This window comes from Poeciliopsis prolifica, unplaced genomic scaffold, assembly GCF_027474105.1.
Source record: "Poeciliopsis prolifica strain line A6 unplaced genomic scaffold, Auburn_PproV2 SCAFFOLD003, whole genome shotgun sequence".
NCBI lineage: Eukaryota > Metazoa > Chordata > Actinopteri > Cyprinodontiformes > Poeciliidae > Poeciliopsis > Poeciliopsis prolifica.
The window spans coordinates 2,634,950-2,776,662 of NW_026562378.1; the positions used below are offsets into that span (position 1 = coordinate 2,634,950).

General features: G+C 42.5%; 8 protein-coding genes across 12 annotated transcripts in view; 2 read left to right on the forward strand and 6 right to left on the reverse strand.

Annotated features, from left to right (window-relative positions):
* Window positions 1-23,682: 23,682 nt before the first annotated feature.
* phf2 (PHD finger protein 2) lies at window positions 23,683-53,992 on the reverse strand. 3 transcript variants are annotated; one of them, XM_055024346.1, is made up of 22 exons: window positions 53,556-53,992; window positions 46,013-46,098; window positions 45,699-45,813; window positions 44,585-44,745; window positions 43,173-43,314; window positions 42,890-43,076; window positions 42,637-42,799; window positions 41,793-41,880; window positions 40,978-41,084; window positions 39,494-39,585; window positions 39,328-39,417; window positions 38,361-38,687; window positions 37,577-37,693; window positions 35,183-35,298; window positions 34,812-34,990; window positions 32,656-32,723; window positions 31,770-31,939; window positions 28,787-29,078; window positions 26,961-27,056; window positions 26,774-26,883; window positions 26,381-26,696; window positions 23,683-25,502 (listed from the first exon to the last, which is right to left on the reverse strand). In XM_055024346.1, exons 1-22 carry the CDS (start codon window positions 53,651-53,653, stop codon window positions 25,491-25,493), a joined length of 3,132 nt encoding a protein of 1,043 aa, XP_054880321.1. In that variant the 5' UTR covers window positions 53,654-53,992; the 3' UTR covers window positions 23,683-25,490. The 3 variants fall into 3 exon arrangements, with proteins under 3 accessions (XP_054880321.1, XP_054880303.1, XP_054880313.1); XM_055024328.1 differs by having other exon boundaries at window positions 28,787-29,082; window positions 53,556-53,990; XM_055024338.1 differs by having other exon boundaries at window positions 28,787-29,082; window positions 31,770-31,936; window positions 53,556-53,989.
* A 2,640-nt stretch (window positions 53,993-56,632) lies between these two features.
* Window positions 56,633-70,965, reverse strand: cass4 (Cas scaffold protein family member 4). The gene is made up of 7 exons (XM_055024364.1): window positions 70,923-70,965; window positions 61,843-62,265; window positions 61,160-61,243; window positions 60,929-61,045; window positions 59,060-60,346; window positions 58,835-58,909; window positions 56,633-57,529 (listed from the first exon to the last, which is right to left on the reverse strand). The coding sequence occupies exons 1-7, from the start codon at window positions 70,923-70,925 to the stop codon at window positions 57,113-57,115; spliced, it is 2,406 nt and encodes an 801-aa protein (XP_054880339.1). The 5' UTR covers window positions 70,926-70,965; the 3' UTR covers window positions 56,633-57,112.
* A 1,025-nt stretch (window positions 70,966-71,990) lies between these two features.
* Window positions 71,991-80,374, reverse strand: cstf1 (cleavage stimulation factor, 3' pre-RNA, subunit 1). Its single transcript, XM_055024405.1, has 6 exons — window positions 80,255-80,374; window positions 79,779-79,959; window positions 78,987-79,264; window positions 78,720-78,917; window positions 77,344-77,734; window positions 71,991-72,603 (listed from the first exon to the last, which is right to left on the reverse strand). The coding sequence occupies exons 2-6, from the start codon at window positions 79,945-79,947 to the stop codon at window positions 72,344-72,346; spliced, it is 1,296 nt and encodes a 431-aa protein (XP_054880380.1). The 5' UTR covers window positions 79,948-79,959; window positions 80,255-80,374; the 3' UTR covers window positions 71,991-72,343.
* A 4,352-nt stretch (window positions 80,375-84,726) lies between these two features.
* On the forward strand, window positions 84,727-96,879 carry znf831 (zinc finger protein 831). The gene is made up of 5 exons (XM_055024306.1): window positions 84,727-84,950; window positions 85,286-85,367; window positions 86,590-90,817; window positions 92,220-92,434; window positions 94,648-96,879. The coding sequence occupies exons 3-5, from the start codon at window positions 86,638-86,640 to the stop codon at window positions 95,518-95,520; spliced, it is 5,268 nt and encodes a 1,755-aa protein (XP_054880281.1). The 5' UTR covers window positions 84,727-84,950; window positions 85,286-85,367; window positions 86,590-86,637; the 3' UTR covers window positions 95,521-96,879.
* A 4,056-nt stretch (window positions 96,880-100,935) lies between these two features.
* Window positions 100,936-107,420, forward strand: LOC129354886 (endothelin-3). Its single transcript, XM_055024435.1, has 4 exons — window positions 100,936-101,128; window positions 101,453-101,678; window positions 105,527-105,682; window positions 105,836-107,420. Exons 1-4 carry the CDS (start codon window positions 101,059-101,061, stop codon window positions 105,921-105,923), a joined length of 540 nt encoding a protein of 179 aa, XP_054880410.1. The 5' UTR covers window positions 100,936-101,058; the 3' UTR covers window positions 105,924-107,420.
* Window positions 107,421-115,220: 7,800 nt separating this feature from the next.
* pdrg1 (p53 and DNA-damage regulated 1) lies at window positions 115,221-116,823 on the reverse strand. The gene is made up of 5 exons (XM_055024447.1): window positions 116,670-116,823; window positions 116,095-116,170; window positions 115,910-115,984; window positions 115,718-115,798; window positions 115,221-115,585 (listed from the first exon to the last, which is right to left on the reverse strand). The coding sequence occupies exons 1-5, from the start codon at window positions 116,751-116,753 to the stop codon at window positions 115,503-115,505; spliced, it is 399 nt and encodes a 132-aa protein (XP_054880422.1). The 5' UTR covers window positions 116,754-116,823; the 3' UTR covers window positions 115,221-115,502.
* Window positions 116,824-116,938: 115 nt separating this feature from the next.
* On the reverse strand, window positions 116,939-138,016 carry LOC129354840 (uncharacterized). 3 transcript variants are annotated; one of them, XM_055024376.1, is made up of 5 exons: window positions 137,600-138,016; window positions 120,213-120,368; window positions 119,893-119,977; window positions 118,976-119,031; window positions 116,939-118,899 (listed from the first exon to the last, which is right to left on the reverse strand). In XM_055024376.1, the coding sequence occupies exons 2-5, from the start codon at window positions 120,338-120,340 to the stop codon at window positions 117,666-117,668; spliced, it is 1,503 nt and encodes a 500-aa protein (XP_054880351.1). In that variant the 5' UTR covers window positions 120,341-120,368; window positions 137,600-138,016; the 3' UTR covers window positions 116,939-117,665. The 3 variants fall into 3 exon arrangements, with proteins under 3 accessions (XP_054880351.1, XP_054880359.1, XP_054880363.1); XM_055024384.1 differs by lacking the exon at window positions 137,600-138,016 and having other exon boundaries at window positions 120,213-120,382; XM_055024388.1 differs by lacking the exons at window positions 120,213-120,368; window positions 137,600-138,016 and having other exon boundaries at window positions 116,939-118,892.
* A 219-nt stretch (window positions 138,017-138,235) lies between these two features.
* The window catches only part of aldh1l1 (aldehyde dehydrogenase 1 family, member L1), a 16,165-nt gene continuing 12,687 nt past the window's right edge, over window positions 138,236-141,713 (reverse strand). The window contains exons 14-23 of the mRNA XM_055024357.1: window positions 141,685-141,713; window positions 141,189-141,294; window positions 141,018-141,105; window positions 140,844-140,937; window positions 140,654-140,753; window positions 140,469-140,567; window positions 140,061-140,226; window positions 139,862-139,967; window positions 139,588-139,787; window positions 138,236-139,462 (exon numbers count right to left, since the gene is read on the reverse strand). The exon at window positions 141,685-141,713 is cut by the window's right edge and continues 42 nt beyond it. Coding sequence (XP_054880332.1) covers window positions 139,407-139,462; window positions 139,588-139,787; window positions 139,862-139,967; window positions 140,061-140,226; window positions 140,469-140,567; window positions 140,654-140,753; window positions 140,844-140,937; window positions 141,018-141,105; window positions 141,189-141,294; window positions 141,685-141,713 — 1,044 coding nt within the window. The 3' untranslated portion in view covers window positions 138,236-139,406. The remainder of the gene's footprint in view (window positions 139,463-139,587; window positions 139,788-139,861; window positions 139,968-140,060; window positions 140,227-140,468; window positions 140,568-140,653; window positions 140,754-140,843; window positions 140,938-141,017; window positions 141,106-141,188; window positions 141,295-141,684) is intronic.

Sequence of the window (141,713 nt, forward strand, 5' to 3'; positions counted from 1 at the left end):
GAACAAATCTGACTTCTTGTCTCTTACAGTCTCAACATCCCGCCTCCACTTCCACGATGCTCCACAGAGTACGGTGATACACTGCCACCATGTTCAAACACACACCACGCTCGTTCGACAAAGCCTTTGAAGACATCAGAATCGAGAAATTCTCATGCCTTGCATTTCATTTCGGAGAGCACACATCGTTCTTAATGACCACGCAAAGACCAGACACATTCTGGTCCATGTTTCTGACGTTCTCTGATGGGTGACGGGAATCTTAAACAGTTAAAGAGATCATTCTCAGTGCTAATAGCTGTCTGAATGCCCAAACCCTTTTCTTACTTGGAGAGTGTCAGGTCATTCATTGTGCTATAAAACGGTGTTTTGATTAGACCGTTCATCTCTATTGTGACAGGTCATTCAAGGTAAGAAGAATACACCTAATGAAAAGGTTCTATTGACTTAGCCGGGATCTGAAGCACAGTTAGCGTCAGACTAATGGTGCTTGTGTAAAGCTAATGGTCCGTGGCTCAGTTCAAACACAGAGACAGTATTTAAACTAGTTACAAGAAATATCATAAATCTCAGACAGTGATGCCAGTGATGGTGCTCTACCTGAGATTTAAACACCCCTCCTCCCTCCACATCCCCACAAAATATCTTGTTAGCATTCACCGTGGTAAGCAATTAGCTTGTTATAGGAGCTGTTTACAGAAGTGCTAATGTGAAGGAATTCCCCGGGAAATGGTGAGCGCCGCCCGCTCTGGAAATCAGTCAAACACCTCCTCCGGCTTAAGTAGTCGTACGTATGGGATGACTTTTCATGCCGGGCTTGTGGTCTTTGCAGACCTGAAGACAGCATGTGGCTTCAGACCGCCTGCTCTGTCCCACAGGGAGAACAGTAAACCAGTCACTGCACTTACAGCTGATCAAGAACATCAACATAAAAAAGAGCCTGTTGTCCTAACCAAGCAGTGCCAGAGGTTATAGAGTTCTGGGGCTTAATTATGCAAACCACCACACTGAAACGCATGATGACTAGTGAAGCTCTAAAAGAAGAAACATGCATTTGGTGGAAATATCTGCAGTGTTGTACCTGCAGATCTGGTGTTATTATATTAAATTATATTATATTAAATAACACATAAACCAATAAAAGTACCAAGAAATATTTACATGAATACAAATTATTGCAATTGAACAAATCTAAGGTCAATCAAAAGAATATATTAAATTTAGCATAACTCTTCAACACTCCTAATAAGTTCGTTATCAGAAGCTAAGCCTTCAGAAATTGAATTTAACAGAAATTAGCATTTTTACTACATTCTCTTTATAGAGGATGGAAGGTTCAGTCCTGCTTCTCAGGAATACCAGAACATGGTCCATAGTCATGGTCTGTAACTCAAATATACATGACAATATTTCAGTAAACATGTTTCAAGAACATGGAAGCCCTTGGTTTCCATTACACCTCCTGAGGCAGCAGTGAAGAGTGTTCTTTTTTCTTTTCTTTTCTGTAACTTGTAAATGTTTTTGGATTGTGACGACAGTCTGCCGAGAAGACGGTTTTGTCGAGAAGCCGCGGCATCTCGCGGTGCTTTCCTCTCCTGCTGGGTGGTCTCTGCTCGGCTCCATGCAGAAACTCCATTAGTGGCCGGGTAATTTTGCCCGCGAACTGGAAACATTCTTTACCTTCCAGAAATGTGCTTAATATAGAGCAGTAATAAAACACCTCCAGCCTCTGGCGTGTTGTTTTACCAAATAACATCTAACTGCCCATTACTCCCCATTAAGGCTAATGGCCTGGCTAATTAGGATAATTCCATAAAAGGTTCTGTGTTTAGACCAAGCTATGTCTGGAATTAAGTCAATGACAGAAACTGACCACTCTCATATGGACCCAGTGTGGCCTTTCTTTTTTTTTTTTGAACAAGGCAATTAGTCTGCAGCCTTTTGCATATTACAGTGTTGAGAAGTCCTCTCGCTGCGACTCGGCCTCCGGTTTAGCTGGTTAGGAGATCATGTTACGCTTCATTTCTCTTCACAATGTAATGCTCAATTTAAAGTGGCTTTAAACAGTAATAATGTTTGTGTAAACAGCAGGAAGTCATGGCAGGCTCTTATTGACGTAATAGCGATGGGAACTCCCGGTAACACGGCATCGGTTTATGTCTATTGAAGCTGCAATGATCAGTTCTGATCAGTTACAAAACGGACAAACGGACAAGTCTGTTTGATTTTCGTCGACTCAAATGTTATCGGATCAAAAGATGATTGCACAACAACACAAACACATGCAACATGACACAGTTGCCTCAAGGGGATGTTTTGCTGTGAATTGGTGCTCTATAAATAACTGAACATGTCGTCACTGGTCAGACCAAAGAAAATCGTGGTGTCCCACATAGCTTCAGCCTGAACCATTAATCGGCGGTCCGTATTGATGCTTCTCCGTAGCCAGAAGTTCCAGGTAGAGTTCAGATTGGCCCAAATATCCATCATGTCTCTGCAGACTGAGGGGAGAGAGTCTGCAGCCGACTGTAAAGCACCAACCTTTAAGAGCATCCCTTGAGAGGAAAGAAATACTTATGTCTTTTTTTAACAGTGCATAAAAATACAGATTTATGATCCATTATCACACATTTAAAAGGCTCGTTGTGGCATAATCTGCTCAACCTATCTGTTTTATCGACATAAAACAGGTAGGTTTTATGATTTACTGATTTGTCCTCTGCAGCTAACCTGCCTCAGAGGACAAATCAGTAAATGTTAACCAGAAACAACTTTTCTATGAAACCCTTGTTGTTGGGATGAAAATTATTTCATTGAACTTTTTTCAAGATCTTGATGTATCACAAATTATTGTTGTAAATTTCTTTCAAACTTTGGTTTTATTGGCCAAAACCATAAAAAAATAAAATAAATAAATATAGCTCTTTTAAGACCAGAGAAACTGCTATGTGGTGTTTTCTTTATGAATTCAACTTGCATATGTTGCAACAATAATAACAATAATTCTCTCAGAAATGGGTTGCTTTTAAGGGGGCTTTTTTCCTTTTTCTAGTTCCCATTATTTTCCCCTGGTGCATCGCACATGCGTATGATTTATTGTCTCTGTAGACATCTAAAACCAATAGAAGGTTTCTGTTTACATCCTGAATAAATTACAGTCTTATTACTATTAATCCTGGACAACTGGACTGAAAATGTTCTCCAGCTCTGTGACTAATTCCAAAGAAGTTGCTCTTTTTTTTTTCTGAACGAATCAGAGGAGTAAAAATGGCAGAAGTGAGGCAAAAAAAAAATCTTAAAAGCTGCTTAGAACCCCTCCCCCCCTCTCTCCTCTCCTTCCTTCTGTTTCATGTAGTTTCCATGAAAACTCTTTGAAATCCTTTAAGCAATCAGGACGATTTTCTCTAGTTTTACCACACAGCCTCTCCCCAAACGTTCAGAGCAGTTTAACACGGCCCTATCAAGAGTCGGCATAGTGTATTAATTGTATTCTTGTGGGTACAGCTGATTACCGGTCGGCCACAGCTGCTGATTAACAGCGGCCCTGGAACGGCCGCTGTTGTCCCAGGTGCTCCGTGTTTGGAGAGGGTTGGCTTCCAAAATTAAATACTTCACAGAGGAAGTCTCTGCCTGGGCCAAGGTTGCACAGCCAGACCACATTGAAGCGTTTTCGGTGTGCTTTCACTTCCTCCGCTTTGTGTTGCTAAATGTTAGGATTTGTGTAACGGTGATCAGAGCGAGCAGGGGATACGGGGATGAAGTAATCAAATAAATTAGCGGGCTGGGGCCGGGCCTCTGAGCTAGAACCGGGACACCAGTCAGAACAATTAGCATTGTTGTTTTCAGCAATGTGGTGGAGGTGAGGGTTAGGGTTAGGTTTCGGCGAACGACAATAACCTGAACTGTTATCATCTGAGCGAATGGATTAGTGGTGAGCTGTTTAGACTGGATTGGTCCCACACAACGGACAAAGCAGCTGCCGCGCGGCAACAGGCCACAGAACAACATGGCCGACCGGGAGTTGACGACGAACGGACGACTTGTGCGACTCTTCAATGGCCGTTGCAATCACTCTGCACGAGAAAATTGTTAAACGCTGCTGGCGCCACTCCAGTTAGCCTAATAAAATAAGTGTTATTATCTCTGACTGCAGTTTTGAACTGTGGAATGAGGTAAAAAAACAACAAAAAAAACCAGGCCATGTGTACGCGTATAAATATACGTGCATGTTCAGTAGACCCTAACTAGCCGTGGAGCAGCTAAACGGACTTGATTAGTGCAATTGGAGTATTCAGGAGTGCAGCAGCTGCTTCGATTTGGCCTGATTGCTGTTTGAAAGAAATAGCCAAGAGAGGCACTGTTCTGTCAGGAACTGTTTGGCAGACTCCAGATGCCCCTCCCTACACCTACAACACTCTCTCATGAGGACACACACACACGCGCGCGCGCACACACACACACACTCTCTCTCTCTCTCTCTCTCTGCTTGGACCTCCCACCCTCAAATTTGCACTTCATATTCCTCGGCCTCCTCTTTCAACTCCTGCCATCGGAATATTAGCAGCGTGTCAAACTAACCATGAAATAATGAGAGTAATGTCCCTGACATTAGTGTTGTGAGTCATGCTGGCTCTGAGCAACTACAGCAACCAAAATGGCGCCCAGAAGCGGAGGAACAAAGCGTAGGCTTTTGAAGCAGGGATGTTGTTTAAAAAAAAGAAGAAGAAGAATAAGAAAAACCCCAACAGAAATAAAATCTTTCCGTTTCAGACGGGATCAGGGATGTAAACATTTGGATGAGAAACATGGCAGGGATTGCTTACGTCTGTCTCAGTGAGTGAAGTCCAGTTTTTTGCCTTCTTCACAGATCGACAGAGCGTCGATGTTTTGACGTCTGAGGAACAGGGCGGAGTCCTGGGCCGCCTCAGCGTCCAATCAGAGAGGAGAAGACGACCACGCAATATTAAGCGATGACAATTTCTCGTTTTTTCTAAAATCACTGAAAACTCTCGAGTTTGGGTTTTACTTCACAGCTGTCAAGTCTCACGTTTTGGACAGGAAACTGCCACATTTTACCTCTCTTTTCCCATATTAGTATTTCCCCCATAAGTTTAGCATATTATAAAACGCTAATTTTTTTTTTTTAAAAAGCGCTGCTGTGTCTCTCCACACTGAGGTCAAGCATGGTGAGGCGAGGCCCGGCGAGGCCCGGCGAGGCCCGGCGAGGCCCGGCGAGGCCCGGCGAGGCCCGGCGAGGCCCGGCGAGGCCCGGCGAGGCCCGGCGAGGCCCGGCGAGGCCCGGCGAGGGCCGGCGAGGGCCGGCGAGGGCCGGCGAAGCCCGGCTGGGCGTTGTGTCAAAAAATGTTTCCTAACATCCTCCAATGGTGGCATCCATGTTGACCCTGCAACCAGTAGGTGGCCTGTTTGATTCCCGCTCTGCCTTGGTCACCCGCCTGGGCAGCTGGTGGTAGTCAGAGGGCCCAGCAGGTGGCGCTGGTGCATTACAGCCTGGCCTCTGTCAGTTTGTGCAGGGTAGCTGTGGCTACAATCCAGTAGCTAGTCACCATCAGTGTGTGAATGTTTGTGTGAATGACTGAAGTGCTTTGCAGGGTTATTATGGTTGATGGAAAAGAAACAAGATAACTGAAACTCAAATTAAGGAAACACTTTTGTAAACGGAGCTAAATAAAAACAGTAGTTAATGGGGAAAACTATTCCTAGACAAATTTTTCCTAACTAATAAATTTTCTCGAACTTAACGGGAACTATGTCATGCATTTACAAAAATGGATTTTTTTTTTTTTTATAAAAAAAATAACTAAAACACACCAAAAGTCATTCCATTTTTATTTATCTTCATTTATTTGCACGTTGGTGCAGTCGTATTTGACTTCTACTGTTCCAGTAATTCGTGCAAATACGTTTTTCAGGTCCAGAGTTCTCATTTGGCAAAACAAATTCACAATCAGTTTTGATTAATTGATTACGTCAAATTTTCGATTAGGTAAATAATAGGCATAATACTTTTATAAGTAATCTGTAATACATGCTGTTGTGATAAGGAACAACACAATTTGGAAAATTATAAAAGTAAATGAGGAAAAGTTGAAGCAAAATTATTATCAGGATTCCTAAGGTCTAGGCAGCTGTGTAGCTTTCCGCACTGATTTGTAGCCTAGTAATTATTTGAAAGTTACAGTACAGTTGCATTGCACTGTTAGAAGTTCGAGCAGTTTCAGGAGCAGCAGTAAAAATCCCATTTGTTCTGTAAAAATATTTCATCAAAAGGATTTGCTCGTCTCTCTTTAATCCGAAACTTGGAACTTTAAATGTAAACTTTGACCATTTGCCATTAATTACGTGTAATTCTAAAAAAAAACAGTATTACCATTACTCCATTACATGAAATGCTGATAAAATAAACCGTAATTTTGTTGCAGTGTCACAAAATATGAAATAGTTCCAGTTGAATCAGGGCTTTTATTTTCCCTGAGGCAGCTTTCCTTCAGGAACAATCAGATGCCATTTATGCAGAAAGGTAACATAATAACATAAGCAACAGTATGTTTGAGATATTTTATTGACATTTTGTATTCCCACAAGGGACAAAACTGATTTCACGCTTCAGAACTGACACTGATTCACGTTCAGTAAATGCGTTACATGTGCTGAGGCTCGTGAATCAAACACGCTCGTTCGTGCAGATTGTTCTTGAAAGGAGAAACTCGTGGAAGTGTGCAAAACGGAAAACCGTCCATGTAAATATGAGGTCACTTACAGCCTATTAACAGTGACAGGCGCTTTTAAGACGTTATGCATTTCTTCCTCCGCACTCATTACATACATGTCCAGCACAGGGGGACTTCCCTCTAAATGACATCACTGGAGCCAAATGTATTGAATCCTTTTAGTTGCTGCTCAGCAGGGAGAGCAAAGACTATATTAAATATTTGATTGCTCACTAACGACACTGCAAAAACACAAAAGCCTTCCCAAGTCATTTTGGTCTGGTTTCTACTACAGATATCTCATTACACTTGAAATGAAACCAAACTGATTTAAAAGTAAATTTTCAGCAAGATATCAAAGCTTGTTTTAAGTAAATGTTTCCTTAATATTAATGAAAAAGTGTTAGTTCCCTTGGGAGATTATTTCACTTATAACAAAATGTTATAAATTATCTTTTTTTAAAATCAATATAAAAATAATTGTTTGCCTGAAACAAACTCCCATATCTTCTGGAAAAAGTTCCACTTATCTGTTATTTTCGTCTTATTTCAGTAAGACATTTCAACCAGAAATTAGTGCAAATCTTACTTGGTAAGTAAACTTGGAATTACTTACCAAGATTTACTCAATTAAGTAAGTAAGACTTCCTTACTTAAATCTTAAGTATTTAAATATCACTTAAGTAAACCTTAAGTAAGTAAGGAAGTAAATCTTACTTGAATAGTAAATTCACTTAAGTAAACTCTTATTTACTTAAGTAACATTTACTTACTCGGGTAAGTAAGTAAATCTTTCTGAAGTAGGCAAGAATTAAGTAAGTCCGTTTTAATGAATATCTAGTGATTTAAAGATTACCGAGGCAGATTTTGTGTTTTTGCAGTGAAGAGCAGGAACTGCCTTTGACAGATGAAAATTTCCCGCATTTCACGACGCTGGATAAAGAGAGGAAAATGAAACAAATTAAGCACCGCAGAGCAAAGCAGAAGCTGGCGCGTTGAGTGTGAGCAGAAGGTAAACGGGGCTGGAGGCAGGACTAAGCGATGTGTGGTGAAGGTTAGTGAAGGCGGAGCGGCGTTGGGAACATCTGAGAGCAATCCCATCCTGTGACAAAACCCAGACATAACAGTCTGCTCCAGCACTTGTTACCAGCACATAAACACTTGCTTTCAGCGAGATAGCGGCAGAGGGTGGAGGTGGCGGAGGGCCTGGGACAATCTGTCATTTATCAACTGCTAATTAACTGTTAATTTGCCAACCTTTGGGTTCAAGCATGAAGCCAATTCATCACGGCCAACAAACGGCCGCTCCCAAGGGGTGGTCCCGCTTCCTGCTCACACAAACCGTCTGACAGCACCTGCATGAATCATCTGCCTCCTTCTCTCTCTTTTTTTTTTTTCTTGTCCCGACCCACTGTACTCTGGTAGTGAAGGCGACCTGTCAGCTGTTTTTTCCTGCTGAACACATGTAACAAATAGATTTATTTCTGTATTCATTCATTTGACAGTAAAACAGCCCACAGATGGAGATAGTTGGCGACGAGAGTTGTGTTTCTATGTTAACGGGTCGGCGCTTTGTGAAAGTATTGAAACTTTTTCACATTTGGGTCACGCTTCAACGTCAACGTGACACGTATGGATTTTATGTGACGCAAAGTAGCTCAGGGTGAGTCATCACAGTGCTTTGAGTTCATTTCCGCTGCCCAGCGACGATTATTGCTAAAAAACATAACCAACACACAAAAATAATTAGCGGACTCCGATCTTACGGGGTGATTCAGAGGTGAGCAGAGAACCTCAAAATTATAATAAAATAAAAGCTCTACTTATGTTTTACTCAAGTGAACGTAAAAAAAGTATCTGGTAAAAAAAAAAAAGTCTACTCAAGTACTGAGTAACTGATCAAATAATCTGTCAGTTCAAAACATAAAATGAGGCAAAAAAAAAAAGAACCAATAAAAAAAAAAATAAATAAATATTTGTTTATATTGTGTGTGTGAGTCTGGTGAATTTCTGGTGAAAATTTTTCATTCACTGAATAGAAAATCCAGAACTTCTACTCAAGTACAAGAAGAGGCAGTTCATAAAAAAAAAATACTCAAGTAAAAGTAAAAAGTACAAAAGTTTTAGGAGGAAAATATTCCTAAGTAAATATAATTGAGCTAATTGACTAAACTCTGCAGTTTGAGTTTAGCTGTCAGACAATGGAGGGAAAACAAACATGCACAGACCTTTGTGCGTGTGTGTAGGTGTGCGTGTGTAGGCGTGTGGTGTGTGTGTGGGTGTGTTGACAGGATTGGCGGTTAATGGGCAGGTGGAAGTGTCTGCCTCACTGAGGTGACAGCACATGTCAGGACAGCACAGGAAATACTCTCATAAAGCATCCGTGTTGACAACTGAGGCCCGATACCCAAACATGAAGCAGTGTGCCTGGCCAAGTCATGTCTGCTTGCATAAACACACACACACACACACACACACACCCACACACACGCACACACGCACGCACACACACACGCACACACACGCACACGCACACACACACACACACACCCACACACACACACCCCCACACACACACACACGCACACACACACACACGCACGCACACGCACACCACACACACCCACCCACACACACACACACACACACACACGCACACACACACACACACACACCCACACACACACACACCCCCACACACACACACACACAACGCACACACAGCACACACACACACCCACACACGCACACACACACACACACACACACACACACACACACACACACACACACACAAGCTCACTGAACAAACTATGCTAACAGAGGGAAGTCCAACAAGTTTCACAAAAGTCTTCATTCTGCAGGATGGCTGCTGTTTGCAGTCCAACAGCAAGACCCTCGCAACAAGATGAGATAGATTACACGCAGGTTTGTTGTCCAAATGGCAAATAATTTCCAAAGATGAAACCAATTTTCTCAAGTAATCTGTTTCTGTGCATGCCTCAATTAAACCTAATTATTGCCAAGCGGGGACCGTAATCCGTTTAAAATACCTCAGAGCTCCGACAGTAAACCTCCGTAAGCCAGACCAACCCAAGGACGGCTAACTGAGATCCTAACTTCCTGACCCAATCACCTTTTGGAGCACTCGCTGGCATCAAGGAACGCCAATGGCAGGAGATAGTAAAGCCCCCGGCCGGGCTCTGCTGCCCCCCTGCCCCCCCGTCCCTTTACGCCATCACCCACCTCCACAGGGCCAATTAAGGCCAGCCAAGCATGGAAGTTGCAGCCTGGAGCCAAATGAGGTCCTTCTGCAGCAATTTGACTTTCCTGGCCAAAGTCTCAACGAGCCCCCCCCCACACACTGAGAAAAGACAGACTGTTTACCAACAGTGTCTGATTGCACATGTGAGAGGAAGGAGCAGCACACCTGTCAGATAGCTCAGACACTGGAAGCCAGTGTGTTCACGTTTAGGTTTGACTGACGGGGGGGAAAACCTGGCTGGATTCAAAAAGAAAGTTGGCGTTTTCATAAAAAAAAAAAAAAGGTGAACTTCGTCCCCCTCTGTTCTGGACCTCGCCTGCCTGAGCAATTAATCTGTTGAATCACTGAAGATTTTCAAAATTGGTAAATAAGCTTGCTTTGTTTTTTTTCCCGCTTTAGCCAACGCGGTCATGAAAGCAGGAAGGTTTAGCAGCAGTGAAAACACACAGCACAGCCTCAGTGTGTTCATGGGGCCCGGGGCCCGGGGCCCGGGGTCCGGGGTCCGGGGTCCGGGGTCCGGCTAACAGCCTCTCCACACTTCCACAGGTTTTCCTTTCGCCAAACAGCACCGCTACAGCTTGATCAGACCCAGAACTCGGAGCGTTTCCCGAATGAGCAGCGGGTAGGAGGGGTAATAACCAGAGTGAGGTGGTAACTAGTTCCATTTACTCAGTCACATTTACTTGAGAAACATTTTTTGCAAAAAAAAAAAAAATTGTAGTATTTTTTACTACAATGTACTTTTTAGTTTTACTTGTGTCATTTGATTATGAAGTATTTCTACTCTTACTTGAGTAAAAATTTTGAACTTTCTTCCCACTGAATGAAGAACAAAAAGGTTTAAACAAAACAGTTGTCAAAGTTTCAGAATTTTTTTTATTGAACAAAACTGATTTGAGAAAAATTTTCTTTTCCACTAATTTTGTTAATTTTTGTTACACAAATTATCTTTTCGGTCCTGAAAATACCAAAATTTCCACATAACTTTATGTTTTGGTTCATCTGATGATGTAATTTTTAATAATTAAATGATCATTTGATCAATACTTGAGTAGACATTTTGCCAAATACTTTTGTACTTTCACTTGAGTCAAAAATATGTTGAAGTAGAGCTACGTTTTTGGGAACTCTGCCCCCGTCTGGTAATAATGGGCCACTGATCTGTGGTGAGCTGGATGCCACCTCATCTTTTCTAGATCCATGCGCTCAGATCCAAGACTTTGTTCCACCCATTATGTTGCCGCAAAAAAAGACCTGAATTCCTCGCACAACTCACAGGTAAAGAACCCGGGTGTGTGCGTGTGTGTGTGTGGCCTGAATGATGTGGATTCAAAGTGAAAACGTCCTTATCCTCCTCCTTGATGTCTTCTGGTCTGTTTACAGAACCCCCCACTTTGCTTGGCGCTCACATCGACCCTAATCATAACTGAGCGCTCTGCTCCGCATTACTTTTCTCCAAGCGTTCAGAGCTTCAAATGCTAACTGTTGTAAACATCAAACCCATTAAAAGTTCTTTACATAATCTGAGGCAGGGCGACACAGAGGCAAATCCCTCTGAAGTTTATTTCCTGTAACACATCATTTAGGGCCGAGCGTTCCCAACAGGTCATTAGGATCCCTATAAAAGGACAAAATGCCAAATGTTTGTGCCGCAGGCTGGAAAAAACAGCTTTCAATCCGAGCGCTTTAATTTTAATCATTCGCGTTGCAGTTTTGGAGCCCACGCTCTGAAACCGAAGAAACAGAAAATAAACATGGAACTCGGAAAAGAAAACGCAGACAAATACACTCCCTCTTGTCTCTCTGGCTGAGAATATCCCACGTCCAGAGACCTGTCCTCAACAACTAACGCAGGAAAATAACACACACACACACACAAACACTCAGGTATTAAAAATAAACCAAGCTCACACGACCCTGAAACGATACAAACTAATTGAAGAACCTGTTCATCTCCTACTGAAGGAAACAACACAGAAATCTCATAAAGTGGAAATGGAGGAGCGTCCGTCAGATTTTGGCGGCTGTAGGATTTCTCTTTCTTCTGTGGAGCCATTTCTTTATGCAGCGCGAGACTCGCTCATTTATTTTGGCTCTGTTGGCCCAGAATGCACTGCGCTGCATCACACTTCAACCGAACAGAGACCAAGGTTTGTAGATGGACTAAAGTTTGCTTCAGAGTCCGATAATGCATTCACACCTCCCCAAACGAACCGGACCTTCTCGACAAACAAACTACAGTTCAATGAAAGCGGACTGAGCAGGACTGGTGCGAATGCACCGTAAGGAAAATGTCAAACAGCAGAAGAGTTTGTTCTTATCGGCATCCAGAATAAAACAGAACATCTCAGTCTTATTCATTTGGTAGCAATAAAGACTAATATTTATTCATTTTCTATGAACAAACATTCTGTACAGGACTGTGATAAATCCATTCTCTTCCTTGAACACAGCTGGATGGACTGAGCGCAGACTGTTGCTCCTGGGAATGTTCTGGATGTTTATAGGTTGTGAAAAGCATTTTCCCCTCCATGGTCAGGGCTGCAGCGTGAGACGTTTGCTGTGAGGGCAATGCGCGGACACTGTTCAGCCTGCACACACACTGCTCACCAGCAGCCCTCTCTGTGTGCGTGTTGTGTGTTATTACAGCTGTAAGTGTGCCAGCCGGGGGAAATTTGTGTGCAGTTCACCTGAATTAGAAGCACTAACCCAGCCCTCCGTGCTGCACGGCGTAATGGTTTGTTTGTTTTTAGGGTTTTGCTTTTAGCAAATCATTCCTTATTTGTCATTTACTCATGGTCAGGCGGAGTCGCCCCGAAAAAAAAGGGGCTTGGTGAGGGGGAGAGAAGGGAGACGTCTGGTGTGTGTGTGTTTCTGGGGGAGCAGATTTGCTGAATTCATGGCATACTCATTCATCAACTTGGATGGTGGTAACACCTCCGTTCAGGTTCCCTCCGCTGCTCTCCACACCTTCTGTTTATCTGGCCTGTGTAAAAGCCCCAGCGACAATGGCCTTCAAACAAACGCTGCGGTCTCTCCCAAATGAAAGATTTCAAATCCCCAAATATGGCCACCGCATGTAAAGCGTTTCTCCCCAAGCTCAAGTTCATGACAGCACATTGTTTCAGCTGCACGCATCTCTCTGTAATCAGCGCTGGTCCTCTTCAGCTGGCCACATGAACGAGGCCATGGCGAGGTCTTCAAAGTTCACAACAGGAGGCCTTAGTGCAATGATGTGTCCAACAGCATCACTAACGCTGAACGACTCATTCGCCGTCGCAAACTAAAATGGGATCTAGTTATTGTTCTGCATGAGAACATGATCGGTGGAGGCAGAAAAGGCCAAATAAAAACACTTGGATGTCTATAATTCCCACAAAAGAGCAAGAAACAACCAGAGCCCCACAAAAATTTTACAACTTTACCAAATGTTTTTTGCTCATGTTAAAGTAAAAAGCAGCTGTTCAAGAAATTACTTAAATAAGAGTGAGAAACTATTTTATTAAAGGTCTATACAAGTACTTCATATTGACAAATAACATAATCAGGCAAACCAAAATTTCAAATTAATTGGAAATTCTGGCATTTATAGCACTAAATGTCAATAATTCATAGAAGTAATAAAAAAATAAAATCAGGCAAAATAAATTTTTTCCAAGTCAGTTTCCTTGAAAGAAAGAAAAAAAAGGGGGTGCAGTTTTCACAAAAAAATTGCAGGGGTGTGTGTCTGGTGAAGTTTTGGTTTGAAACATGTTTGTTCTTCATTCAGTGGATTAAGAATCCAGAAATTTTACTGAAGTAAAATAATATTTCAAAATAAAATTACTCAAGTAGAAGTAAATACTCTTAAGTGAATAAATGTGACCAGGCACTACCCGACTGTGGAAATAACGTACTAACAACTAAACAGGAGCAGCACTGAGGCCAGGAATTGCTTGATGTGCAGCAATGTGTGAGTGACAACATGTGTGCATGTGTGTGTGCGTGAACCAGGTTTTTATATCCTTGTGGATACCTATTTCTGTCTACTATATGGGGTTGTGGGGACATTTTCTTGTGAAGGAAAATGCTGTTTTTGGGATAGGTTTCAGGTTTAGGGCTAAGGTGTCAATTGACTTTTGGTTAGGAATAAGAATAGGGGAAGGGGAAGGGATAGGCTGTAGAAAATGAATGGAAGTAAAGTCCCACAAAATACAGAAACACAATTGTGTGTGTGTGTGTGTGGGGTGTGTGTGTGTGTGTGTGTGTGGGTGGGGGGGGGTGTGTGTGTGTGTGTGTGTGTGGGTGTGTGTGCGCGTGCGTGCACATGTGTGGGTTTGGGGGGGTACGTTCCTTGTTGATTTTAAAGGTTTACACAGAGCTGGGCAGCTTCACTGCTCTAAATCAGCCAGTCACACCTCACTGCCTCCCTGTCAGAGGCCTATCTGCTACCACTTACTCAGAAATGCAACAAATTTACTTCTAATTACTTTAAATTTTGTCGTGCTTGTAAACACTTGTGCTCTGACAGTTCATTTATTTTATTTGATTGCTGTCAACTATTTATAGTGGAGGGCAGGGCGGCCCGCATGCAGTTTCCATGTATCATCTGGACTGCACTGATAAAAATAAAAAAGTGCCTGCGATGATTATCCTCTGGTTTTAGGGTGTTTATTTACTCACTGAGGTCAAGGAGAATTATGCTGTAATTGACATGCACTCAAGCTTGGGACAGCGTTCCCCACGCTCTGCACAACAAGCGATGGGAGGAGACTCCGACTCTTGCTTTAAAACCGTTTGCATCACTGATGAGGCCTGTGTCACATTTTTTGATGTTGCCACACGCGAAAACACATTGCACGTATGAGACATGTGTCACAAACACACCGCTATGTCCTTCACTGACTAAAGGGCAGATAGCGAGTCTGTGGGAGGACAAACTCAGCAGGCTAACAGGTTTGCTGTTTTTCCCCGAGAGTCAACATGTTAGGAGAAATTCCCAAACACTCTATGTCAAATTAGGCCCCAGACAAAATGCTTGGAAGACATTTTATTTAGTGGCACCAGAGTAGATAGGGAGAGGAACACAAATCCATAACACATTTTTCAGACAGTGTGTTATGGATTCTCTTCAAATGGTTCGAACCACACGCAAATCTTAACAAGAACCTATGTGATCAGATCAACAAAAAAAAAAGGATAATAAAACAATAATGATTATTTTATTTATTCAAATTTCCAGCAGCAAAATGAGAGAAAATAAAAGTAGTCAAAATTACAACAATGTTCGAGTTGTGTCAAAGAAATATGGAACAAACTGAAAAATGTTTTCATATCAGTAGAATAATTTAGAAAAGACATACAAGCTAAAATTAGCTTAAAAGGTAAATCTAACAAAAATACTAATGACAGCACATAGGCTAGCACTAGCATGTTGACCTGAAGTGACATAGTCCATACACTGAGAAGAAACCCATTAAGAAGCTAAATTTAGCTAAAATGCTAAAGCTGGCTAAAGATGCTATTATTAGTATCTAGGCTAGCACTAAATACTAATAAAATTTGTACTTTGTTAGTAACTAGAAGTTAAATTGAGCTAAAACCAGTTTAAAAAAGAATGCTTAGATGTGGGCAATCACCAGCATGTGCAGTAGGACAAAGAGTGAAAATGAAAAAATTCAACAAAACTCTCCTGCATTCTGAGACGTGTTTGTGACATAAAATCTCTTAAACAATGTGACGTTGAGACACAGACATTTATTTCAGTGCAAACTTTCCTGACGCTCAAAATGTAATAATTATTTTTTTATGTACATTTGTTACAATTTTCCCATAAAGTCGGTCTGTTTGAGATGCAAGTCGGTTTATCACAACATCCTCTTTTTGTAAGAAAACAGGCAATATCAGGCTTTTTATTTTTTTACATCTCAAGCATATTTCTACATGGTCACAGCTCAAAAGCAGGAAAATGTACATGCATGAAACAAGACATGACGCATGATTAAAAATATAATTCCCAAAATTAGATATTAAATAGTTTTTTTTGCTTATATATATATATATATATATATATATATATATATATATATAATATATATATATATATATATATATATATATATATATATATATATATATATATATATATATATATATATATATATATATAAAGAGCAGAACCAAAAAGAAGCTAGAGTGATGGCAACAATGGCTCTTTGGGTTGTAAAGGTTGCAGACTGCTGGTCTGGAAGGTGATACAAGCAGCTGCTGCAATATCTGCAATGATCAGTGTAAAACGGGTTTGTTTTGCATTTAGCTGAGCTAGAAGAAAGCATTACAGCCAGCAGGCATTTTGACCGCATAATTTTAGCCAGAGAGGCCTACGCTTCCTCTGCTTGCTGTCATTATGCCCTCAGTAAGCCACAGAAAGACCCGGCCATCATGTGGAGATCACCGCTCTCCTCGGCGCTCGGCCTGATTGGCAATTATCGAAATAAACCAATGTTCTATATCAGGACTTTTGACTACATAACTACCCAGTTAATATCGGGAGGAAGTGCTGGAGGTCAGGGAGCTCTCAGCCGCTTGACCCCGGGGTCGCAGGAACCTGAGCTACAGAGTGGCACATGGCAGTGAATGAGCGCTAATGGTTTAGATGGTATCTGTTTCACAGGCGGAGAAAGCCAATCTCCCGGGGCAATCTGGAGCAGGGAGGAAAAGCAGAGGCCTGAAAATAAACCCCCACTTGTTTCAGAGGAGCGTGATGCCGCTGCCCAGTTAGTGGGACTGTTGTGCAGGATGATGAATAATCACACCCAGATGACCGCGCCGCAGCTTCAGACACACCGCTCATCCTCCGCATCGCCAGGCACGGAACCGTTTGAAGGAATGAGTTTGAGAATGATTAGGATTGTTTGTTTAGACAGCGCTCCAGCGGCGGCGGTCCGTCACAGGAGCCTCTCCGAACGATTAGATGAGCGTTTGCTGCAGGCGAGCTACAAACGGAGCCCCTGGTGAGGCCGCTGAGACGCCTGTCGATGCATGACGTGGCTTCTTGTTTCCTTTGAAATACTTTGGTAAACATCGGGCACATCCATGGCAATGACTCCGTGAGCCCACGGAGAGCTTTCAAATGTAATTTCCCTCCTTTTCCAACCAGAGTAAACAGAGTAATTGCACTTGGGAGACTCCCAGTGCTGGCAGACCAGGATTCATTTTTGCATCCAAAATGAAACCCAAGTCACTTTAAAATTGTCACAAATCTGCTGCTTATACTAATATGTTTATTGCTTTCCCGCAATTTGCTTGTTAAACGAAAAGGGACATTTTCACGTTGATGTTTTCATAGCACCATGTATAGCACCCTATGTGGGTGGCAACTGATTACATTCACTCATTTAAATTGAAGGAAACCAGCCTTTTCTTCAACTTTTTGACATTTCCCCTTTTCAGATAAAAACGGAGAAGATAATCCTCCATTAGTCCATCAAGTGTGAAATTTAAATTGTCATGACAGAAATTGGACAGTACAAAATAAGAGTAGCAGAAATAATAACATTAAAAGAAAAAGAAAACAGAATACGGCTGAAACACTGGGTCCCTTCAAATCTCGACTGAAAACCCACCTGTTTAGAATTGTACTTGAAACATAATCAATTATAAATTTAATGATGAAACTTGACATAATGTCATGTGATTGTTGATTCTGTGTTGCATGACTTTGTGTTGCTGTGTTTGTTATGATGTAAAGCACTTTGAAATGCTTTGCTGCTGAAATGTGCTATACAAATAAAATTTGATGTGATTTTGATTTGAAAACAGTAAGGTGTAAGAAAAAATGTGTTGGATTTGGAATCTGTGTAAATGTATTGGACCTGTATTGACTTTCCTCTGGGTAAGCGCCCTGAAATTACTGTTGTCATATTAATAATGTGACATTATTTTTATGAATGCCAGCAGAAAAACAAGCGGTGTGTTGATGTTTGCTTTTAATACTGTGAGTGAAATTGAGCTTTACTAAATAAAACAAGCTCTCTTTACGTGACATGTCTTCAGGAAGCTGAAACAATAAGACTTCCACCCACACTGCAAAAACACATCTTACCACAATGTTTGGTCTAGTTTTGTCTTGTCACACATGAAATAAGACAAAAATACCTTTTTCAGCAAGATATAGGAGCTTGTTCCAAGTAAATTATTTTGTAATATCGATCAAAAAGTACTAGTTCCACTGGCAGATTATTTCACTTATAACAAGATATTTTCCCCACTTTATAAGTGAAGTTATCTCTAAATGGAGTTAGTACTATTTCACCAACTTAAGGACTTGTTAACCTAAAACAAGCTTCTTTTTCTTTTTTAATCTTTCTTGCAAGTTAGTTTAGTTTTATTTCAAGTGTACTAAAACCAGACCAAAAATACTTGGCCAGATTTGTGTTTTTACAGTGCATTTGACATCAGTTTTTACATTTGGGCTTTTCTCTTCTGCAAGGAAAGATTTAGGAATGTTTACCACAGCGACTGCATGCTGCACATAGACAGAAACCGAGCTTCCTTCTGCAACTCTTAAGCCGAGTGAGTCCAACAGCAGCAATCTGACAGAGTCAATTCATAAAAATAAAAAAATGGGTGAGGAGTTTGCTGCAGGTGCTGCCATAAGTTTACCAGATGAGTCAACGTGCTTTATGAAGAGGACAGGTCTGAACTGGAAAGACTGGGAGGAATAAAGGTGCTCCAGAGACTGGGATGACGGTGACACGAAAAGGGGAAAATGCTTGTTTGCAGGGCCACACAAGACAAAGCTGGAGCTGACATTCCTGAGTAATTCGAACATCTGTCACATGGCCCGTTTCTCCTCGCCACCTGAGACTCGTTCAAAGCGGACCGGGGCGGCCCGCCCACATCTGTGAATGCTAAGGCGGCCCTGAACGCAGTTAGACTGTAACACTCCACAGGCATTGTTGTTCAAACTCTGACGTTTAAATTGTGACCCCACTTGGCCTTTGAAGGACCAGAAATGGGGAGAGAAGACGATGATGTGCTCAGGGAGCAAAAGAATATCTTTGTCTTACAGCAGAGCGCCAGGGAGGAGGTGTTCTCCCAGGCCGAGATTTTATATCGACCAGCGAGATGTTAGCTGGGTTCCCATGTTTTACTCAACCTCATTGAGCTTATTCAAGATAAATGCCAAAACACACATTAATGATAATAAAAATAACACCAAAACTACTGATAATAATTAGGGAGGGACCAATATGAAAATTTGGGTTGATATCGATATCCAATATTCTCATTATTGTTTTGGCTGATAACCGATATTTACAGATATTGTATTTAGCACGTATTCTGATCAAGTTCTCTGATTTTATGTTTTATAGGTATATGTTTGAGTAAAATGAACATTGTTCTTTTATTCTATGAATTACTGACAACATGTCTCATTCCGAGCAACAATTTGGTGTTTATTTGGAGAAAAGGAAAATTTAACAAAAACAGATGCAGCGCTGTCAAATAATGCAGAGAAAATAAGTTTGTATTCATTTAGAAACAACAAAACTAATGTTTTAACTCAGGAAGTGTTCAGAAATCAATATTTGGTGGAATTTCAGTGGGTTCAATGCAGTGGGCTCTTCATTATTTCCAGAGCTATATTTCTAACTGTTTTGACATCTATTGAATCTTTTTTAAATTTTTTTATACCAGAAAAAGACGGCAACAAGATGGAAATAATGATCCTTTCTTCTGTTGTTTATGTTGGCCCAGTTGTATTTATCTGGTAGATACCGATTTCCTAAAAATGACTAATATCAGCCAATGCCGATGAATCGTGCATCCCTCATAAAAAAGACTATAAAGAGCTAAATGAAAGATCAACCAAACTTTTGTATATCATTTTGGAAAATTATTCAAATTTAATTAAGTTTATTTATCGAGCACCAATTCACAAGACAAGTCATCTCAAGACAGTTTACGTAACAAAAATAATCCAATCACAGAGACAGATTCAAAGTCAAGTAGCAAAAGCATGGGCACGCAGACACACACACACACACACATACGCACACACGCAACCACACACAACCACACACACTGCAATAAAACAAAATAAAATGGTACAGGATGATGCTAAGTGTATTTTGTTGATAAGAACCTGAGACATTCAATTTCAGTTCAGTTTATTTAAAAATAAATTGAATTTCATCGCAATGCTTAATACCTAGTATCAAAATTGAATATATGTGCTTATAATGAAATGTTCAGTGTGACTCGTCCGCAGCACCGACGCACGCTCTGGCGTTGAGTAAGCTAATGACAATGACCCACTTTGATGCTAAGCACAGTGGAAGCGGGGTCACGACCTTTAGTGTCCTTGCTGCGTCACACACACTCGCGCACACACGCAAACAGACACACGATCATGGGGAAATAAATTCCCATGAAGATTACCGCCTGCTTTATTTCTGCGCCATCAACTGTGTCCAGATGTGTTATTAGCGTGGAATTAAAAGGCAGCACCATGATGAATGCAAGAAATAACTTCCCTATTAGTGTAATGCATCTTAAATTACACAAATGGGGAGTTAATTGACTTATTTAGGTTTCAGACTCAAATTTGAGTCATTGTGCTGTTCCTAATTTTCTTCCACTCTACAAAGTTATTTCAACATCTGCTGCTAAAACTTTTTCTTCCATCCCAGAAATTAAAACCTGCACGTGATCGTAAAGGAAATATAAGAAACGATCAGAAGGTTTTAAAACTTTTAGAGGGGTGAAATCACAACGGGGCTGTGAGCTGGGTTTATATTTAAGCTTTGTCTTTTTTTATGCACTTTAACACAGATGCAGACTGGATGGTGGGTTATGACTTCACGGTCATATTCAAGAAAGTGGAGCTTTTGTTCTGTTGAGGATCAGTTTTGAGATTTGTCAGACAGAAGTTGTTTCTCAATGTTTTTTAAATGGAGAAATATTGAAAATACCTCAAATTGACACATCAAAGTAACGTTTTTTTCCCCGCAACGAAACTTCAAACAACTTTTCAATAACGTGATTGAGCTGCAGTGCTCAAAGTGGTTTATTTATGCCTTTATCAGGATTTGCTCAAATATTTCTTGGGCTCCATCTAGTGGCCAAGAGTTCTGCCTGTCTGAATTCATGACTGAATGAGGCCAATAGACTGGGAAATTCTCAGGTGATGCGCCACAACAGACATTAACCTAATGGGGTTACACTTTTGTTTTGCAAAGGAAATTTCAGTTGATATAACTACTATGTATATAATGCTTTTTGCACTGTCTACTTTTTGCTCCTTCAAAATTATTTCTCTTTACTCAAGCACTGAGTAACTGATCAAATGATCAATCATTTAATGTTAATTACATCAACAAATTGTCAGAAATATAAAGTTAAGTGGAAATTCTGGTATTTTAAGGACCAAAATGACAATAATTCATATAAGCAACAACAACAAAAAAAATAATAATAAAAAATCAGGCAAAATAAAACTTGTCCATATCAATTTCTTTAAATAAAAATAAAATGATTTTTGGTTCAAACCAAATCATGTTTGTTCTTCATTCTGTGGGTAGAGAATCCAGAAATTTTGTTCAAGTTATAGTAGATATTCTCAAGTGAAAGTACAGCACAGTAAAAAATACCACTAAAAATACTTTTTTCCCCACAAAAAGCTAATCAGGTTCATTGAGTAAATGTAACTAGTTAGTACCCAACTCTGGTTTCTGCCACTAGCTTCTCACAGTTTACTGGAACTTCGTCCTTCCCAGTTGGGTCGGTGTTGCCAGGGTTACAAACCTTTTCCCACTCAGTGTAACTTATTGTTACACTGAGTGGGAAAGGCCTGATAAGGCATAAAGAAACCACTTTGAGCACGCTTCAACTGACATTGAATCAGAACACGGCCTCAACAGCACAAGGTATGAGTCTCTGAATCCACCCACAAACTACGTTATGCTTCAGGAGAACACCTTCTTCTTCTCTGAGTGACCTTTCACCCCACGTCGGTACAAGCCATGTTTCACTTTGGACAATGACGCCGTCTTTTCGTTTCCAGCTGGCATCTTCTCAAGGCCTTCATCTTTTCCTCTGTTATTGATTTAGACATTTCACGTCAAAACCCGTTCGTCTCCGGCACACAGAACCTGCCTCCTTCCTGCAGTCTGATGGACGGACATTCCCATGCCACTCATCCCTGCCTGCAGCCATGACCTTCAGACATCTGGGAATTGGACTCGGGGACGAATCAGACCTGAAGAGCTTCATAGTTCTGGTATCTTGGCTGATTTCTGTTGACCAAGATGAACCAGTTGTCTCTCCTTCCCATTTAAATATTGCCACCTTCCTGTTTTTTTTGTCAAGTAGTGATTTTGGGTATTACTTTAGGTAGGTGACGATATGTCATCAAACCTGGTATTAAAAACTTCTTGGACTCCTCTCAGCTAATTACAGTCCTGTTTCTAAGTTACAGCTATTTAGAAACATTTTACAAAGAACCTCCACCCCCCCCAATTTCTTCAAGATCAATGCAAAATGTTTGATAAATACCAATCTGGTTTTCATAAAATGCATTCAACAGATTCCTTTTGCTTTGCTTAAAGCACCCAGTGACACCATGATGGTTGCAATCACTGTGAAAGTTACTGTTTGAGTCTCGTTAGGCGATTTAGAAGCCTTTGACATTGTCAGTCCACCGTCTTAGTCAGCAAACTGCAGTTTAGTCAAGATTTTTGGAACTATTTTCAGAGCCTTCAGGTTCCATGTAGACCAGATTTAAAAGTAACTTTTTCTTAAATCCAAGTTGAATCTCAAGAATTTGGTCCTATGTCACAGTCAAGCCTCAACTCATTTATTTTGGTAATTTCATTGTGAGTTAAAGACATGTGGTGTTATAAACCACCACATGTCAAACTCCAACTGGTCTTAACATGTGAGGAAACTCATGGCTGTCTTCTGGGCCCACTTGGAATATCTTCAGAATATCTGCTTAACTTTTATGCAGATGACATCCAGCTGCTCCTTCAACAATTTTCTCAAGTATCCGGCAAAGAAAACAAATTACTCTTCAACCGAACTCTGGGACAACTGAGCATCCGACCACGACCTTGGAGAAAACAGTTTATCTGATCAGGCAAATCCGGATGAAATCCAGCTTCTGAACTAGGGGTGTGCCGATTTGTCGGGCGGCAGATTTTTTGAATTTTTGGAGATCGCTCGATACTGACATGTGAAGCCGATTTCATCTACCTCAACAAAGGTCCAAAAATGAACTCTATCCTCTTCTGTTCTCTCATTGGAGGTCTGATCATCTCACCAGGTCATATCTGCACTTTGGCAGTTAACAAGTCGCCCCATTGTTGTCAACTTTCTTGCTACTTTAAATGGCATTTCAGACAATAAAGAAAATTGGTATCGGCCAAAATCGGAATCGGCAGATCAGGCTTTTTAAAGATCGGTAATCATCGATTGGCCAGAAAACTGCAATCGGTGCACTGCTAGTCATATGGGAGAAAGACATGTCACCAAGTGGCAACAATATCACTCAACATGTCTGCAAGCTCCTGGAGTTTGAAAGTGAAGCTGAAAACAGAAAAAACATCAAACTACAAAAAACTTCAAGTATAGAAAACAAACAAGCAAAAAAAAACATCTGCAACATTACTGAGGTAAAACAGCAAGGAAGACAGTAAGAATAAGTATGATTCACTGCTGGGTCACAGTGGATGCATTTAATGAGTCAGACATACAAAAATAAATCACGACAAAGCAACACATGTACTGTACAAATTAAAAACCTCAAAGGAAAAAGAAAAAAAGAAAAAGTAATTGCTGAGAGAACGAGAGGAGAGAACGTCCCGGTGGAGACGCGATGGACGCCGCCGCAGGAACACAAGACACACGTCTGACGGGACGGGACGGGGCGGAGGGCGACCGGCTGCGACGCCTCCGACACGCACCCCAACATGGAAAAAAACAAAACAAATTAAAGGGTCGTTTCACAACTTTGTTGGTATATATCCAAAAGCAAAACCTTTTAGGAATTGTACAAGTATAAAAAAGCTACAAACATTAATAAATTACATCACTGACACAGAAACACTTCACAAGGTGCTAGTAAAATAATTCTGAAACCTTCAGGATACTAGAAGTCGGACAAGTGGCTGGTCATAGAAACTTTGTGGGTTTTTTTTTCTTTTTCTTCTTTTCTACAGTTTTTTTCTCCTCAAAGCTTCACTTCTCGCTCAAACAGAATCACAATACAGTTAGCTTCGTGTATGTAAGGCCATATGACGATAAACATGTTGGCTAATTCCTCCTGTTGTTTCCCAAGGCAGCACTGATGACCGGAGTGACGGAAATGGAGGACAGTATCAGAAATTCATATACATACATAGATACTTTTCAAATTAAATTATTAAAAAAACAAAAAAAAAAAAAAAGTAAAAATGTAGAATTAAATGGGAAGCAAAAAAAAAATAAAAATGATACAAAAACTTAAAAGGCTATGTACAAAGCTACATTCTATACAGTGAAGCCATAAAAACAAAACACAGAAACAGGTGGAAAGTGTGCTGTGCTGCCTGTGGAAGCAAAGGAAGAGAGAAAGTATCCCCGTGTGACTGCGTCTGTCAGGGATGAGGCTTATTGTCGTGTTCCCGCGTCGCGTCCCGGTCCCCACCCCGCTCCCTGGTTCCCCCTGTCCGGTCCGGTCCGGTCCGGTCCAGTCCGCCAATGTGCGTCGTCCTACGTTCGCGTTGGAGAAATGTCCGGACTCGGTGTGCTTTGTGCTTTACAGTCGTTTGTTTCCATTTTCCTATCTAACGACTCGAACTAGAATAAATAAGTGGCGGCGCTGATAGTGCTCTGCGAACGTTAAGTGTGGATGTGAAGGCATAAATGCTGCTTGGGGTTGGCGCTGATCCAATGCGACGCTCCAGGAAGATCCCGTCTCAGTCTGACAATGACAAGCTGCATCCACGGGTAGGAGACCCTCCCTCCCACCAATCCCCTCCCCCAAAGCCCCTCTACTCCGCCGACCCCGACCCGAAGCACGCATGCAACTCATACACATGCAGGGGATACTTTCGCAAATCTTGGAATGACTGCAATGTACTTCTATTGAGCAACCCCTGATAAAATGACAGCTGTAGTAAAATGAGACATGTTCTCTTAAAAAATATTTATAATAGCTTCTGTACACTTTAATATCTGAAAGTTATAAAGTATAAGTAGAGGCAAAAACCTATCTGAGTGATGTTCTTCTTAGAAATTGAAAAATGCATGATTTTCCTACGCTCCCGCGTCTTTTCAGTTTTTGTTTTTTTTTCCTAATTCTCCTCTTGTTGGCTGCTTGTTAGTGAGCAGCCTGCGAGTCTGGGACGGGGCCCAGTCGGTCAACCGGCCCAGTCCACTAACGGCCTGCTGCTGCTACAGGAGGAGCTTTCCGTTTCGATGGATCTTTAGGATCTTTCCCAGTCTCTGTTTGGCCGTCGCCATGCCTTTCTTTAGCCGCTTCGCTGTGGAGAGAAGAAGAAACGACGGAAAATGAGGTCGCATGTCCAGCTACACTGCAAAAACACAGAATCTTACCAAGTATATTTAGTCTAGTTTCTAGTGAAAATGTCTTAGTATACTGGAAATAAGTATACTAGGACCTTACAAGTAACTTCAGCAAGGTTCATGAGCTTGTTTTAAATAAATAGTTCCTTAATATTGATGAAAAAAGTACTAGTTCCATTGACAGATTGCTTTATAATAATATAGGTAAATTATCTTATAATAAGTCAAATAATCTTGGTTTTAGGAGCCAGAACCACCACGGATCGGGTCCGGTTTGAAATCCTCCGCAGTCCGAACTCGACTGAATTCCTCTTCATTTCAGTTCTGCCTGCAGCTGATAAGACTTTACAACGAATAACTGAGTAACTTTCATCTCATTTTCTCTGCACTCATTGTAGATTATTTAAAGATTAACATATTTGCATGGGCATGCTTGTTATTTTATTTATTTATCTATTTACTTTATTCAGTCATATCTGAACGACTTACGCAGTTATTTTAAATACATATACATATTTATACATATATATGCAATTTTAGCTGTTATGATCATATTTGTATTATTAATATTTAAGACTTTGGATGGAATAGTAGTCAATAAAAATTCTATTCTGCTCCATTCTATCTTCCTATTCCATTCTATTCTATTCTCTAGACAACCAGTTCACTTGGTTGTTCCAATCCGATGAGTTCAAAGCTAAAGAGGGAAGCCAGTAGAAACAGTGCTGCTCCATCAAACACATGCCGGCAAAGTCTCAAATACCAATATTTTTCTAAAGTTACAGAAATCATTTTGTGAATCTGACGCAGAACAGACAGAAGTTGTGGTGCGGACCTTTGGCGTCTGCGGGGCCCAGTCGGTCCGCCCTGGCGGCGCTGCTGCTGTTGGTGCTCGTGGAGTTGGTGCTGTTGTTGGGAGAGGACACGGACGGCCGCCTCTGGCTGAGGAAGATCCCCGGCGCCATGGGCTGCGGCCCGCCCGGGGACTTGGCGGTGCCGGTGGTGAACTCGTGGTCGGACAGGCTGCCGTCCTGCGAGTCGGCGTTGTGGTCCGGGGAGCTGCTGTCCTGAGAGTGTTTCGGTGGCTCCTCCGTCGCCACGCTCTTCTTCTTGCCGCTTTTCTTTTTCTTCTTGGTCCTCTGCTGCTCCTCCTGCAGGACACGCGACACCTGGTTATCCTTACCGGGTGACGAGCGTCCGCCTGCCCCGGCGCTCTGGGGGTGCCTACCTGGTGAGACAGCTTGGCTGCGGCGGCGGCCAGCCCCGTTTCAATCGAAGCCACGCGGGCTCCTTCTCTCGCCGGTCGCTCGTGCCGAGGAACCGAGGGTCCGACCCGCGCTGCAACAACAGCGCTTTTAGGACTCGGGGGCTTGAGTGACAAGAGCACTGCGGCGGCGCTGCGGCGCGGCGCTTACCTGTCGGGCTGTACGGAGTGTCGTCGCTGCTTTTCCGCTTTTTGGATCTCGATTTGAAAACGGGATTGTCCTCTTCGGACTCCAACGACGGGTACACTGAAACCCAAACAGGTCAACACGTGACTGGCATGACAAGCGTGATTCCTCGGCTAAAGTCCAATCAGCTGCTTTTTTGTTTTGTTGGTTTTTTTTGTTTTTTTTTTACTAAACAGTTGACTTCATTTAAAGTTTTCTCCACCTCTTTTCTTTCTTTTTCCCTACAAACTAATGCACATTGAACAAACATCACAGACCAGCAATGTAACGTTGGCTTGCAACATTATATTGTTACAGGCCGATGTAATGTCACGTTTGTCAAGACAACGAATATCAGCAAACAAAGAAAGAGAAGAACAACAACGAAAAACGAGACGGCTCCAGAAAGCACACCCAGCGGTGGCCTGCAGGACAGCTGTGGGCCAGCTGTTGGCCGCTTCCCCCTCTCAGCCCGCTCACGGCACGATCATCCCAATCTAGGCTTAAATATCTGATAACTGGGTGATCAACATAAAGAATGGCCTGTTTACAGAGGCAGAGCAGACTGCAGCTCCGGCCCGGCCCGGGATTACACAGCAGGAATGTTCGTGCTACGAACAACTAATTAGACTCTAATTAGGAGTTCAAACAGCAAGTAAAACAACAGTTCACAACGAGTGTTAATGGCTTCTTAACAAGCGGCGCTCGGTTCAAACAGCTTCGCTTGGAAGGGCTTCACAAAGAAAGCCGGGCGACGCGATGGAGAACATTTGGAAACAACACGCAGAAGAATAAACACGAGCTCCGATCATCCAAATGAAACGATCTCTGGCTACAAGAGGCAGGAAGTTCATGATGAATCGGTTTGTTTTTAGCGGCACCTGTTCGCATCAGCAAAAACAGAGAGAAAAAAATTCAGCCAGGGAATGTAATTATTTGACCGTTTTGTTGTAAAATTTCAATTTGACGTCAGAGCTGCTGTCATTCGCTCCACAAGCAGCACACTGTAAAAAACACTGAGTCTCACCAAGTAATTTTTGTCCAGTTGCTGGTGCAAATATCTTAGTACACTTGAAATGAGACAAATCTAACGAGTTATTTTCCAGCAAGATATCAGAGTTTGTTTCAAGTCTCTAAGGCTGCGTTCACACTGCTGCGTGAAGTGATCCAAGTCCAATTTTTTTTTTCTTTTTTCTTTGCCGTGGCCGTTCACACCTCCAAACATTTGCGACCTGCATGTGATCTCTAGTGTGAACGGGGCAAACGACCTGGAAGTGTCCCGCATGCGCAGTAGGCCACAGAATATTTACGTTTCAAGTCATGCATGACTGTGACACATTTGAATCGGACACCCAAGTGTCCTCGGTTGCATTTGAAAAATAAAATAAAATAAAAAATCAGATGTGTGTTTTTCAGACTGTCATGAAGAGATCAGATACAGGTTTCATTACATCCAAGAAATTGGAATTGGGTCATTTCAGGTTGCAGTGTGAACACAGCCAAATTTCCTTAAAATTGATGAAAAAAATTCAAGTTCCATTGACAGATTATTTGGCTAGAAAGGTATATTTTTTCATGTTACAAGTTAATTTTGTTCTATTTCAAATGCGCTAAATTGCTTGCACCAGACCAAAAATCTGATTTTGTGTTTTTTGCCGTGTTTCCTCTACCTCTACTTCATCGTCTCCAGTTTCTCTTCACTCCTGAGAGCAGCGCGCTGTACAGTAGCCAGAGCGGAGTTGATTTTTCAAAATATTTCAACATCTCACCATATTTAAGTCTACGTCGGCTGACATGTTCCTTCTGCTTACCGTAGTCGGAGTCTTTGAAACACGCGTCCATGTGATCCTGCTCGTCGTCGTCGTAGTCCAGGCTCTCGATGCTGCTGCTTTTTCGAGGTTTCTTCGGGAGCCTCTTGGTGGGCCGCTTGCTGTTGCTGCTCCCGCCGGCTCCCGCGCCGCTCTTCTTGTGCGCCTGCGAGCTGTGCGAGTTGCTCTTGGACTGGCTGTTGCTCCACGGCTGCTCCAGGGTCTCCGAGGAGGACAGGTTGGCCATGGACAGCATGCCCTGAATGGCCTCCTGTGTGCTGGGAGACGCAGGCGGCTGGCTGCAGGGGAATGAGCGCCGAACAGAACAACCCCGTTACATGTCAACTGGCATCAACGAAAACGCCATCTGGACACATATGTACACTGTGCAAAAGGACAGGCAGCCTTCTTTCTTACCGTATATAATAACATTTTATTAAACTGTTCCAATTTTAGATCTATTGCCACGTTTGTTAAATATGAGAATAATGAGAGAGAGAGAGACATGTTTGATAGATTGCTTGAAACTTGTCCTATTCCTCCCGATTAGTCAGAACTAGCTACTTTTACTCAGTTCCATTTATTTGAGGAACTTTTTATGAAAAAATAAAAAATGACTTTTACTTGAGTAATATTGTTATGAAGTCTCGCTGCTCTTACTTGAGTAAACTTTCTGGCTTCTCTACCCACTGAATGAAGAACAAACATGTTTTAACCCCCAAAAAATCACCAGGCAGAAACACACAGCTGCAGCTTTTGTTAAAGTTTCTTAAGTTTTATATTGATAGAAACTGACTTAGAAAAAAAATTATTCTGTCTGATTTTGTTTTGTTTTTTTTGTTATATGAATTATTGTCATTTTGGTCCATAAAATTTGATGTTTTGGTCTGTCTGATGAGGTGATTTTTAAGTATTAAATGACTGATAATTTGATCAGTTACTCAGTAACTTTATTTTTACTCTTAATTTAAACACTTCTTAGACGGCTACCTTTTACATCTACTCGAATAAAAATAGGTTGAAGTAGTGTCACTTGAGTACAATTTGTGTAGACGACCTCTAAATGGAGGAGACTGTGTTGCTAAGCAGCAGTTCAGGTGTGTGGCAGTGTGGGACTTTCCATTGACTCCCATTCATTTCTACAGCCTTATCCTTATCCTATCCCTAACCAAAACTCAATTCACACCTTACTCCTAAATCTGACCCCTGACCAGGCTCTGGTCCCCACAAGGTATTACAAGCACACACACACACACACATACGCACACACACACCCACACACACACATCTTGAGGCAACATGATACTGCTGCCACCCTCCCTCATGATTGCGAAGATGTTCTCAGGCTTGCATTTATGAGCATTCCATAATTGGTCAAAGGAAAATGACCAGTTATGGTCGTTGTCACCCATGTAGGTACAGGACTTGTTGTCATTTCATATGACCAACAATGGAGCAATTGTCATGAAGGAGGACGATCCTTATGAATCAATCAACGTTATTCCTGTAGCTTTATTTCAAAAGCTGGCTTGGTGGCCGAAGTGCTGGACATTAAGACAGAAACGCAAAAAACAACAACAAACATACAAAACGTACATAGAATGTGTGTTTTACGGTGCCATGCCAGAGAGACAGTCTGTCTCTCTTGTTTTGGCAAATTGATGTTTTTTTCTAATTCTAATGAAACTAGATTTAAAAAAAAAAAAGTTTAGTCATAACGGTTAAAAGTCTTTTTATGCGCAGCGTGTAAATATGCGGTGTGAACATGAAGTCGGAATCTGAACACAAACGAAACGCCTTAAGAGGAAGGCCAGTCAGCGACTGACATGACAAATCCACTATCCTACGACCCGATAATACCCGGTAATCGCTTCAGCCCCTGTTCAAAGCACAGAAACTTTCCGAAAAATGAACATATTTCAGCAATGTTTTGTTTCTCTCTTTCATTCCTCATTTGTAGCTTTCAGTGTGGTGGAAATAGACCATCAAGAGGTGAAGGGAAACAGCAAACAGAGTGAGGCAGAAGGAAGCGCCTGGAGCCACGGAGGCCTTGATAGATTAGTGTGGGACGGGATGCAAACACTGATTTAACACAAACTGCTGACGGAGTATTTGTAAACCGCCTGTTGCCTTTCAGCTTCGAGAAAAAATGGGAAAACTCAACTTTTTTATTCGATCACAGAGCGGCTCGTTTGTTTGTCAGAGACTCGGCCCATTAAAGAGGCCAGAAATTCATTTGCAGAGAAGAAAGAGAGTCTCAAGGGGTCCATTAAGAGATTAATGCTGTGCATGTGATACTGCCCAGGAGAAGGGCGGAACCCAGGGGGCTTCATGTGAACCTGAGAGAAGCCCATCCCCAACCCCCAACACCCCCACCTTCTTAAAACCAAATTGGTGTCAAATATTTGTGCTTCAAAAGGCACAAACATCATAAAGACGTTAATAAATGTTGCCAGAGAAACATTTTTCTTTTCTGCACAAACTTCACAAATATGTTTGACATAAATCTTGTTTGATTTTAGCAAGTGTGGGGGGGAGGGGAGTTGACCTTTTGACCTTTAAACTTACTTTAATATCTTCAAAGCCAAAGCGGCACAAAATGAAAACGCTTGCTGCGTAAACACAGTCGAGATGATTGACACCAATTTTGTCTGATTTGAAGGAGGTGGTTGACCTTTCATAACCTCTGGAAACATTTATTGATATCTTTAAAATGATAGTGGCGCAAACGAATATTTTTGCAGCACAAACATTTGACACCCAATTTATTGGTGTCAAATGTTTGTGCTACTTTTGTGCAGCAAAACGTTTTGTTTGTGCCTCTATAGTTTTAAAGATAATAAATGTTTTCACAGGTCATGAAAGGTCACCATATATTTAAAATAAGAGAGGTACAAACAAAACTTTTTGCTGCACAAACGTTTGACACCAATTTTGTTAGATCTGAAGAAGACGAGGGGGTTTTATGTGCTGGTATTTATCCTACCTGTTGGTGTTGTAGTCGATCCCGCCCACTTGTTTGCTGGCCTGCAGCAGGTCCAGGATCCCTGCGGCACTTCCACTCTTCTTCTTCATCTTAGAGTTGCGACTCTTGACCTCGGGCTTGGCCTCCGTGTCTATGTGCAAGGTCTCTTCGTCTGAGGAGTCCACGCTCTGCTGGTGCAGGAAGTGACACAAAGAAGAAACACGTTTGCAGAGAGTTTAACGGGAAGCGGCCCGAGGCAAAAACATGCATTCGGTCTGCCGTTCACAGCAACTGAAGGTATCAGGGTTTCTGTTTCAGTGAGGCAACGCCGACTTTTTAAGGACAATCAACACCTAAACGTCCAGGATCTGTGTCCCAACTAGGTTCTGAATCAGCCCTGTCCTTCAACAGCTTACTGCTGAGTCCCACTGAAGCTGTGAAGTGGTTTTGCACTCATCAAAGCTTCTGTACTTCTTCTGACATTTGATCGAAACCGTCATTCATTGTGCTGGATGTTCCAGACTATAAGTCACTCTGGAATATCAGTTGCACCACATGATTGGTGATTTGGGCTTTTTAAGGCCTAAAACTGAAATATTCAGACCCCATATAAACCCTGTAAAGTCCAGGCTGGACTTACATGTTGCCTGCCTGTTACTCTATCCAGATATGTGAGATATGGGAACATCAGAACATTTGGACTAATTCCTCCATTCAGACCAAGCCTACTTCCCCTCAGCGATCCTCACCAAACAGATACTTTACCTTTCAACTGCTCTGTAAGCATTTCTCACATTTTTAATAACATGTTCGCAATCAAGTCACAGCTTCTTGCATGTCAGATGACAGAGATGAGCAGCTTTAGTATTTTGCAGAGGCAGTTTCGGGTTCTGGTCAGCATACATACCTTGCTCACTAAGGGTTGGAACTTTGCTTTTTTGGCCGGCTGAAAGGGTTCTCTGATGTCCGATAAGACTGGGCAAGAAAGAAGAGTTCATTCATAAACATCAGAGTAGAGCAGGTTCTGATAAATGGCAACACATGTTAATGAACCATCATAATTATTACATAGTAGACAACAACGCACTGTAGTCAACGAAGAAAACTTCCACACATTTGGGGTTTTGGTATGAAGTAAGTGTTGGAGCACGTCGACTGCATTTTATCTCGGTTCCCAGATATTTAAAAGCTCAGTTAAAAGACCTTTTTGCAGTTTAGTGACTCGAGAAATATTATAGCAACCCCTCCGTCTCTTTTATGGTTTTTACTCTCTCGCTTAATAAATTCTAATTAAGAGGCGCTGAGTCAGTTAGTGCAGGTGATTCGTTACTGTCATCAGTCACATAATGCCGATATTCTGCTCGGTGATGAAGTCATTAAATATTCCTGTTGCTGATAGTGGTCTTCTATTTAGCAGAGGCAGTTTAAGTGGCTTGGTAGCAGACAGTTCATGAATTTGCGGTTGCATTAGACAGGAGTTGGATCCGAGGTTTGATTTTTGATCACTGCATTTCATGTTGTCCTGTTTCTTGTTAGTGATCCAGACAGGTACTGTCCAGTTTCGCACTGTTGGAGGAAGGCAGGTGTAGAGCTAACGTCCGGACCCTGGTCTCAGATCTCTGGTATGCAGAGCGGCGGCTGCTCTGGGGAAAGAGTCAGGCGGTTTTTATGATGTTTTGAGCACTAAGTAGAAAGGGAGCAAGCAGAACTCGGTCGTTCATTTGATCCGTGAAACACTTTTTTTGGGGGGTGCGCTCAGGAGAGAAGTACCTAGGAAAATTGACGATCCATTTCCTCACTAAAGATAAGACATGCCAATTCAAGTGACAGAATCTCTGACCAGCCACCCTGGCGTTGATGAGACGAAGCCTCCGATAAAGAGTCTTGTCTCCCATTGGGTGCAGAAGAAGTGGGACGATTTGAGGCCTCACCAGCTCATGTTTCCAGACGTATCAGCTTGTTTGGGATAGTGTGTGACTGCTCAATCTGTGCTTGTCCTTCTACAATCTGTGCTGGGACAATGATCTTGTTGTTTGTATTGTCCTGTGGTTGAGATCTGATAATCAAGTCCAGAGTGCGTCCTCTGGACTTGATTACGGTTGTTGAATCTTTCAAGCAACGTTGAAAAGTATTTTCCCTGCTTGGTTAAGAGCCTTCCTGCCAGAAGAGTTTTCTTTAAAAAGCCATTTTTAATGATGAGCAGTCTGCTGTCATTCTCTGCTCCACATCCAGAACTGCTCCACTGACAAAAACTTTTCTTTTCAGCATTTCAGTTGCACTTTGATGATGCTGGAAGTCATTTTTCAGAATTTGTAATTTCTGTTTGGCCAGATGATTAGCTCCAGTGTGTATGATTAGAGTAGAATAACATTTCTTCCTTTCCATTTCATAACATTCCCCGAAAATGTAAAACACTCTAAGAACTGGCCATATGAGCAGAAAGAATTTTAACTGAGGATAATGGGCTAAAACTGGTTCAAGAAATGCTTTTGAATGTTCAGAGTAGAACAGGAACACAGAGCTCAGTCTCTGCTTTAACTAGACTTGAGTCTAGTTATGTATGTGTGGTAGAACATAGTTACATTTATTCAATTATACTTACTTGAGTAACTTTTTTGAATAACATAAAGGTACCATGGAGTACTTTTCCTACGCTGTACTTTTGACTTTTCCTTGAGTAATTTTGTCATAAGGTATTTCTACTCTTACTTGAGTAAAATTTCTGGATCCTCTATATACTAAATGAAGAACAAACATGTTTTAACCAAAAAAAAACCCAAATTTTTTTTTACTCTTACTTGCGTAATTTCTTGGACGGCTACTTTTTACTTTTACTTGAATGGAAACATGTTTCAGTCGTTCTACTCTTGCTACAAGTTTTGGGCACTCTGCCCACCTCTGGCTTCAATTAAGGAATGTCAAGCTGCAGTCAAAGGAACTTTAACATGCATCAAATTAAGTTTAAGGCATTTAAAGCCGATGCTGTGAAGTGCTTTTGTGCCCACCGTGGTTATTGGCTTAAACAAAAGTGAAACAGTACACGCTTAATCTGAAAACACTCACAGGAAAGATCTCTCTTAACGGTGTTCTTTTTCCGCCTGATGGGGAACTCATCTATCTTCAGCTCGCCCTCATCCGAGACGTACTCGTACTCGTCTCTCACTGGCTTGGTTTTGTCCTCTTTTAGGTTTTGTAACGATCCGAAAATACTTGAGTTGGTCTGAGGTTTCAGCATCTTGGAGCTGGAACAGAAACCGCAGGAGAATAAGCTGAGCGAGGCACTGACAGTGAGAAACCCTCCAGTTAGCTTTAATGGATATTGTGCTGATTGCCACATAGCTCCATAATCACCGTAATAGACCACATCAGAAGGCCTGACTCTTCAAGCCTACCATAAAGTATTTATTTGGCAGTGGGGGCCATGCCATACGTACCTGGCTAGTTTCCTGTGAGACATAGTAAAGCTGAATCTGTCTTTATTGCCTGACAGCGGTATTCTGTCAAACTTGCACTCCTCCTCCATTTTCAGCAAGGAATCCGGCTTACTGTTCTGTAATGGTCCAATCAAAGTAAAACTTAGGGAAGCAGAAGTAATGCAAGTGTACAGTATCAAGTGACAAGACATTCACAGAACGTAATGGCACCAAGTCATTACAGGTACATCAGTCCAAGAAGCTGTGAGTTTTTTCTTTAGACATTTAAAACAACTTTCAAATCAGAAAATAGTGACTTTTTAAAACAGTGAGGCAGGAACGACGCTAATTTCCTCAATTTTGGAAGATTTTAGTTGATAGGCCGATGCTTAAAGATGAAGCAATTCTTATGTTCTCAGCAAAGGTCTAAAGATCAGTCACTGTCTTCTTCTACTCTCCTGGAAGAGAGGTTTGACCGTTAGCCCCGCCCACCATGTCATGTCTGCATGTTTGCAATGGACAATAGCCACTGTTGTCATCTCAGCAACGTTTTAGCTATATTTAGCAACAATTCAGACAAAAATAAAATTGGTATCAGCCAAAATTGGAATCAGCAGGTCAGGATTTTTAAAAATTGGTAATCAGCGATCAGCCAGAAAACTGCAATCGGTGCACAGCTACTGCCAAGGTATCAGAACCACTTTTCAATTCAATTCGGTTCAAAACTTCAGTTAATTTTCCAAGAAAATAAATGAAATGCTCTTGTAACACTTTTCTGAAAGTCAATCAAAGTAAGAAGACTCATGCAGAGACACAGTACATTAAACAGAATAAAAAAATGTAAAGTGGTTATAACAGGTTGCCTGAACATCAACACACAAGTTTGCTTTACAAACTTAATATTTCCATATTAATTACAGCAAAAATATTTTAGACTGAAAGAGACTGAGTTTTCCCGTGAACTCCAGGGAGTTCAAGAGCCGCAGCTGATTTCATCTGGGTTTGCCTTGTCAGGCGTTTACGGAGGTTTTGGCAAAACCAGTCAGGATTCTGTTAAACCACAAAGCAAAACGCATGGCCTGATTTTCATTGGTTCGTTTTCAGTATCATTTTTAATTAATATTATTATTTTTGCCAATTTTGAACTATTTCATTGATCGTTGCAGGTTTTTTCAGTCATTAACAGGGTAGCAAACAATTTTTCTACCCTATATATATATATATATATATATATATATATATATATATATATAATATATATATATATATGTACACATTTTGCCACATAGCTCCATTATGTAGTACATATTTTTTTTTAGGTTAATTCTTGAGGAGATGAGAAGAATGTCATGTAGGAGAAGAAAAAAAAAAAAGAAACGCGAACCAGAACATGGGAGATTATTCCCGTCATTATCATCACAACATGAAAAGTCCATGTTTTCTGATATTTTGCTCTCCCTATTCAGGCTGAGATAGTTATTAGAATCAACTGTCTAATTATCAGTGAAAACAAGCTAACCGCTAACGGTCAGAGTGCTAATGGTCCCAGATGACACATTCAGATCCTTCTGACCTGCTTCATGCCAATCCAGATGTTGCACAGCAAATCCAAAATGGCAGCCATAAAAGCAGAGCGGACTCTGTAATCAAGCATCCGCCGCAGAGTGTTTACAACATTAAACATTTCTGCTTCTTTAATTAAAGGCGTGTGACAGCATTGTGTATGTTGAGATTGTAATTCAGAATGCCTTTCTTTCTAATCAGCCCTAACATTCTGGAGACGATTAATAGCTAGCGCAAGACATACAGAGGGGCTGTGTCTTTGTTTCTTTGACTTTTTTTTTTTTTACGCGAGTTAAAAGGAAAAGGGTTCTGCAGTAACCTTGGTGAAGACCTAGCGATGATCTCCTCTCCATCTGTAAATGCTTGGCCCGATGTGAAGCAGCGGAGCGGCTAGCGGAGAGGCTGCGAACATTCCTCAGCAGTCTGGCATTACATTTTCCGTGAAACCGAAGCTCTCTAATGTCTTCTGTTTGACGAAATTACACTTTTGTTCCCCTCAAAAAGCTTCCTCCCACTATTCAGCGATGATCACACAACACTTCTTTTATTTTTTTGCCTTGTGGACATGTGTAAGCACTTAAATGGAAGGTGTTTGGATGTGGACATGGCTTAATTCCATTAAGTAAACTCTGAGAGGGCGGATGATGGACTGCAGAGCCGAAATCTAAGACTTGGCCATATCATCGTTGTTAATTCCCACTTTGAAGTTTGCAAATTGCTTTTAGATGATTCAGGTTTTTTATGTCAGTTCAGCCTATCGGCTTGTGACTTTTTGAAAAGAACATGGGCAGAAGTTCGGTTCGGTTGAGAGCGAACAGGCATGGGAAAAGCAGAGATGATAACAAAATGTACCTTGTACTTCCATTTGGCTTCCGTCTTGTTTTTGTTTTGCTCTCTGATTTCAAACTTGTCCATGTTGTTCTGCTTTGACGTTTCCTTCTCGGACACACTCAGGACATTTTTGACAACCTAGGAGTTTAAAGCAGAGACACAAAGTTTAATAGAAGAACCTGGAATCTGAAAGGCTGTTGGCTTTACAATCTGCAAACTGATCCTAATGTTCCAGAAACCTCCATCCAGCCTGGAGCCGGGGGGTCGAACTCATTTTTATTTTGGGCCATATAAAAATCTGAATGTCCTTAAAGGGATGATTGTGCCATTAAACTGTTAAAATATGACCAAATAGTTGCTTGTTTCAGCATTCTGGAATGCTTAAACAAAACATTCCAGTTTCTTAAAATTAGGTGGGTTTAGACCAGGGGTGTCCAAAGTGCAGCCAATAACCCAACATTTTTAGAAATTGCCCATTTTCTTTTATTAAGGCAGCGGTCCGACACCCTTTTTAGGTTTTGGATATTTAATGACATACAGATTTCATAAAAGTTTTATTGTTGAGCAGATAAAATTGAAAGATTCATTTATTTATTTATTTTGCCAGTTTTGGCCACAGGGGGGGCAAAAAGTTGGGACACCACTGGTTTAGGTTGGAGGTTGAATTTGAAAAAGCAGTTTCAGAAATATATCTTCCTATTACTTCCTGTCAATGCCCGGCATTCAGAAGCTTTCACGGTTTATCGGGAGTTATGGCAACAAAATATCTAAAGCAATCACATTGTTTCACTCTGGATGTGTTCACCTTTGGCTTCTTTTGCTGGTCCATTTGACTCAAGATCTCCTTGGCGTGAGACTCGAGGGCGGCAAAGCTGGAAGGCTTCGGAGGCGGTGACAACTCCTTCATCTTTTTCACTTTCTTCTTTTCCCCGTCTTTGACCTTCGGAGGTTTGGGGGCCTTGGGCGCCTTTGGAGGCTTCTGGGATTTGGGGGCTTTTTTCTTGGGTTTTTCTCTGCTGGGAGACGGGATGGTTGCTGGGGAAACGGGCTCGTCGGGCTCAGAGTGGGTAAATGCTGGTTCCTCCACGGGTGCCTTGATGCTCGGCTCGCTCTTAATGGCTTTTGTTGCATTCTGGGAGAGAGAGCAAAGAGAACAGCAACAACATCTGAGACGTGTTCGTTTCACAATCGTTTCAGTTGGTGAATATGTCCCACAAACTGGGATGAAGCATTTTTATAGTATTTGTTGACTCTTATAACAATTCTTCTTCAAGTCTTCAGCCTGGTGCTTTGCTCTCTTATTTTGAAGGACAATTTTGTTCCCAGCGACTTCACAATTCATTTTATTTGTTGTTTTGTTTATTTATTTTTGGTTTTTAAATTGTCTTGCACTTGCAGTTTTTAAATGTTCATTAGAATTTGAAGTTTATTGCTCTCTGAGAACATGTTCCTCCCTTATATCACTTGATAATGGTCTCAAAGCAACAATATTATTCTTTATCGTGATAACTTCTTGGTACAATTTATCGTCCGGCAAAATTTGATATTGGGATCGGCCGAGCGATGTTGCTGAGCAGCAATTTTTTTTTTTCACCACAGGACTTCACAGAAATAATGTTATGTTTGATTTTGATGTGTTACAGGAGTTAGAGATGAACGTTTCAGATTCCACACCAAAGCCTCGTATTATATGCGAAAAGAGGCAGAGCGTAGTAAAGCAAAGACTTCCCAGATGTTACTCTCTCTCTCTACATCTATAAAATCACAGTTACCTCTGACAGCCTGATCTCTTTGGCTAGGTCCTTGATGAGCTGGGAAGGTTTCATGTTCTCTGGTAGCTCATCCTCGTGTTCCAGGAGAGCCTGTGACGGGCAGAAACGAGCAGAGTTGCGGTGACGTGGGAAACACTGCAGGAGCCCGATGTTTCACTCCCTATACCTGTTTTTTAGTCCACGCTCTGAAGGCTCCGTTGATGATTTTGGCACCGTGTATCAGGTATGGAGCTGGCTGCTTATTTGCTTTGTGTAAACCTGTAGATTATAGAACATCATGGTGGGTATGAGGGACTGATACCGGCAAAACACAAAGTCTGACCAGGAGAACTGAATGCTGCAGATGGAAACATTTTATTTTACCAGTTTGAATATTAAACCCAAACGTAACGGATTGTACGTTACTGGGAATCTGTCTGTGTGATTAGACTGAACTGACTTTTTTTTACAGACTTTTTTTTTAAATGTTGTGTAGAGCTTTGAGAAAGAAGCTGGCTTTTTTTTGCCATCTAGTAACAGAACTTGAACCTCAAAAGATCTATACAGCATGTAAAGCTATGTTCAAACTGCACTTTAATGCTCAATTCCGATTTTTTTGTGAAATAGGATTTCTTTTCGTTGCTTCCAAGTATATGCAACTTGTATGTGACGTCCAGTGTGAACCGCAAAATGCACATCAGAGGGCGCAATAACGTCACACATAGAGAGCGTGCTCAATGTCATTGCCAACCACCACAAAGACGGAGTTACAGACTGGGGCGCATCAATTTACCGACACCCGTTTTCTTGATTTTGGAAGATCGGTGATCGGCCAATCTTATCCTCCGATTTTATCCTGTGGAGCATGTGGAGCCGATCTTATCCTCCGATTTTATCAACCTGAGCAAATATGTAAAAGTCATCTGTTGTCCTCTTCTACTCTCCCGTGAGACAGGTCTGACCCGCCATCCAAGTCATGTCTGCAAATTTGCAGCTAACGACAGTCGCCCCTCAGTTGCCAACTCAGTGATTTTTTTTTTGTTGCTATATTCAGCAACATTTAAGACCAAAAAAATTGGTTTTGGCCAAAATCGAAATCAGCAGGTCAGACTTTTTAAAGACTGGTAATTGACCAAAACACTGCAATTGGTGCATCCCTAATTCTCTGTGGTGAAAAAGCTAACCCCTGAGGATAAAATGAATGATGGTCTGCTAACAGCACAGCTTTGTGGGGTAGAAGTGTCGTGCAGGACCCAGAGAAGCAACAGAGCTTCGATAAACAGGAAGTCATTATCCCGACAAGGCTGCAAGCATAAACAGTTGGTCCAGGCCAGCTGAGGGGAGCTGGAACACTGGCTTGCAATGAAGCAAGCCATTCAAACAGGGGCCAGGCCTTTTGAAGCTAATCATCTGCTCCCTCTCCCATCCACCGATTTAATGACTGAAACAATATTAGAGCATCCAACTTGTCATCTGCACGGCAGACACAACGCCGCGCTCTGAAAGAAAAACAAAAAGAGCCTTTTCCTGACTGTTTGCGTTTTTCTCTGCTTCATGCATTCTTCTGGAAACTTCAAGAAGAAAGGAGCTTTTCTGCGAACGTGGCCACAAGCTGCTGCTGCAAAAAACCTAAAAAAAACCAACTACTTCCTGCAGTGATCAAGAGCTCACCTTTGAACCGCTCCAATAAGTGGCGCCCCACATACCAGCACGCCGTCTCAAAGTTGGGGAACGGGGTGAGAGTCTTGACCTTCAACCTCTTCTCGATTTCATACGCTCTGAGGAGAGTAAAGCATGTTTTAACTAAACACCACGCAGGCTACATGCATTAAGCAACAACGACTGTGGGAGGCCAAAGGGAAACTACCAAATGGGGGTAATGTAAAGATAAAGCCATGTCATGTTTTTTACTCGTGGAAATGAAGCGATGTGGGCTAGTTTCTGGTGCTGATAACTCGGACAAAGCTAACTTACAAATAGCTTTTCAGCAGGATAAAGGAGCTTGTTTTAAGTACATAATTCCTTAAAGTTGATGAAAAAGTGAAAAAAGTTCCACTGGCATATTATTTCCCTTACAACAGAAATTTTTTTCCAGGTTGGCTGGAGAAAGAAAATAATAATCAAACATTTTCTCAGAGGTTCAATGAGGGGGTTATAACTTCCTTAGGGGGAGCAACAGCACCCTCTACTGCCTCTGTAGCGTCACCACAGGACAGCTGTCAACAAATCTGAACAAATGAAGAGTTCTTGTGTTTTAATCTGACATCAGAATTCTGGTTCTATCTATGGACCGAGTCTTTAGTTCTTCATGAACTAAATGAGCTGTAATGTCACATTGTTCACACTTTTACTGTCTGGAAAGTCAAAGAGCAATTCCACCTCCTTGGCTCCAGAGTCGTCTCAGGCCGAACAAACAAATGTTGGCCTTGTTCATAAGCTTTATGTCTGTTTGTGATGAATGTGTGGCGTCAGACAGGATGCCAAACCTCATCTGCATCTCCACACTCAGGTTGTGGACGAAGTGTCCGGAGAAGGCCAGGCAGTCGACTGGAGTCAGCACCGCGTTGATCCATCCTGATTCCACAATGAACGACAAATCAATCAGACATTTCTGAAGACTGAACCCGGGAAAACCCGGGAAAAAAGAATATTTCCTGTCAAATAGTCAAAAAATGGATCTTCTAAGGATACACAATATTGGATTTTTGATCGATATCTTATACGCCGATATATTAAAACCCATTTAAATATATCGGCATTATAATATACCAATGCTGATATTTTTTCCTGTACCTTCTTACTGGAGCTATGGCTTTCTCTACTGTGGAATTAAAAAACTGAATTATCTTTGTCAATTCAGCCTGCTACCAATCGCAAAATGCTAAAAAGAAGCTGAAAATAATGCAACAATTTCAACTTACATATTTAACATCAAATTTATTCATGACATCTGCTCTCTAAGACAGTGAGAACACACAGTGCCAATTTGTAAATCTACACAAAGCTAAGTTCAACCTGTTCACAAGCAACAAGTGAAAAGCACCTCAGTCGTGGATTAATACGTAGCAGCTTCTTATGACGTTGTGCTGTGCTGAAGGCATCATGTCACGTTTATCACATAAGAACAAGGCCTTTTATATCGGTGAATTATTTTGACATTTTACAGCTAATATCAGGCGATACTGATGATATCGTGAATCCCTGGTATCTTTAGCATATTCTATAATTCTGAAGTGAGTTTTTAGACGAGGTTCCAGCGCAATGCGCTCCTAAAGTTACTCCACACCAGTTCTTCTCATTTTCTGAGGGCGGAGTGAGACAAACTCTGACCTGACGGGACGAACAGCGTCTGGCCTTGCTTCAGGGTGCATTTGTAACACTTGTCCACCTGGTCGGCGAAGAACATCTCTCCGTGATTGGACGACGACCTCCAGCGCTCGTACAGAGACAGGTTGGCCGATGTGGGCTTGATGAGGAAGAAGATCTTCTCTCCCTGCGGACATGAGCAGGTTTTCAGCATCATGGACTGTGGTTGCATTGAGGAAGGGTTGAGTGACCGCTTCACAGCCCGCCCGACACCGACCTTCAGGACGTGGTACCACACCGAGGCGCCACCACATTCGATGTGGAAGTCGGTGTAGCTGTCTTTCACGCAGATGAGGCAGTATTTGGTGACCTTCGGCTTCCCGAGCAGGGCGTCGTCGGGCCAGTAGTTTTCTACCCAGGACAGCCGCCGTACGATCTGTGGGCTCTCCACTACAGAGCTCATTCTGGGTGGGGAAAGAGAGGGGGGTAAAAATGGCTTTCAGCCTGGAGGAAAAAGTTTCTTGTTTTCAAACATCACAGTCGAGACGGCGAGCCACTACCTGGTGTCTGAGAACTCGAGGTTGATGACGTTCAAAACCTTCTTCCTGTTTGTGCTGTAGTAATAGTCAACAAACTCTTTGAGCTTCATCTGGCTGTCGGTCTGCTTGGTGACGTCCACCACGTCCACGGGGACGTCTGGACCTGAGACAGCAGGACAGGACCCGATAAGACACAGAACCTACAGATGAGGTCAACATGTCACAACGTCAGTGTAGCTGAACGCATCTCTGCTGGGATTCTGTCGCTACCAGCCAAATATCGGCGTATTCAGAGAGCTGGTGCTCCCCCTGTTGGAGATCACATGGCACTGCGTGCAGGTCAGATTCCCAGCTCCGTATCCGGAACTTTTTCTTCCCTTCACTGGTTTTACCCCTACTGCTATTCTGTAAACAATGGAACTTCATATAGTTTCCAACAGGAAGCAAAAAAAAAAACCCTAAAGGTCCATTTGACAGTTCAGCAGAATGAACAGATATGAATAATTCATTCAGACGACCACTTTTGTTACCGACAGAGAATAAAATCCTGCTTTAAATTGAAATCATTCATCTGCTATAATTACTAATGCACTTCCATGGCATAATCCTATCATGAACTATTGTTACATTTATTTAAAGCAGTTGAGTAATAGAAATGTAATTCCTACATGAACTCCTGAGGCATATTACACTTTGTCCTATTTCATTAATTTTATGTGTTTATGTGAAAAGTGTTGCTAATAAGGCAGCAGAATTTCACTGAGTTGTTTCAAATTTCACTGAGTTGTTTCAAATGATGTCAGCAGGAGGTAGTAGCCATGTTTGGAACCAAACATGAGGAAATAATAACAAAAATAAATAAATAAATAATAATAATAATAGAAATCCATACATTTACAGCCAGATAGTCACATACACTGTACTAAAAGGAAAGAACTAAGATTTTATATCAATTGTTAGGTTGTATAATTAAGGAAGGATGGAGAAATCTTCTGAGATGTTTATATTTGCGGAAAATTATATAATAAAGTGCATGGTTTCTAACTTCATGAAATTAAAAAGTTCTAAAATAGTATTATTGGTACTATAATACCACAATACATTGAATGTCATTCTGAACATTCAATGTAATTACTTAATATTTAAAAGAAATAAAAAATGTGCATTTGTTCAAAAACATTGGCTGGTTCTTTACCATTTTTAGCCAATGTTATTATTTGGAAGGTCTAACGAGCCACATTGGCCCCAGAGCCGCAGCTTGAAGACCACTGGTTTAAAGTACCGGTAGGTGCATTTTAAAACTGACCAGATTGTGTGTTGTACCGTCTTAATGGTGAAATACTGAGCTCCTATTAGGTGTTTTTACATTTCCTCACAGGCCAGTAGAGGCACTGACACAGAGATCTAGTTAAGCTGCTGGAATTTCTTCCTACCAACATATTTCTCCACATCACTGATGTAGAAGGTTGGGGGAGGCATGGACATCCCCAGACCGTCCTTCTTCTGGACCAGGATGGGTTCATTGAAGCCGTTCTCCTCCAGATAGTCCAGGGTCAGCTGACCGCTGCTCAGCTTCACCACGATGTCGTCAGCACTGGAAGAGAGAGGAGTTTGGTTTTACTGTGACCGGCTGGACCACAGCTCCCCCATGTGGAGGCAGCTGGAGGTGGAGAAACACGGGCTGAAAAATGACCGTCCATCAATATCCACTCATTCATCCTTGTGTGGTTTCTCCATGCAGACATCTCTAGAGTGTGGAGCCCATTTGTAAGTAGGGTCCACTACTCCCGCTGTTCCATCTGCAGAAGTTCTTCAGAGAACAACCAGCATCATGGAGAGCCATGAACCCAGATCAAGGAATGTAGGATCATTCCCACCAGTTTTGCTCCGTCCTTTTCAATCCAGCTCTAGTTTGCTTGTCTGAAAGGTCCGGTTCATGTGGGGAGGTGTGAATGTGTAATCAAACTCTGAAACTCTGACAAACAAACTTTGTCTGCCTGAACTCTTCGGTTGAAGCGAACTCTGGTGTGGTGCGAATGCACATGTGAACGCCAAGCAGACCGGAGACCGCTCCAAAGGAAAATGCTAACTACAGCGCCAGGGCATTGTGGGTAAAATACAACCAAAACAAACAAGCCAGTCTGGCACGAGCTGAAGAAATGGCTCTTGGTCTTCAGCCACCAACCAAAGAGAAATTCTTCAAAATCTCTGCCATATTAAAGATCTTAATGTTCTTAAAGGGCCGTGTGTGCCAGTGTGCTAATAACTGTTGAAATATTAATAAGTAGTTGTTTGTTTCAGCATTTAGTAATTGTTTCTTAAACTTAAATAACATTGAACAGCTTTTCACCAGGGAACATCAAAAAATCCATCCAGGATTTAGTGACTGATTTTGGTGGGTTTTTCACAATCAAAATCAAAGATTTTGTGATTCTAATTTATGAATATTTGTAAGTAATTTTGACTACACCAAACATCAAAAGCAGTCATCCGGTGTTCAGGCGGAGTGAACAAGTGGCCTGTTCTCGGAAACGGAGAGGTGTTCACCTGGGGAACGTGCGGCTGCGTAACTCCTTGATGAAAACCTGGCTGCCGTTCTGAACCGCCCGGATGTCCGTGCTTTGCCCCGTGTCGTGTTTGCTCCAGTTCTTTTTCTTTTTCACTGAAAAAGAAATAAAGCAAGAAGAAATAAAGATTGCATGATGTGTGTGAATTTAAAAACGCATTTTCTCATTTTTAGTCTTAAAATGCCGAGTCAATAAAACGTTTGTTTTCAGCACAATCTTATTAAAATGCGAAGGCATTAAAACAGAGGCCCACACTGCCTCCCAGTGGCCGACTGAATCAGTGCTATCACTCACATGTGGATTTGCCGTGGGTCTTCTCGCAGTTTGGGCAGTGATAGATGTCGATGTCCGGTGCATCGTCTTCATCCACCCCAACACAGCTGAAAGCAGAACCGCAGGAAGATATATTGTCAACAAACACAGAAGACAGCAACGACATTCTGACCTCTGACACGTGTTGTAGGCACAGAGCCAGACCAAGCCTCTGGGGGGCCCTAAGCAAAATTTGGTTTTGGGGCCCTTTAGTTCTGCTAACAATGTGGACTGGCTGCATATTCATTAGAATTAATACCACACTATCTATCATGTAGTCTGTATGGAAACTTATCAAATGTCAATTTTTATTGATTTTTGCGTATTAATCGTGGTGTTTATGTTGGAAGTTGTCTCCGCAAATGCTGTTGTTTTTAGACCTCAGCTCACTCGTCCAATTTCTTCCAATAGTTTGACTGTTGTTAATTCACTGCAATACCGTGAATGGAGGACTCTATGCAGCCAGCAGGAGAAAAGTGTCATCTGACAGATTATTAGGTAATCCAGAAACGAACTGAGTTTATTACCACAGCAGATGGAAAGTGAAGTCATTCCTTCAGACGCTCCTCTGCTTCTCTTTCTACAGGCGCAGCGACTCTGAGCAGATTTGACCATTTTTTCACCTCATCGGCCGAACAAAAGAGTTTTCTATCAATTAGGCGAAGGAGAAATCACTGATCACGTTTGGCTCCTAATCACTCTAGTCAGAGTTAGGAATTAAACTCTAGGAATAGGAATCAAAACACACTCTGACTTCTTGTCACATTTTTTTGTTGTTGAAGTTAAACTTTTACTTATATGGACCTGATTGTTTAACTTCCCTCTGAGATCAATAAACTACTTTTAGAATTTGAATTTGATTTAGGATTGTTTTATTTCATCACATTCTTGCTCTATTTTATTTTTCTATTTTCTATTTTATTACTGACTCATAAGACCATTTTTGGAGACACAGTTCATTCTAGTTAAGAGCAAAATATGACAATAACTTACTAGTTATTAGGTCAAAACTAGTAAGTAGAAGTTAATTCAGGCCACATTTTACTGTACAGTCTCTAGTTATATATAGTATATATACATTTATAATTATATAAGACATGGGAACTCCACATGCTGTCTCGCGATGCACCAATCCACTTTTTTCATTTCCGATACCTGCGGTTTGGTATCCGCAGAAACCAATTTGATACAGAAAAACAGCTGAATTGACTTAAAGCTAGGAATGTGCTGATACAAAAATTTGGGCCAATATCAATATCCAATATCAATATTGTTGTAATCGCCGATAGCCGATATTTAGCTATGTTATAGATATTTTACTGCTGTTTCAATAACTTTGGCAAAAAACCTGACAAGAAACAGATAAAAATAAAGGTTTGCTTATATCGGGCCGATACCGATATATCAAAACACAACTAATATTGGCCAATACCGATCTCGGTGCCGATATACAGTTCATCCCTACTTAAAAGGTTTCAGTTTTTTTCAAACACAGACATAAATGTCCTGAAGTATGAATCAATTTGATAACTCTGCGCCAGCACAGCACAATGAAACACACCAAGAGCTTCACAAGCTGGGTCAAACACGTAAAAACAACTTTCATTTGCTCAGTCACTACATGTAGGAGAAGAACAGGCAATGTACAATAAACAATGAAGGAACTGAAACCGACAAATATTACTTGACAAATGCTTCCAAAGAATTTCTCTGTGGAGGATTTTCTGTAGGCCTGCAGGCAGCGAGCTCTGCAGGCCATTTGAGAAAGTCCATTTGACTTTCTCAAATGGAAAGTCAAATGGACTTTCCATTTGAGATCCACCAATCTGATATTAATTGATTTTTTTTCAGCAGCTATTCGATATTTTAAAAATTCCAGATCGGTGACCAGTGACAACATGCCTGATGCTTAAGGACAGACTTGTTGAATCTATTGCTGTTCTTTGTGCTTTATTATTTATCCTACGTTCTATTTAGTATTCCTAATTGCACTTTCTGAGCCATTGGAAAAAATTTATTTGCACACGTTTTTCCAAGGTAATCAAACTATTGTTTATGCTGAAAGAACACAAACCTCAATTTACCCACAAAATACATTTGTAGGAAACAATCTGCTAGTGGCGTGCAAAGTATGATGCGATCAGACGCCTGTAAACATACAGTGATCCTCTCAGACAGCGACGAAGGCCAGAATCTGAAGACAAACTTCATATTCTGTGTTAAAACAACTGTGAAAACATGTTTCAAGGAGTGAAACTGTGAAACAGTCTCAGGGGAAGTCAGTGGAAGTCCAAACAGTTTAAAAAGTTTCGATGATTCACTGGAGCTATGTTTAGCTCAGGCTCTGACTTATTTAGAGGTCACGTGTTTGTACAGCATTTTTTTAAATGCGTGTATTTGAACATTAATATCACATCTTTGTCTTTACTCTCTCAACGATTTCCCAATCTGTGTCCCACAAACGCACCGGAGGACGGACACAACGGACAGGATCACTACCCAGCTTTAAGATCAAATTGTTTCAGAGTGTTTCCAGTAGCGATGTCCAGAGTGACACTGAAATATCAATACTTTCATTTTATAGTAGTTCTTAAAAATTACACAAGAATTTCTATCAGTAGGATTTTTACTTTGCAACTTTTCTTTTTTTTTTTTGAGTTTGCAACATTTCCACATATCTTGTATGATTTTTGTTGTAGTTAAAAAAGCAGCTTTAGGAAATGACATTGTTATTTCAAAGCACTTCTGAGACTAAAAAGAATAAATTAGAGTGACATCTTTCATTTTTCTAAGGAAGCTATGGTTTGAAATACAAATCATACTTTTCATTTTTAGATCTAACAGGCAAAATAAGTGTTTTTGCACAAAGTATTGTATCGTATCTTATCGCTGATACCAACTTTAATTTTTCTCAGTATTGGATTAGAAAGGAAACTGAAGGATTCGAACAACACTAGTTTCCGGTGTTTTGTGGTCAACAAGCCTGACGCCGGCAAACATGTTGACCAAAGCTGACCAGTCGCAGGAAGGGAAGTACAAACAACGCAGGAGTCGCACCGTCTCTAGCGCTGACGCAAACAGCGACGACAAGACGTCCTCACAGACCTACTAGAAATCAGACATGACAACTTCGAGACATGATGTTTCAGTGTGTGCCTGAGGGAAATGCAAAGCTCTCCGTCCTGATGGCAACACGTCGTTTCGCGCCGTCCTGCTCCTCGAAACTTGACCGAGACGAAATGGGCAATGGAGGGAGGGAGCGGCGGCTGGAATCAGGCGGGCTCCTCCACGCATGACCTCATCCAAATAAAACAAGAAAACCAGACGCCTGCTACATCATCATAAAGAGAGCGCTACCACATCTCAACATAATTTAAAAAAAAAAAAGTTCACAGATCCCTGCTAGCGCCAGTTTCTTTTCCACTAGGCAGGACGACCGCTGTTCCCTTCACTCTGTCCTGGTGAACCGGCTGTATGCTGATGGACATTTTCCTGCCTTTCTTTTCCTGCAGCACCTTCAACAAACGGACATGGCAAACCATTTCTTTTGAAAGAGAGCTGATCTGCAACACCAAAAGTCAATGGCAGACAACAGAGGCGACATTCTTTCACCAGCATCAGACGTCTTCCTGTGTTTGTGGCCGAATTCAAAGGCGGCAATCATTCTGTCTCGGATCCAGGGTTTATAAATATGATATTACACTTTCAGCAAAAAACAAAACAAAAAAAAGCTACTCACAAAATGACCTACAAGATCTATCCAAGAACCAAGTCATTCCAACTGGGATAATGAATCAAAAGACAGGAGAAAAAAGATGAATGAAGGGACTAAAGAAGCAAAGTGACCTTTTGGGTTGGTTTAGTTTAGTGAATGTTCCTCTATGCACTGCTTCACAGCCTGTCTTCACTCCCAGGCTGCTGACACGTCATAAAACCGAGCCAGCATCTCGGTTACAAGATTATTTACTAGCAGGAAAGCCTATAGTTAAATTATGAATGCTGTTGATTATAATGAAATATACTTTTGAGTCAGATTTTTTGTTTTAAAGTGATCAACAAGTTAGAGCAGGGGCGTCAAACTCGTTTTTATTTTGGGCCATATCAAAAATGTAAATGTTCTTAAAGGGCCGGGTGTGCCAGACTGTATTCATAAAACCATTAAACTGTTAAAATATTGATGTATAACTGTTTCTTTCAGCATTTGGTGTTTCCTAAAAATTTAAAATTATGGGACATCTCCTCACACTGATCAGTCCATCCAGGATTTTGTGATTGTTTTGTTGCTATCAAAATGCCAGTTTTTGTACCATATTTGCGCTAATGTGACTTTTAATTCATCGCCGCATCGGCCCCGGATTATAGCTTGACATCAAGCACGGATGAGGCAGCAGCCACTTAGACCCAATGTTTTGAGAGGAAAAACTAAATCAGAAAAACATGTGTGAATCTACTAATTTTGTGTGAATTTGGCATATTTGTGACGAAACTGGAGGGACTTATTGATGCAATCCAGAGTTTAGAGAGGTCACAAAAAAGAGCTGCTCTGTCTGTACTTTTCGATTGGGTTTACTAGTACCTTTTCACTTTGGGTTTATCTTTGTTTAACACATGATATTTATTGGAATCTTTATATTCTTGTAGTTCACTATGAACACATTCTCTAATCAGACAATATAGCGCACATACATATGACAGAGGGTGTACTTTCTTTTGACCGCCACGGCATGCTTTTTTTTATGCGAGATTGTGGGTTTTGGAATGACTTTGGATGACTTTAATCTAAAAATATTCTTACTCCTGCCTAAATAGACAATATGCAGCTCTGGAAAAACATTAAGAGACATCTTAAAACAATCAGTTTCTCTGATTTTACTCTTTTTTTTTAGGTAAATGTTTGAGTAAATTGAACATTATTCTTTTAATTCTTTGAACTACTGACATGTCTCCAAAATTCCAAGCAAAAAAATTGGCATTTATTTGCAGAAAATGAGAAATGGTCAAAATAACAAAAACAAACAAAAAAAAAAAAAGACAAAGTTCTTTTACACCTCAAGTAATGCAAAGAAAACAAGTTCACGTTCATTTAGAAACTCAGGAAGAGTTCAGAAACCAATATTTGGTGGAACAACCAGGAGGTTTTCAAGGGGGTGCAGTGCAGTGGGCTCCTCATTTTTTCCAGAGTTGCATATTATTGATTGGGATGAGACACACGCAATTACAAATCGAAACAGATGCATTTATTCTCACTGGAGAATGCAGTAATTATAAATGTCTAGCTAGTGGTAACAACTGCTGCCTCGTGAGTACAATCCCATTAAATTAAATCCAATTACCTTTATGTTAAATATGTAAATTGCTTGGTTTATTGCATACCGTATTTTAGTCTAAATATTGAAGCATCCCCACTGTTTTGTTTGGTTTTGTTATTACTACTTTCTCATTTCTCAGCCAATGAGAAACAGCGTCTGTTTCTCATTGGCTGTTGGGTCGATGATCGGTTCTCTCCACCTGACCAGGTCCAACTCAAACAACCCTGACTGAGAAAGGCCAAGCTCCCAAAAGTTCTGTTTGGAGCCAATCACCGTCATTGTGGAACTTGGAAAGTAGCAACATGCGACTCAGACCTAAAGATACGATAGACGGAGTATCAACACAGCCCATCTGAGGAGCAGGTGACTCCTGCAGTTTGGAGGGAAATCCCTGACTTGCCGAGCCAAAATTCAGACTTTGTTAAATTAAAACCAAGTCATAAATCTGGAATTCTGACTATTGCGTAAAGTCAGAATCCTTCCTCCAGATGGACTGAACTGAAACCGAACTGTTGTTCAAATTGACTGCGATGGCAGCAACAGTTATTGAGAACTCTCATCTGTTATCAACAACAGCACTGAAAATGTCTATAAACTGTTTGTTTTTTCCTAACGATTAAAACAACAACCAAAAAAAAGTTTAGTGTGTATTTAACATCGTCATGTTGCATATTTAGTGTATTTTGTCCAACTGTGTCCTAAACCTGACATTACAGGCTGTAAAACAGCAGTAATTGCTCATAACGCCGCAGTACGCGTTCACAGATTTTGCGTCAGATAGGTGTTGGGTCTCCAAGTCAGGGTGAGGTTTGTTCCTTTAATACTCTGTGCTTTTCCAGAATAACACACTGGTTCCCTGTGGATTGTGTTTTTAGGCTGCCGGAGCTGTGGGTCTACTCACAGTCACTAAAAACATCAAACTCTCTAAAGGGCTCATGTGCAATATGTTAGCTCCTAACATATTGGGCATTTTAACACAAGGTTTGCAGGAAACATGAGCATTCAGGGTTTTTTTGTTTTTTTTCCCCATAACCTGCATCTTATATCTCAACATGATTTCTATGAATGCAGGTACTTGTAGAGTTTTTGCTGATGCCTGACTGCAGGTCATGGCTCTTCCCCTGCGTTTGACTCTCAGATAAAGCCCCAGGCAGGCAGGCAGCCCAGCGAGTCAGGAAAGCATTAAGGGGTTAACATTCAGGCGCGTAAATACTGTCCATCGCTCTGTGGGGCTTCTTCACTCAAACAAACGCTTTAAACAAATGATCTAATTAAAGCGAGACGCCCCGGACTGCGGCCGAACGGTGTGAATTACACGCAGACCGCCGCCGACGCTCGGACGGGGCAGCTTGTGAACGCACGAAAAGCAGTGGGGCAAATAATGCCATATGTTGACAGGGATTCTGCGGAGAGCCGCAGCGACTCCCGTACAGCGTGAAGGCGACCGGAGGATCCGATTGGCGCTCCGCTCGGTCGGGCAGCGCGGCGGCCGGCCATGAGCCCGGAGTACCGGAGGCTCCGGCCGCTTCCATTACTGTTCACAACAACCGCACTTCTCTCCCTGTTGACGGGTCACAACTCCTTAAAACACGGGCTATTGTCAGCCATGGCCGGCGCCTGGCAGGGAGACTCCGCTGCGGGGCTCCGGGCTCGGTCTCGGGTCGTGATTTCCATGCCACGCGCCGCTCGAACAGCGAGCGAAAACCGACAGAAGCGCTCCGTATGTGGCAGCATTTGACAACAATATGGCTGATAGATTAAAAAAAAAAAAAGAGGAGTGTGGCAGCGGCGGAGGGAAGAGGGGGGGGAAAACGAGACCCAGAAGAACGGCGAGGCTTCCCCCGCTGCTGTCCGCTCCTGACGAGGGGAAAGGAGGCAGAGTTCAGTTCGGGGAGACGGCAGGACGTCAAGCGGCTCGCGGGAGACTCGAGCAGACGGAGCCCGCCGCTCCGCAGTATCATTTCCCGAAGTATGTTTTTGATCCGCGGGAATCCGTTTCGCTGTATTTTCGCGAAAAAATGTCACAACCCCGGTCGGCTCGATGTAACTCCGCCTTCTTCTTCTTCTCCGAGCGGCCTCTCTTCAGATGTAGACGGGCGACCGAGAGCCACAAAGCTGTCAAAACGGAGCCGAGTCTTCGCCATTTTTGTTTGTTCCCCCCAACAAAACGCGAACCGCCGCGCGAGGCGGCTCGACACGGAGCCGCCCGGCCTTACCTGCCGTGAAACCAGTCCTTGCAAGCATCGCACTCGATCATAAACTGGGTCACGTCGTAAGGTAATCTGCAGATGCAATACACTGGTACAGTCGCCATGTTCAATTCACAACTACGTCGGGATGGACTGGGGGGGCTGCAGGAGGAACAGCGTCCTGCAAACAATATGATCCAATATGATCTTCCCCAGGAAAAAAAAAAGCCAGGGGCAGTCCCGCCGGACACATGCAGCTAGGCTCGCTGCTCCATCACCGCCGCAGCCGCGTTTGCGTTTGCGGGGCGGGCGGGCGAAGCGATGGAGGCTCGTCTTAGCTGGTTTTCCTGAAATGCATTCTGTTTTATTATTATTATAACTATATGTGCGTGCCCCCTGCTGACTGCGCGGCACCGATGCGCTCGCAGCGGGAGCCCCGAGGAGCAGAAGAAGAAGAACAAAAATAATAATAGAAAATAATGTGGGCTCGGCGTCTTTTGGCGGAGTTAAATAAATAAGTGGGGAAAGTTACGTCAGGAAGCGGTTCTGGATCTGATGAATGAGTTTTAGGATCAATCAGCTGAAGGAGCGACGAGGACATTGAGGCTCCGCGGCGGTCATTACATGAAATATGGATTATTGAAGACTAAATACATGTAGTAAATTACATTTGCCTTAATTTCCAAAGACTTTCAATTATATAAATCAATTATAGATAGATAGATAGATAGATAGATAGATAGATAGATAGATAGATAGATAGATAGATAGATAGATAGATAGATAGATAGATAGATAGATAGATAGATAGATAGATAGATAGATAGATAGATAGATAGATAGATATGCACACATATACATGAATACATAAATAAATAAATATAATATGTATGTAATATATATTACATACTAATATATATATATATATATATATATATATATATATATATATATATATATATATATATATATATATATATATATGTTTAGAAATGGGTGGCAGCAAGAGAGAAAGTGACACAGGTCGAGAAAGTGCACACAAACTGGGTGACTTGGAACGAGACATGATGACCAAAATAAATCTAGAGTCAGAAATGACTGAAGCAAAGGAAAACGAAATCACTGCTGATCTACTCAAATAGAAACCAAGGAAGACAGAAATAATAAACAAATCCAAAATAATACAAACCACACAAGTTCCTGACCGTTTTTAAGTGTGTGTGTGTGTGTGTGTGTGTGTGTGTGTGTGTGTGTGTGTGTGTGTGTGTGTGTGTGTGTGTGTGTGTGTGTGTGTGTGTGTGTGTGTGCGTGTGTGCGTGTGCGTGTGTGTTCCGGAAGAGGATACGTAGGAAATCCTTTGCAGATTTCTGATGCGGTCTTCAAGTTCACATGGTCTGTGTTCTCCACATATTCCATTACTGCTGAGCTCCTTCTACACTGCAGCGTGTTGGGTGAGTTCTTCGTAACCCCAAGCCATATTTAATTGTTCCGTTGTGTTGTTCAGAAAAACTTTTTTTGGGGGGGGTATTTTTCCAATTTACTCCTTCAAGGAGTAAATTGACAAAGTCAGTTCTTCATCTGACTTTGTAAAGGAGTGATGGATGGAAAACAGCACAGATGCTCTGCTTCCTGGGCTTTTGGTGCTTCTCTATAGAAATTCCTAGAAAGAGGAGCTGCTCCTTCCAAAGTAAACACCAGGTCAGGTATTTTCAGATGATCTTATCTAGGTATTTAGTGAACACAGGTGGGCAGAGTACCAAAAACATTTAGAACTACTTCAGCATTTTTTTACTCAAGCAAAAGTAAAAAAAAAAAGGAATTTGATAGCAAGTACTGAGTCACTATCAGTCGTTTAATTTTTTAAAAATGACATCATCAGACAGACCAAAATGTGAAATTAAGTGGGAAATGTTGGTGTTTTTAGGACCGAAATGACAATAATCCATATCGCAAAAATAATAAAAATCAAGCAAAAGAAAAAAAATCGATTTTGTTCAATAAACAAAACTGATTTTTCTAAAAAATAAACATTTTTCCTTAAAAATTATTACTTTTAAGGGAAAAAAAGTAATAATTAATATATTACTAGTTACTACCCATCTCTGGTAGTTGATGAATCTTTTTGTCCACTCAGATTGACATATTTTGCATAATCAAACCGACAGAGAAAGTCAGTGTGATATTATATTCACTGACTTGTAGAAATCAGTTCATGCTGATTCCTGCTCTCGTGGACTGGATGAAGTTGTGGATCACTGACGGTAGGGGGCAGCATTTCCTCATTAAACTGATGAAAATACAGAGTGTTCACACAGTGTGATGCTGTGTGATGCTGCGTGATGCTGCGAACCTAATCACCTGTTTATTGAGTCATGTCTCACCCTTATAGTGTCCAGTTATGCTAAATTATTTTTGTTTTTGGGGGATTTATTTGGAAGTGTTTTTACATTTGTTTATTTCTGCACCAAAGAGCAAGAAAACATTTAAGTTTGACTTTTCTTTTTGTTAGTAAATGAATTGAAAATCTTGAGAACAGTTGTTATTTCCACTGCTGGTTATTTCCCTGCTCCATCTTTGTGATGTCTGTCATCTGCTCTGACAGGGTATCAGCTTCTAGCCCAGATTCTGCCAGACGGTTCCTCTTTTCTTAGAGCTGCCAGTTCATCACAGATCACCGGATTCTGTTTCTCTGCCTGCTTTCAGACAGCAGCTAACAGGTTCTCACTGCGCTTCAGATCCACAAACTTCAGCGCTCCACCGATCTGCCTGCTTGGTGACACAGTAGCTGTCTGCTGCTGGATGTAGAAACTGGATCCGTTAGTTGTATTTTACTGATGGCTGTGTAAGTAATGAAGTCACTTCTAAGGGTTTTACTGTTGCTTTTGAGCTGAAGCTGCAGCAGAAGTAGGCTTTCATGCTGGGTTTAAGGTTCCCAAGACGCTTCACCCGCCTTGCCTGCTGCTGGTCTTCAGAGGGCCCAACAGGTGGCGCTGGTGCATGTCAGCCTGGCCTCTGTCAGCACGACGTGTGTGTGAGTGACTGAATGTAGTGTGAAGTGCTTTGGGGTCATCTAGACTCCATGAAGGCCAGAGGGCTTCATTAACATTAGGTTTTCAGCGTACAGTCATAACATCAGTGAAAGTTGAACGTATGTCGGTTTTTGACATTAAACTTTATGAGTGTTGAATGTGTTTTGTACAGAACATTTACAGAAGGCAGGATGTATCAAACATTCACCTGGGAGATGACATTTTCTTCAAGTAGAAATTTAAAAAATACACAAAAAACCGATAAAGTACATTCAGAGAAGGAAAATATGAATTAGAATAGCAAAACTGAATTTTAACTCTATACTGAAGCAGCATCACATTCCAGTATGCCAAATGTGCAACGCAGCTATCCTTGCTCATTACAAAGAGAACGTCTTCACTCATCCACGTTTACTATTAGAAACGCCTGCATTTGATATTAAACCCAACATTTATCAAAAGCTGTCAAGGCAGCCACTGAAATGGAAACGAACACAGGTTGATGGACGATACGTTCGCTTTTGCTCTACAAACACATTAGCTTGGCGCCTCCGCTCAGAGGTCGAGCGATATCCGATACTGCTGTGCTATCTGGGCTAGTTCCCTAGCGAAGTCTTGGACTTCCAGCAGGGCCTGCTTCTCTGGGTAGTGCACAGCGGCCTTCTTGGTGGCCACGGCCAGCTGCTTGAGGAGAGCACACAGGTGGTTGCTCTTGCACAGGAGGTTTTTGCAGGACCCTTGACGATGGGCCTCCCTGCAAAGAGTGTCCAACAGTCTCTGCCCCACCATGATGACCAGCTTACTTTGTGAGATGAACTTCTCCGGCGGCTGGTTATTCTGAAGGCTTTCCACAAACCCACCAATAGCCTTTTGAAGCGCTCCGAAGTAAAGTCGGCAGTGCTCCGACAGGGAGGCTGACTGCTGTTCTTCTGTGCTGCTGCTGGACTCAGACGAGTTACGCTTATTGTCAACCTGAGAAGAAAAGACATATTTTTCTCATATTTCTTTAACATTCACATCAGAGCATTTTTTTTCTTATTTGCAACTTTGGACTGGCAAAAGGTATGGCCTTTTGACTGAAAACTGAACAAGCCGCTATAAAAACAGGAAGCCATCCATCTATTATCCAGCACGCTTCCCTCGTTGGGATATGAGGGGGGCGGTTGCCAATGGGCACGAGGCAGGGTACGCCATCGCAGTGCAACACAGAAACGAGCAATTATGCACGTACACCTGAGGAAGACTTAGAGAGACCAGTCAATCTGACAGTCATGTTTTTGGACTGGGGGAGGAGAAGCTGGAGTACCCAGAGAAAACCCAGGCATGAACAGGGAGATCATGTAAACTCCATTGCACAAAGACCCCAGGCTAGCACGGCTAATAGTGCTACCAAGTGCACAGCCTGGAAAACAGCTATATAAACACAATGATAAGTAACGTCTGCAGTCAAAGAAAAGATGATGGGTGGGCAGTTTTAAGAACAACTGTATTTGTTCATGATAGCTTAGTGTTAGTGTTAAGGTTTGAGTAAGGTTTGGGAACCTATGTTGTTCAGGCTTCTGCCTCCAGTCAATTCAACTTGGAAGAGGGCAAGGACAAAGACCGGGTCAAACACTTTAATGAATGGCAGACCACATAAAACAGCTGACCTTATGAGACCAGGAGCCAGGTCTGAGTGGAGCTCGTAGAGTGATTACGGGAGGTTTAGTTGGCTCCTAGGCTGAGGCGGTTTCAGGTCTGAAAAGCTATAGGAACCCCTTCCCACTTTACCGCACTCACATAGGTGCTATGTGAGCATGCGGCCCCGGGCTTGGCAATTCCCTAAATCAAAATCTGCCTCTAAAGCCGTCACTGGAAAGTTAAGGAGCTGTGAGTGAAGCTGGACTCAACCCCCGGGAATCAAACTGGGAACAACTGTGTTGAGGCAATCTGTGTACAATGTGCCTGCTCTGCCACTGAGCCATGTGATGCTCCATGTGGACGGCTTTTTTATTCAAACCTCTGTGCTTGACATAGGATGTACCTGAGAAATATTATTTTCAAGCACAAAGGTGGTTCAAAAGTATAGTGAATGTCAGATCAATTTGGTTGATCACATAAATGATCAAAGAGCAATGCATTGGCGTTTGTGGTTGTGATTCCAGAAAATATGGGGAAAAAAAGCAACGAGATAGAAACTTTTCATTAAACTTGTCTTGAAGTGTACACAAGTTGTAGCCAGGTGTCTGATAGTAGATAAAAGACGAAATGCATAACACAAAAAGAGTTACATAGTACCTGTTTAGAGGCTGGTGAGATGTTTTCTTTTGGACCTTTAAGTATTTCTTCTGGCTTCCTTTCTTCAATTTTTCTCTAAGAAAAACCGAAAAAGGATTAACTCAAGCAATTGTACTTTGAGTTTTCCTTGAAAATTCATGACGTTCAACAGCCGTATCCAGCTTTGTATTCTGTACATTGATAAAAATCTACAGAATACATTTTTATCAATGTAGAATATTTCACCTGTAGCTCGACGTAGTCATTGTCGTCTTCCTGCGATTCTTGTCCTTCTTCAGTTTTGTCAGGACTTTTCTTGGTCTGTGGTGGACTTCTGTTGTTCACAGGCTCTTGGTCTTTTTGAGGAGTTTTAAAAAGAAGCTTACTGTTCCCATAGATGATGGACACTAGGCGCTTGACATCGTCAGGTACAGTGCGCGCCACCATCACGAAACGATCAAGCTGGTCAGGGTTCTGGGTCTGGCCTGCGTCCTGCCAGAGTGAATCGAGGGCCCAGCCAGCTGTGTTCAGAGAGCTCGCTGTTTGTTGTAGGATCACACCAGAGTCTTCTACTATGGACAGCTGTTTGTAGAGCCTGGTTTGCAGGTTGGTATCAGTTAAATGACGAGCATTGCCCTTAATATCAAGGGCAAAGTTGAGAAAGCATGTCACGGCTGATACGATTGTCTCTGTTGCTTCCTTGATTTCTTTCAGGTGTTTCTCCAAATGGTTTTTACACCTCCAGTTGCTGCTTACGAAGTCCATGAGCTGGGGCATCGCCCCGCAAACAGAATCCTGAAGCTCAAGGAGTTTTCGGCAAGCTTCTTCCTGGCTGAGTGCCACTTCTCGAAGAGGCTCCGGGGACGATGAGCTTAAGGATAGAGAGTCACAAGAGCTGGTGGAAGAGCTGGAGGCCGTGCTAATTCTTTGATTCAGTACTGCAGAGAGACCTGGTCTGAATTGCTCGTTTTCTGGTGCCGTAGCCTTCCCGCTTCCTGGGAGGTCATTAAAAGCCGTACAAGCCAAAAAGTTCCTCATCCGCTGTAGACGCACCCTTTTCAGTTCCAGAATATTGTTTGGGTCACCCCTTGTCTCAAGGGATTTATAATCTCCTGGAGGATCACTCACCACCTGCGGGGGAGGGTCTTCTTTGGGTGGAACATCATATGGTGACTCCTCTGTCGGCTGCTGAGTTGGAGGTTTGTGTGAGTGTTTGGCACGGGGGAATGTTTTTGGCTTGTCAGGAATGCAGGGTTTTGGCGTATCATAAATTGAAGAGTTTGGATTTGTTTTTTGAGCAGGTATAGTGTCATACAGCTGCCTGCAAGTAGCTCTGGGTGGCAAGGTGTCATAGGTGCCTTGGAGAAAACTTTGCTTCTCAGAACCCGCGGGTACGTCGTAGATCCACTCGTGTTTGCGCAGATTAGGAAGAGTGCTGAATGCACTGAGAACTTTATGTTGGTATTCTGTGCCTGAGGGAACAGGGATGTCATAGTTTGGGTCCTGAGCCAGAGATGGTGGCACTGCATACACCTTTGAAAAAAAAAAAGTAATTACTAGCCTTTTAATTCTGTAGAAACAAAGCATTCATAAACGTTTTTTGTATCAATAATCAAGTTCGATTCCAGCTTCCTCCTGCCATGTCGATGTGCCCCTGGCATTGCCTACCGATCTACGTATCTGTGTGTAACCTAGATTGAATTTAACGGGTGTAAAATGCGAGTGGTCAATATGATCGGAAAAGCTCTATACAAGTTCAGTCCATTTACCTTTCAGAGCATTTCTCTGTCAATCTGAACACGTTGTCCAAACTGTGGTCTATTTACATGCAGGCATATGAGAACGGAAAAGTTGCACGTTGATCTGATTAATATTCAGAACTACCTCATAAAAGACGGGTGGAATTAATAAGCAACACATTTTAAGAAATGTAAGAAAAATATAAGTACAGACAATTTGAAATTGTGAACCTGCAAGAGATGAACTCATAAGTGAAACTTCTTGAATAGGAAGCCATAACGTGACTGATAGTGAGATAGCATTTCAACGACGGAATATTGCTAAAAAAAAATAATAATCTTGTTTTAATCATTTGTGAAGACATTTAAAACTTACATAAGAGTCTGTTTGACTGTTGCTCCTTAAACTCTCCAGCGTGTCGGACATCTTCTCCGGCTCTGAAACTGGAGCAAGAAATTTTGCCTTTGGGATTTGGCTTGCAGGTGATGATTCCTGAAAAGGAGAGATCATACGCCCATGATGTTATCTGGATAAACCTCACCCAGATGGCAATATAAAATAAATAAATAAATAAATAGACAAATTGTGATTAATGCGTATGCTTACAACTAAAAGAGAAGCTTGTCTTGCTTGGGACGGCACGTCGTAGACTTCCCTTTTGGGGCTGGAAGCCAGGCTGGAGAATAGAGGCTGCAGACATAACGGCATGTCGTTAGTGCCATGATCAAAGCTGCAGCTACCTCACTGACCCCTGCATTAAACACATTTATGGGGACAGTGTTTTTCTCTGAAGCCTGTTGAGAAGCCCATTATGCATACACTTGGCCAATTAACGCAGCTTTGTAATAGAAACCATGCTGCTCAGTGGATATTAGGTGGCTACTGTCGAGGGGAACACCACTACCCTGCAGCACAAGAGGAAATCATGAACACATGGGTGTGTTTCTTCCCAACAACCTGCACCCGTACAAACTCGTGTGTGTTTCTGAGGTCCCGGGCAGTAGGGATGGCTGTTTGCAGTTAAAAGTGTCTGAAGTCCATGTCTGTTTGTCTTTTACGGGCCCATAAAGACCATGTTGCTGCATGCCTATCCTGACAGAAAGCCCCCTGGACCCCCATATGTAAGCTCTTTTGCCAGCAGGAGTTTCACAGCTTTGCATTTCTCCCCATCATTTTCAATTATGTAGGTTTTACCCTTCCAGAGGAGGACAAGGTTTGATTTCACACCAAAATATGTGGAACAGCGGTTGAGTCCCTTCTTAAACTGCACAGAAATGAAAGGTCAGTACCTTGTTCAGGCCCGGTCCGTTGGTCTCCTGCCTCAATGCTGACGGGATTTGGCCGCGTGGAGCAAGCGAGGGCGAAGACAAGTCTTTGCAAATCCCGTCCATGCGTTCGTAGGTGATGGTGCTGATGGGCTGGGGCGGGCTCGGGATCTGGTAGATGTTTGGCACTTTGACGTGACCTTTAGCTTTATTCACAGCGGGCTTTTCGGCGTCGTGCCTCGCGGGCCCCGCCGCGGTCACAGCCTGTGGCAGGAGCTCCAGTCGGTTTGCGGGGGCCAGACCACGGCGGCCGTGCAGGGAACACTTCCACCAGCCGCTGGTGTCCGACACATTTTGCTCCATCACCATGACGATGTCGCCTTTTCTGAAGGCGAGTTCGTCCGCACACTCCGCGACGTTGTCGTACAGAGCCTTGGCAAATTTACTCTGGAACGCAGAACAGAGAGGATGGAGATGAGGAGGATAAAGCAGGCAGAATGTTTAAAAAAAAAGAAGAAAAAAAGAAATTTTATTACAAAGTATCGCTACTTTTGTTTGAATAAAAATTTTGGATTCTCAACCCACTGAAGGAAGAACAAACATATTTTAACTACAAATCCACCAGAGACACACACACACACACACACACACACACACACACACACACACACACACACACACACACACACACACACACAACCGCGCACACACACGCGCACCCACACACACACACACGCACACACGCACGCACACACACGCGCGCACACACACACACACACACGCACACACACACGCGCACCCACACACACGCACACACACACACGCACACACGCACACACACACACGCGCGCACACACACACACACACGCACACACACACGCGCACCCACACACACGCACACACACACACACACACACACAGCTGCAGTTTTTGTCAAGATTTTTATTGAATGAAACCAATTTAGAAAAAAAATGTCTTTTGCCTAATTTTATTTGTCACTGAAATGAATTATTGTCATTTTGCTCCTAAAAATACCAACATTTCCACTCAACTTCATATTTGTCTGATGATGAAATTCTTTAATATTAAGTGATTTATAATTTGACTAGTTACTTAGTGCTTTTTACCAAATACTTTTTTTACTCTTCCCTCAGTAATTTGAACAGCTAACTTTTTACTTTTACTTGAGTTCAATTACGCAGAAGTAGTGCTATTCTTACATGAGTATAACTTTCGGGTCCTCTGCCCACATGTTTCTGGTTTGGCCTGCTGTGGCCTCAATGTGTTTCCTGGCCTGGCACGTCCCACTTCACAGCTTTCATGACCAAAAAGTGTCGTACCTCATGTCATCTACACCTTTTCACTACCACCAACTCTGCCCTGAATCTGCAGACCATATCACTCACATCAGTCCTCAGGGGTCTTTCTATCGTCTAACACTACACGGCATAAGAGACCCCATGTCGGGACCCGGTTGAGACCCCACACCAGATGTAGTTGTAAATGAAAATGTTTTGGTTTCAAATGACCCAACATTCTCTGTATTTTCACTTCCTGTTTGTGCTTTCTGCAGAAAGATAAATGAAAACCACGCTTCTGCTCAGTTCCTCTGGCAGGCTGTGCAAAGCCAGAGCCCGTTTTGCTCATCGTGTTCCTAGCCCCAGGTGAACCGCTGCCACTTTGTCCAAATGCATCCCTTCCTCGCCCGCTGCGCTCCCCTGTCGTGCTACATTCATACAGGAAATCGAACCCTGACCAGGCTACAGGAAGTGTAGCAACAGTGACATCCTCTTTTTCTGTGATGGTTCTTGTGGTGAGAGAGCTGTGAGGGAAACAAAGCTTTTTTGGGGGATGATGACATATATATCGAAACTCGAACCGCAAAGCCTTGTGAGTTCACAGTCAACACTCGGCGGTCAGATGTGTTGCATGGGTGTATGCACTGCTGACCTTACTGATTCACACAGACTTATCGGTGGAGCCGAATCTTAGCCACCGTTTCTGTGAAGACGTGTTTGCAATAAAACATTTTCGCTTTCGCAATCGAAACGTCATCTTATGTAGGTTTTACATAGTGGCTGGTTCCGTTGCATGCAGGTGGTTAATGAAAATTCCCCGCAAGCATGCGGTGGCAGCTACCTTCGCTTTGACCAAATGCAGCGGTCACAAAACCCTATGAAGTATCTTTGCTCCAGTTTCCAGTGCAGCCATCTTAGTACGCTTGAAATAAGACAAAATAACTTAGGAGAAACTTTTTGGGAATATATAGCAGCTTGGAAATAATTGTTTAATGTTGATGGAAACGTTTCAGTTACATTGGCAGATTATTTTACTTACAACATGGAAAATATCTCATCAAGTCAAATAATCGTCCAGTGGAACGGAAACGTTTCCATCAATGTTGAGGAATTGTTGACTTAAAACAAGCTCCGAGAAATTACTCGTTTTTGTCTTATTTAAAGTTTCCTAAGATATTTGCACTAGAAACCAGACCAAAATTATTTGGTAACATTTTTGGTTCTTTGCAGGGCCTGGATAATCCTGGACTCGCCTGCAAACAGATCGGTTCACCAGAAAGGCCTTTACTAGCGCTGACCAAACCAATCCGTAGAAAAGTCGACGTGAAACTGATTAATAACTCATTTCAAATTTATGACTCATTTGTGGCTCATTTGAAGGTTTTCTGCTTTTTAAATCTAGAAATGCCAGCGGTGGGCGGCATCAGTAGGAAGGACGGCTCACATGTCGGACCCGACACTCCCACACCTTTTCAACCCACCTCGCTCTATCTGCCTGTACTTACCTGTCGTTGAGTGGTCAGCCTCACACATGTGAGGAAGTGTTCCACAGAGCCAGGGATAAATAAAGGCAGCAGGCCTCACCCGGCCCTCCCTGCAACAAAGAGGCCTTTCACCATCAGACATCCACACACTCGGCACCTGTCGCGGTGCGAGCCTGCGCATTGCGCTCACAACAGCGTGCCTCGACACAAGACACACACACACTGGCTTTCTAATCCTTTGGGTAATGCTACAGACATGCAGCGATGGCCGGCGCTTTAAGTCTTCCCTTCTACCTTCACTCTGAAAAACAGATTGCGTGACTGCGGCGTGCTTTCGCCATGTCCTCATCGTCTGATGCTCATGCTGTCTGTCACCCGATCTGTCACGGCAATTATGTGTAAAGAAAACAATAAAATAGGTAGTTTCATTCATAGCACTTCCACCACTGCCTGGTCTAGTTTTTGCTAATTAAATTCCTCATTTCAACGTCGTTCAAACCACAAGCCGACCTTTGAAATGCTCGGAGTTCAGCTGGATTGTCCTGAGGTCACCCCTCACCCCCCACAGCCTTGTGTTGGCCGTGTGTCTGTGCGCTGACCACTGCTTTGCAGTGACAATGTCAGCTTCAGCTGTGGCTCTGGGATTCCTGCACGCGCCTGCCCGTGTGGATCAGTCGCACGGACAGCTGGGCCCCCGAGGCCCTCACAGGCCCAGCTGCCTCTGCCCGTCCCCCTGCCGGACCCAAGCCAGAGTCCAAACGTGGAGTTCGTCTCGTTTGTCCGTTCGGCTGAAGACTCACAAAATTCAGCAGCACAACTAACAGGCCTTGAAACACCGACTGACGGAGGCTTCAAAATCAAAGATTTCCTCGTCGACATCTTATGTGCCGGAAGATCAAATCACACTGCAAAAACACTAAATCTCACCAAGTACTTTTGGTGAGATTTCTAGTACAAACGTCTTGGAATAAGACAAAATACTTACAAGTAACTTTTCAGCAAGGTATAGGAGTTTGTTTCAATTTAATAATTCTTTTATATTGATGAAAAGGTTCTAGCTCCATTGGCTGGTTATTTTACTTATATCAGGGGAAAATGTCTTGTTTTAAGTGAAATAATCTGCCAAACGAAGAAATACTTTTCAATCAATAATAAGGAATTTCTTACCTAAATCAAGCTCTTGCTGAAAAGCTGCTAATAATAGTTTTGTCTTATTTTAAGTGCAGCGAGATATTCGCACAAAAACAGAGAGAAAAATCCCTGGTGAGGTTTTGTGTTTTTGCAGTGTGACAACTTGCATCGCCATCATTAGAAATATGACTCTTGGATTAGAAAATACCACGGCAACTGTAAACTAGAGAGTAACAAACTCGACGATGAGTCAGCGTCTCTGATCTCTTCGGTTTCAGCTGCGGCTCCTGCAGAGCTGAGCGGCGGCGGACCGGCTGCTCAACTCTTCACCAGAGCCAGCGATCTGTGACTTAATACTGACCCAAAGTTAACACACGTCACCCATGAGTTTGGCAACGCCGCCTTTGAGTCATGCAGCGCTGCACAGACACGGTTGCAGAACTCTTGACAGAGGAAAGGAGCAGTCGTTGCTTCTGAACACGAGCGGAGAAGGGAAACAATTGGTCAAGTTTTCTTTGTTCTTAAACTGCAGGTTGATTCATGGTTATGATTAGAGCTGCTTAAAAATGCTGCATTATGGGATGCAGCGCAGCGTGGCAGAGGAGCTCAAGCCCGTATATGGCAGTCGCATGTCCTCCATCTCTACCCGTTTCCTGTCTGAGTTCTGGGAATTCTGAAGGAACCATGCAGAGAGGATCCGTCTGAGAATATTGAGGAGGAATAAAAATGCTTTTCAAAAAGAACAAAGCGATATTTTTATATAAAGGAAAGATTTCACATGTTTCCATTGGTAGGGAGTGGGACGATCACTGGTGGTGCACTCCCTCCACTTCCTGTGTTTTCAGGAAGTCATCGGCGTTCAGCGTAAGTCAATGCAAACATGAGAGCACCTTAAAAGGTTCTGCAAACAGCACTGGCTGTTACTTTGTTACTGCTTTTTCCGGTTCTTAAAGTCTCACTTGAGGAATTCTGAACCGTCCCTTTAAATTATATGATGGCATTCCCGGTTGCCATGACAAATGAAACAAAGTACTTGAACCCTCAGGGTCAGCCTTCTACTTACACAGAGGCAATAACGTCAGACCAGGCCACGGTGTGGGAACAACACCTTCTTGTCTCTGACCTTTGGCCCTTTTGACAGACAGGTCACGACCCCGGCATCGGGTCAGCACCTCATCCATCATCCCTCCAGACGTGTAGCAGAGGCTGCACAACTGAGACCACTTCCTGTCTGAGGAGACTTTGACTGGAACGTAGAGATTCACCGAACCTGAAGGTGAAACATTAGATTTCCCATAATTCTTTGGGAGAAATCGAGTGTTCCACATTAGACGGACAAAGCTCTGGGGGAAAACACAGAAACAGTTTTGTTTGATGCACAGACATTTCGTTTCTGCTCCGCATTTCACGACAGACCTGGCGCCAGCTTTCGAGGGACCGAAGTTGGTCAACATTCTCTCCCACCCCGAACTCAAACGGCGACTCGCTCTTTGAGTGAGTCGCATTTCCTGTGTGTTGGAGTTCGTGGGAACAAAGTGAAAGACACAAACGTGGGACTGTCTGTGCTTGGAAAATCCAACAGGAAGCTTTGGAAGGCTTGTCAACATTCCTTGGTGAGAGCTAACATCCCACAGACGGAACATCCCGACTGTTTCCTCTGTGCCTCCGGTAGCTCACGTCGAGATTGGTGCGTCTCAGAAAACGTACGGCGGCGTTTGCCGTACACCGACCGGCTCGTGTCCAAATGAGATGGACGATTTAAACCTAAACCCGGTTGAGCTTCAATCCTTTGGTGTCGTGACTGAAACGGAGTGAAGCCATTGGAGACACGCGGCTCAAACATCCTTCAACCGTTTCAGGATGTTTGGAATGCATTCGTACATAAATTTGCAAAGCTAACAGTGGCAGCAATGAGAATCTGTACAGTTTACATCCATTCACCATTCCGATGATTGAGCAGCATACATCTTTGCAGGAGTTTTAAGAACATGAGTATTGGCTACAATCACTGGAAGAGACTTCACCTCAAACCAGTGGCGAAGTTGCCGAGTCTTGGGTAGAGCAGGATGCTTCAAAAACCACTGCAAAATTGGTTTTGGAGTTGTTGGAATAACAATTCTGTGTTTTCCTTCTCCCTCTTTGAAGTAGTTGCTAAGCTAAACCTAAAGGAAATGACATGCTTGGAAATGCAAATGAGAGCCAGGAGTAAAGGATGACACACTGGGGAACACCCTCTTTAGACGTAGATAGAGGCTAACAAAGAAGATCACCAACTGTTCGTGGTGGCCATTTTGTCCTGCTCGCTCCTAAAGGCAGCACGAGAAATGGACCGGCTGCGTTTTGGTATTAATAAATGGAATTTATGAATTCAACTCACTGACTCTTTTTCAACCTCACACATCAAGAACTCAGCATGGAGAACGGATGATTCTCCACAGAGCCAATAAAAAAAGGCTTCCTGGACCAACAGATGTTGACGGCTGCAGATGATGCGACGTTTCTCTGCAACTCGGCAGGAAACCAGATAAAACTGACGCCTAATCACCAAGCATGACGTTAGACGCCGACGCAGTGCGCAACGCCACGGGTGGGACAGTCTGTGGGACAGTCTGTGGGACAGTCTGTGGGACGCCTGAGGTGTTGGGCGCCGGAGTTTCCATGGCGAACAGAGCAGAACAATGAATTCAAGCCTCTTTGTTCTTTTTCATGCTCTGCAAAAACACAACATCTTTCCAAGTGTTTTGGCTCTTGTCTCCAATGCAAGTATCTTAGTACACTTAAAAAATAACTTACAAATAACCTGTCAAGGAGATGTAGACACTTGTTTTAAGTAAACAATTTCTTAATGTTGAGGAAAAGGTTTTTGTTCCTTTGGCAGATTATGTCAAGTTAAACAAGACATTTTTCCCCTGATAAAAGTAAAATCATCTGCCAATGGAACTAGCACATTTTAAATCAATATTAAGAAACTTAAAACAAGCTCCTATATTGTGCTGAAAAGTTACTTATAAGTCAAATTTGTCTTATTTTAAATTCACTAAGGCGTTTGCATTAGAAACTAGATCAAAAATACTTGGTAAGATTTAGTGTTTTAGTGATTTGGTCTTCCAGCACGCGCGCACGCACACACACACACACACACACACACACAGCTGGCTTCGCTGCACTGTAATACAAAACAGTTCAATAACAAATGGGCTGATGAAACATGAGTGTGACAACAGCAACAAAAAAGACGGATATGTGGGCGCAAACTACACAGCCGCTGCTGAAATCTGCTGCGTCTGCGTCACAGATCAAGCTTGGTGAATAAAGTGAATATGAAAAACATATTTCACTTTGCATCATTCTTCATAACGTCAACCAACTAATGGTGACACTGAATAGTAACGGCAGTAGCAAAACAAAGGAAGTGACCATAAAGATCAATGTGATGGATAAGAGAATTTTTTTTTTTTTAATGCAAAAACCCCCAGCAGATCCAAAAGGTTCTGATGCTGTCGTATCGTTTGGCTCCTGGATCCTGATTTGTTTACGCCTCAGTTGGGAAAAACTTGAGCCAACGGCAAACTGACAAACTGAAGAACGCAGCGGCGGACTGCAGATGAGCAGCTTCAACAATAGCTGCATACATGCATCAGACGTTCACACGTTCAGAAAGGATATGATATTTATGTCCTTCACCAGACTCTTCACCACGACAGACGGCTCGCCTCCTTCTCATTGGTTAAAGGAAGTCAAACGTTCATATTGTAAAATTAATCAGTTTGAAAAAAATGTTGCCATGTTTCCAGGGATGATATAGAGCAAGGGTGCTGAATTGATTTTCATTTTGGACCCAGTCAAAGTTCTGAATGTTCTTAAAGGGCCACTGTGTATTATAAAACCCATTAAAACTGTCAAAATATCAATAAAAAACTGTTTGGTTTTTTTCAGCATTCGATAGCTAGTTCTTAAAATTAAATAATTTGTTTGAACATCTTTTCACGCTGATCAGTCCATCCGGTAATTAATGACAATTTTTTGTCGTTTTTTTTTTTTTTTGGGAACAAAATCACAGATTTGAGAGGAATATTTATATTTGAGCTGATATGACATTAAATGTGACTTTTCATTCATCGCCAAAATGAGTCGCAGACCATGTAACTTGCCATTTAAACCCAACGCTCAGCTATTAGCTCATTTTGAGGAAAATAAATAATCAGGAAAAAAAATGTGGCGATCTGTTGATTTTGTATGAGTTTCACAAATTTGTTTAAAAAAAAAAACTGGAAGGGTTTTCAACAACAACAACAAACTGATAAACTGATGTAGTTTTGAGTTTAGAGGGCCGCATAAGAACCTACGGAGGGGCCAAATCTGGCCCCCGGGCCTCGAGTTTGACACACACACATCTGCCTGTTATTGAACTGGATCCTGAGCTGAATCCAGTCAGCTCGAGTCAGCTTTGGCTCATTGGTTGTGGCGGATCCATCAGCTGAACGCAAACAAACGACAAGATCGCGGAGCTGAAACCCGTCCTGATGCCGCCGTGGCCGCTCTCTGCAGCAGCTGCTGCAGCAGCAGCAGCAGCAGCAGCAGCACATGAGGCTTCCTGAAATAGTCCTCATGAAACCGAGAAAGGGATCCGAGTCCGATTCCAAATAACCTCGCAGAACGGAAGTTCCACCAGTTCAGTCAAGTTACTCACCAGCCAAAGCAGTCTATTTTTACAGAGTGGGTGATGATGAGGATGGTGATGATGAGTTCGGCTGAATAGAGAAGCTCCGCAAAGGGGAATTATCAGAGTGATGCATTTCCTTTTTGCGCTACAGTGAGATCACACACAGCGCTGCTGCTGCCGCATCAACTCTGGGATATTCAGGAACGGATCATTCCGTTCAGGAACCGCGGATCACCGGTTCTTCTTCTCTTACTGGGGGGAAAACTTTGAATTGCTCTCCCGGATGTTGCCCGGATCCGACGGACCTCAGAAATACTTTTTTTTAAAAAAACTGTTTTTACTTCTGCGACCTGCAGTCTGACAACAACAAGTTCTGGACCCAGCAAACACACACACACACACACACACACACACACACACACACACACACACACACACACACACACACACACACACACACACACACACACACACACTGAGAATCCACCAGTCCTCCTCGGGGTGAGGAAGCGGGCAGGCGGGACTCACCATGGTTGACCTGCAGTGCGTCCACAGAGTCTTCTCTGGACCATCTCAGCCGGACAGACTGAGCTGCCTGGCGGAGCTCCGAGCTGTCAGAGCCCCGGCTGGGCGGAGCTCCTGTCACACAGCCGGACCGCTTCCTGCAGCTCCGATTGGTCCACACAGTAAACACCCCCTCTGCCTCCCCCCCGTCCCCCACGTAATGCTGCAACTGTCCCTCCACTTTTCTAGCCTGCTTTGTTAAGGAGAACCGGGCTTATTTCAATCAAGTTTACTTCTCAATTAACTCCAGACATTATTGTTGTTATTATTTGTCAGTTTGTCACATTCTTCCCACTGTGTGATTGATTTCTGAAGATACTGAGTGTGGGTGGGTGGAGGGAGGAGCTGGTTGGTGGGTGGAGGGAGGAGCTGGGTGGTGGGTGGAGGGAGGAGCTGGGTGGTGGGTTGGTTGGTTGGTTGTAGCTCAACATTCTTGTTGGTTTTCTCAGGGTTGCCGGGGCAACGTGGATGGAGCGTCTGGGGGAACTGGGCTGCTGTTTGGAGGGATGGAAATAATAATCACACCCAAAAAAAACAAAAACCTTGCAAAGTAATTTTGCTCTACTGTCAAGAGCAAATACTTTTAGTACAGTTGGAATAAGACAAATCTAACTCAAGTCACTTTTCAGCAAATAAAGGAACTTCTTTTGAGTGAACAATTCCTTAATGCTGATGAAAAAGTGCTGGTTCCATTGGCAAATTATTTAATATTAATGCTAAAAATGTTTTATTGTTTTTGTTCAAAACGTGCTAAAAAGTTATTTGTAACTTTTAAGTCTTATTAAAATATTTGCACTACAAATGGGAGAAAAATTACTGGGTAATATTTTGTTTTCGCAGTGAAGCAGATTCTTCTCATATTTTAAGAATCTAAGAGTGAGTGCCTGATGTGTGTGTGTGTGTGTGTGTGTGTGTGTTTTGGCACACATGTTTTGCAGCAACTGTGTTCTTAAAATATCTACAGGATACCACCATAGCTGTGGTTAGAAGTTCTAAACTGACTTTTTTAACCAACAAACTGATAAGCAGAGCTTCTTGGTTCTTTTGCTTTTATTAAAAAACAAAAAATAAATCTAAATTACAGACACAAAACTAAGCAAAAGACATTTTTTTAAAAAGAGAAAAAAAAGTGAAGCAAATGTACAGGTCATCGGGAGAACAAAAACATCGTCACAGCTGATGTATCCTGCTTCCTACTTTCAGTTTAAACGCCAACGCTCAGCGGATCGCTCTGTCGGGAAGCAGTGGCCACACGTTTTACTCTTGAGGTTTAGTGAATACGAATGCTGGCGCTTTTCTCTAGAAATGTTCCAACAGAGGCCGCGCCACGTTTCTCAAATGAACTCGAAGTGAAATAGACGGCCGCCCGGAGCACAGGCAGAGGATCAGTCTGTGGTGGCGCGGCGGTACCAGAAGCGGGCCCTGAAGTCGTCGCTGCAGGTCATGAAGCCCGGGTTGGTGGGTGAATGGACGATGCAGCGGACGATGTTGTTGTGGCCCAGGGAGAGCAGGTTCTTCCTCTCCGCTGTTCTGGAGTCCCAGCAGCAGAGGCTGATGGTTCGCTCGTCGGGCAGCAGCACGTAGTCCTCCGTGTGGTTGAACACGCCCTGCGTGCGGTGCATCTGACGACCGCTGAGCCCCGCCCCTGAAACACAAAACGCCACATGTACTCATGAGGGGTCATTCTGGCTGAATCCACGGCAGAAGCCTAGAAGGCCCTCAACTCCGTCCAGTCCAGTTCACCATAGGGTTTCCCCCAATGTATCATCAGCCTGGCGGGCCTCCAGGCTTAACTTGTGTCCCCACCAGGCTAAGCAATGTTTGTTTTTTTAATGTTTGACAAAGACTTTATAGTTGGCGTTTAATTATTGTTGATAAAGTCTTCTGATAACATGTAATTACCAAAAAGTAAAGGTAATTTTATTTAAACAGCACATTTTGACCAACAAGGCAAAACAAAGCGCTTTACAGGAATTAAAAGGAAAAACAAAACAACAAACCAAAGGAAAGAGCAAAATAAGAAAAAGAATCTAATGCTGATCTAAAGTATGTAAGCCAGGTGCTCCTGTTCAGGGTTGCTGATAAGATTCCTCTGGTCTAATTTCATTTCTTGGTTGGAAGGACACACAACATTACATGCTTCTATGTTGTGTTTACAACAGTCTTAGGCTTTTACCGAGTGAAGACGACTCAAATTGAGCTCTTTGTGTTGCTGTAAAGTCAACTATCTCAATGCAATCTGCTGCGTTGCCTTTGATTGAAAACTTCAGTCAACTGACTTGATTGATTTGTCAGGTTAAGTACCCTGAGATTATGAAAATAAATGTATTTAAATTCCATTCACAAAGCTGGACTTGGAAATGTTGGCGATCTTTTGCAAAACATCTCAGTGGAGCAAAGAGTCTAAATCCTCAAAAACATAAAGATGCTAAAGACCATTTTAAGTGTGAACTGATACCTATACACTTCCGTAGAAGTCGATAAACTGTACAATACTACACGCTTCAACATGCTGACCCAGAAAATGTTGAACCTTTTCATTTTTTTTCCAACAGCTCTTGCATGCTAATGACTCACTACTCTATTGTTGTTCTTCCTTGTTTGCTCACAGCCTAACTTTAGGACTTCAGATCAAAACAGTCCAAACGTCTACCCGACCTCAATAGAAAACCATTATTGTATGTCCAACATTTCACATCTAAATGCTGGTACTGGTGAAGTTTTGATGGTCTGAATTTATTTGACTGCATTTTTATTTCTGTCAAGTCATGCTAAAGAAAAAGAACGTGAATTAGTCATGTACTTATTTCCATTTTGTTAAATTCTTACTGCAAGTCGTCATATTTTTACTCGTGGACCAGGGTTAGAGTTTGTTTCTACTACTTGCAGCATTCTGAGATTGTCCTCCCTATCCAAGTAACATTTGTACTGTGTGATGTCCTTAACTGAATCACAAATCAATCAAACTGAATCGTGAATGCAAACGGACCCGTCAGAATCTAATCGATTCAAGTCTGGCCAGTGTTTTTCCTGTCGCTTTCGCTTAAATTTCGAAATTTAAACGCTGAGGCCTGGAGAGTATGAGCGTGAGCTTGTATTTTAGTTTAGTTGTATTTTATTTTTAGTTTCTCAGAGCATCAACCAAATACTTGAACTCAATTCAACTGTGATGTGTAGCACCTCTTCACAAAATCTCAAGGGTTCTTCAGATTCCATGTCATACAACCGGATACAAACTCGTTAAATAAAATTCAATCAGGTAAAAACAAAAAAGTTAAAAACTTTTCAACTCAGAATCCCTGTTTCTTCTAAAAGTAGATCCTGTAAAGGTTTCGGTTGTGTTCGTGAAACAACTTCATTTGGACTCTTATGAATGTATAGTAAATATACATTCATAATAGGAACATGTCAGATGAAGGTCATCACATGTTTACCTGCAGCCTAATGCAGAGATTACAGTACAAACTTTACAAAAGCAAAGCTAAGTAAACTACATCTGCAGTACCAAGTGCCTGAATTCACAGGAAGTTCAGTTTTACATATTAAAGAATTTTCAGTAGGCCAGGGCAGACAAGAGGAAGTGTTCACTGAAGAAAAGAAAATGTGTGGGTATGCAGTGGTTTCAGTAAATAAGACTGAAGTGAAACTACAATTCAGATGAATTGAGATCATCTCGACTGGATTACATGAGCTAAACCAACCCCAAGATTCAGATCTGCAATTTATGTCCAATATAAACGTCTTTTTAAGCACATGCTGTACTACCATCTCTTCTTGTCTAGATACATTTGTCTTAAACCCAACAGAAGGGATTTTTTTTTTTTGTAAACTGATTTGCTTCTCAACACTTCAGAGCTAACATCGAGTAGGAGGTAAAGGTTCAGTTTGACCTTTTTCTATTAAATGAGTAAAACGCAGAAATCATGACAACCACCCCACAGTTACGAGGTCTGAAATGATTTTACCGTCATCTGGTGCAGGTGATTTCAGACCTCCACATAAATGTATGCTTCTGCATAAACCACACACACACATCCTCTGTGTGTGTGCCAGTTAGAGGTGGGCACAGTACCCTAAAAGAGCAGCACTTCTTCAATTTTAATCAAGTAAAAGTGACAAATAACCGTCCAAGGATTGACTGAAACGTAAAAAAAGTATTTGGTGAAAAGTCTACTTAGGAACAGAGTAACTGATCAAATTATCAATCATTTCATATTTAAAAATTACATGGTCAGATGGACCAAAAATATAAAGTTAAGAGGAAATGTTGATATTCCAAGGATGAAAATGACAACTTATATAAGTAACAAAAAAAGAACAAAATCAGGCAAAATAACTTTTTCCAAATTAGTTTGTCAATAAAAAAAATATAAAAGTTGAATTGTAGCTGTCTGTTCATGTGGTGAATTTTTGGTTAAAACATGTTTGTTCTTCATTCAGTGGGTAGAAAATCTAGAAATTTTACTCAAGAGCAGAGATACCTCATAATAAAATGACTCAAGTCAAAGTATTTTCAAACACAATGTGAAGTGAACTCTTAGTGCAGTGATCGGACTCTCCCATTATCAATACATCATCTTGGTGAAAAATGAAAGTGACACAAGATGGAAATAAATCTCTGACATTGCAGAGGATGCCTCATACCGGCTTAAAATTAAAAAATAAATAATGTGAATGATTGAATGTAGCATAAAAAGCGCTTTGGAGTTCTCTGAACTTGATAAAGAACTGTACAAGAATATCAGCGTTTCAGTATGACCTAAAACCAGAACAAACTTTTCTCATTTCTGCTCACCTTCTGGTGAAATTATCCACCTGCTTTAAAAACCTGCAAACATGCTCCTGGAGATTCTTTATTTTTTTTAACTTTCCCAATTAGCGAGTTTTACATCTCCCTTCTTTTTCTGCCTGTTGCAGTGTCAAGGCTGCTCTGGAGCAGCAGTGACACCAGCAGGCAGAGGTGGGCATCGCAACGCAACGCTTCCCCTTCAGTAATTACAGCAGGAAGCAAAACCTTCCATGTTGGCAGCGGCCAGCGTTGTGCTACAAAATACGAGATCCTGACCAGTGAAGGTCCTGCATGGTTAAACGTAAGGCGTTCAGGTTCATCAGTAAAACTTTTCCATTTGTCAGAAATTCAGACTAACTAACACCTGATTACTCAGAGCAGACAGAAGTCCCCTCCAGTTGCAACACCGGCCACACCGTTTCTCAGGAAGTCGCGTTGGTGAAGTTTGTGGTTTTAATTGATGATTTGAAGTTCCTTCATTTCATAACATCAGTGTTTTCTGGAAAAGTTATCAGGAAACATTAAACCTGAGCCTTATACCTTATACAGAATTTAGACCTGAAGCTAAAGAGCTTTGAAGAATTCTGTGTAGAACATTTTCAGACAAGGTTTTTAATATTAAATGCAAAACGTATTTATTTTATGGACAGTTTTGGCTTAATTCCTGCTCTGAGGGTGTTTTTCTTTCAGCAGATGGCTTTTTTAGCCAGTTTACTCCAGTTAGAAATTAATCAACAACTAGTTACTGATTAAAAGATTTTTTTGCTGGAGAATAAATTGTCCCAAACATTATTTTATAAATAATGTTTGGGACATTATTGTTGTTTTGAGGTCAATTTGGCAAGGTTATAAAAATAATGTAAGAACAGATTCTGAAAGGTCAATAAACTTTAATTTACAATTTGCATTTAACACCGGAACTGGAAGACAATTTAAATGCTGAAAATAAAACAAAAAATAAAATGAATCAGAAAGTCTCTCTATACAAAATTGTCCTTCAACAAATGGGATAGTTGAGACCAAAACATTAGACTGAAGACTTCTGTTATTCAGTTCTTGGTGGAAAAAGGAGAAAGTTATGCAAATGGAAATGACTGTGTCTGATTTTATTTATTAGGCGATTAATTGATTTATTGCTTAGTGTGACTGGCCTAGCAATCTGTTGCTGTCCCCTCTTCTTGAAATCTGTGTCTCCTCCTGCAGTGTGTGCTGTTTGGGAGTTTAGTACTGTTCCTAAAATTGATAAACTGGATGATAAAAGTCTTCAGTCTGATGCTTTGGTCTCAACTAGCACTTTATTTGAAGGACAATTTTGTTTACAGAGTCTTCAGAAATCATTTTATTTATTGTTTTGTTTATTTATTTTGGATATTTAACATGTCTTTCAGTTACAGAGTTAAATGCTCATTCGAATTTAAATTTTATTGATCTCTCCCAAAATGTCTTTTGTCTTATTGTTATCCCATTATTGCCATTATGTGGCTTGAAAATGGTCTCCAAACAACATTATTACCGTTTTCTCAGTACCTTCTGGGACAATTTATCGTCCAATAGAAATGATTATCATTCCTCCCTGAACATTCGGACATTCCTTACCCGTGTACTTGACCAGGGTCCGACCGGTGGAGATCTCCCAAAGTTTGGCCACGGAGTCCTTCCCACTGGACAGGATGTACTTGGAGTTCTTGGAGAAGATGGCAGAGCACACCTCTGCTCCGTCGTGCGCCTTCTCGAAGGTGGTGACGCAGCGGTTGGAGACGCCGTCCCACAGCTTGATGCTGCCGTCCTTGCTGCAGGTGACGTAGCTGTTGGCGGTGGGGTTGTAGCTGACGCCGCTGATTGTATCCGTGTGCTGGTCCAGCGGATTGCAGGAAACAAAGCACTGGAAAGTGTTGACATCGTAGAGGCGCAGCGTAGGGTGCTGCGTTCCCACCAGCAGGAAGTCCCCAGAGGGGTGGAAGGAGATCGAACGCAGCATTTCCGCTTCCTGTTGGGCGGCGGATTGAAGATGGGTCAGCACATGTTTAGAAACGAAGCTGAGGATAGTCATTTCAGCAACTCAAACTGTGTTGCATGAGGAAAAGTTGGGTTGTGGACCAAAATTAATAACGTTCAGATTCTTAATCAAAGGCAGTTAGTTCTAAACAAAATGGGTCATTTAAAGGAACTCTGTGTTTCAGCAGCTCTGTAGTTTCCTGGAGGTTTGCCTGAGAGGTCTGGAAGGTTGTCTAATCCTGGAAATGCCCTCCAAGGAGCACACAGGATTCTGATGTAAACTAGGAGTTAGAAAGCTACCAGAGATTTGAAACTTCAAATTATTGCAGTAACATTTTTCCTCTTACAACATTGCTTCGTACTTGTGATGGTTTTTCTTTAAGAAAAATTTACTGTGGTTTATTTGTTATGGTTTTAGTAAAACATTGAAGTTTATGGCTGCAACAAATAAGCCTGTCGCAATACGCAATAAGTCAATTAATCGCATGATAAATTAAAACAAGCTCATTTCCATTTGTATAATTTAGCGCTTTTCTCTTTTCTCTCTTCCAACCAATAACTGGATGACAAAAGTCTTCAGTCTGGTGTTTTGGTCTCAATTGTCCCCTTTTTTTGAAAGAATTTTGTTTACAGAGACTTCATGATTCACTTTATTTGCAGTTTCTGTTTTGTTTATGTTGGATATTTAAGACATATTTTTAAAATGTCTTCCGGTTCGAGTGTTAAATGTTCATTAGAATGTAACTTTTATTGATCTTTGAGAGTGTTTTCTTGATTATTATTATGCCATTTCCACTAGATTACTTGAAAGCAAAACCTTCAGGGACAATTTATCGTCCAGAAAAACATGTTATTGTGACAGGCCTTGTAACAAAACATAATGTAAAATACTTAAAGAACTATTGAGACACATGAACAAAAGCAGCAGGACATTTCCCAAATGGCCGTTCTGACCACTGAGATAATCATTCTCTGACCTGTATATATTTAAAAGCCCTTTTAGCGGAGGGCTTGGAGTAGTCAAACAGTTTCAGGGTGTAGTCTCTGGAGCCAGATGCTAGAATCTGTTCACTTGGATGGAAGGCCAGGCAGGTGACTTCGTCCACATGGTCATAAAGCGTACGGATGACGGGATGGTTCTCCATGTTCTGCTGCGCCGTCTCGTTCATCATCACCTAAAAGCAGCACAGTGTCAGTGGAGCCACACTGAGTCTAACCTGTCCCCCGCCCTCAGCCTGCCTCACCTCGATGGGCATGGCACTCTTAGCCAGCATGCGCTCCGTGTCCAGGATCTTGATGGAGGCGTCAGCCGAGCCTGTGGCGATCAGCTGGCCGTCCCGGCTGTACGTGGCCACGCGACAAGGACCCTTGTGGGACGTGACGTAGCAGGTCTCGTACTCCGACGCCTCTGGTGACATGGTCTGGACATCCGCATCAAACTCCAGGTCAATGCCAACACCAGGCGCTACTGTGTCCGAGCGGCCGATGGCATACTGGACGGCACTGTCGTCGTTCTCCATCCCTGTGACAAGAGTTGCAGGCTGTACAGTTAGTCTTAGACGGAGAGTATTTTTACTTCATTTTTATTATGAAGTATGGCTACGAGAGGCGAGTAAAACTTCTGGATTCTTTACTTGACTGAATAAAAAACAAACATGTTTTATAACCAAAAATTCACCAGACAGCTGCAGTTTTTATTAAACATTCAAAAGTTTAATAACTTTTGAATGTTTTTGTCTCTTATATGAATTAGTTATTTCTGTCTTTAAAATACCTAAATTTCTATGTTGTTATATATAGTTCCCCCTGATGACGTAATGTTTAACTATTAAATGATCGATCAGTTATTCAGTCCTTTAGTATACTTTTTACCAAATCCTGTTTGACTCTTACTTGAGTAATTTCTTGGACGGATATTTTTTCATTTTTAGTTGAGTAAAAACCAAATATGTTGAAGTAGAGCTACTTTTAACCGAGTCCAGTTCGGGGGCGTTCTGCCCTCCTCTGGATGAAAACTGGGCGGCTTCAGCTCTTACCGATCTTTGCCAGCTGCATCAGCTGCTCGGAAGGCGACACGACGCTCTGTGGCTTCACCTCGTTAATCAGGTTGTTGGCGATGTTGGTGTAGCCGTCGTGGAGCAGCTGGCTGATGATGAGCCTGTACAGGTGCTGCCGGTCCTTCAGAGTCGGCTTAGCGCGATACATTTTGGCTCACAGCTGCAACGTAGATGGCCGACACCAAAACAGAGAAAGCCAGTCACTATATCTGCACCAATATTGCAACCTGTATCCCGCACAGCGAGTGAACAGGCTGTGTGAGACCGAGTCAACGACACTCCTGTATATCTCTGCAGCTAACGTTAGCCTGGATGCTACTGCTAATGCCGAGGAAAACAACCGGTCGGCTAACTGAAATAAGGCGAAGCTAACTGACGAAGCGTCCGGCTTTACCAGAACCACAATGTAACAACCGACGTAAGAAGATTAAAGTATGTCTAAAAGTTCTTCTTACAATTAAAACTTGAAGAATATCCCCAACTTTAAGTGAATTTAAAACAGCGCTCCTGCACTCAAACGTGTGTTACGTCCCAGTCGTGCTGACGTCACGAGACGCCTCCTCTTCTTCTTCTTCTTCTTCTTCTTTCCTTACCGCCACCTTCCAGATTGGAGTATGGAAGAGACTATTACAATCTCCCCATAATACTGTACCTGTACTTAGAAAACTACAAATACTGCTAAAAACTGCATCCCCAGATGATCTCTGTAGCAATTCCCTGATATCGAAGTTAATTCATTCCTACTTAAATCTCTAAGCAACACCTCTCTTTCCTGAACATACTTATTACATTCTACCAAAAAATGTACTGTTTCTAATTTTCCACAATAATTGCAACAACCTGTAGAATGTTTATTAATTATTTTAGGCTTTCTATTTAATCCTGTATGTCCAAACCTTACTCTAGATATAACATCTTCTTCTTTTTAAATTCTATTACACTTCCTAAATTCCCCAACTTGTTTTTGGGTGCTATAATAAAACCCAGCATTGCCTCCTCTATCCCACCGTTCTTGCCATTTCTTCTTGGTATATATTTAAACAATATTCTTTACCTTGTTTGTATTTATTTTAATATTTAAATCAACAATATTCTTTTTTGCTGCACTCTCAGCAAAACTATCAGCCAACTCATTTCCTCTCACACCGATCTGGGCAGGATTCCAAACTAGTCTAGCATGAGAACCATCATTTTTAATCCTAAAATTTGAGTGAATTACATCCAATATCTTGCCTTGATTATGAATTCAACTCTTGAATACTTATTAATGCACTACTTATTTCCATTTGTTTCTTCAGAGTGATTGGTAGGGAAATTTGTTGCCAGTCCCTAAGTGAACCTCCAAGTGCCTGAGGTTATTACGGTGAAACTCAGGGTTTAACCTCACTGTTCACCAGTAAAGCCACAATCCTTCATTTGGGGGTTTTAAACACTGTGTTAGACACTTTTTTGTCTTTAATATCATTGGGTGTGTGCTACTGTTTATGCTTGTACGCGTGTGCGTGTGCGTGTGTGTGTGTGTGTGTGTGTGTGTGTGTGTGTGTGTGTGTGTGTGTGTGTGTGTGTGTGTGTGTGTTTGTGAGTGGCCCAGTGTAGACAAAAGAGCCAAAAACATTCAACTGAACTTTGTTTGTGTGGAGGTAGAGAGCAATATACATATTTGTAAGCAGTAGATCACTTGTTTCTGATTTATCCGTTTATGTCCATAACCACATTACTTTGACTTGATCTCTTTCATGTCTGAAAGAGGGGACTACTGCGTGTTTTTTTTAAAATTCCAGTTTAGTTTAATTTTATCTCTCCTTTGTTATCACTCTGTCTTTGTTGTAATTGTATTCATCGTTATGACGATGGAGTATTACCGCTGTCTCATGTCCTTTTGTCAACTTATAATGCAGAAGGTATACATCAGTGAGAGACAGAAGAATGTAACTGTGGAAAAGTGTCACTGTTGTTGAAAATAAATAAAAACCAAGTTCAAAAAAAGAAATTCTCAGAATCTCCTTAAGCAATCCACTAGCGACTCTTTTTTCTTTCTTTCATTAAAAACTTTACAGCCTTCAATATCCCAAGAGGAAGTCAAGACAGAATTGTTAAACATTACAAACTGTATTGCATTCAGCACTGTAATTTCATTATTTCCCAATGAATTATTTCCAACCAAACTCAAGCGTTTACAGCAAACCTTACCTATGAATAGTGAAGCATGTTGCGTCTGCGATGACAGACTGTGCGGAATGGATGGTTGGAAGGATCAACCTTAGCCCGTCATTATGCGTTGTGCAATAAAAACTTCTAGATTACTGCAAAACTCCTGAAAAACAGAGTCTCATTAAGTCAAGTCTAAAAATCCATTTGCCTAGAGCTGGCTGTGACTAATAACCACTGGAACAGCACGAACTGCAGTCTGCTGTAGTGGCTTTCCTGGAATTTGCTACTGCAATGTAATATTTGCTTGCTTGTTTTATCACTTTAATTTTGTGAAGCACTTTGAATTTCTTTGTTGTGGAAATGTGCCATACGAATAAAACTTCCTTGCCTGTAGACATTACGGCTCAAATAGTACATTGAATAATAAATACATAAATGACTTGCAATAATCAAAGCAACTTTAGGTCGTGTGTGGATGAATAAATCAGTCACTGCATGTCTGAAACACAAAGCATGACCAATAATGTATCCGTCACGATTATGAACATTGTGCAACCGGATGAATTACAGATATTTCCCATGTCTTGGGAAGTCCTCAAGCTTGACATCTGCAAATAAAAAATAACCTGGAGAGAAGCTTCCAGGTGAATAGATCTGCATAGTGATATTAAGTTCATCAACTCACTGTAATATTACTACAGCTGCAGAGCTCCTTCATGAGGATTTACATCCAATTTCCCAAACAGGGCAGAACAGGTGGCTTGTAGTAACTACAAGCCAATGAGGTGGTAAAGTACAAAAAAAAAAAAAAAAGGTAAAATAGTAAGTAAAATCTAAATTCTATTCTATTCTATTTTAAAGGTTGACTTGTAAAACCTTGTATCCTAGCAAGTTGAGCAACATGGCCAGAAAACAAGGAGTCAGCAACACGAGACCCTGAGTGACTGTTTTCATATCTGTCTCCGTAAAGCATTCCTGCGGGAAACGTCAACCGTCACGACAGTAACATCTGAGGAACACGTGCCTGGAGTCATGCCCCCTCCCTGCTGGGCTCAGTGAGGATGGCAGAAAACATGGTAGGAGGTATCCTGTTGCCATGTCAACAGAAAGCATGCTCTGCATGGACCAGCCTGCAGTTGCCTTGGAGACCAATTGAAGTCTATTGCAGTTGATATTCTTAACTAATTTTGCAAAGCACACGTGTGAAGTAGCAACAGTTCACTTGTCGAGTTCACGACATACAAAGATGGTAAAGGGATAACGAGGCATTGTCTGAGAGTCCAGAGTGACCGATTGCTCAGCTTGGATGCCCAGAACAGCAGAATCTGCCCTGCAGGTTCTAAACTTCTTCGGTTTAACAATGATGGAGGCCACTGAGAAATTGGGACAGTCAAAGCAGCCGAAACAGTCAGGACAGTCTTGTGCCTCGAGGCAGTCCTGACTCAGAGGTCTACAGACATTTCCTTTGATTCCATGCTTGATGTTTGACCCCTGACCTCCAATGTCAGCTGTGGGATCTTATATACACAGGTACCTGCATATCCAAATCATGTCTACTGATACAGAATTTACCACAGGTGGACTACATTTAAGCTGGGTTGGGGTCATGGATGATCAGCGGAGACAACTCAACATGGAACTTTATGTCAAAGGCTGTGAATACGTCCATAAATGAGATTGCTTGGTTTTCTATTTTGAATAACGTTATTATGAATAAATCATTTGCGGTGCAGAATTTTGAGAAAAGTGATACATTTAATACAATATAAATGAAAGCTGTAACATAACAAAATGTGCAAAGTGTGGTGATTTCTTTCCAGATGCACTATCACCAGTGATCAAGCTAAGTCAGCTACAATCCAAAAACAATGATTTTTCTTGTATTCTACGAAAAGGTCTTTGATTGACAAACGTCTTGAAGGGTTTGAAACTCTCAAAAACAAGATTTGTTAAAAACTGCTAGGCTGAAGTTACTTGATCAAAGGAACTTCCCACACGATCCTTCCTCCCATGGAGGTCAGTGACCTTTAGAACTGTCTGTGTCGGTGTGTGAGATGCCGGGTGTTCCCACGTCCCACATTGGTTCTCTCACATAAACAATCAATCAGTCCGTCCATTCTCTCTGCTTATCCAGCGTAGGGGCACATTTAGCAGCCAGTGCATGAGATTAATTGACAGCACTAAGACCCTCCTCCTGGCTCTGATTGGTTGATTTTGGTAGGTCCGACTCAGGAGCTTGTTGCAATGCTCTTGGCGAACGCAAGACCTGCGTCGTTGCATTTATTGCTCCGCTTTCTTAAACATCATTTAACAAAAACATTGCAGAATGAAACAACTTGAGTGTAAATCCCTCAACAAAACTGCTCTGGATGGAGCAGTTTCAGCTCCACGTCTTCCAGTCTTCAGAGTTGCTGCTTCTCTGCGTTTACCCTGTGAATGTGAACTGAATTGGCAGTTTGGATTTGAACGCAACTAGGCTGTTTACATTTGGCTCTTTCATAGATTAAATTAGTTTCAAAAAAGGCTGAAGTAGTGCTGCTTAAAAAGAAACACAACGTACATGTTTCATAATCTGTTTATAGATGATCAATGCAGTCATCATCCTGACTCTCTGCACCAGCAGCAGATTAAGGAATAAGAATGCCAGCGTAAATAAATTAATTCACACAAAAAGCCCGCTTTTTGAGCATGTGCAAAGTTAACCACTAAATCCCCCACAAAACAAACAAAAACAACAACAAAACACAAGAGGGATTGTGGTTGGAGGGAGATCATTTGAACGCTTTCACGCATCCATTTGTCCTCCGTCAGAAAGGATGAGAGCTGCACATGTGCAGCCACATCAACATGAGCTGCTGCACTTTCGCTCCTCTGTCTGTGTCGGTGTGTGAGATGCTGTGCGTGGGTGGAAGTCAGTGGGTGGGAGAGCGAGCATTACGAGGCAGAGAGGAGTCAGGTACCGCCTCACACTGCTGATGGGAAAAGTCAGCCGCCGATAGGGTAAGTTTGCTTTTTGTTGCTGTTGTTTTTGCAGCACTTCCTCCACCAGCAGCTCCCCGCTGTCATTTCGCTGCAAACGCGTTTGTTTCGACGAGCCTCGCCGCCGTTCCGGCTGATCTCTCAGCGTGATCTCTGACTTCAACTTATCCTCCCCAAGTCTTTGTTTGACAGCCAGCACACCCACCCAGCACTCTCCTCCTCTCTGCCGTACCAGCTTGCATCTCTCTCTCTCTCTCTCTCCTTTTCTCTCTCGCTCTCTCTCTCTCTCCTTTTCTCTCTCGCTCTCATTTGCATGTCTTCCGCTTCCTCATCACAAGAAACGGTTCTTGTCACAGAGCTGAGAGAAGATGAGATTGGAGAGGAACGTGCAGCAGTCAGGATGAGGCTGTGTAGAGGGATCTGTCACCAGTCAGGGTGGTGAGTGAACTCTACCTAAATCTTTCCTGCACCTTCTTTTTTTTTCTGTACTCCTCTGAGTTATCACTTCACAGTCAGGTGCTAAATGTACTGCTGTTTTGTTTGTTTTGTTCCAGCAGCATAGATGGGCGTCCTTCCATTCTTTCTCTGTTTCCTCCCTAATCTTATTCCTTTCAACGGATTAGAAGTCTATATTTTTACTTTCATCTGACAGATACTGGCTGACGTTTAAACGTTTGAACCGCCAGAGCGAAGGAGAGTGTGAGCTGATTGTGAAATAATTCCACAACAGAAAAGCAAGAATCAAAGTCAGGGTAGAGACAAGAGCAACACAAAACAAAACAAAAATCTTTGCAATGCTACACTTTCTGCTCGGCTACAGCACTTCAAACAATATGAGGTGATTTACATGGTGATGAGGAAGTGAAAGCACATTCAGCTCCGCATCTGCGTACTGTGACTAATGACAGAAAGAGAAGTCTCTGCACACAAGGCTTTTTGTTCAATGTGATCGGAAGCAAACTTTCCTCTGTACACAACGCTGAACAAGTCTCCATACAGTGTGGGCGTGCTTCTGCTTCACAGCCAACAAAAGACCGAGCTCCATGCCAACTGTACCTCTGTGGGTTTTTAAACCCGCCACACTGGAACAAAAAGAAATGTCATGTACGCTTTGATAAAATCTGAAATGCAACAGCCAGTCTGCAGACTGAAGCAGGCAGCCAACGTCAGCAGCTAATGTTTTAATTGGGCGGATTACGGTTTCTCAATGTCCAAGAGAGTATTTGGCTGTTCCACATCCCCACCTTCAATATGTTTACTTCATGTTTGCTTCTGTTTTCTCAACTTGTCTCTCATTGGATTCCTTCCCATCTGCACTTAGAGACCCACATGCCTGCTCGTCCCTTTGCGGTCATGGTTACTATTGCTCATCACCAGAGTGATGTGATTAGCAAATGGATGTACTTTTGCTTGGGGTGCTGCAGGATGGTTGGACATGTGTGGCAAACATGCATTCCTAGATTTTACCATAATGTGAAATGACTGGTTTTGCCATCTGCCCAGAAGGAGTCTGCATATCCATCTTCATTAGCTGCTTTATCACATTGCGCTGCTGCTTTCTTCACTTTGAGACTTAAAGCAGTCTGCTAGAATAAACTCACCAGCCCTTCTGACCAAAGGCAAAGAAAAAAGACTAAAAACAAATGTCCTTATCTTACAGGTAATTAGAGACCCGACGCTGGTACATCGCGACAGCTGCAGCGTTGCCATGGAAACCGGAAAGCCAACACTGTCGAGTGTTCCGGTGCACACCGGCTCAGTCAGAGTACAGGCAGAGAAAAGGATGGACGTCCAGGCACCTCTAACGGCTGTTTACATTCCTGCCGTGCCGATGCAGCCTTACCCTCAACCTCCTGCAGACGGACGAAAGACAAATCCACTCCATCTGGCCATGCCACCTCTCTACTCCAAGGAGACGCTTCCCTTCCTGACTCTGCATCTCGCCGGGGGACTGCAGCCTCAACTGGGACTGAGGGCAGCTACTGCTGTTGCTGCTGCTGCTCCATCTCCAACTCCTGCAGCCAAACCCAAGTCTGCGGGCAAACATGTGTGTCCTCACTGCGGACGTGACTGCATGAAGCCCAGTGTCCTGGAGAAGCACATCCGCTGCCACACTGGGGAGCGACCTTACCCCTGCACCACCTGTGGAGTGTCTTTCAAGACCCAGAGCAACCTCTACAAACACAGACGGACTCAGGCACATGCCCGACAATCATCCGAGTCAGAACAGAGCAACCTGGGCAGCCTGGACAGCATGTCCAGCTCGAGAGAGACTTGTTCCTCCAGCCTGTCTCTCGACGAGCAATGCGAAGACTTGGGCAGCGAGGACAAGCATGCTGCACTAAGTGCTACTGAGAGCCCGACTCCTGCTCTTCGGACTCAAAGTTCCGAACAGAGAGAGACGAGCCCAACGGTTCCCAGTGCAGAAACAAATGGGAGTGACAAACTGACAGTTGCAGAGGATAAACAGAAGACAGAAAATACAAAAGAGTCTTTGACTATCAGTCGGCATCTCCAGCTTCAGCGACAGGAAGCCACCCTGTTCTCTAAACAGTGGGAGAGGTCTGTGTCCAGAGGGAAATCACAGAGTCATGAGAGTACAGACTCTGGCTTCAGCGAGAGCAGCGACCACTACCCAAGTCCCAGCAGTGTCTTACCTGAACACTGTGTGGATTCCCTCTCTAAACCCAGCAGGGAGCATCTTGACGAAACCCAGAGCACACATTTATGTTCAGAACAAGGCCATGATGGACGAGATGAAAAAGACGCAGCAAGGGAGCAGGTGCATAAGAGGCTGGAGGAACGGATATCCAAGCTGATTTCAGACAACTCGGCTGTTGTGGAGGACAAGCACCTTGAAAATGTAAGGCCAAGAAAAACTGTTTTGTCAAAGCAGGGCAGCATTGACCTTCCCATGCCATACACCTACAAGGACTCCTTCCACTTTGACATGAAGATTAACCCGGCCCAGAATACTGGGATGCAGAGACACACCAAGTCTGGTTTATTCAACTCTGTGCCCACTCAGTGCTCCTCTACCACAGAGCATGCCCCCTTAACGCGCAGTAGTTCACTCCCTTTCAGCATTACCCTTCTGCAGCCCGAAAGAAGCAGCTCAGCCTCCTCCGGTCAAAGTGATTATGCAACAGACATCCGCAGAGGAAGCTCTGGCCAAATCAACCCAACAGGTTTACTGAAGAAGCCTGTGAACCAGCACTCGTCTTCTCACCGCCCACTAGTTCGGCAGACGGCCGTAGACTGCAACCACACAACAGACAGCCTCCTCACAACTTCATCTGTGGAGGAGGCGTGCACCAGCAGTCTCAGCTGCGACGGAGATGCCAGTGACATTATTGGAGAGCCAAGCAGCAGAAAGTTCCGGAAGAAAAAAACACAGAAGTTTGCGTACAACAAGTGGTACATGTATGGGGGTGGAACATTCAAAAAGCTCTACGATCCTGATAAAAGTGGTGATTCCACTTCTCTCAAAGGCAGGAAATGTTTGACAAACGTGGTTCATGAGGCAGCTCAGGGTGCCCAGAAAAGGGTCTCCATGGTTCAAAAAGAAACAGTAACAAGATCGGGCTCAGCGGTAAACTTCCCAACCACCAATGCAACAGCAGGCCATCTCTCTGCCAATCTCTCTCTTATCTCTTCTGTGGATCTAAATGTAGAAAGATGTCACCTTCATTCAACAAATAGTTCCGCTAAGGCTCCACTTACGAGACATTTGTCTCTGTCAGTATTGCCTTTATCTGCCACCAGATCCGTGCCTGTTCACAAAACAGAGTGTTTCAATCGAACAGAGGCGGGGAGGTTGGGGAACGTTCCAAAATATTCTGACTCCATGACAGAGCTCTGTGAAGCCCACATTCCATCTGACAGGAAGAAGCAGAAAACTGGTGAAACCTTAATTTCCCCTCTGGAGATGGAGATTGTGCCAAACACCCTTACTCAGCACCCTGCGTCTGTCACTGTGAGCACAGCGACGCAGGGTACAGATCTTACTTATGTCCAAGCTAAAGAAATCCCAAATTCTCCTGGGCTCAAAGGAACCCTCTTTTTGCCATGCTTACTCAATGCAAATGTTTCCCAGATCAGCACTTCGGCAGCTACTTCAGTCTCTATTGCTGTAAAGAGCAGCTTCCTCCCCAAGTATCAGTTGAAGTTACCCAATGCCCATGAACCTGGTCCTGTGTCCTTACCACAAGCTCAAAGTAAACCAAAGGGAACAAATGATTGTAGCCCCACTCCCAGCGACCAAACCTTAGTGACGACTTATGAAAACGTATCAAAAAACACTTTACCACCCATGCAAATACAAGACCACTTTGCCTTGGCTCGCACAGTTGCTAGTACATGTCAGGTTAAAACTTCACAACACACCCATAGTTTGTCTTCTAATGCATCTGTCATGCAAAGGCAGTTTGCAGCAGCCACAATAACCACAAGCTGCTTTCAAGATTATTCGAGTGGATTGTGCAGCGCTTTGTTGCATTGTTCGAAAACTGCAACCAATTCTATGCATAAACATTTACCCAGACCTCTTGCAACTGCAGCTCCTAGCATGTCTTTGCCCACAGGAAATAATCAGACATCTTCTGCCACCATCACAGGTGTTTCGCATCATCTGTCTAACCACAGCTCTAACCCTTTGGGAGACAGGCAATTGCCAACAGCATCAATCCTGGCAAACCACACAAACAAAGCAAATGTTGACTCTAATGCCTCAGTTGTTCGCTGTCGCACTGTGCCATTGGACCAGCAAGCTCAAAATGTTTTTCATGTTCACACAGCAGACCTCCAGATCTGTCTTCAAATCATATCAGATGAGCAAATGGCTCTTATTGCACCCCAAATTGAACGTCAGTCTGGCCCTAGTCTGACACCAGAATGTGCCCTGAGAAAGACTCAAACTTTTGACTCAATGGAAATGAGCAATGTCACAGTAGTAAAAGAACAACCAAAAGATCTAAAGGAGGGTGTCAGACAGGAGAATTTATCTAGACCTAACTCTGAGAGCGCATCACCCCCACAGTCTGTGCAGCTGGTGGAAGACAAAACTGAACACGGTGATGCCTACAGAACAGCGTCAACAACCAAATCTTTCCCTCCTCAACCACCATCCCGCCACTTGCCCAATAGTGGCCATTTAATCACAGTCACACAGACTCGAAATTCTGTAGGCAGTATTATGGCAACCTCTGCTTCAGTCAGAGGTGAAAACTCAGGAGGAAGCCACACTTCAGAGGCTAAACAAGTTCTCTTTCCAAACACTTGTGCCGAGGAGAAATTTGTGTCTGCCAAGAGGGTCAACCAAAATGGAATGGCCTCACAAATGCTTACAGGTCAACAGAAAATCTGTGAGACATCATTTTCCACCAGTCCAGCAAATCAGAGCAGCATGAAAATCGAACCTCTGGACAAAAGCCAACAGAAAGCGAAACATCCAGGAACCTTGTGCAACACAAATGTATTGAACAGTCAGGGTGAAGCTTTGGTGTGCAAAATCAGTAGGACAGAGAGAGAAGAGTTCCTACAACAAGCCAACAGCGACGCAGGCATCGATGCATCAGTCTCTCAACTTTCCAACAGTAACCCCAATGTGGTAAGACAGCTCAACCCACAAGCATTTGTCTTTCACAGCCATCAAATGGAACCTACAAAATCCAAGAGTCAGAGTTCACTCAAACATGCAAACTTGCCACTGAGCAGAGAGGAACTTTCTGACAATTCCTCTTCTTCGATGGAATATCGTCCTCAGGAAACACAGACTGTAATAAGAAGAGAACATTCAGAAAAATCTCCGGGTCAGTTTAGCTTGCAGCCTGCTTCTGTTGACATGAAGAGACCCGGAGACGTTACAAGCTTCCAGAGCTCCACCACAGGTATGTATTACAGCTTAATTACGTTTCACATCGGAGTGTTATGTCTTACATAGTGCAGGAATATGCTATTTAAAAAATGTTTCATATTCAAGTACATTGATAACTACAGCAGAGCAAACAACTTACTGTAAGTGTATATGTATCCATCACTTGCTATTACATACAAAGTTTGAAGATAATTTAGCCCACGTTCACACTGTGGCCTGAAGTGACCCATGATGCATCTGTTCAATAAAAATGAGTAAAGAAACTTATCTGATGAGCAAAATTAATCCGGGTCGGGTCAAAGGGAAGACACTCAGTGATTGTTCTCGTCCATCATGGTGGATCTGACCGAGTCTGATGAATTTTCTGCCTTTGTTTTATTTAATATCAGTAAAGCTGGTGTTCAGCAGTACGCAAACTCAGTGTATATTACCACACTGATGATCTCAGTTCCTGTAAAAAAAAAAATGCAGGCAGAAGACCCATTCAAACACAAGGTGGCAGCACAATCTAATGACTCTTTCTGGTTCCTGAATCCCAGGAACCAGAAAAATCATCTCGTTTTTTTTTTTTTTTTTGTTTTGTTTTTTTTTGCTTGTTTCTTTTTTCACTCAATCATTGAAATGTTTGTTTCTGCCTGCGTTCAGAACTCCTGACAATCAAAAGCAGCGTTTGCTTGCCATTTCTCTGTGATTAAAAGACGGTGGATTGCTGCCGGGATCCCCATGATTAACTCTCTGGTCCTTGTATTTCATCACAGAACACAGGAGTTTGTTTATGTCTTTCCAGGCCCCAGAAATTGCTGAAGTTTCCTCATTTCTCTTGTAGGCAGGACTTTACAAAAAAATGTCAAGGGTAGACGACCTTCCAGATAGGCTCGTCGCAATAATCAATAAGTCTATAAATCAATTAATCGCATGATAAATTAAAACAAGCACGTTTTAAATGCATGTTTTGTTTTGTTTTCTTTTCTCTTTTTCTCCAAAAAGCTGGATAACAAAAGTCTTCAGTTTTGCCTGCATATTCTGCCACAACTGGCCCCATAAAGACATTCATGATTTAGATGTGGCCTAAAATGAAAATTAGTTTGACTCTCTACTGCCCATTCTTGATATAGTTGGTCTCTTCAAATAAATATTCCTCCTGGTCTGCACATGGAACATACTGCATTTATATCGCAAATGGTTGGGCCAAAATTCATCGTTTTTCTTTTTGAAGAACGCGTCTCGTACGCTTACGATTAAACCCGGCTCCTGCGTTTTGATCCAGAAAGTTTGTGGATGGGTCACAGCGAGCAACCATGACCGAAAGAGCTGATGTGTTGTGAATCCTGATCCCTTCCTGAAGCCTTCAATCAGCAAAACTTGAACCTTAAAAAAAAAAAGCAACTTCTTCGTGTCTGTTTTTGTTGCCTGAGGGATCACAGCGGACAGAGCACAGACGGATCTGGACTCACAGGAGCGCGGCGAGACACCTGACCGCACGGACTGGAGACCAAAGCAGGACCAGGCGGAGCCAGAGAGAAAACACCAACGCCTGGGAGAGCAGGGAAACGACGGGCTGACAAAACCAGACAAAGGACCTGAGTCTCACAGCAGACATGTGGCTGAAGCAGACATGAGCAGGCGTAAGGTGAGAAGGCTAATCACAAACTTTATTATTATTATTAGGATTATTTTGGTGACTGAATCAGTTTACCCACAAAAAAAAAATCTTGCTGCATAAATGTAGTTGAGTTGATTGACACCAATTTTATATGATTTGAAGAAGGTGGGAGGTTAGAGGGCAGGTTGGTTGACCTTTCATGACCTCTTGAAACATTCCTTAAGATATTTATAGTGATAGCAGCACAAACAAAAATTTTTGCTGCACAAACTTTTGACACCAATCTTTGTCTGATTTGCAGCAGGTGGAGGGGGGCGAGAACTTCACTCAGGTATTAAACGGTTACGTATTCAAAAAGTGTATGGATGTTTTCTTTCCCCCTTTGGTTCTACTGTATCATTTAAAATACAAAATTTGAAAAAGAAAAAAAAAAGAGAAAGAAAAAAGTTTACAAAATGACTCATTGCAGTTTGGAATTCTTCCTGTGGATTTTATTGTTTTAATTAGAGCTTCAGCTCAAGTCGTCCACAAATCATTCAGATATTTAGAACGCTGCTATCTGAGGACGGTGTGGGAGCAGACGTCTCCTCATGACAGGGTTGCAGCACAATAGACACATGATCCTGCCCATGTGTCAAAACAGTGTAGAAAGTAGTCAAATGAATTACACAAGAAGCCTCTTTGGTAAACAGTTTAGTATCAGAACCACACACAAGGGCAAGTTGATTTATGCCACCTGAAGGCATCCAGTAATTCCTTACATCAATAATACAGGGAGGCAACTGGCAACTAAACCAGGATATCAAAATTCCTGAGATTGCTTTAAAAACTTCAAGTTAAAAAAAATAAAAATACACGTCGGAAGAAAAGCGCGTCTACAATTGAATTGAATTCTCTTTTAGGTTGTTTCTACGAATCTTCGTCATATTATTTGGTTCACATGCAGAAACTCAAAAAGAGCATAGCAGACGACTGACCTGTGATCACTTTGGGTGGATGGTTGTTTTGTTCCAGAAAAGGTCACCACATCTTGTTACACATGCCTGGCCAGAACCTGGTGGAGAGTATGGAGTATGTTGAAGTTTCAGGTGTGTCAAGACGTCCTTGAACCAGCGAAGGCTTGGAAAAGGTTGAGCATTGCTCCATTTGAATTGGCTGATGTGACTGTCTCTAAGAGGGCCGTGAAGCCAAATATGCATCGATATGCTGTTGATGCATATGTGGAGGTTTGAATAAAACCAAACGAGGATGAGGAATAAGGTCACCTTTCACCACTGTTGAAAGAGCGTCAAATATTTGGCTCTAGACATGTCAACAATGGCTGAAGACACTTTCATCAGCAAAGCACTGGAGTGGTATACTTTGGAAAGAACCGTGATTGTGATAAAACAGAGTCTTGTATGTATGGAGGAAATGTGAACCAATTTAAGAATTAGCTCTCGCTGACTACGATATATTGGCTCTTCAAGGTCTGTTTAAGACAAACAATAGGAGCTGTGTCAAGAAAGTTGATGAAATGTAAGATTTTTTTTAAATGGAGCTTCAGTAGAAGGTTCCTGCAAGCTGCAGTGTTTACGAAACTGAGAACAAATGTTTAAGGAATCGGTGACTGCAGGGTTCGGTGAAACGTTCTTGAAGGGAAGTGGTGCCATGGGAGAGACCTTTTCACTGTTCTTTATGAACGTCTCAAAAGACACATTCTCAGAAGTGGGGTAACAATGGAGCAACAACACAAAGAGCAAACCTATTTTCACAGATATGTTTGTGAAAAGGAAAAAGGGATTCATTGGTATTTTCCAGATACGCCATAAAGTCAAGGAGGTAGCATAAGTCAACAATTGACTAGTGGACCAAAGAAATCAGACCAAGAGGCTGTTTAACTGTTTCATACCCAATATGATGATGGTTTTGGGGTCTCTTAAGTTTTTCTATGGCCCACAGTTTTGAAGTACCAGGATTCACACTGTAGTTTATAGGAGCTGTTCAGTGACGAGGATCTGTGGAAGGACAAAAGAAAAGTTAAATTCACTTAGAAACTTTACTTTGAAAGATAATTTTTAAATTACTCAGAGGGGGCCAGTACTTACAGAGGACCTTGTGACGAGTTGCGGTAGAGTCTGGGTCTTCCTGAAGGTTTCAGCTGCACACTTCACTGCTGCAATTACTGGGGAAAAGATGCTGCCTGGGCACCCCATGGTGCTCTTGTTAGAGGCTAATTCCTTTCTATTCTTCTATTCCAGGGAGAAGAAACAAATCTTCATGTGGATACCTCTAAAATCTCCTGTCTGTCAGAGCAGCATTTAGAGTCTCTTTCCCAGAAGAACTCCTGTATGTCAGAGTGCCCTCAACCCAACCTTCATCAAGCCCCAAACACCTCACAGAACTCTGACACTCCAGTCAACAGCATTCATTCCAGCCTTTTGAACTCTCCACCACTGGAAATCAATCATCTCTATTCGCCACAGAAGACCTGGGACGGAGGCATCATCCTCTACGACCAGCAAGTGCAGGTCTCATGTGAACCTAATCTGAGCCAGGATCCCCCTGTTTCCATTTCCACATCAGAAACACAGAGTGTCTTTTTATGTGCTGAGCCCAGTCTGCAGTCATTCTCAAGTCAAGATCAAACAAGAAGCGCCATTGGTTTCTCAGCTCAGCAAGGCTGTACCGCCGCCGGTAACTACAGCTGTGATGTTTTCACTGTGGAGAGTAAAAACAACTCTTGTGTCTTACCAGATTTTAGAACATTGTCCTCTACGTACTTCAGCCAAGTTCCCAAAGAGTGCAGAGGTACTGGTGAGATGGCCGGGGACATCCAAATGCTGCCAGACAACCAGACTACTGAATCTCCGTCTCAGCCGTTTTCGTTTCTGGAATCTGAAAAGAAGCGGGATGCCACGGACTCACTGAATGACTTCACCAGTCAGAGCTCTAAGTCCGGGAGGTCTGACATTACCAGTAAATACCAGTCCGTTTTCATGATCGGGTCCTTTCACGGCTACCAGTCTTCAGACTGTCTGCCCAGTGGAGTAAGACCAGTTCCAAGCTTTCAAGACAACACAGAAGATACCAGCAGCAGTGACGACGAAGGAAAACTCATCATTGAGCTCTAGTAAAAGATGACAGAAACACATTTTACAGACAACTTTTTGCTGTTGTGCATATTTTTATGAGGCAAACTACTCAGGAGGGAAGAATAAGAACAGTGGATGATTTAACTGAGTGGCAAAAGAAACAGTACTGCACATATTAATTTTTTATATGGCTTTTGTATAGGTGCAAATATTTTGTATGACTGTAAAAGTAATCTTGTGCTAATACTGCGAAGAGTAAATTAAGCTGCGATTCCAAACATATTACTTCTTGGTAACTCAGGTGGTTTTAATGCCTCCTCACCTTTATGGACATAATGTATTAACACTGTAGACTTGAGAATGCAAATCCTACTCATGGATTTCTGACAGCAACCAACATAGCTAAAGCACATGTAAATGGTAGATGGCCCATGAGCTTCATCAAGTCCAGAGGACCCCAAAGCGATTCACTCTACATTCAGTCATTAACCCGTTCACACACATTCACACGCTGACGTTTTACTAGATATGCAAAACAAATACGGGATGTAGTAGAATGTAGTTTACTGGCTGATTACCGATATTTTAAAGCCTGATCTGCCAATTCCGATTTTGGCTGATACCAATTTCTTTTTGCCTGAAATGTCGCTAAATATAGCAAGAAAGTCACTGAGTTGGCAACATGTTAACTTCAGATTAACATGTTGACATGTTTGAAGCCCCCATACTGCAGTTCTAAAAACAGCAGAGTCATTGTTCACTCCTCCTCATTGTTCGCTCATTTGCTTGGTTGAAAATTAATCCAAGAAATCAAGCTCAATTTGAGAAATCCCAGATGGAGGCCTGAAGGGAGATGAGAATCAAATTGTGTACTTAACTCAGATATTAATTGCAATTAAACTTAATAGATAGGCTAGTTTTCATCTGACAAGTACAAATTATGTTGGTAAAGCTATAGAGGCAGACAATAAAACTGTAATCAAGCCTCTGAATATGCAGCCACTCTCTGTTATGAACATATGAATAGGTTTATTTCAGATCAGCTTCACTTATTTGGACTAGAAATGATCGCATGTCTCTTTGAAATCAAGATGTATCCCCTTTGCTACCTCAACCCACTGACTTTACCTCTGCCCACACACTCCACACACGCCCAGCACCTATAAAATCAATCTGTCTCTACCTTCCCACAGTGACACCCACTTATTAGTGAATTCTATTACAGTCCCAGACAACACCTGCTTGTGTGAATCATGTCCGCATGCTGCCAAATATCTGCGAAGTTAATCTTTACTGCCAGCCAGAGAAGAAGAAGGTGGCTGGAGGGCCTTGGGTCCCTGTCCAAGTGTCAGTCTTGGAATGAGTCAGCAGGTAAAATAAAACCACTAACAACAGGAAGTGTGTGCATGTGTAACATTCCTAAAGACGGGTCACAGCTTTTGCTCGTATTCCTCTGCTTTTTTTTCCCCCTCTATCAGTTGTCATAAAACATTTTGCACCTGACGGGGGAATTTAGGGGAGAAATCTGCTTCATCACCAGCATCTGCTTAGGCTTGTTTTATTCCAAATGTTAACAAAGGTCATTATCATATGCAACATGGTAGAAACAGTAAGACATCAGCCCGGTAAACAGGTCTTGTTTTTGAAGTGTTTTGTTTTGGTTCCTGAAGTTTGAATGCGTTTCAGATCACTCGATCTTAACTTTAGGTTTTCAGTGAGTATTTGGAACTGCTGAATTCAGGACTAGAGTAGGGATTCAATGGATGGAGTTTGAATTTACTGTGGATTTCTTCAGTTCACACAGAGCCAAAATTATTCATACAGCATCAGTAATGCAGACAGGGCACCAGATCTACATCTCAGCATGTTGGATTTCCAGCATAATTCTGACTCCACATTTGGCCACTTTTATTGGTGGAATTGGAAAAATTCATCCAAACTGGCCAGACCTGGTTTTTAAATAAGGTCACGTTTTCATTTGGGTTGGGACTTTGGGTGAACTTTCTGAAAGCCTTTACATGACCTCTTGTAAACTTTCCCATTAGTGGTCAAATTTTCATGCAAAAATGATTCAAATCGTCATGCTGTGAGATATGTTAACCAATGCACCTACATTAAAATTATGATTGTCTATTGCATTGTATATAGTTACACTGACAAAAGGTGGTTTAATATACCAAACTATTATGTTCAGAAGCGAGGCCTTCAATTCAGGAAAGGAGAAACAAATAACTTGTATGGAAATAACATTTCTTATCATTACATGAATTAAGTTACATCCAAGTGGCATAAATTCTCTCGTAACTAACAATTACTTTGTTTCACATAAAACAAGTATTTATCCCAGGCCAAGAATTTTTATGACCAAAGAAGGGAGGTTACATGAAACACATGTGGGAACTCTGGATGACCAAATGACAGATCACAGAGGTAAAAAAAAAAAAAAGAAGCTCCAGCTGGGAGTTGGAAAGTTCCCAACATAATTCAGATCCTGAAATGATCTTAATGAAAGAAAGCAGGGATCATCGACCACATTCCCTCGAACAGCAGCCACAGTCAAGCTCTGCACTACTGGCTTTACTGACACGGTGCTTTCGCAACAGATTCATTCATTCATTCAACGTCTGAAACAGCTCTCCTGCATTTTACACAAAAAGTGTAAGAAGTTACAGGGGTGAAGTGGTGAGGTGGACCCAGGTTGAAGTGAGAAAACGGATTTTCAATGATGAGTCACAAAATCACAATCCAGGCAGCACAGGCGAGCAGAGGCGATGACTTACACACTGGTAGCACCGGCAGAGATACAATGTACAACAGAACAGACGAGAATTCGACAAGGAGCAAGGAACACAGGCGGGATTAAAATCACAAGGAAGGTCGTCAGGGGAAACGAGGGACAGCTGGGGACAACATGGAGACAAAACCGAACACAGAAACCTAAACAAGCACACAGAAAAATCCAAACCTCACAAAAAGAGGGACTCACAATCGGGAAGACTTCCATGTAATGTGAAATACTAGTTGAAAGAATTACATAGTTTTTTCACCCCTAACAAATTCAAGGGCGAGGCAAAGCAGTGTGCCTTTAAATGTTCAGCAGATTTCAGCAACAGGGTGCTTTCCACAATGAAAACATAAAACAAAAACATTGCATTTTCTTAAACATCATCATCAAAATCATCTCTGTATGATGCAAAGGAACCATGTGTTTGGTCATTATTTGAGTGTGGATGATGGACCGAGGTGCAAGTTGGAGTCTGGGTCAATATGATGAAAATTTTTACTTTTTTTTTCTTTTAAATAAAGAGTCCAAGCAGCAAAGAAAACTTATGAAGAAATAAAACAAAATGAGAACGCAGGGAGCCAGAGCAGAACCAAAATAGAAGTACCTGCAACAAAAAGTCAGCAGGGTTGGGTATTGTTGTGTGAGAAATGTCTTCTCACACAACAAAACATCAAATATAAAATATTATCAGAATAACGTCTGCAGCTCGATTATAAAAAAACAAACAAACAAAAAACCCCACAATATTTCATCTATTGTGGATGGTGATGCATCTACGAAGAATCCACTGTCTTTGAACTTTGTCTGGCTGAAGGACAAACTGTGATCTGACTGATAGCCCTTTGCTCAACTCTCAATTGAATATATTTTATTCCTTTGCCTGAATTCGTCTTTTAGTTATTGGTTATCGGTGTACGTCATTGGTGATGCCCGTTTCAAACATGCCAGCACAGAGTTGCTGACGTACTCGACAGTGGTTTGCAGAAGTGAACCAAACTGCGCCCAAATCAGCCTGTTCTTTCTGTGTTGATTAATTACGTGGTGGTGGAGACGCCGTAGGCCTTTTGGGTTAGAATACAATGATAAATGCTGCATAACTTTGGTTCCCAAAGACATAAAACAACATCATTCCCGGGAGAGTGGGTGGGATATTGAACAGTCTACAGTAAATAAAAAAGAGGAGCTTCGAAGGCACTTTGAGTGCAACACCACTGATGGTTGCTTGTTGCAGATCCTAAAACCGTCCAGCTGCTCTTCAGAGCCCAAACACAAACAGGTTAACTTCTGAAACACTGAGTCAAAATGCCACACGGTAGAAATAGTTCCTCGTATTATTGGTTGAGTCAGTGGATGCAGACATGGTGAACAGGTTGTCTATGCATTTCTTTAATTCTGAAAATGTCTCCCAAACATAACAGTTTCTGTCAGCTAAACCTCAGCTCTCACCAATAAAGGAGAAATGGAAGAAGAGATATTTATCCAGTGGTGAGCTGTCCATAGGGGGTCCCTTAGTTCAGCTCCAATTTGTACTGAAATATTGTTTCCAGCTATGTTCAGATTTCGGATGTCTGAGTAAATACTGTGTAGCCCCATCTTGAGCATTTTCAGACACTTTCACTAAGATCTGACCTTTTGTACATTCAAAACCATGTCCGGAGGGAACCATCGTGATGAAGACATGATGTCAAGACTAAACATTTTGATGACTCTGACATGAATGAATGCTTGCTTTTGATGCATGCTTTGAGCAGGTGACTCTCTTTCACAAGTTATCAAAATGTTACCAAAATGTCTGACGTGAGAAAAATGCACCAAAAAAACCTCTGGGAGTCATGTAAACACTTACAACAACAACAACCTCAAAACAAAACTCCTTAAACGAATTAACGTTCCAGTCAGTGCACTGCAAAAACACTAAATCATTTTTGCTCTAGTTTTTAGTGCACGTTTCCTATTATACTTGAAATAAGACAAAACTAACTTTGAAATAACTTTTCAGCAATATTTAAAAACTTATGTTAAGTAAATAATTTATTAATATTGATCAACAAGTACTAGTTCTAATGTCAGATAATTTTACTTGTAACAAGACATTTTTCCCATGTTATCAATGAAATAATCTGCCAATGGAACTAACACTTTTTTTTTATCAATATTTTGGAATTATTGACTTAAAACAAGCTCCCATATCTTGCTGAAAAATTGCTTATAAGTTTGTTTTGTCTTATTTAAAGTGTAATATATTTCCACTACAAGCTAGATCAGAAGTACTGGTAAGATTTAGTGTTTTTGCAGAAAGTAGCAGTATAATTTAGATATAGTCATTTGCTAGCAAACCTGTGAAATCCTGTCATCCAAACCGGAGCACGCCTTTAAAATTAATCTTAACATTTAAACAACGGAGTATTGGTATAAAAAAAATCCACATAAAAAACAAATGACTTTCACAACTTGCAGCAATTTGAGGAGCGTCTCTTTAAATGATAATGTGGTTTTATGTACTTTTTTAGTTTGTTTTTAAAGTTATTTGTTCGCTCGCTTGCTTGTCTTCCCGGAGACGGTCTTATTTTGAAAGTCCCGGCAGGAAGCGCGGCTGATCCTCCGGCAGCTTGTCGCAGCAGCTCATAAAGCGGAGCCTCGCAGGCCGGAGGCGAACAGAGCGGCGGCAGCGGATCACCAGGCCGGTCACAGGTTGACGCATCTGGGGGAGCAGCAGCCTGCAGTCCGCGCGTCGGGACCTCCACGACCTTTGACCTCTCCACATTCTTTCAGTTTCTGTTGCTTCTTTAGTGATGGCTGACCGTCCGTCGGCTCGCGTGGGAATTTTGTTCGTGATTGTGGTGACGGCATCTTTAACCAATGGTAAGATATTATATTATTATTATTATTATTATTATTATTATTATTATTATTATTATTATTATTATTATTATAAACTCACAGAGTGATAATGAAAGAACAAAAACAATGCTGGTTCAGTTGGAACTAATCAGTAGATGATGTTATGGTTGGCTGTTTATTTTTATTTTTTTCATCTTTTATTACAACCGGACTTGTTTAATGGCAAATGTCCATCATTTTGTCATTAAACATCCTCCATTTATTTGTCGTTTCATTTGGATCCGCCATCAGAAACCTCACATCATGACAAAAACCACCAAACGTACCTTTGGTGTCGTCCTGCAGGTTCTTCGTCTGTGACCCAAAGGAAGGACGTGTCAGGAGAGGTCAGCCTGGGCGACCCCCCGCGCCGGGTCATCGTCCCCTCTGGTGCTGGAGCCCAGGACCGCTCTGCCCATGACCCGCTGACCGGCAGGCGGGGGCGCACCAAGAGGTGCACGTGTTACACCTATAAAGACAAAGAGTGTGTGTATTACTGCCACCTGGACATCATCTGGATCAACACGCCAGAGTAAGAGTCTGAAGTTTCCCATCTGACCAGCAGCTCACGGCAAACACACAAGAGCCTACCGAGTCATTTTGGTCCAGTTTCTAGTGCAAATGTCGTAGTACACTTGAAATAGGGCAAAAATAACTTGGAAGTAAATGAATCCGTAACAGTGATGGAAAAGTGCTAGTTCCACTGGCAGATTATTTTACTTAGAACATGGGAAAAATGTCTCATAAGTGAAATAATCTGCCGATAATTTGTATTTTCCGTCATGCTTTCTTGGACCAAAGAGTGAGGAATGTATTAAACATGTTCTCACTAAGGATCTTTAAAGGTGTACTCATGTGCCATTTTAAATTGACATTTGTGACTGTACACAAAACAGGCCAGTGTGTGTTTGCTAATTTATTGCACGAGAACGCAAAAAAAAAAAAAGAATGCCCCCCGGGGAGGAGGGGGCTCTGTAATATTTGGAGGAAAAATGGGAAAACCTAGGCCGTTTGAGCGTGGGCCGGGCTCAGGAGCTAAATCTCGTCCAGTGAATCTCTGCAGAAATTCTTCTGGATCTGGTAGGAGAGGTCGTTGTTCCCGTGGATCCGTCAGCTTTACCTGAGGATTCCTGACCTTTCCGACTCGTGATTCATGATTCTTCTGTTCTTTTTCTGGGTAAACTTTTTATAGACACTCTGCGTTTTGATCTTCAGCCCACTAAATGGTAATCAGATTGTACTTGTATTTTGCTTTATCAAGTTTGAACACCCCAAAGCGCTTTACGCTACATCCAGCGATTCACTCTTTCACGAAAAAGAAAACCCACATGCTGTGTGATTAATTACACGTCAGTTAAACACAAATCTTTATTGCATCCATGTTAAATCTAAACCAATGCTAACTTTTCATTGGTTTAGACCAACAAAGAAGCCTCTGTGGTTTTCATCTGTGGATCCATGGCAAAAGCAACAAGAGTTGACAGAAAACTTTAAAGCCTGATCTGTGTCATCTGGAAGGCTCTATGACCTCTCTCCCAACTTCCTGGCTTTTTTCCCTGAGAGCCTTCAGGTTCTCGGATGGATCGGACCCTTTTTCTGTTTCCACCACTTGTTTTCGTTTCCTTTTTTTTTTTTCTTTTGTGCTGCCAGCGTTAAATAGAAACCAGAGGCATCGCTGGAGTAGGTCTTTCTCACTTCAGACGTCTGGGCGTGGGTTTGGGTGGAAGGTGGAGGAGAGAAAGGGTGGTGACATGGACTCATCCGTCTCCTGTCAGTTTGGACCGAAGTGAGACCACCAAGCCAAGACCAGTGTAGTTTTTCATATCCAGTAGCGTCTTCAGGCTTTCACATCCAGACGGGGAGCAACACAGATGATGATGATGATGATGAGATGATGATGATGATGATGATGATGATGCATCTTCAGTATTTCTCTTGCTTTAGAGCCCAGGATTTGACCAAACTGTCTCTTTAGTGCATGTTGAACAGTCTGATACCTTGATTGTAGTTTTTCTCTCGATTACCGATCTTTAAACCTTCTGATACCAATTTTTTTGTTTGTTTGTTTGAAATATCACTAAATATAGTGATATTATATAATATAGTCTGCAAACATGCAGACATGACCTGGTTGGGCCGGTCCACCAGTGGAACCTCTCTCACAGCAGAGCAGAAGAGGACAGTCGTTGATATTTAGACCTTTGTTGAGGTAGATGAGATCGGCTTCACATGAACTCACTGGCCGATCACAGATATCCTAAAATGGAGGAAATTGGAGCCAATAAATTGGCGGAACCCTTAATTATTGTCCATCAGGCCAACTCAGCTTTATGTACGTGAAGGAAAACTTCCTGCTCTATTTTCTTCCGGAGAAGACGTGAGTCAGACGAGAGGCCGACTGTTTCCTGCAGTCCGTGCGGCGCTGCTCTCCCGCACATCTATCACCGGCATTTCTCTGCTCTGCCTGACGATGGAACAGCTGCAGCTCAAGACGCACAGCACACATGGGAGGGTGTGAGAAGGTGAACATATCTGGGAAGAGTAGAATAAATTACCTGTGCTTTTACGTCCCTGAGGGAAGAGCTCCTGAAGTACATGCAGCTGTGAGCGGTTAGTTAACCTTCTGACCTCACACCTCTTCATTGTTCATCTCTTTTTGTGTTACATGGTGAAAAAGTTTACTCCTCTGAAATTTCCGAACAAACTGACACTGCAACTCTTCTCTGTGGCTGTTGGTTTTAGTCTTTTATTGGAACCGCTTTCATGCGAACAACTATTGACAGAGCTTTAAAGAGAGAGTGTCAGCCCCCACCCCGACCGGTCAGACAGTCGGCTCAGGTGCCAAGAAGTTCTTATAAATATTGCATACCAGCAGCAGGTGACCGCAGCTTTTATCGACACTATTACTGCTGTTTCTCGGAGACAGATGAAAGGGATTCTTTCGGTCCACCTTAATAAATCACAGAAGTCCCAGAATTGTTTGCTGGACTCATGTAAATGATCCATGATTTTTTGGGTCAGTCCAAAAAAATCGGTATCGGCCAAAAATTGGAATCGGCAATCAGCCAGAAAACTGCTGTTGATGCACCTCTAATAGGAAGGTTTTGACTTTACTTGCTTACTGCTTGATTGCTGTACTGGCACTAATAATCGAGAATGGTATAAAAAAAAAAGCTAAAAATAGATCAAATGTCATTATTAAAATAAAAAAAAAAGATTTTTACATTCTTCATGATCTTTTCTGTATAATCTCCATTCAACACGGGAATCTGCCAGACGTATAAATGATTCTGGGCCTGACAGAGCAGCGTTTATGACGCGTCCTTGTTAGGAATGTCATGTTGAGTCGAAGAGGTCGGGTTTTATGGTGCGCTGTAGTGTGATTATAGGATGTTCTGTCACGCTGCCATCAGAACCAGCAAAACTATTAAGAGCCTAAAAAAAGGTAAAGAACCTGTTTGAGTTTTTACGACCTGAGCGTCAGCGTATAAGCATCTCATTACTATGTCACTGTAAACGTATGATTCAGTTAATCATCCTCCCTCAAGTGAACAATGCTGTTTAATCACAGGTTATCTGTGTCCGTTGCCCAGGAAACAGATGCTCTTTTGGCACATCTCCATTTACCAAAGCAGTTTTGACCAGTGAACGTTGTTTTTGAACCACCTCATAATTCAGGTCAGCCAATCTCTGATCGGCTGCCAGCAGAAACAATTAGCCGTGAACCGGTTGCACTTTTCTGCGCGATTACAGATTATCGATCTTTAAAAAGACCAACCTGCCGATTCTGATTTTGGCCAATTTTTTATTTTTTTTTCATCTGAAATGTCACTAAATATGGTGACTGAGTCTGAAACAGTGAGGTGACTATTGTTAACTGAGACATGCAAACATGACCTGGTGGATGGCGAAGAGGACAGCGGTTCATTTTTAGACCTTCGCTGAGGTCGATAAGATCGGAGGATAAGATCGGCTTCACGTGGAAGTACCGGCCGATCATCGATCTCCCAAAATGAAGGAAATCAGCGGTTATAAATCAGTGTGCCCCTGAAAAAAACATCAGTTTTTAAAAACTATCCCAAAAATGTCAGCAAATAGTGGAAACTACGCTGTGCTCAACGCACTAACCTCCTCACAGTCTCTGATGGACCAAAACGAACAATGAGAAGACGAGAGCTTGTGTTCCAGGTTTTCATTCGCAGTAAATCTCTGTCTGTCTGTGTTTTTAGTCTTAAGTTAGGGAGGTCAGGGTCACACAGGAGCTCATTCCGCCCCACACAAAATGCCGACCTGGGCGGTTGCCCATGTCACTCATATCAGAAAGGACCCCTGCACAAAGACACTTGTTGACATAGAAATGTTCACTGATTCCATTGGCAGGCACACGGTCCCGTACGGCATGGCCAGTTCCCCTGGCTCTTTGCGTACGAAGCGCTCCGTCCGGACGGCTCGGAGCAGCAGGAGCAGCGCAGCCTCCAGGCGATGTGCATGCACGCTGCATATGGACTCTGAGTGCAGCCGCTTCTGCACAAACAGGTAACTGGAACTACATACTATACTATATACTTTCACCTGACTGGCAGGCCTGCTTCCACTGTGTAGGCTGATGCAATGAAGAAGGCGGGTGCACATACTGTGAAATAAAAGACAGACAAGATGCGCCTCTAAATGTATTTTGTTTCACTTCAGGCAGATGAGGAGACCCCCTGCTACACCTAACACAAAAAAGGGGACGCCCCCCTTCCACAGAGGAGACAAGGAGCGGACTCTGAAATGAACAGACCGACCTTTAGTCTCAAAGGACGGGAGAAAATCTGTCGGTGCCGTGTAGACGGAAAGGTGAGGACATGGACGCAGAGGAAAAAAACTGACAGTGAGAGTTTCTAGCAGGGGTTTCTGTCCCTTCTGCCTCTCTCTCTTTCTCTCTGGCTGCACTGTGTCACACCAGTGGAGTTTGATTTATCCACCTGTAACTGTGTTTCACACGGCTCATCATTCCAGGATGTCGCATGTAATGTCTTTATCTTACGGATGTATGTGAAAGCATGTGTTATGTTTATGCCTTCATAAACATAACACATGCTTTCACATACATCCGTATGTGTACATCCGTACGCCCCCCGTAGAAGAACAGGGGCGGGGGCGATCGTCAGCAATTCATTTTCACTTATAACCAGAGTATTGTTTTCAATAAATGTGTTTTCAGGAGGCTTTAAGGCATTTAGAACCAAACACACATTAAGTACATATAAAATGACATGTGGTGATTCCTGCTGACATCGTCTGTCTCAGAGAACCTGGTTTTGTAAAGAACAGGTTGTCATGGTGTCGTATCCATATTAATATGATCCAACTCATAGTCAGTGGTAACCGTTTCTCTCAAACAGGAGTTTTTTTATATATATATATTGCTTTGTGTTAAGGGCCACGACTGAAAAAATGATTTGTCGACGGTACGCTCCACACCAAAGCAATGCAAGATGAGCTTGAGAACACACCTGATTGCCTTTCACTCAACAGTGTGAAAATGTTTCTGCTTCCTGGTGACCTCATGACCTCTCGGGTCATTCTTGTAAATAAGAACTCCTTCTCAGTTGGATTGACAAAGGTTGAATAAAATGTGACATCAGCGGAGAACAACTGGAGGAAACATGGAAGATCAAATTTGTCAAATGTGTCACCACATGTCTGGTAAACACCACCAGAAGATTAAATCAGTTCCATTTTGTGTTCGGGGGTTTTGTGTATATTCTATTTATTTTGTACAGATGGGCTTTGTATTGTCTTTTATTTTGCATTAGAAACTGGACAAATTAATTTCACAAGCTTTTGTTTTTACTTAATTTCCAAATAGGAGATGCCTTTCTTTTCTTTCCTTTAGACAAATGGCCTGTTGGGCAGTGCTCACCTCAAACTGGATGAGATATTTCAACATTGTTTTATTTTTAGGATGAAATGACCAGTTGCCTTCCTTGTTAGTGAGGGCGATTTACCTTAATGCGTCCGTGATTATTTTTTTTAGTCTTCAAACAAAATAAAAAAAGAAAAAAAACAAGTCTATCCTTTTTTTTTAAATTATTATTAAAATACTACATTCCAAGTAAGGATTTTTTTGTTTGTTTGGCTTAGTGTGCAAGAAAATGATTCATTATTCATATACAACTTCTGACAAAAACAAGTGTTTTCTTCTCTTAATGGAGAACATCCAGCTCCTTTAAAACAACTCAAATTGACAAAATATGTAAAAAGAAATAAAAAGATTTTTTTCCCCTTGTACCTGTTTCTTTTTAGTGGTTTACAGTTAGAGACTCCTCTCACTGCTCGCTACAGACGGAGCAAACAAAGCAATGAGACTTTTCACTGCAGGTAGCAGCGAATGTGAGAGTTTCGTTTGCAAAAGATGCAGTGGTGCCGTTGGTAAGAAAATTCTGGCTGCCTTCTTGCATGGACTCAACGTGTTCTCGGTGCTGAGCCGACCCATTTGTCATTTGGGCTCCGTAGGGAATCCGACATGCTGCCACCACCAGGCTCCACAGAGGGGTTGGTGTGTTTGCGGTGATGTGCAGTGTTTGCATCGCGTCTTATCTGAGGGACACTGAGCTCCATCTCGTTTTCTTCGGACCAAAGAACTTTCTTCCACTTGACCACGAACTCTACCAGTGGCCTTTTGTCATATTTTGAAAGCTTTTTGCTGTGGGACGCGGATCATCAAGCAATCAGACAAACTCCATGACTTTCCAGACACGGCTGTCTCCATGGAGGCTCTGCACTGATCTCTGTTCCACTCATTCTGACACAAAGGGGCTGAATATTTAAGCAATCATTTATTTCATATTACGTATTTTTATGTAACATTATTTTTGGCGAAATTGATTTTCACTTACATTAAGGTTTTTGGCTATTTTACTGTCAAAAAAGCCTAACTATTGATTATGTTTGATTTACAGAAGTAATGAAAAGGTAAAACATCAAAGGGGGTGAATATTTTTTTTTATAGGCACTGCATGCATCCGTCAATCTGCCCTTTCATTTTGCTCCTCATCTGGATGGAGCAGATTCTCAAACTTTTCCCCTCTGATCAAGCTCTCTCTTTTCTTCCAAGCGAACGCTGAGGAATGTTTATTATGACGCGAAACAAAATGTCCCCTGCAGCTCTCTTCTAAAACTAAAATAAAATAATATATGGCTTTAATAAGCTGCACTGGGGAAAAAAAGAAAAATCACTGTCATAAAATATAGTAGATAAAAGATGATAGAAAAAAATAAACTAAAAGAAGTCTTTGTACGTTATGAAAAAAACATTATTTTGTTAAAGAGACCAAGTGCAATTAAAGGAAAATTATAAATATACAAAAACCAATGAAAGAAAAGTATTCAACTGGGAATGTTTTTTTTTTTTTGTCTCAGCATGTTATTGGGTTAGTGTGCTTAATATGGAGATTAATAAGAGTGTCTTATTAATTTCAAAAAGGCACCGCAGGTTCAGCAGTTAAAATATATCAGAACAAAGCTGGAGTAGAAACAAGACGTCAGTCTGTCTGTGTCTCCTACAAATGATTGTTGTTGGGCTTTCTACCACCTGAAACACGACCTTTGTCAAGTCTATTTTTATTTTATTGTGCTTCCAAATTACAAATAGCCCTAAAAGGTTGTTAGTGAATCACACAACACTTATGAGTAAATAAGTTTTTTTTTTATTTCCACGTGGTTTTTTATTGTTGGAGATCAAGGACTCCACACTTTCAGAATCTGTAAGTAACAAAAAATGCTATGAGGAGACGTGTTTGTGGTTTTATTACAACCAGTCATTTAGGAAACAGCGCCACCCTTCACGTTGGAGGAACAAAGATAACGAGGTAAGTTACTGATATGTTCATTTCAGGTTGTATATATTACAATGTTGTGTTTTTGTGAGGGGCAGCTTCAAGGTAGGTGGTGTTTGTTAAATGGGGTAAATGGTCCTCAGCCTGAAAAGGTTTGAGAAACACTGACCTGCGGTCCTCTCAAAAAGATCTGAGATCAGGAATAAATGCATCATAGAACGTCCACCGCCTGCCACCAGCCCAAAACCATACATAGTTACTCAGACGAATGGACACAGAGCAGACAGGCTGTTATTCCACAAGGCTCTTTATGAGCAAGGCCAACAGGAGGGACCAGGCAGATCATAAAGACGGCATTAAGCGGGACTAAGCCAGAGGAAAGCTGGGATCCACAGCAGATCCACTGCCTGAAGACGTTAAAAAGCCCACACAAAGCAGCTTGTTTTCATTTGTTCCTTCTTTGACTTTGTTGCTCACCTGGGTTCTGGGTTTTAAAAATTATTTAAAAACATGCTTATTGCTGAGCGTGCGGCTGGGGTACCAGGCACTGATTGAGTCATATATGGTTGCTGAAATCTCTGCAGAGTGTCAGTCATAACAAAACCTTTTGTTGCCACAAAGTTTTTGCTGTGTTTGAAATGCTGTCTGATTCCTCTTGTCCTCGTTCGGTCTTAATAGATGCTGGTTGTCTGTGTCTTCCTGTTTTGTTCTGGTGATTCCAGTAGGGATGCACTGTGAGAGGTCGACCCTGCAGGAGCCAGCAGCTCCTTCCAGAGTCAGCTCTCAGCTTTCTGATTAAGTTTGACTGGGAATCAGATCCAGAGGAGAAGCTTTAAAACTCAACAAAATGAAGGCCAAACAAAAGCTTCACTCTAAGCGGTTTTGGATGTGAGCTTCTATTGAAGCCTTTGAGTGGATCACTGAGAAAAAACTGATCTGAAAAAATAAACAGATGAAAAAAATAGAACCTCAGAATAAAACAAAGCCATGTCTGAGTTCAGACGTTTCTTCTTTTCATTATCATATGATTGATATTCAGTTTTCACTCTTCTTTTTTTTTCCGTTTCCATATGTTTGATTTCTACACCTTTTCCTGATATGTTTCCTGAAAATAGTCATTAATTTCCATTGTATATTTTTATTGTAAATGAATTAACTTTCAATATTCTGTTTTTGTGCCAAAGTCCGCCTTGAAAGAGATTTTAATGTGAATTGTCAGCTTACCTAGATAACTGATATTAAGTTAAAAATATATTTTTTATTTATTTCTTAGAGAATTGAAGCTTTAAACCTCCATAAATGACCTCAAAAAGTAGTAAAATGTTCTGTTTTACTGGTTTTATTTTTATTTTTCCAAATGTGCTATGCAAATTTGACATTTTCCCCCTCTACCTATAGTTGAACTTTTATTCTTCCACCCAAAATTGGGAGATTTAGTTCACTTGGAGTCTTTTTGTTTCTGACATGGCCTTCTGATGAAGGCTCCATAAAGCTCCTGTTTGTGCAGGTGTGGCTGCATAGTGGAGAAATGTGTCACGACTCCAGGGTCAGCTAAATTTTCAGGATAGACCTCGACAGTCAAAATAGTTTTGATTTGTCTTTTTGGAGGCTTCTTGAAAATTCCAGACCCGAACTTGACCCCCATCTTTTTCCCCGGCAACAGCTGCTTATTTCAAAATCTTCCGTATGGGACTCAAAGCTGGATTTGGTTTTACTACACAGTAGGATGTAATCTTCAAAATATAAAAAGCCTCCCCACTGTAAACTTGGGCCCATACCGTTAGATTATTAAAGAGAGTGGAATAAAAAAAAAATCCCTTCAAAAGTTTAACTCAGAGAAACACACACAAAAAAAACAGATTGTACAGTTATTACATGTTTATAAAAATATGTTTTCTACTCTTCTCATATAGTGAGAATTATTAACAGAAGCATTATTGTGAAACAAATTCTACGAAGCTGATGGAGGAGACGGTGGTAAAAGTTTGTTTTGTCATCCTCAAAAGGAGCAAAATATTTAAGCTACATTTAAGCACAAAGAATCAGTTTGAACCAAAATTACAGTATTTAGGATTCTTCTCGCATTCAAAAGCCTGATTAACAGATAAATAATTTCCAAATAGTTCAGTTTTATCTACTGCTTATTAATACCTGCTAAATATATTGTGGCTAGAAACAATGATTAAATAGCAAACTTAAGATAGAATTCTGCAAGTCAACAAGAAAAAAAAAAGACTTTAAAATCCTTGGAAATACATGACAATTTAAATTATTACTAGGGATCCACAAAATATTAGCATCAACATTGTTATCAGGTCACATCAGTGACTGTTATCAGTGGCCTGATAACAGTCATTTATTAACATGTCTGCATGGATCCGATGAGAGCGGCTGATGTTGAACTGAAGAAGCAGAGGATGTGGTCACTGTTACCTGGTGTCAAAAGTATAGAGATATGTAAATATATATGTGGTGTTTGGATATGAATAGCTACTAATAAAACTAGTAATTTGCATGATTATGCTGACATGAAGTTAGCTAAAAAATGTCATGGTTGTCTTTTTTTTTCATAACTTAGCTGCAATGTAAACGTTTTACACTAATAAAGCTGTTTGTAGCAACTTGATGTAATTGTACAGGAACCAGGAAGTCCAAAGCTAACACAACGTTGGTGTCACTGCCAAGCTGTTAGCCTTCACTGTACATTATGGGCTTATTAAAAAAAACAACTGACTCTGTAATGATTAATGAACTGATCATTCCAGTCTAATGGTTTTGGGTTGTTTCTACACTGTAAAAAAGAAAGATCAGTTTCTTGGTAAAATACCAAATGTTACAGACTGAATAGAAAAATCATTCATTTTAAGGAGAAGTGTTCTTTCTGTGGTTTTCTCAGCAGAAAGTGATTGCAGATGCCCCAACTTTTTCACCAGGTCTCGTCCATAAGCAGCAGAGATGAGCTGGAGGGTCAGTGTTGGTTCCTTCTTCCGTCTGACAGGAAGCAGAAGAAGCGGCTTCCTCTCGAAGAACACCTTCCAATTAAAGCTGAGGAAAACAATAAAATTGTTCTACTTACTCTGCGTGTCCCATCATGTCTTTCAGAATGATTTACTGGTAACATCCATCCATCTAGTTAAGCAGCTTCATTATTCTGTGTTCATGAACACAACAAACCCAGCCAGCCGATGAGTCAAACCAGACTTCTTCTTATGAGCCGGACGTGTTTGGGCTTTAGTTTCGCTCACGTCTTCGCTTTTGTCATTTCTTTATCGTTCATTTTCCGATATCTGATCATTTCAGTTTATCATTTGTTCATTTATTCTCACTACATAGTGCACACACATATGCACACACACACGAGTGCACAAGTCCATTTTCACAGGGACTTTGGATTGACTTCCAGTCACGTTTTTTTTATTTTCTTGCTAACGCCTGATCCCAACCTTAAACCTAACCAGTACTAGTACATGTATAAACCTAACCTGAATTTATTTCACACCTTGCTCCTAAATCCGAACCTGAATTTCTCGTTATAAGTGAAATAATCTGCCAATGGAACTAAAAATTATTCGGCAATATTATGGAATTATTGACTTAAAACAATCACCTATATATTGCTGAAAAATTACGTGTAAGTTTTGTTTTATTTCAAGTGTGCTAAAATATTTGCTCTACGCACCAGAACATAATTATTAGGAAAGATTATATGTTAATAAAAGTGGCCTAATGTTTGCTACTAATGTAAAAAGGAAACTACATATGGAAAAAGGGTTTGACTGAACTTTTAATGACTCCTCTATATTTCTTTCATTTTTTTTTTCCAAACAAATAACCACATCGTGAAAGTAAGACATCACAAAGTGACGTCGACCACCTGAAGAACATCTTACCTCATCAGTTAGCTTCCCTGTACATCTTTCTTCCAGGAAGCATACCTGACATTAGCCGACTTAATGTTTACCAGCTGCTGGACCTGCTGTCCTCCGTGTTGGTATCGTCGGCTTCATTTGATCTCCTCCACATTAAGCTGATGCTGTCAGAATCAATCCTGGGAGAGATGGCACGAGCTAAAACAGTTTCATAAATAACACAAGGCCCTGCAGCCATTCTTCACTACACTCTTTACCTTTACTCATTTATTTGTTGTTCGTATTGAAACATTTCATATGGCTACTTTGTGGCTGAAGGCCTTGGGGTGTCACAACTTTATGTGAGTATGTCTATTTGAATATAGCAGTGTCCTTCAGGTTAAGGCTGTTTCCTGTTTGACATCTGTTTCTGCACCTCATTTGAAAAACAGAACAAACTTTGGATGAAAGATGGTGCAGCTGTATCACACATCTGCACTCGCCTTCACCTCTCTGTATCTGGGGTGTGCAGGAAAATTACTCTGAACATTTTAAAATTAAGGACTCAGATGTTTGTTCCACGCCAGAGGGAGTTCTTATCTTTTAAACCAAGTGTCCATACGGCGTCGGGCTGTGGAAAAGTTGCCAATCCATCGCGTCGCGCTGCAAAGATCCACAAGAAAACATGAGGAATGCAGCGCAGTCGAACACAGTCACCTACTCCACGTTCAAAATCCCCTCCTTCTGTTTGACTCCTACTACCACTGTGAGGTTACCACACACAGCCAGTCAGCCCTGATAAATCACTCCCTAAACTCTGCTCTTCCGTGACACGGGAGTGACAACGAAATGGGATCGCTTCTCTTGAAAGCCATTACACAGTTTGAGTCTCCCAGCAGGAAGGAGCGGTTGCCACATGTGCACGTTCATCATCCTGAGCTAAAAGACAGATAAATTGAAGTTCCCACCCAGAGACTGACAGCTGCTGGATGTGCTTCTTACTGCTTGTTAGTCTGTCAGTAGCATCACAGCTTTCTGGGTCCAGTTCCGGCCTTCCACACAGCCTCACTCTGCGTTCAGCAAGTCCACATCACCATTATTGTTGGCTCTTCAGTCCTCCAGTTTGTCAGAGGTAAACAAGATGCCTGCAGCGTAAGTCATCAGTAAAAGGAACATGATGTTGAGTGTCTTGTGTGGAACTGGTCTGACTTTTGAGACGATCGGCAGGTTCCCACCGTTTGACTCACAAACTCATCACAACGGCCTGGTTTCAGTTCTGAGAACTGTGGCACGCAACCAAAGTCTGTCGAGAGCGAAAGCTGAAAAACACTTCCTTTCTCTCTCTTTCTCTCTCTCACACACACACACACACACACACACCTTATGTACTCCTGTGTCATCAGCCCTTCCCTCGTCTCGATGCCTGAGGGTGTTTGTGTCATCAAGTCAAATGCTGCAGTACTTGTATTAATCTGCTCCCTCCCCCAAAGGACAACACACCATATCAGGACCTGCCTGGAGGAGCGTGTGTGCTGTGTCTCATGAAATAAAAACAATCCATTGTTTCTCATCAATATAACGTAACACAGCTTTATAATGCAAAGTTAGATAATGCTAAAAAAAAAAAAGTTTTGACTTTAGTTTTTCTGTCAAATGAAACTTGTTTTCAAACGACGAGGGAGAGGTGAACACCTGCACTGCCCCCTCCTGGGCAAAATTATTTCTTCACATGGGAAGACAAAACACACACAACGGAAATGTGTGTTTTTCCAATTTGTCAGTGTGACATAACGCTGATGCAATAAATAAAATAAAAAAACTGAATATATTTCTAGCTTTTACGCATCTTACCAGAGCACCAACACATTTGTCTGTCTTCACAAACGTGGTCAAAAGGTTTTACCCCAATAATTTTACTATGACATTTTTTAAAATGCAAGGGTAGTTGTGCTCAGACGCTTTGAGTCCTGCAGCTGAAAGTTGTACAAAGAAGCTCCTGACTGGCAGCCAGTGGGTACATGTGTAACGAGGTGGAGTCTTTTGGCCAACTTCCAACCACTTAACCCTGGCATTCAACTTATTCAGGCATTAAAGGTTTATTATCTTAAAGCTACAGCAAGGTTGGAGAAACAAAAACAAAAAATGCCAATCTTTCTATCTAAAACAAAGCATGACGAGTTTTTAATGAGAGCCAATTTCTGATAAGCTTCATTGAGTTGGCGCCTTACAAATGTCAAGGGCAAGCGTTAGCGAAATGTAAAATGCATAAGCTCAACAGAGGGCACAGCCATACGGGAAGCAGTTGTTTCCCAGAAATAGCCAAACTCGATAAACTTTCACTGTTTTTTTTTTCCAAGGTCAGACATTTTTGAGGAAAATCCGTGGTCTAAAGATGGACGTGGAAACCCAGAAACTCTTTTATTAGTTCTGTTTTTAAACAAAATGTGGGGAATAAAAAGAGGTTCTAACCAATAAACTCAAAACATACACACTTAAATTCAGCTCCAAGGCTGCAGCAGCCTTAAAAAAGGGACCAGTCCAAGGATTGTGGCTGGTTAGGAGCCCTGATAACTGTTGCTAAATATTAATCCTGGAAGACCCACATCAGAACACTTTCACTGTAGGATTTCTTGGATCTGTCTGTCTGTTTGGCAGAGCTGTGAAGAGAAACGTGGCGCCAGCAGGTCACCTCGTCAGGAGGCTGTTAATAGCTTTCAGTTCTTCAGTGGACAGTGGACACAGGTCGTAGCCTCTGAGCTCAGGTTTTCCTGGAAACAGGAACAAACAAAACCCAGCACGATCACTTCAGACACATAAAACAGCTGAAAGACAGACATAAAGTCTGGTGAAGCTCCTGCTTATATAAATATGTATATTAATACACAAACACATATTTATACCTTGCATCTCATTGAGACAGTTGACTTTTGCTTTCAGGCTTCTACGAAGATCACTGATCTCCTTGTCAAGCTGCTCCTGATCTACAGGAAAGAAAACAGTTCAGAGATTTTTTTTTTATTCTTTTCCATTAATAAATTTTTTTTTCACATATTTTGGAAAGTTTTTACTAAAACAAACAAAAAAAAGGTTACCTTTCTCAATCATCTCTCTTGCTTTGGATTTGGAGAATTTGAGGAACATGTTACCAAAGCACAACTTGACTTTTTCTGCAAACAACAGCAGATAGACATCACTGTAAATACAATCATCTATTCTGGAGCATACATAATGTTTATACTCTGGCTGAGTCAAGAGTGTGTAAAGGACAGTGACTGACCTGTGTCTGCCATGTCATGTCTCAGGGCCCTCAGCGCCTCCCTGTTGCTGTTCCTCTTCATGTCCAGGTCTACGATCTGAAACATGAATCGTCATTTTCACTCAGAAATCATGTATATACAGTGGAATCCACGGCGTTTTCCAGTCATGTCAAATGCTCCCACTTTGGTCTCAATAGTCCCAAAAACAGACACGTGTCCCTGCTGCCTGGCCCGGAGCTTGGTCCTGCAAAAAGCGTCCAGTCATCCAGGTTCAGCGTCTTTAACTGATCTGTCCAGAATGATATCTAACAAAGACACACCGAGGTTCACCTGGAACCTTTCTGTATTTTAAGCTAAAATTGAAAAACAATACAGGTGAAAGGTGTTGACAGCAGTGTCACTGCCGATGTCTTTCCTACTTGACATCGGAACTGTAAAGATCCTGCTTTTCTGCTTTTATAAAGGTGCTAATCCTGAAGATTGTCAGGTTATTAGTGCAGGTTGTTAGCTTAGCTAAAACGACTAGCAGAAACGAGTCGACTTCTGTCCTCTGTGATGAACGAACGCTCGTTGTATCTCCTCGCGTTTCGGGTACCTGCTGTTTAGTAGTGAGAACATCCTCAGCTGCCTCTTCAACTTCTGTTAAATACTGTAAAACACGCTGAGAACCAGCGTCCATGTTGGCGGTGTAGCTCCAAAAATACGTCCGGCCTGAAACTATTAACGCCGCTCCACTGTCAAACACTTGGCGTTCGGCAATCAGAGGCTCATTACCGCCATCTACTGGCCATCTACTGGCCAGGAGGGTGGAGCCGTAACCTCACGACAACAAATGAACATAGAACCGTATTTAATAAACTGGAACATTATTCAAGTTCATTTATTTCAGCAACTCTGTTCACAAAGTGAAACATATTATATAGATTCATTCCAAATAGATATTTTCCGACCTTTATTTCTCTTAGTTAAGAAGATTTTCAGCCTATAACTGTTGAAAACATGACATTCAAGATTAGAATATGATGCCAGGCCAATAAAAATGTTTCAGTACAGAAATGAGGGCTTAATGAAAAGGCTTTTATCAAACAGACCTTGCCTGAATGCAAGGTCAGGCTTCCAATTCATACTATTGGAAACGGCAGTGAAACAAAACATTCAAAATTGCCATATACACATACATACATACATACACATACACATGAATGTGAATATATATATATATTTATAATTCATTTATTGGGGTTTAGATTTATGCCTTGATTAAAAAAAAACCCAAAGAAATCGTCCCTGCTTTGTGTTGAGTGACAAAGAAACATGTTGCTCATGCGACAAAATATAAAACACTTCTGGAGGTATGAATACTTTTGTAAGGCAGTGTAGCTTATGGATAAAAACATCTTTTAAAAAAAGAACAGCTAGGCCTTTAGCACCTCCGTATTCCGCTGATGTTCATGTAAACATTCAACAAACACCACGTTGTGTTTGTGATGATGCTGAAAATGAGTCATTAAATCATTTCTGCAGCTGAAACACAGACATGTTGATCATCTGGTGATGATCAGGTCTCTGATTGATGGCAGTGTGTGAGCTGTCATGTAACAAATTCAACCTGTTTGGACCTGCTCCGCCTGTGGACAGGGGGATGTCTGGACCGGGGTAAACCAACACTGATTCCAGTGACTTCCTGTGCCGCCCAGCCGGGAGCTTCGTCCCGCTCTTCTCCTCCTGTTCTGCCCTCAGAACTGCTCCGGCTCGTCTCTGATCTGTTCACGCGCCTCCCTCCACCTCTCCTTTGTTCGGAGCCGCTCCTCTTCCTTAGGACTTCCGCTGTCCAGTCTGGCTCATCACGGCCCCTAGCAGAGGAATGGGACCTTCCTGGACCAGCCTGGATGGGATTCCGGATGTTTCCTGAAGCCTGCATCCTCCTCAGGTAGTTGCTGGAGCTAGTTGGGCTGCCGGACCTCTGGGTTCTGAGCCTCCTGTCTGAGGAGTGGACCCGGCTCTCACTGTAGCTCCTTTTGGGGCGCGGCAGGGGCCCTCTGCTCCCATCCGGACTCAGTCTGGACAGATGGTTGTGGCTGTGGGTGGAGCGGTAGCACGATGTGCTACAGCTGGAGGAGCAGATCCGGCATAGACCACTGGTACCGCCGGCCAGCAGGGCGGAGTGTCCGGCTAGTGAGGACAGGAAGGAGAGGGGGAAGGCGCGCTGGCACTGCAGGATGCATTTGGGAGAGCTGAGGCGAGTCGGGGCCCGGGCCGGAGCCGCAGCGCTGGACCTCTGGCACCCGGACGTCCCTCCTGGTACATCCTGTGTCCCATGCTCTACCTGAACCGTCTGGATCTGATACCACTCCAGCTGCAGCAACCTCTCCAGGTAGCGCTCCAAGGGGCCCACAGGCCGGGGTCGGAAGACCCCTCTGCCCTCCGTGTTGTAGAAAACAGCCAGCTGACTGAGGCTCCACGAATTGAACGGTGGAGGGAGGCAGTCTGGGAAGTCCCGTCCTCTGACCGTCCGGCAGTGAGTCGGGGCGTCTCCGTCCTCCACCACCTCGGGCCTGAGCTCCAGGCGTGGGGCGAGGGGACGGCAGGACAGGGGGAGTCTTTCTGACTCTGACAAGTCAGTGTCACTGTCCTCCTGGGGGGAGAGCTGCTCCTGCTGGTCAGGACTGGGACGGGGCAGGGAGTGGTCCGGGAGGGCTGCTGTGCGTTTGCTCGCCCTCCGCCCTGTGTGCGTCTGCTTCCTGTTCTCACTGGCTGATGACACCTTGACTTTCATCCTGTCTTCATCAGGGGTCGCTGGATGAAACACGGAGGTTCCCTGAGCGCTGGCAGAAACAGGAAGGCTGATCATCTAAACGGGCAAATGCAGAATAACAAAATATAACCCAACCATCGCCTCACCTGTGCTGCGGAGCGCCGCATTTGGTCGAGGAAGAGTTAGACTTGTGTTTCCTTCTCTGTGAATATACAGAAAAGACCAAAATTACTTGAGCTGCTGACATATTTAGGTTTGAAGTAACCTTTAAATGGACCAACATGTTTCTTCTGAACACTATGGAAAAGTTACAGTGGCCAGTTAGCCCAACATCTGAAAGACGGACCAGAGTGAAACAAAAGCCCAAACGTCAGCACCATGATTTTTCATCATTTCATCCATTTGCCTTCCTCTGCCTGAGAAATTATCCAAGAGGCAGAGTTCTTCCTGGAGAGGTCAGAGTTCACCCTGAACTGGTCCCAGTCTACACAGGGTGAACCTGCTCTGTTCAGAATCCATTCAACTAGAAGTACCAAGAGTGCAGATCTTTCAGCATCAGAGTTCTGACGTTAGTTTATCTTCAGTTTGTTGACATGGAAGAGTTTCAAGAAAAGAGGAAAAGAAGGAGCACATTTCCAACAAAACAAACTCTGAAATTTTCTGATTGTTGCCTGAAATTTCCCCAAAAAAAACAAACAAAAAAACCAAAGTAATTTTCCGAGCTTCAAAAGTCAAAAATTTGAAGAGTTTTAAATTTTCGATTTTTGAAACCCAGAGAATTTCCAAAAATGGGAAATGTTCGCTCACTGTCCGATTTGTCTTTGAGATCAATCTCAACATTTCTGTTTTGTTTGTTTGTTTGTTTGTTTTCGCAAATTCGTAAAATGTCTTTGTTCCTTTTTGTTTGCTTGTAGAGAATTTCTGAGCTTATTCTCAGCATTTCCTGAGTATTTTTGTCGGAAATGTACCCTTTTGTCACTTGCGTGCACATGTCCGGAAGTCTTTGTTTTTCCTATAAATCGTGCAACTTTCCATGTTGTTATTGCTGTCAGCAGTGACCCACCCTCTCCTGGGTCTTCTCCTGGTTCTGGATCGGGCTGTGCTGCTGGGGGAACCTTCTCTGTGACTGCCTCCTCCCCATCTTAGCCCTTCAAAATCACACAGCACCAGACCAAATGAATGGTTAGATCCCAGTTCCACAAACACCAGAAGAAAATTAATAAATAAACAAACAAACATGGCCGTCATCCGTGTTTTTCTGCTGGCATCCAGAATCTGTCAGGTCCTGCCATGACAGGACGGCAGCAGACGGCAGGTCTCCTCCTCAGCCTCCTGCTGCTGCTCAGCATAACAACAATAACAACGACGGTATCAGGAACCCACCCGGCCACATTGGGCCTGCTGCTGCTGCTGCTGCTGCTTCTCGGAGCTTTCTTCTTCCACTCCCCGTCACCGATGCAGAGCCTCTCCACGCAGCGCCGCGCTACCCGCTCCTGCAGGATGCTGCCCATCCCCGCTCTCAGAAGGCACCAACGGAGCGAAGAAGAAGAAGAAGAAGATTTGATTTTTACCAAAACATTTATTTACAATAATAATAAAACAATTTCCTTTTTTGTTGTTTTACAATAATCCTATGTCAAAACAAATACATTATAATAAAACATCAGTATAAATTAGTTCATTATTTTCTGAAATGATGCACAACACTTTGTCACATCCCCATAACTCTAAAAACCCCTGCACATTCCCAGTGGCTCTGTGGAAAGCAAACTCCAACTTCAGCCTCGCCTTGATGTTTACCTTCCACAGAGCCACAACATCAACTTGAGGTCCATCCTGCATCTTGTCTCTTCGAGTTATATATATAGCTAATTTTGCCTCGGCTAATAAATAATTTAAAAGCCTTGACTTAAAACTAGTCGCTTTACTATGACGTACTCCGTTAATAAATAGTGCATCGGTAAAAATCATTTTAAAAAGACTAAAAACAGTCGATAAAAAACTAAAAAAGACTATCAAACGTGTGCAATCTATAAAAACATGAAAAACACTCTCTGCAACCTACAAAATGGACACTCATTTATAAAACCAGGACTAATCACCGATAAAAATGCGTTGGTGGCTATAGCGCCATGAAGTATCCTCCACTGGAGGTCGCCAATCTTTTTTCTAATCGGCGGTTTGTACATTGTCCTCCAGTGGATTGGTTGTCCTTTCAGTCTTTCAACCCACACGCTGACGTCCCTCTTTCGAAGCGTTCTCTTGTTTAGGATTTTCACACAGTTTTTATATAAAGTCTTTGGTGCCACTTTGCACAAATCCATTTCTGAGTCCATGGTCTTTAGCAGAGGACCGCTGTCCTCTTCAAAGCTTGGACTCAGAAGAACCTTAGGAAAAGGATCTGTTTCTTTTGGCAGGCATTCTCCATCCTTGTATGCCTGCAATAAACTCTTCTCTTTTCCAGTCAATCTTTCTCTTATTCTCATCAGGACACGTTCCATCATTCTTGTAGACCTTACTTTCAGTGCGGCAGCGACCTTCTGGGCATCGCCAAAGTCTGCTCCTGACGCTCGAATCAGCCTCTTTAAGGTCACCATTCCGGCTCTAGACAGCGTCTCTGTTAGCCCCAGGAACGTGTCCTCTTCAACATCCAGTCTTGCTCCGTACACCAAGGGTTCTTCTAATAGCCAATGCAGAGAATCAGTCATTTCCGCTCTACGCAATCTAAAAAGAGCACATGATTTAAAAACGCTCTGATAAAATTGCGGAGTTCCTTTAAACCTTAGAAGACTAAAATTTGTTAAAAACAGAGCAGCATCCAATCCCAAGGAATTCACGCGTCTTAGAATGCAACTGGCTACATCCTTCCACACAGGAGATCCTATCAGGTACTTTTGTAAAAACTGTATCCTAAACACAGTGACTCTACTGCCCAGGTGGACAAGGCCCTGGCCCCCCTCTTCTCTGGATAAAAACAACACCGACTGTGGCACCCAGTGACGATTGTTCCAGAAAAATTAACCATTTCCGTCTGTATTCTTGCCAGCAGCCCTGACGGTGGATCTAGTACAATGAGCTTGTGCCAGAGTTGTGATGCGACCAGATTATTAAGCACTAACACTCTTCCTCTGTACGACATTTTTTCATGCAACCATTTCCAGTTCGCAAGTTTGTTTGATATTTTTTGTTCTAGGTTTTCCCAGTTTTTTTCAACAAAACTTTTCTCGCCTAAATACACGCCTAGATATTTTAGGCCATCTTTTCTCCAGGTCATGCCTTTGGGAGAGCCGGGAGTCCGTCGGGCCACTCGCCAACAGCCAGGGCTTCACTTTTTCCCAATTTACTTTGGCGGCAGACAGCATGGAGAACTTTCTTACGATTTCTGTTAAAACGCTGACGTCTCTTTGATCTTTAATAAAAACCACGAGATCGTCAGCATAGGCAGATAAAACCAATTTGTCTTTAAAACCGGGTAAAACCAAGCCGTGAATGTCTGATCGCATCTTCTTTAAAAGGGTTCCAGGGAGAGTGCATAGAGCATTCCCGAGAGCGCGCAGCCCTGTCGAACGCCTCTACACACTCTAAAAGGAGCACACAGGCTGCCATTGATCTTCAGCACACTCTCAATGTCACCGTACAACACCTGGATCTTGGCGATAAGACCCTCGCTGAACCCAAACCTCCTCATTACTTCCAGAGGAAGTCGTGTTCAACGCGGTCAAAAGCCTTTTCTTGATCTAATGAAATCAAGCCTGTCTGTAGACCCAATGAACCGGAGACTTCCAAAATATCCCGAATTAGGTAGACATTGTCCACCATGGACCTGCCGGGACGCAATAGGTCTGATCCCGGTGGATGACCTGCTCCATGGCTTTCCCTAGCCTAGTGGCCAGGGCCTTGGAGAGGATTTTATAATCTGTACAAAGGAGGGACACGGGGCGCCAGTTCTTAATCTCTTGCAAGTTTCCCTTCTTAGGCAGCAGGGTGATAACTGCCCTGCGGCAAGACAAGGGGAGCGAACCGGTAGACAGACTCTCGTTGAATACGTCGAGCACGTCTTGGGCCAGAAGCTCCCAATAGGCCTTGTAGAACTCGACCGTGAGCCCGTCAAACGCCTGGAGACTTCCGACCCTTCATGCCAAGGAGGGCTGTGTGTAGTTCCTGCAGGCTCAGAGGCCGTTCCAACTCCAGGTTGGTCTCCGCAGAGACCTGAGGTAGTTCCTCACAGAACTCCTCCAACAGTTCGTCGTTCTCTCTGTGTTCGCTGCGGAACAGAGAACGGTAAAATTCCACAGCCCCCTCCTTATCTGCCCCGGTTCGCTCAAATGCTGCCCGTGTCCGACAGCAAGGAGTGGATCATTTTCCTCTGTCCGTGTTTCCTCTCCAGCTGAAGAAAAAGCCAGAGGGAGCATCCATCTCTGTGATGTCCTGTATCCGGGATCTGACCAATGCGCCTTGGACTTTATTTTCCAGCAGGTTTGCTAAAGTTAGCTTTTTAGATTTGAGAGCTTCAAAATACTCTCGATTTCCTGTGGAGTCACTAAGTCGTTCTAATTCCACTATACTCATCTCCAGACTCTGATAGATCCGGCAATGTCACGAGTGACATTGACAGTGTGCTGTTGACTCAGCAGTTTTATTTGAACCTTTCCATAGTCCCACCACTGTCTAAGAGAGCTAAAATCAGCTTTCCTTTCCCTAAAACCAGTCCAAAAATAAGTTAAAACCTCCTTAAAGCTCTGATCATAAGTTAAAGCAGAATTAAAATGCCAGTACGCGCTTCTAGGTAAAATGTTTCTGATAAAAAACACTAAAAGCAACGAATGGTCTGTAAAAGCCACTGGTAAAATCTGGCATGTTTTAAACACGTTAAAATGGTGTTTAAAACAATAAAACGATCTAAACGAGCTAAAGAGATTTTACTATCAACAATGTGGGACCATGTATACTGCTGGCGCCTGCATGCATCCTCCTCCATACGTCCACCAGGCCATGAGACGAGACCAGTTGCTTCAAGACCCGTTGGGCCGCCGGATGTGGCTCTGCGTGATTGCGATCTAAAAACTCGTTCTCAGTACAATTAAAATCCCCACCTATAAAAACATAATTCTCGGTCCCGCAATCACCCAGCCTCTCCCCAATTTTCTCATAAAAACATTTCTTCTCTGCATTGGCTATCGGAGCATAGATATTAATAAAAAACATGTTTAAACAATCAAATTTTGTCTTTACTAAAGACATCTCCCTGCACCACATGTTCAATTTCTATAGAAAGTGGGGTGAAAGCTTTTGAAAAAAGAAAACACCCCTGCACTCTTGGAGGTGCCATGACTTAAAATCACCTCTCCCTCCCACTCCTTGCCCCAGTCTGTTTCTATTGTACAATCACTATGTGTCTCCTGTAGATAGACGATATCAATTTTCTTTTGTTTCATCATCTGATAAATCAATGCCCGTTTTTCAGCCTCCCTCCCCCCATTTAGATTCAAGGATGCTATTTTAAATGAATCCATCTTAGGTAAAAGGCTAAAACAAACACACCGAAACATTAAAATAGATATTAAAAAACTACTGTACATCATAAAAATTGTTTTCTGGCTTTAGACATTATTTTCTTTAACCTAAAAATTTCTGTGTCTGTGAAACCTGAGTCCTCTTTATGTCTAATGTGATGCCTTGCGGAAAAATAGAAAAGTCTTAAATTGGGAAATAGCTCTCAAGTTTTATCCCTCTGAGACCTTTTGTTTGTTTTAAAAAGGTTCTAAATGTTTCAACCGGGTATCTCGGTTCTCTACTCGTCTGAGATACGGAAGCTTCACTGGTATCTGAGAAATAACTCTCTTCATCACTGCTGTCCGATACCTCTCTCTTCTCCACAACCGACTTACTTTCCTTCTTACTGGCCTGCACAGCAGCCACCACATTTTTCCTCTTGCTGCGCCGTTTCACCGGGACACAAGCTTCCAGCTCCATTTCCTCCTCCACCTCACCTGTTTCTCCCTCCACTCCAGCCACTATAAACGACTCCACACCGTCTTTTTTGTACCTGTTTCTCCCCCTGAACCTCTCCCCCCTCGCTCTGATCTCCACACACTCGATGCTCCTCATCACCCCTCACATCCTCCTGTTCTCTGCACACCATCACTCTCCTTCCCTACACTTCCACCCACACCACCATTCAGCCCATCACCACACACCACCGTGCTCTCATCCTCTCCTATACTCGCACCATTACCACCGTCCTCCACCGCCTCTTTAACAATGTTTCCTGTCACATCCTCCTCTACCACCGCTGGTTCCCCCGCAGCGGCAGCAGCGGCGGGTTCCCGCCGCAACATTAGCAGTGTCTCCCTCCACAACATCCTCCTCACTATTTGTTTTTTTTACCCTGCTCAGCGGCAACAGGCTGCTGCTTTTCCGAGTCCGGCTTGGCCAGTTCTGCCTTATCAGGGCACATCTTTATGATGTGGCCCTCCTGCCCACAACCAAAACATTTCATCTGCCCTGATGTGGCAAACAAAACATAGTCAAAATCATCCACTCTAACGTGGAAACGCAAATTCATTTCCTCATCCTTTCTGTTCAGTATCATAAATAACTGTCTACGGTGAGAAACAACATGTTTCAATAGCGGTGATTTACACCCGGAAAGGACTTTTTTCACCGGCGACACCACCTTTCCGTGTCTCGACAGTTCTTTAATCAAAAATTCATCACTGATGAAAGGAGGTACGTTTGACAACATTATCTTAGTGGATGGTAACGTGAGCGGTGAAACTTGTAAAAACAACCCATTCACCGAAACACCCTTTTCCACCACCTGCTGTGCATGTTCCACCTTCTCCACAAACAACACCACTGCCCCATTCATACGTGCAGCCGACTTTATATTCCCGTGCCCAATGATCTCACCCACCGCCAAACAAACTTCCTCCACGCTGCACGGAGAACCAGCACCCACCTTGATGCCGTTCTTCCGTGTCAGCGTGGAGAAAGACCCACCACCGACAACACCCACCATTGTTGCCGTCAGACGCCGGCAAGCCAGGCACGCCCGACGGCCACACCCCAAACAAACGAACAAAAACCCCTTAAAACGTGATAAAACTAAACACAAGAAAAAACAATTAAACAAGTAAACCAAACACCCAGAAAAACAGTAAGAAAAAGATAAAGAAAAGATATACAATCACTCTTGCTTTTACTCTTCCTCCGCTCCTCCTCACACACCCTCTCACTCGAAGAAGAAGAAGAAGAAGAAAGAAGAAGAAGATTTTTTTTTTTTTTTACCAAAACATTTATTTACAATAATAATAAAACAATTTCCTTTTTTTGTTGTTTTACAATAATCCTATGTCAAACAAATACATTATAATAAAACGTCTGTATAAATTAGTTCATTATTTTCTGAAATGATGCACAACACTTTGTCACATCCCCATAACTCTAAAAACCCCTGCACATTCCCAGTGGCTCTGTGGAAAGCAAACTCCAACTTCAGCCTCGCCTTGATGTTTACCTTCCACAGAGCCACAACATCAACTTGAGGTCCATCCTGCATCTTGTCTCTTCGAGTTATATATATAGCTAATTTTGCCTCGGCTAATAAATAATTTAAAAGCCTTGACTTAAAACTAGTCGCTTTACTATGACGTACTCCGTTAATAAATAGTGCATCGGTAAAAATCATTTTAAAAAGACTAAAACAGTCGATAAAAAACTAAAAAAGACTATCAAACGTGTGCAATCTATAAAAACATGAAAAACACTCTCTGACAACCTACAAAATGGACACTCATTTATAAAACCAGGACTAATCACCGATAAAAATGCGTTGGTGGCTATAGCGCCATGGAGTATCCTCCACTGGAGGTCGCCAATCTTTTTTCTAATCGGCGGTTTGTACATTGTCCTCCAGTGGATTGGTTGTCCTTTCAGTCTTTCAACCCACACGCTGACGTCCCTCTTTCGAAGCGTTCTCTTGTTTAGAATTTTCACACAGTTTTTATATAAAGTCTTTGGTCCACTTTGCACAAATCCATTTCTGAGTCCATGGTCTTTAGCAGAGGACCGCTGTCCTCTTCAAAGCTTGGACTCAGAAGAACCTTAGGAAAAGGATCTGTTTCTTTTGGCAGGCATTCTCCATCCTTGTATGCCTGCAATAAACTCTTCTCTTTTCCAGTCAATCTTTCTCTTATTCTCATCAGGACACGTTCCATCATTCTTGTAGACCTTACTTTCAGTGCGGCAGCGACCTTCTGGGCATCGCCAAAGTCTGCTCCTGACGCTCGAATCAGCCTCTTTAAGGTCACCATTCCGGCTCTAGACAGCGTCTCTGTTAGCCCCAGGAACGTGTCCTCTTCAACATCCAGTCTTGCTCCGTACACCAAGGGTTCTTCTAATAGCCAATGCAGAGAATCAGTCATTTCCGCTCTACGCAATCTAAAAGAGCACATGATTTAAAAACGCTCTGATAAAATTGCGGAGTTCCTTTAAACCTTAGAAGACTAAAATTTGTTAAAAACAGAGCAGCATCCAATCCCAAGGAATTCACGCGTCTTAGAATGCAACTGGCTACATCCTTCCACACAGGAGATCCTATCAGGTACTTTTGTAAAAACTGTATCCTAAACACAGTGACTCTACGGCCAGGTGGACAAGGCCCTGGCCCCCCTCTTCTCTGGATAAAAACAACACCGACTGTGGCACCCAGTGACGATTGTTCCAGAAAAAATTAACCATTTCCGTCTGTATTCTTGCCAGCAGCCCTGACGGTGGATCTAGTACCATGAGCTTGTGCCAGAGTTGTGATGCGACCAGATTATTAAGCACTAACACTCTTCCTCTGTACGACATTTTTTCATGCAACCATTTCCAGTTCGCAAGTTTGTTTGATATTTTTTGTTCTAGGTTTTCCCAGTTTTTTTCAACAAAACTTTTCTCGCCTAAATACACGCCTAGATATTTTAGGCCATCTTTTCTCCAGGTCATGCCTTTGGGGAGAGCCGGGAATCCGTCGGGCCACTCGCCAACAGCCAGGGCTTCACTTTTTCCCCAATTTACTTTGGCGGCAGACAGCATGGAGAACTTTCTTATGATTTCTGTTAAAACGCTGACGTCTCTTTGATCTTTAATAAAAACCACGAGATCGTCAGCATAGGCAGATAAAACCAATTTGTCTTTAAAACCGGGTAAAACCAAGCCGTGAATGTCTGATCGCATCTTCTTTAAAAGGGGTTCCAGGGAGAGTGCATAGAGCATTCCCGAGAGCGCGCAGCCCTGTCGAACGCCTCTACACACTCTAAAAGGAGCACACAGGCTGCCATTGATCTTCAGCACACTCTCAATGTCACCGTACAACACCTGGATCTTGGCGATAAGACCCTCGCTGAACCCAAACCTCCTCATTACTTTCCAGAGGAAGTCGTGTTCAACGCGGTCAAAAGCCTTTTCTTGATCTAATGAAATCAAGCCTGTCTGTAGACCCAATGAACCGGAGACTTCCAATATCCCGAATTAGGTAGACATTGTCCACCATGGACCTGCCGGGACGCAATAGGTCTGATCCCGGTGGATGACCTGCTCCATGGCTTTCCCTAGCCTAGTGGCCAGGGCCTTGGAGAGGATTTTATAATCTGTACAAAGGAGGGACACGGGGCGCCAGTTCTTAATCTCTTGCAAGTTTCCCTTCTTAGGCAGCAGGGTGATAACTGCCCTGCGGCAAGACAAGGGGAGCGAACCGGTAGACAGACTCTCGTTGAATACGTCGAGCACGTCTTGGGCCAGAAGCTCCCAATAGGCCTTGTAGAACTCGACCGTGAGCCCGTCAACGCCTGGAGACTTCCGACCCTTCATGCCAAGGAGGGCTGTGTGTAGTTCCTGCAGGCTCAGAGGCCGTTCCAACTCCAGGTTGGTCTCCGCAGAGACCTGAGGTAGTTCCTCACAGAACTCCTCCAACAGTTCGTCGTTCTCTCTGTGTTCGCTGCGGAACAGAGAACGGTAAAATTCCACAGCCTCCTCCTTATCTGCCCCGGTTCGCTCAAATGCTGCCCCGTGTCCGACAGCAAGGAGTGGATCATTTTCCTCTGTCCGTGTTTCCTCTCCAGGCTGAAGAAAAAGCCAGAGGGAGCATCCATCTCTGTGATGTCCTGTATCCGGGATCTGACCAATGCGCCTTGGACTTTATTTTCCAGCAGGTTTGCTAAAGTTAGCTTTTTAGCTTTGAGAGCTTCAAAATACTCTCGATTTCCTGTGGAGTCACTAAGTCGTTCTAATTCCACTATACTCATCTCCAGATCTCTGATAGATCCGGCAATGTCACGAGTGACATTGACAGTGTGCTGTTGACTCAGCAGTTTATTTGAACCTTTCCATAGTCCCACCACTGTCTAAGAGAGCTAAAATCAGCTTTCCTTTCCCTAAAACCAGTCCAAAAATAAGTTAAAACCTCCTTAAAGCTCTGATCATAAGTTAAAGCAGAATTAAATGCCAGTACGCGCTTCTAGGTAAAATGTTTCTGATAAAAACACTACCTAAAAGCAACGAATGGTCTGTAAAAGCCACTGGTAAAATCTGGCATGTTTTAAACACGTTAAAATGGTGTTTAAAACAATAAAAACGATCTAAACGAGCTAAAGAGATTTTACTATCAACAATGTGGGACCATGTATACTGCCTGGCGCCTGCATGCATCCTCCTCCATACGTCCACCAGGCCATGAGACGAGACCAGTTGCTTCAAGACCCGTTGGGCCGCCGGATGTGGCTCTGCGTGATTGCGATCTAAAAACTCGTTCTCAGTACAATTAAAATCCCCACCTATAAAACATAATTCTCGGTCCCGCAATCACCCAGCCTCTCCCCAATTTTCTCATAAAAACATTTCTTCTCTGCATTGGCTATCGGAGCATAGATATTAATAAAAAACATGTTTAAACAATCAAATTTGTCTTTACTAAAAGACATCTCCCTTGCACCACATGTTCAATTTCTATAGAAAGTGGGGTGAAAGCTTTTGAAAAAAGAAAACCCACCCTGCACTCTTGGAGGTGCCATGACTTAAAATCACCTCTCCCTCCCACTCCTTGCCCCAGTCTGTTTCTATTGTACAATCACTATGTGTCTCCTGTAGATAGACGATATCAATTTTCTTTTGTTTCATCATCTGATAAATCAATGCCCGTTTTTCAGCCTCCCTCCCCCCATTTAGATTCAAGGATGCTATTTTAAATGAATCCATCTTAGGTAAAAGGCTAAAACAAACACACCGAAACATTAAAATAGATATTAAAAAACTACTGTACATCATAAAAATTGTTTTCTGGCTTTAGACATTATTTTCTTTAACCTAAAAATTTCTGTGTCTGTGAAACCTGAGTCCTCTTTATGTCTAATGTGATGCCTTGCGGAAAAATAGAAAAGTCTTAAATTTGGGAAATAGCTCTCAAGTTTTATCCCTCTGAGACCTTTTGTTTGTTTTAAAAAGGTTCTAAATGTTTCAACCGGGTATCTCGGTTCTCTACTCGTCTGAGATACGGAAGCTTCACTGGTATCTGAGAAATAACTCTCTTCATCACTGCTGTCCGATACCTCTCTCTTTCCACAACCGGCTTACTTTCCTTCTTACTGGCCTGCACAGCAGCCACCACATTTTTCCTCTTGCTGCGCCGTTTCACCGGGACACAAGCTTCCAGCTCCATTTCCTCCTCCACCTCACCTGTTTCTCCCTCCACTCCAGCCACTATAAACGACTCCACACTGTCTTTTCTTTGTACCTGTTTCTCCCCCTGAACCTCTCCCCCCTCGCTGATCTCCACACACTCGATGCTCCTCATCACCCCTCACATCCTCCTGTTCTTTCTGCACACCATCACTCTCCTTCCCTACACTTCCACCCACACCACCATTCAGCCCATCACCACACACCACCGTGCTCTCATCCTCTCCTATACTCGCACCATTACCACCGTCCTCCACCGCCTCTTTAACAATGTTTCCTGTCACATCCTCCTCTACCACCGCTGGTTCCCCCGCAGCGGCAGTCGCGCCAGCAGCAGCAGCGGCGGGTTCCCCCGCCGCAACATTAGCAGTGTCTCCCTCCACAACATCCTCCTCACTATTTGTTTTTTTACCCTGCTCAGCGGCAACAGGCTGCTGCTTTGCCAGTCCGGCTTGGCCAGTTCTGCCTTATCAGGGCACATCTTTATGATGTGGCCCTCCTGCCCACAACCAAAAATTTCATCTGCCCTGATGTGGCAAACAAAACATAGTCAAAATCATCCACTCTAACGTGGAAACGCAAATTCATTTCCTCATCCTTTCTGTTCAGTATCATAAATAACTGTCTACGGTGAGAAACAACATGTTTCAATAGCGGTTTACACCCGGAAAGGACTTTTTTCACCGGCGACACCACCTTTCCGTGTCTCGACAGTTCTTTAATCAAAAATTCATCACTGATGAAAGGAGGTACGTTTGACAACATTATCTTAGTGGATGGTAACGTGAGCGGTGAAACTTGTAAAAACAACCCATTCACCGAAACACCCTTTTCCACCACCTGCTGTGCATGTTCCACCTTCTCCACAAACAACACCACTGCCCCATTCATACGTGCAGCCGACTTTATATTCCCGTGCCCAATGATCTCACCCACCGCCAAACAAACTTCCTCCACGCTGCACGGAGAACCAGCACCCACCTTGATGCCGTTCTTCCGTGTCAGCGTGGAAAAAGACCCACCACCGACAACACCCACCATTGTTGCCGTCAGACGCCGGCAAGCCAGGCACGCCCGACGGCCACACCCCAAACAAACGAACAAAAACCCCTTAAAACGTGATAAAACTAAACACAAGAAAAAACAATTAAACAAGTAAACCAAACACCCAGAAAAACAGTAAGAAAAAGATAAAGAAAAGATATACAATCACTCTTGCTTTTACTCTTCCTCCGCTCCTCCTCACACACCCTCCTCTCACTCGAAGAAGAAGAAGAAGAAGAAGAAGAAGAAGAAGAAGAAGAAGAAGAAGAAAGAAGAAGAAGATTTTTTTGATTTTTACCAATACATTTAAACAAATATATACACAATTCACAATGTTTCTCTTTACATCAATAAAATCATTATAATAGTATTTTTTTATAAATTAGTTCGTTTCTCTCTGAGATGATGCATAGTGCGTTATCGCATCCCCACAAATCCAAAAACTTTTCCAAATTCCCGGTGGCCCTGTGGAAAGCAAACTCCAATCTCAATCTCGCCTTTATGTTCACTTTCCACAGGGTCACAGCATCCAACTGAGGTCCATCCTGCATCCTATCTCTTCGAGTGATATAAATAGCTAGTTTAGCTTCAGCCAATAAATAGTTTAAAAGCCGAGATCTAAAACTAGTTGCTTTACTATGAGGTACACCGTTAATAAATACTGCATTGGTAAAAAGCATTTTAAAAAGACTAAAAACAGTCGATAGAAAACTAAAAAAAACCAGTTAAACGTGTACAATCTATAAAAACATGAAAAACTACTCTGATAAGGTGCAAAAGGACACTCATTACAATATTATGATTGATGACCGATAAAAAGCATTTGTGGCAATGGCGCCGTGGAGCACCCTCCACTGGAGGTCACCAGTCCTTTTTTTAATTGGCAGTTTATATAGCGTCCTCCATTGTATCGGCTGTCCTTTAGCTTATCAGCCCACACGCTGACAGCTCTCCCCTGGAGTGTTTTCCTGTTTAGGATTTTTACACAGTTTTGTACAGTGTCTTTGGCATTACCTTGCACAGGTCCATTTCCGAGTCCGTGTTCTTTAAAAGGGGACCACTGTCCTCTTCAAAGCCCGGACTCAGGAGTACCTTTGGGAATGGATCCGTGTCTCTTGGTAGGCATTCCTTCTCTTTGTATGACTGCAGTAAATCCTTCTCCTCTGCAGCCAGTCTCTCCTTTACTTTCCCCAGGACACGTTCCATTGTTCTGGTGGACTTCATTTTGACTGCAGCGGCAACCCCCTGGGCGTCTCCAAAATCCGCTCCAGAAAATTGGATCAGCCGCTTTAAAGTCACCAGTCCAGCTCTGCTCAAAGTCTCTGATAGTCCTAGGAACGTGTCTTTTTCGACGTCTAATCTTGCTCCGCAGACCAATGGTTCTTCTAAAAGCCAATGCAGAGAGTCATTCGTTTCCGATCTACGCAATTTAAAAAAGCACACACGATTTAAAAACGCTCTGATAAAATTGCGGAATCTCCCTTAACTTTAAAAGACTAAAATTTGTTAAAAACAGAGCAGCATCCAACTCCAATAAATTCACACGTCTCAAAATGCAGCTGGCCACATCTCTCCATACAGGAGATCCTGTCAAATATTCTGTAAAAACTGCAATCTAAAAACAACCACTCTACTAGCCAGGTGGACAAGGCCTTGGCCCCCCTCCTCTAGGTAAAAACAACACTGATTGCGGTACCCAGTGATGGTTATTCCAAAAGAAATTCACCATTTCTGTTTGGATTTTAGCCAACAGCCTTGATGGCGGGTCTAACACAACAAGTTTATGCCATAGTTGTGAGGCAACCAGGTTATTTAACACCAGCACTCTTCCTCGATAAGACATTTTGCCGTGTAGCCATTTCCATTTGGCAAGTTTATTTGTTATCTTTTGTTCTACGTTTCCCCAGTTCTTTTCTTCAAAGTCCTTTCCGCCTAAAAAAACACCAAGATATTTCAAGCCATCTTTCCTCCAAGTCATGTCCTTGGGGAGAGCCGGGAGTCCTTCAGCCCACTTGCCAACAGCCAGGGCCTCGCTCTTTCCCCAATTCACCTTGGCGGCAGACAGCATGGAGAATTTCTGTATGATCTTGGTTAAAGCGCTGACGTCTCTTTGATCTTTAATAAAAACCACGAGATCGTCAGCATAGGCGGATAAAACCAATTTGTTGTTAAAACCAGGTAAAACCATGCCATGGATCTCTGAGCGCATTTTTTGCAGGAGGGGTTCCAGGGAGAGTGCGTAGAGCATCCCCGAGAGCGCGCAGCCCTGTCGGACACCTCTACACACCCTAAAAGGAGCACACAGGCTACCGTTGATCTTCAGCACACTCTCAATGTCACTGTACAATACCTGGATCTTGGCGATAAAACCCTCGCTGAACCCGAACTTCCCCATAATTTTCCAGAGGAAGCCGTGTTCAACGCGGTCAAAAGCCTTTTCTTGATCTAGTGAAATCAAGCCAGTTTGTAAACCCAATGAACCGGAGACTTCCAAAACATCCCGAATTAGGTATATATCTACCATAGACCTGCCGGGGACGCAATAGGTCTGATCCCGGTGGATGACCTGCTCCATGGCTCTTCCTAACCTTGTGGCTAGGGCCTTGGAGAGGATTTTATAGTCGGTGCAGAGAAGGGACACGGGGCGCCAGTTCTTTATATCCTGCAGGTTTCCTTTCTTGGGCAGCAGGGCGATGACCGCCCTACGACAGGACAAGGGGAGCGAACCAGTGGCCAGACTTTCATTACACACCTCAAGCATGTCCTGGGCCAGAAGATCCCAGTAGGTCTTGAAAAACTCCACCGTGAGCCCATCAACACCCGGGGACTTCTGGCCCTGCATGCCCAGGAGGGCTGTGTGGAGTTCTTGCATGCTCAGAGGGCTCCAACTCGCTGTTGGTCTCCTCAGAGACCTGAGGCAGTTCCTCACAGAACTCCTCCATCAGTTCGTCGTTCTCCCTGTTCTCGCTTTGGAACAGTGAACGGTAGAAATCGACAGCCCTCCTCCTTATCTGCCCTGGTTCGCTCAGATGCTGCCCCGTGTCCGACAGCAACGAGTGGATCATTTTCCTCTGCCCGTGCTTCCTCTCCAGGCCAAAGAAAAAGCCAGAGGGAGCATCCATCTCTGCGATGTCTTGCATCCGGGATCTGACCAACGCGCCTTGGACTTTATTCTCCAGCAGGTTGGCCAAAGTTAGCCTTTTTGATTTGAGAGCTTCAATATGCTCTCGATTTCCTGTGGCGTCACTAAGTTCTAGCTCCACTATGCTCATCTCCAGATCTCTGATAGATCCGGCAATGTCACAAGTGACATTGACAGTGTGCTGTTGACTCAGCAGTTTGATCTGGACCTTTCCATAGTCCCACCACTGTCTGATGGAGATAAAATCAGCCTTCGTTTGTCTAAAACCGTTCCAAAAATAAGTTAAAACCTCTTTAAAACTCTGATCGTAAGTCAAAGCAGAATTAAAATGCCAGTACGCGCTTCTAGGTAAAATGTTTCTGATAAAAACACTACCTAAAAGCAACGAATGATCCGTAAAAGCCACGGGTAAAATCTGGCATGTTTTAAACACGTTAAAATGGTGTTTAAAACAATAAAAACGATCTAAACGAGCTAAAGAGATTTTACCTTCCTTAATGGGACCATGTGTACTGCCTGGAGCCTGCGTCATCCTCCTCCATACGTCCACCAGGCCATGAGACGAGACCAGCTGCTTCAAGACATGTTGGGCTATCGGGTGCGGCTCTGCATGATTGCGGTCTAAAAACTCATTCTCAGTGCAATTAAAATCCCCACCTATGAAAACATAATCTTCTGGCCCGCAATCACCTAGTCTTTCCCCAATTTTTTCATAAAAACGTTTCTTCTCTGCATTGGTAGTCGGAGCATAAATATTAATAAAAACCATGCTAAAAAAATCAAATTTTGTCTTTATTAAAAGACACCTCCCTTTTATAACGTGTTCGGTTTCAATAGCAATAGGGGTAAAAGCTTTAGAAAAAAGAAAGCCTACCCCTGCACTCATAGATGTGCCATGACTTAATATGACCTCTCCCTTCCACTCTCTGCGCCATTCCGTTTCTAATATGTGATCACTGTGTGTCTCTTGCAGAAAAATTACATCAATTTTCTTTGTTTTAACATTTGATAAATTAATGCCCGTTTTTCAACCTCTCTGGCCCCATTTAAATTCAAAGATGCTATTTTAAAAGACTCCATCTTGTGTAAAAAACTAAAACCAACCCACCAAAACACTACAATAAATAATAAATAATCACTATACATCATTAAAATTGTTTTCTAACTTTTGACATTATCTTTTTTAACCTGTAAATTTCTGTGTCCGTAAAATCTGATTCTTCTTTGTGTCTGATGTGGTGTCGGGCAGAGAAATAAAACGTTCTTAAATTAGGGAAATATTTTTCTAATTTTACCCCCTTTAACCCTTTTGTTTGCCTTAAAAAGGTTGTAAAGGCTTCTGCTGGGTATCTCGGTTCTTTGTCCATTTTTGATACAGAGGCTTCGCTGGCGTCAGAGAACCAGCTCTCTGTATCACTGCTGTCTGACACCTCCCTCCTCTCTACAGTCAACTTGCTAGCTTGTTTGCTAGCTTTTGCAGCAGCCACTACATTCTGCCTTTTGCTGCGTCTCTTTGCCGGGACACTGGCTTCAAAGTCCATGTCTTCCTCTACTTCACCCGTTTCTCTCTCTGCTCCATCCCCTACCACCGACTCTACACTGCCTTTCCTTTTGCTTTGTCCTTCTGCCTGAGCTTCTCTTCCCTCACCTTCATACACTCGACACTCCTCATCGCCCCTCACATCTTCCAGATCTCTTTCCACACCGTCATTCACCTGCTCCACACTCTCGCTCACACCACCATTCACCCCATCACCACACACCGCCATGCTCTCACCTTTTCCGACATTCCCACTCTTATCTCCGTCCTCCACTGACCCTTCATCAACATTCTCCGGTTCCCCCGCCGCAGTAGCGTTCCCCCGCCGCAGTAGCGGGTTCCCCCGCCGCAGTAGCGGGTTCCCCCGCCGCAGCAGCAGCAGCGGGTTCCCCCGCCGCAGCAGCGGGTTCCCCCGCCGCAGCAGCAATAGCGGCCTCGCCATCTTGCCCAGCAGGGGGCTGCTTTTCCTCCGATACCGAAGCGGCTAGCCCGGCCCTGTCGGGACACATTTTTATAATGTGTCCCTCTTGTCCACAACCAAAGCACTTCATATTTGAAGTGGTTGCAAAAAGCACGTAGTCGAAGTCATCTAGTCTCACATGAAACCGTAAGTTTAGTTCCTCATCTTTTTTGTTTTAGAAGCATGAACAGTCTTCTATGAGAAACTACATGCTTCAATAAAGGTGATTTACACCCTGATGGTACCTTCTTAACAGGTGAAACCACCTTACCATGCCTCGATAGCTCCTTTACTAGAAATTCATCGCTAATGAACGGCGGTACATTCGATAGTGTCACCTTTTTTGCTGGTAGCGTTAACGGTGACACTTGCAGAAATAAGCCGTTGACGGACACGCCCGCCTCCACCAACTGTTGAGCTTGTTCGACTTTTTCCACAAATAAAACCACCGCCCCATTCATCCGTGCAGCCGACCGAATAGACCCGTGCCCAATCACCTCTCCAACCGCTAAACTTCCTCCACGCTGCACGGAGAGCCGGCACCCACCTTGATGCCGTTCTTCCGTGTCAGCGTGGAGAAAGACCCACCACCACACACCATTGTTGCCGTCACGCGGCAAGCCAGGCACGCCCGACGGCCACACCCCAAACAAACGAACAAAAAACCCCTTAAAACGTGATACAACTAACACAAAATTACAATTAAACATAAAACTAGACACCCAGTGAAAAGACAGTAAGAAAATAAAGATATACAAACACGCTCTCTTTCACTTTCCTTCCGCTCTTCCTCACACACCCTCCTCTCACACGAAGAAGAAGAAGAAGAAGAAGAAGAAGAAGAAGAAGAAGAAGAAGAAGAAGAAGAAGAAGAAGAAGAAGAAGAAGAATCGGCAGCAGGTCAGTGAGCGAGGAGGGGGAGGCAGGAGGGGGAACGGGAATTCATCTTGTTGTCAGCGTTGGAATCATTCAGTTGCCATCCGGCAGAGGGCGCTGTGGCGCTGCGCTCCACTGAGACCACTGAGAGTCTGACTGGGCCCGAGACGCCTCTGTTGTCCCGGTGGCAGGTTCTGTCCGTTTCTGGGTCGGTCTGGGTCGGTGTCTCTCGAAGCTCCAACCCACTCTGCAGTTACACCTTGTGAAGCGAACCTAAAATGTTGAATGAGCTTTATTTCACATGGCCCTAACTTGAGTATTTACTCAAGTCAGTAAATGACTCAAGTGTTTACTAACTTGAGTAATTTTTTGAAAAACATAAATCAATAAATAAATAGATAAATAGATAGATAGATAGATAGATAGATAGATAGATAGATAGATAGATAGATAGATAGATAGATAGATAGATAGATAGATAGATAGATAGATAGATAGATAGATAGATAGATAAATAAATAAATGCCGATTTAAAAGTACTTTTAGGAGTATGTTTATCACTCTGATATTTTACTCCAGTAAATTCATTATTAAGTATTGCTGCCATTCAATGAAGAACAAACCAAAAAAAAAAGAGTTTTTTTAATCACCAGACACAGACACACAGCTGCAGTTTTTGTTACAGTTTCAGAAGTTTTTATTATTATTATTATTATTATTATTATTATTATTATTATTATTATTATTATTATTATTATTATTATTATAAGAAACTGATTTTCATATTTTTTTCTTATATGTATTATTGTCATTTTCATTCTTAAAATACAAAACTTTCCACTTACATGTATATGTTGGTAGATGTCACAATGTCATTTTTAAATATTAACTGAGTGATCATTCAGTACTTGGGCAGATTTTTTACCAAATGTTTTTTTTTTTACTCGTACTTGAACAGTTACTTTTCACTTTTACTTGAAGTAGCGCTACTTTTACACGAGTACAATTTTTGGGCACTCTTCCCACTTCTGGCAATTTTTCTGAGTTAAATATAATTTTTTATTTGTGTATGTATGGATTTTCTTTCCGGTGCATGTCAGGAATCGGTGAGGGATCCCCTGTCACATGGAGAAAACAAACTGGAACTTTATAAAACCAGCTACACCCAAAAATATTCATATCCCTGGCAATTATGAGTAATTTCTGGGTTTAACAATACATTTATTCATGAATTTTCAGAGTTTGGTGTTTTCTGTGTAAATGTCAGAGCAAGTCTGACTAGTGCAAGAAAAATAATAATTAAAAAAACATAGTAATTTATTGTTTGATCTAAAGGCAAGTCCTGAAATATGTTTTATTATTCTATTATTATTATATCATCCATCAATTATTGTCCTAAGATATTAATAATACAAAGAAACACTAAGATTACACAAATTCAAAGTGTTCCACTTTTTCGAAAGTGTTTACATTTATAACTTATAATTATTGCTTTCATTTACCTTTAAATAAGGGATTATGAGGAGGTTTCTACTAGCTAACTATTACTCTTCCAGTTTTATTCTCTCTTTTTACTGTAATCAGTCTTTGGTTTTGACAAATTTATTTGTCTTTTAGTCTATTGTTCTTTCTTTTTTCTTTTTTCCTAGATAAACACGCCTCACCAACCAAAATGATTGGATACATTTACAGGACTTGATCAGTTTGTTGAGGCACAACCAGAATAATCAGTATCATTAGGTCTGCATCCATCCACCAAGATGTCTCCAGAGATGCTGCCCTCTGCTGGAAGGGAACTTAATACTCGATGGTCACTGCTTTTGTCTTCAGGTATTCATTCAGGGCCTCTTGACCTGTTGACAGCAAACACACTCTTCAGTCGTTCCTACTCTTTCACTGCATGTCTGTTCATGTGTCGGTTCAAGTGTTATTATTTCTGAACCCAATCTGGGTTCTGAGTGATGCCGTAATCCCTCACCCAGGTCTTTGCCAAATCCGGACTGCTTAAAGCCCCCAAAGGGCGCGGCCACATCTGTTTTGTTGTAGGTGTTGATGAAGACAGTGCCGGCGTTGAGCCTCTCGCTCACATACAGAGCTTTGCTGATGTCCCGGGTAAAAACTCCTGAAGCCAGTCCGTACTCTGAAGCATTGGCTCTCCTCAGGACGTCGTCCACCTCTCTGGAGGACGTTGGGAGGAAGCGCATTAAACCAGAGCGTTCACATGCACAACGCAGATTTGGATTTCAACTTACCCTGTTTTGAACTTGGAAACGATCATGATGGGACCAAATGACTCTTCCTTAGCGATGTACATGTGGTCCTGCACATCAGTGAACACCGTGGGCTCAAAGAAAAAACCTGGAACCGGAGGAAAACAAAAGCGCAACTTTAAGGGCTGGGTGAAGACCAAACAGGAATCAGTCGCCATTCTCGCTCCTCCTGCTGCCTCACCGAGTCTCTGGACCTGCTTTCCTCCGTAGACGAGGGTGGCTCCCTCCTTTACGCCAATCTGACAAAACTCCAAGAGTTTGTCCAGGTGGGCTTTGTGATTCTGAGGGCCGTGGTCTGTGGAGCGGTCCAACGGATCACCAATCTTCATCTTCTTAACCTCCTCAACCTGTAAAAAAAAGATAAACAGGATTGTCTTTCAGAGCTCAAATCAGGACTGTTCAAATGTAGCAAAGGCTCAGTAGCAAAGGAGTGAATGATTAGTTAGACAAGTTTACTTGACTGTGATTGGTTAGCTTGATGAGTCACAACCAGAGCAACCAGTATCACTACTCTGATCTCTGTGGAGGCCTGCTGTGTGTCTCCATTTTGGCCTGTGATAAACAGTAACCAGTCCGGGATGAAACGTACCACTTTTTTCAAAAACTGGTCATGGATGGTCTCCTCTACAAACAGCCGGCCAGCTGCAATGCAGTTCTCTCCTTTGTTGAAGAACACGGAGCTCATGCCCTGCAACGCAAACAACAGCCGGGTCTTAGCGCTGCCAACCGTAAACACAAGCACCAACTGATGAACAGTCGTCCGAAGGGACCGACCAGGCGGACAGCCTTGTCCATGTCACAGTCACCGAAGATGATGAGAGGGGATTTTCCTCCCAGCTCCAAGGAAACCTTCTTGACATTACTGACTGCACAGCTTGGGGTGAAACAGAACACACACACAATGAGAGCAGTTATGTTTGCTTCTAGGTTTTAAATTTCAGAGTGTTGTGTGAGGGCTTCTCACCTCTTCATGATGTGCTTGCCGATTTCTGTAGAACCCGTGAAGCCCAGCTTTCGCACGTCAGGATGGTCAGACAAACGTTGGCCCACCAGAGCGCCTAAAAGGAAGGCAGAAGTTTCAGAAAGAGCCTCCGTCTTTCCGTCAGGAATATAACAAGTCTGAGATATGCGAGTGCACCTGATCCAGGGAGAATGTTAACCACCCCTTTGGGCAGTCCCGCTCTTGCTGCCAGTTCAGCAAACTTGAGCGCTGTAAGCGGAGTGACCTGGAATCCAGAGGATGCGAAAGTCTGAAACACCTTCAGGGTTTCCTTCTCTCTGTGTCCGGAGTGTAAAACATGGATCCTACCTGAGCTGGTTTGAGGACGACGGTGTTTCCAGCTGCCAGGCAGGCGGCGGTCTTCCATGCCAGCATCATCAGCGGATAGTTCCACGGAATCACAATGGCGCACACTCTGACAAGAGCAAGGGGAGCTTATCTGGGCTGACTGACTGTAACCACCACACAGCACACAGACTGGTCTGCAGATCCCCAGACATACTGATGTCTCATTGAAGGCCATCTTTGCTGTAAGTCTCTCAGATTAGTTTATTTCTGCAATATTTTGACTGAATTTAAACGTACTTGGTGGAAGGTGGCATAAAGTATATAATTATTACAGCTGTGAACATTCAGATACCACAGCAAGCCAGAAACAGTTCTAGGGGGTTTTGAACCTCTGAATGTCTTTCATGCAGCTTGAATAAGTTCAGCATCTTGATGTCATTCTTAGTGTTTATATGATGGTAAAGGGATTGTGTTAAGAAATGAAAAAATATTTGAAAAGAAGAAAAAGGATCCTCACCCAATTGGTTCCTTCTTGGTGAAAGTCAG

Bases quoted from the DNA above. Each gene is read 5' to 3' on its own strand.
- LOC129354840 (XM_055024376.1), bottom strand. From the start codon at position 120,340: ATGGGCAGCATCCTGCAGGAGCGGGTAGCGCGGCGCTGCGTGGAGAGG. The intron at 119,978-120,212 runs GTGGGTTCCTGA...GTGATTTTGAAG, and splicing joins AGCAGGCCCAATGTGGCCGG to GGCTAAGATGGGGAGGAGGC. The intron at 118,900-118,975 runs GTGAGGCGATGG...TGTTTCTGCCAG, and splicing joins TGCGGCGCTCCGCAGCACAG to CGCTCAGGGAACCTCCGTGT.
- cass4 (XM_055024364.1), bottom strand. The intron at 61,046-61,159 runs GTAAGCATACGC...TCTCCTTTTCAG, and splicing joins GACAAGCTTCTCTTTTAGTT to GAATCATCACCTGCAAGCCA. The intron at 57,530-58,834 runs GTACTATGTAAC...TTTTCTTCTCAG, and splicing joins TCTCACCAGCCTCTAAACAG to GTTGACAATAAGCGTAACTC.
- cstf1 (XM_055024405.1), bottom strand. From the start codon at position 79,947: ATGTATCGCGCTAAGCCGACTCTGAAGGACCGGCAGCACCTGTACAGG. The intron at 79,265-79,778 runs GTAAGAGCTGAA...CTCTTGTCACAG, and splicing joins GATGCAGCTGGCAAAGATCG to GGATGGAGAACGACGACAGT. The intron at 72,604-77,343 runs GTAAGGAATGTC...TTTGTGTTTCAG, and splicing joins GACCCTGGTCAAGTACACGG to GGGCGGGGCTCAGCGGTCGT.
- pdrg1 (XM_055024447.1), bottom strand. From the start codon at position 116,753: ATGGACGCTGGTTCTCAGCGTGTTTTACAGTATTTAACAGAAGTTGAA. The intron at 116,171-116,669 runs GTACCCGAAACG...TTCATGTTTCAG, and splicing joins TTCTCACTACTAAACAGCAG to ATCGTAGACCTGGACATGAA. The intron at 115,586-115,717 runs GTATAAATATGT...TCCTGTTTCCAG, and splicing joins CTGTCTCAATGAGATGCAAG to GAAAACCTGAGCTCAGAGGC.
- znf831 (XM_055024306.1), top strand. From the start codon at position 86,638: ATGGAAACCGGAAAGCCAACACTGTCGAGTGTTCCGGTGCACACCGGC. The intron at 90,818-92,219 runs GTATGTATTACA...TTGTTGCCTGAG, and splicing joins CTTCCAGAGCTCCACCACAG to GGATCACAGCGGACAGAGCA. The intron at 92,435-94,647 runs GTGAGAAGGCTA...CTTCTATTCCAG, and splicing joins CAGACATGAGCAGGCGTAAG to GGAGAAGAAACAAATCTTCA.
- LOC129354886 (XM_055024435.1), top strand. From the start codon at position 101,059: ATGGCTGACCGTCCGTCGGCTCGCGTGGGAATTTTGTTCGTGATTGTG. The intron at 101,129-101,452 runs GTAAGATATTAT...GTCGTCCTGCAG, and splicing joins GACGGCATCTTTAACCAATG to GTTCTTCGTCTGTGACCCAA. The intron at 101,679-105,526 runs GTAAGAGTCTGA...TTCCATTGGCAG, and splicing joins ATCTGGATCAACACGCCAGA to GCACACGGTCCCGTACGGCA.
- phf2 (XM_055024328.1), bottom strand. From the start codon at position 53,653: ATGGCGACTGTACCAGTGTATTGCATCTGCAGATTACCTTACGACGTG. The intron at 46,099-53,555 runs GTAAGGCCGGGC...TTCTGCTTTCAG, and splicing joins AAGGACTGGTTTCACGGCAG to CTGTGTTGGGGTGGATGAAG. The intron at 42,800-42,889 runs GTCGGTGTCGGG...TCATGTCCGCAG, and splicing joins TGTGGTACCACGTCCTGAAG to GGAGAGAAGATCTTCTTCCT.